Raw genomic sequence first — 144,179 nt, forward strand, 5'->3', positions numbered from 1 at the left:
TAGCAGTGTAAGACTAGATAGAAGTCAGTTGATCATCACCTTCCACCGTCAACTCTTGGGCTACTCTTTTACCAACAAATTGTGAGATGGACCATAACATTATAATACTCCCATGGCTGAAATGGCGAGCATATTTGGTGTGACGGGGATTCGAACCCGCAGACTACGAGTCGAGTGCTTTAATCATCTGGCTGTGCCGGTCCAAGTGTATAAGGTACCACGAAATTTGTCAACTCTACGAATTTAACTTAACTGATTTTCAGGTTAATATTATACAAGTCAAATATCAGTTTAAATTAGTTTACCGAATTTTGAACTTTAAAAGTGACGACATTCCAAGAAATAATGTCATTGTTTGTTTTTTTTAAATTCAATAAATTATATCGATTAACTTTATGAAAAATTAACTGTAGAGGACATTAAGATTTACGATTCCTTACAGAGGTATCTTTTCATAATATTTAAATAAATTTGTAATTCTTCTATTTCTTATTGCCTACAAAATTCCCCCCGCAAGTACAGCGGTAAGTCTCCGGATTTATAACGCTAAAATCAGGGGTTCGATTCCCCCTTGGTGGGCTCAGCGGATAGCCCGATGTGGCTTTACTATAAGAAAAACACACACACACGCCTACAAAATGTAAATAATAACATGTAATTGGTAGATCTATTCATCTCGAAAGAAGAAGTGTGTGCTGAAACTTTAGGAAATAAATACTCTGTTTTGTTTGAAAGATGCGTTGTTTTTTATTAATTAGTTAAAATCACAACTTCTTCAAATATTCATCACAACACATGAATATTTTTACTATTGTATCAATGGAAGTTTTTAGTGGACCAAACAAACTTAATTTTACTTCTATAACATCTTCTCTTTGGCTTGAAGGAATATTATAACAATTCTAGCTTAAACATTTTTGTTTATTCTATTAATAATTTTATGGTTAGAAGTACATCAAGATGTTAATTGTAAAATAACAAGAAATCTGTTAACCAAGCGTGTATTATGTGGAACAGAATGCTAACTTGTTTGAGAACGAAATTATTTTGACTACAATAATTTTAGTACGAGCATTAAATTGTTTGGAGATGTCAAAACTGAATAATGAAGGTATATTGTTTCTTTGTCTGTTCAGTTTATAGCAAAACCACACCTGGGCTATCACGGGGAGTCGAATCCAGTATTTTGGCATTGTGAGTTCGTGTATTGAACGATGTTCAACCAGCAGACAACAAAATGTCTTCTATCTGAGAAAAAATAACTTTTTGTCTTTTTTTTTCGAATTAGTAAAATTAGAATATGTTTGGTCGTTTGACATTCTTACGTCACATTCTTTATGTATTCAATTTTCAATAAAAGATTTTTTTTTTCATTTAAAGACTTTCCATATATTTTTATTAAGTGACGAACAATTCGAAGACACTTGCAACTCACGTTTTCTCCATATTAGTCCTTCAAACAGAACGTTTTAGTAAGGAATAATAAATGTACCCCTATTTGTGTCACATGAGTGTTCGTTCACTTTTTACCACGTTATTTTTAAATGATAACAAAAGAAGTTGTACTTCCTTCCTGTGTCACAAAAGTATTTCACCAAATTAATATGTTTTACCTTATTATTTTTAAATGATAACAAGTGTGTCACGTAAGTAGTTCACAAAGTTAATACGTTTTATCTTACTTTTGTTATCATTTAAGAATAAAAAAGTTTTACTTCCTTCTTATGACAGAGACGTATTTCACAAATTAATACCTTTCGTTTTCAAAATTGTATCGCTAACTCTCATAAATACAACAATAACCGAATCAAACTGTTTTGCTTGTTCAACCTCGGATCGAGTCTATTAAATCAAAGGACTTTCCTCACTACGTAGTTCTTGTTCACTATTAGTACTACCAAAGATTTAAACTACCCTCTACCTATAGGTTCATTACATTCATTCGGTGCATTTTTTCTTAACACTTTAGACTAATGTAGATCTTAAATTAGTACGTTCTTGTAGGAGGAAGATTAATCACCTAGTAGTAGAACCAATGTAATCTAATTACATTTAAAAGATTTATATACCACATCAGAAGGGTTGTAGATAGGTATATTATCTATGTAGCTAAACAAATACCGTAATCTTCCTACGACCTACATGCTTAAAAAAAGCAGATTTCACTTCTCTTGAGGGTATTCTCGATGGAATAACTTATGTTATGTTTTTATAAACAACAGTCTGTTTTCCAAAGTATAGGAGGTTACGAATATTTTTTTTTTCCATTAGGAGGGGTAGAATTGTTTATGTTTCTTTTTAAGTTCGCGCAAAGCTACGCGAGGGCTATTGCGCGAGCCATTTCTAATTTAGCAGTATAAGACTAGAGGGCCAACTCTTGGGCTACTCTTTTACCAATGAATAATGAGATTAACTATCACATTATAACGCCCCCACGGCTGGGAGGGCGAGCATGTTTGGTGCGACCGGGATTCCAACCCGCGACCCTCGGATTACCAGTCGAACTCCTTAATACGCTTGGCCATGCCGGGACCTGGAGGTGTAGAAAGAAATGTATTGTTTAAACAGTTTTAAATTATTTGATATATACTGTGTGTACTAGAAGGGCAAGTTTTACTAATAATTCCTTAATATTTTCTAGTTCTTTGTGCAAAAGTCTTTATTTAACGTTTAATAAGTATGCTTGATGAACCAATATTTTAACACAGTATTGTAAAAGACAATGATAAATAACTGTTATAATTAAAATATAACCTTATTAACGTCTTCGTATGGAAAAATTGTCGTTCAGATTTATAGTTTATGTTATAAATAAAGAATTATAAGAATCGATTTATTGGTTATATTGATCTCATTAGGACGTCAACTTTTATAAGACAGCTATGGTGTTCTTAATATTTTCCTCTTCTGTAAATATATTAAAAGTGTCATCTACTTTTCTTCTGTAATACACGAGGTTTTTTTGTGAAGGGCATTCTTTAAGCCAATATATTTCGTGAGACAAAGGAACAAATTAGTGAATAACGTAGCTAATCCAGATCCCTTATCAACACCATCGGACTGATTATTATGTTAACAAAGAAATTAAATTATCACAGTAACAGAACATCCTTTTCTGTAGATTTTAAGAAATCCGTACATGTTAACTAACGAGAACCAGTTGTTTGTAATTGTTAATATTCCTTATCTATCAAAAATTACTTTGTCTTCAATTTTAATAAATTTCTTTGTAATTTAATTTCTGTAGTTTTAGTTATATCTTTATTTAAGTTAAAAATAGTACTGTCTTTTAAGTTTTTTAACTTTATTAACATAATCGGTTTTATCTAAAATAACCACACTATTTCTTTGTTCCATTTCACTTGAGGCAGAATAACACGCGTGTCAACTAGCCACACAACAAGAAATTTACACATATTATCTAAAAAATAAAATAGATATAATATAAAAGTATTTAACTACGTTTTGATTAAATCTAATTGAAGCTTAGAAATTTAAATTTTTTAGCAAAAATTAATAAAAAATATTCATTGCGTTGGTCCATCTACATTAAATTTCTTGCGAGTTTTTCTAAACATTGGGCTTCAAACTGTATTTGTAAGCATCATGGTAAAAAACACTTAAAATGTTGTCTATTTTATTTATTAAAATGCGCAATAATAAATATTAATATATATATTTTTTTTTACTTAATTTAATCCGTGTTAACTTTCCCCAACAGAGTGATGTTGACACACAGTGTTCACTTTTCATGAGGTTCATTTTTGGAAAAATATTAACAAAGAGGTAAATGATTTGTTTTTATCGTGTAATAATAATAAGAAAAAAAGTTTAGTTTCTCTTTGTATCGAAATTTTTATTTAGAATTTTACAGGTGACTATTATTTAAAATTTAAAAAGTGAGTTAACCAGCCACAGACTTCTCTACTATGTATGATTTAAGATTCCTTTAAGTTTATTAACATAACCAGTTGTATCTAAAATAACTAAAACTTCCATTATCCAGTTTTATGTGTGTGTATTTTCTTATAGTAAAGGTACCTTTATTTAGCCTTTCAGTGGTCAAAAATTCCGTAGGTTTCCTTTCTGTGTTGAATTCATTATATGATGTTAGATAAATATTCGAATCATAATATTTATTAATAGATTCGTTACTTTGACGCTACATAATTGATTAAAACAGTTACTGCTTCAACACTCCATAAATCGACCGATAAACGTCCCATATTTGATACCTTGATATGGAATAACAAATTTCAGTCTTCCAGACAAGACCTGTTTTCCTATATCACTTACACCACAAATAAGTTAAAAAATAAATTATCTGGATGTTTTATAAAGACATCTTTGTGCTATTTTTCTAACTCATTTGTTTTTTCTAAGCGATTATTTTCTAGTTTGCCAAAATTTTATCCTTATGTGTATTTATTCAATCAACAAAATCACTATAATCTAAGATTCTAACATTTCATCGTTTTTTTAAAAACGTTTGTTTTACTTCAAGATTCAACATTCCTTTTCTTCAATTCTGAATAATTACTTCAACATTAAGATAACATAATAGATTATTTGAAATTAAGAAAGTCAGGTGTTAAATCTAACTTACTATATTAATACATAAAGTATAACTTTTCTATTTTTCACATATAGACAGAGTGGCCCCCCCATTGGCTCAGCGGTATGTTTGCGGACTTACAACTCTAAAAATCGGGTTTCGATACCCGTGGTGGGCAGAGCACGGATAGCCCATTGTGTAGCTTTGTGCTTAATTCAAAACAACAACAATCGACAGAGTGAATAATTAAGATACACTGTCTTTAAAACACGAAACTAAACTGTCATTCAAAAAGCAACACATCATATCAATTGTCATGATACTTTCAGTTTAATACTTGCGTATTCGAGAATATCACACAGTTTTGTAATTGGTTTAGTACTGCTTATAAACTTTTTATCCTTTCGACATATTATTGTATCTTAGCAGCTACTATTTGCCATCTAGGTGTTTTTTAGCCAATCATAAAATATATTGTAGTTATTGTTATTTCTGTATATCGTAAAATAATTATATATGCAATATGCTAGTGTAGCTGTATAGTTACTATTATAACCATATTATAATATCAGAGCAATAATGACACCAGAATAATATTTTATGCATTGTTAGGCGCACGTTACGGCAGACGCGAGAAATGGAATTTTACAAGCAGTTTTATAATTTGTTTGTTTTGTTGGGAATTTCGGTCAAAGCTACACGAGGACAATCTGGGCTATCCGTCCCTAATTTAGCAGTGTAAGACTAGAAAGAAGGCAGCTGGTCATCACTACCCACTGTCAACTCTTTTACCAACGAATAGCGGGATTAACCGTTACATTATAACGCCCCACGCCTAAAATAGGCGAACGTGTTTGGTGCAACGGGGAATCGAACCTGCGACCCTCAGATTACGAGTCGAACGCCTTAACCCACCTAGCTATGCCAGGTCTGTTTTATGATTTAACGAATGTCCTGATATCAAACAGATATATATATATTAACCCTGATGAAGCCTCAAAGGCAAAACGTTGAATGAATTTTTAAAAAATTATATATATATCTGAAGTATAAATGTCGTTTATCCTACAGTTTTTTACCAAAATACATAGCTACACATTACATATCCATATCATAACCATGTAATTAATAACACTATTTAACAATTTTTTTCCTTCAATCTTTGCATTTGTGACCTGGATAATGAAATCTAAAAATTAAACTTTTTTATGAAAAAACGGGTAAATTTGTTCATTTTTATTTACATAAAGTCTGAATAAAACAGCCCATGAATCAAGATTTATACGTATTTATACTAAATTTATATAAAAATAAAAAAAATGTTTGGAAGTGAGTAGTTTATCGAGATTTGCGACTATAATGTAAAACACTTTCACGTATCAGCCCCCATGTATAGTCTCCCTTCATGTTTTCGTTATACGCTTCTTGGTAACGGTGTTCAATGTCCAGTATATCTTGGTGGAAGCGCTCGCCTTGCTCCTTTAAGTATGCTCCCATGTTCTCCTTGAATTTATTGAGAGTAGCGTCAAGAATATGGACTTTCAGGGACATCCTGCAGCCCAATTTGCCGTAGTTTTTCACCAGTGCCTCTACCAGTTCCAAACCACTGCGACAAAGCTGCCCCAAGCTTCCTACTGAGTCTCTTGGGGAATTCTGTGCACTCCAGGATCTTCTTTATTTGTGGTCCAACGAAGACACCAAAGACACCAGCTTTGACCTTTGCCTCAGATAGCTTAAGGAAGAAGTTTCGAAGGTACTTGAAGGCTGCAGACTCCTTATCAAGAGATGTGACAAATTGTTTCATAAGACCCAATCTTATGTGCTATGGTGGGAAAAATACCTTCTGGTTGGAGTAGTATGGGTTTCTTTTACCAGCTGCATCTCTGAAATTGTAATCTGGATCTTCAACGTATACCTCCTCTTCTGATTTGCCGCTCTCTTCTGAGGATGGCTACTTTCCTTCTGGCGGAGTGGGTACAAGGAACTCAGAGCAGTGTGGCACTGGAGCGATAGATGACAGTTGATACATGGTAATAAATGCATTCTTGCCAGCCCGACGTTTGGAAGTGTGCACCATGCAGAAGTAGCAATTGCTTTAATAGTCAGTGGGTTCGTGCCAAATTATTGGAATAACGAACTTCATGGCTGTCTTTTCTTCTTTGTACCATCTTGCAATAGAGCAAAATAAAACTGTTATTATGAAGAATAAATTTATTTCATCCACAACTAATGTCTAAGAAGTTCATGCAAAATATTTTATATGTGATATTTTTTTCTATACTATTGGAAATTAAAAAGAAAGGTATTTAAATTTTGGAAGGTCTAAAATTTGTATAATATAAAAGCTTACAATTCAAGAAAGCAAAAATTGTCCGTCTTACCTTCTAGAGTTTTTTGCAGAACTTGCGGGTAAAATAAGGTGCCCAGAGTTTGTGTTGATCACAAACAGGCATGCCAACTATGCCTTATAGGTTTCTTACATTTTAGCAGCTGCCTAATTGTACATTTTGCTCTTGTCTTGATAAACTGGCAACATACATAGCAGCATGCGTCTGTAGAATGCTTGCAGTTTATGATGCCATCTCTAATAAAATCAGATAGATCTATGTGTTCCCTTAGGCAGCTAGAACTAAAATGAAGTAGTGAGTGGTGAGCCCCTGTATATATATTACTATGGAAGGTTCTAGAAAATTCTAAAAGGTTTTTGAAAATTATCGTACGTTCTACAAAATTCTAGAAAATTCTTGTAAGTTCTACAACATTCTAGAAAATTATTGAAGATTCTCGTAAGTTCGTGAGAATTCTGTCTTAGCTACACAGCAGTGAATCTACTTGGAATGCTCTGAAAAATGGGTAAATTTCAAAATTTTATTACCCAGGTCACAAAAGCATAGTTTGAAGAGAAAAATAGGTCTTTTCCATTTACTTTAGGCATAAGAAATTGGGAAATAACACTTTCTGCCAAGGAACAAGAAAAAAGTAAAAATTTTATTACATAGCGTATTCTAATTGTTCCTCCAGTGATACAGAGGTTTATTTGCACACTTACAACCTTAGAAACCAGGTTTCGATATCCGTAGTGGGAAGAGCACAGTTAGACCGTTGTATGGATTATGTTCATTTATAAATAAGTAAACAATAACCTAACTTACCAAAACTCAAGATAATTTATTTTATAATAACGTACTTTAAAGGATTCCTCATGAATACAAAATGAAGAAGTTATAATTTAATATAAGAGTAAGGGAAGTCACAGGGTTAGTTCCTGTTCTACCATAAAATAAAATAAAATAAAATAAAATGACGATCAGGAAGCGGAAAAAAATGGAAAATTAAATCTACAAACAATATTTTTATTATCCTGTATTTGGGCCAAGACAACCTCAAATGCTAGAAATTAGCCCTTTTTGGCCCTGTTTTAAGGGGAAAAAACAGAGGTGGTTAGGGCGCTGAACTCGCAATCTGAGGGTCATGGGTTCGAATATCCGTCCCACCAAACATACTTGCCCTTTCAGCCGTGGATATATTATAATGTGACGGTAACTTCCACTATTATCTAGTGGAAGAATAGCCCAACCATTGACGATGGGCGATGATGTCTAGCGCAGATAGTCTTCCTGTAGCTTTGCGCGAAATTCAAACAAACCAACTTTGATCCACTTAATTATTGCTTATGTAACCAACAGTACATAAAAGTAGCTAAGAAGTAACCAATTCCTAATTATCCTCGAATTTCCATGAAAATTGCAAACAACGTATTTACTAATAAGTCCTAAATTATATAATTATATTATGTTATAATTTACAATTACTTTTCATATACCTTTTCTGCTTTTACTTGATCATCTATTTGCTGTTTAACTTCATTGTACATGTTTTTTGGAAGCCGAGCGTGGCCTAATAAATAAAACTAGCTATGTAAGTGGAGGTACTGTGTTATTACTCTTCCTTCTTCTGGTAAATAATTATAAATTATGGATGGCTTTGCTGTTTAACAAAGCTCTCAGATAATGTACCGTTCAAACGTGGCTTGTTATAGTAGTTGGTGTTTTCGATTAAAACAAGAAGCAGTTAAAGCATATCAGTATATTTTTGTATTGATTTATCAACACTTCATTTATTTTTTCTGATGTGAACTATTTAAGCAATTTATGAACTCCTTAGAAAATAAGTTGATATATTTTACCCTTTCTCATTGCCACTAAGTCAAACATATAAAGTGAAATGTTTTAAGAAAGGTATATAACGCGAAATTAGAACTTTATTTTTGTGACAAATACAAAACATTAAATTTTAGTGTTTTTTAAGTTAAATGAAATATTGTCTGTTTCTTTGAATAATAAATATTTTCAAATGTATTCTGGTTTGCTTGCTAAAAGAAAACTTGTAAAACGAAAACAGTTTCTTCCCAGTTGCTCAGTTTCATCAGAGATAATCTTAACAAATACGAAAGGTATTCTAAGTATTACATTGGGATATGTAGGAAATCATAAATATCAATAGACTTGTAAAGAAACACCAAATAAGATGTGTCATTTCTTTTAATATAAACTGGATTTATATAAATATATAATAGTACTATGTGTTCTTTGTTGTATGTCCATGTAACTACTTTGTAGGATTTGGGTGGATTTTCACCAAAATTCATGGATGGGTACTTAGAAATTTTCAGGTTTGTATTTTGTATTTTTATGGGAGATTTTTACTACTATTTTGCACCCTTTATATGTATTTTTACTGAATTTCTTGTGTATGTTCATTAGGTCCATTGGGAGATGCAGAGACATTTTTATTTTATATTTTACCTTTTCTGGTTTTTATGGGCGGACTTGCATTTTCTATCACAACGTCTTTCGCTTTTGATGAATCTTCAACAAATATACCGTGAGAAATTTTGGGTCCATGTGGATAAACAATCAAATATACGATTTCATATTTTATGTTTTGCAGCTTTTATGGGCTTATTTTTGCGTTTCTTACAACTATATATAAAGGAATCGACTTTTCATGTCCTAAGATCACCTTTTATTAATTATGAATTTTCATAACTTCTGTCCAGGTGACGGATACTCCAGATAGTTAAAAATATGTTACATTTCCGTCGACACATATTTTGTAGAAATACCTTAGAAATTTAAAGGCGACATAACAAACGCAATTCTTTTCACTGGGTTTCGATACCCATGGTGGACAGAGCACAGATTGCCCATTTTAAAGTTTTATGCTTGACCAGAAACAAACAAACAATAAAATTATATTATTTTTGTTGCATGTGTTATACGTGATTCCTATTACCTTTAAGTTTAACTTCGCGTTTACTACGTTTATTTAACACAATAATATTCGCTCAAGGTTATAGGACTCGATTCACGTATATGGTTATAAGTTTAACAAATGTGATTGATTTTTACACTTTAATTATTACGAATTAGTCTTTCGTCTTTATAAACACAAATGACCTTTTTTTGTGTGAAATGAAATCCTAAGTTTTGCTCCATCATTTTAGTAGGAGGTATAAAATAATTCAGCACAGTTGTGTAAGATGTTAATTTTTACGATAATTTATCAGGTAGGAACTTAAAATTATTTAAAACACCAAATCTAATAGCTGATTTTTGCCGCAAAAAGAAACGATTTATCAATTCCTTGATTCAGTGCGTTTAAGTAAGGAAGGTCGTATTTGATAAGTTATTCTGAATAAACAAAGTAAAAAAGTTAAAGTAAGGAAGGTCGTGTTTGATAAGTTATTCTGAATAAACAAAGTTAAAAAAATTCAAGAATTTAAACACTGAATACCATTTGCATACCAGAACAATTTCTTATGAATTAGAAAGTTTGAAATTTTAATATAGAGAAAAGCATAGGAAGCATTTTAAAACTGTTCTGTGTTTATATTTTTTTAATTAAACACACAAACACATATAAATATATGCTATTTGATAAATTTGTTCATTTAAAAAGAAAATTTACAAATGAACACGATAAAGAATACACATCTATTTTAAAATGTTCAAGGAGTGATAGTATTTTTTTATATAAAGGAGACAATAATTAATTTAATCCTGTAATTAATTTGGTTTTTCTCTCATAAAATTCCGCTGCGATTAGCTTTTTCAGTCTGTAATTAGAAAGGAGAACCCCTAATTTAATAAAAGAGACGTCTGACTCTAAATCAATAACCAGCGATTGTAAAATGGAAAAAAAAATTCTCGCCTAAAGTGTTCACGTGCAGAGGCATGCGTATCGATAACGTTATTGTATGGGAACTATTCATTCAGGCGCAACAAAATCAAATTGCTTCATTTGGGATTTAACAAACTCATTATATTTCCTACGAACACGGGTATCATTCGGTGGAAGAAATTCTTGAGCCATTGTATTTAATGATAGCAGGCTGGAATCTGTGGAAAACTTATCATGACAGGTGTACTATTACTCTTGATGCTTTGCTTTATTAGCATAAGCTTGAAGACGGAACCAGAATCTCTAAATGAAACGTGTATTGATTGATGTGCGAAGTAGTTTCGTTAAAGCAGCTGTAGAATCTGTTTCAAACGAGATTTCAATACCTCAATAATCCAACTACGAAAACCTTAACAAAGCAAATAAATGAACGGTAATCGTATCCATTGGTTGTGTTTAAGTTTTGTTCGCAGTGTTTGTCTATTCATTATTATATTTCGAAATATTTTAACGACGCTTAAAATCAAAATGAAAAAATAATATATGTACAGGTTTACGCACACGTGTATATTAGAAAATTTATTATGTAATATATTATAAATAACTTAATTTCGATAAACAAAATGAAAGCTGTGAAACTGTATATGTCCAGTCAAACATCGTCATGGAAACTGTTAACAGAGTATTAGTATAAGTTTATTTCAAGCATGAAATTTAATCATTTCAAAATAAAGAAAACAATTATCATGTATATATATATATATATATATATATCCTTAGGGGAATAAATTATTTCATTTGGGTTATAAGTAGAAAGTATTATATCATGAATGAATATTTTAAGCAAACGATACTTGCTTTAAAAATAATTAATCATAGAAGTAAAATGTCTTTTGGTTATGGTATCTAGTTGAACGATGAATTGAAAAAAAGTGAAATTTCTATTCTGATAGAAAATATAATTTTAAAGTAATTTTCAATAACTGTTGTACGTTTAATTCATTTTATGAAAATCGCATCATGGCTTTAATAAACACAATATTGTCAGTATCATAAAGAGATTTATTAAGTCATGTGTGTATAGCATTATAAATGATGAAACTAGCAATATATTTATGAGTTTGTATATAATAACACAAATATCTGGATGTCTTTTTCCAGTTGTGTTTAAGAATATGATATACAGGATTGTGTCTACTTTTATTTTTCTTACATTGGTTTTAAAGATGAAACAACACAACGGCTGGTCGTCGTACATGAGGCAAATCGCTTCAGGGTACCAATCGACAAAAAAGTGATACACACTTTTACTGCTTATACGCGCAAGTAAAAACATACGTTAACTCCGTGTAGACAATTACATTATATATATATCAACACGTCTTTTTATTCAACGATACTATAAGCATGCCATTTCATCTTCTATATTTAAATATATTTGGTGCAATCACAGGCTGCACATTTCTGTGAAATTAACAAATGTCTTATTTTAATTTGCAAGAGAAAATTCGTGACATGAGTAACTTTAGAAAATACATACATTTATGTATGTTGTGAAAAGGGTAATGTAATAAAATATATACTTTGTTCATGAAAGGAATAATATTAGAAAACATATATATTTACGTATTTTTGTGAAAGAAGTAATGTTAAAAAGTACGTATGTAAAGATTCATGAAAGAAATAACGTTAAAATACATCTATTATCTTGAAGGTAGTAACGTTAGCAGATACTTAAGATGTACGATCGTGAAAAGAGAACGTAAGAAAATGAGTACTAAAAATCTCTACAAGGATATAAAACTTTTGTAAACATGAAACATGATAACGTAAGAAAATGAGTACATGTAAGTTTGTGAAAGGAAAATATGTGTATGATTTTAAAAGGAGTAATGCTAGAAAATATACAATTGTGTTCAAAAGGAGCAATTTTTCGTAAGCCCTAGTATGATACGGTTATTGTAACTTATCAACAAGAGTTCCGCAATTTTAAGTTGGGAAATTCTCGTATATACTGATTTTGTCTGGGTTTCATGTTTACAAAAGTTTTATATCTTTGTAGAGATAAAAACTGTTTTAATTTTCCATTTTTCAGTAACAAAGTTTATACAGATAGAAGACGGAAGATGTGATTTTTCAAAAAACAAAAGAGAACTTCCCATGCAAAGAAATAACAAGCATATTTTATTTTGGACATTCACAACAATAATAACTTACAATATCTTTTCACGCTTTTAACATTTTTTATTAGAACCACAGCAACATCATGTAAAAACAACAAATACCAAAATGTTCATCTTAAAATCGTGACACTTTGCTTGACATCACGTGGATATCGGTATTACAGTTCTGAAATCATGATTTTAGAGTTCGAAACAGACAGAAATTCTCCCAGCTCAGCTTGATCTAAAAATGATCTTTCTTTTTTTTACACTACTCAAGGCACCAATTTAATCATCATAAATGCAACTCCTACAACGACCTGGACACAACACTAGGCCTATTTCACACTGCAGTGGAAAGTATGTGGACCTCCTTCACAGACTGTTGCGAGATCTTAACAAAAAGTAGATAGGAAGAAAATTTTTTTATAGATAAGAACTAACAAACTGGTTTCAAGAAATTACAACAATAATAATTTAATTTTAATAGTTTTATAAATCATAAGTGACGAAGTAGTTTCAAAAAATTATAATAATGATAATTTAGGTTTGTATTTTTTTATAAATCAGAACTGACAAAGTAGTTTAAAAATTATAGTATTGATCATTAGTTTTGAATTTTTTTTTATAAATCAGAACTGACAAGGTAGTTTCAAAAGACTTTAATAACAATATTTTAGTTTTAATTTACTAAAATTCAGACCGCCTGTCATTTTAAGTTGAACTAATAAGGTTTCAGTGCTATATAAAAGAAGTTATTCTGCATTGTACGAAGTATTCTAAAAATATCACACTAACTGTTTGTGCAATAAACCTCGATTGTTATAAATAAAAATCTCTCTATAGAGGATAACCATATGCAATTAAATATACGTACTTAAACGTACGCAACTTAAAATACAAACTGTACTTAATTGTAAAGCACATTCATGTCATATTGAAATTCAAAGGATAGGATTGAAATCAAATTCTATATGCATGTCTAACATCTACTCATATTCATGATTACCTTAACTTAAAAAAAACAACAACATCGTTCATAATGTCCTAGAAATGCTTTAAAAGGATTAATTCCTGAAAGCTTATTATATTAATGTTACTGACACTAAATCTTTATGGTGATTCCATGTATTATGTACATATTTTAAGGGCTAGTTAGTATGTGTTAATACATAGGAGCATAGCACACAGTTCTGTAAGCTTAAGGTTCTCCTGTTGGCGTTTGATCGCATTAATCTAAATTAACGGCAGAAAGTGTTCCTTGAGAAGTGAAGATGCAGTCGTCACGTTGTCGGAAATGCGTCCAATCTGTCAATAGCGACAGTCGTTTCACATATCCTTTCAACTGCGCACTAAGTTTAAGAGCTTTTCTCTTGTGACAATCCCAGATTTCACGAGCTCAGATCGTTTGCGACTAAAATCGTGGAAACGGAAACATTTAGAAAAATCGAAATATCTTTCTCGAATCCTGACCTCTGTGGCTTTTATGTATAGCATGACAGAGACTAGCAATAACAAAACAATAATATTTTGAAACGGGGTTTTGATAGAAGTGACTTGCTGTCTAGTCCTATTACTAGTTATATAAAAAAGACTGTCTAAGAGTTTGTAGTGACTCTCTCTCTGGTAAATCTTATAATTCGAGTTCTTCAGATTATTTACGAATTTTCTTATAAAATATAGAAGTTATTGACCATGCCGAAAATGTTTGTCCCTGAACGAGGTTTAAGCTTTTTAATTTTGTATGAATTCCAAAACCGTCTGACGGGGTGCTATTATTTTCCCAATAAAAAAGTGATCTATGAAGTATGCAATCTATAGACTTTTCCAGATATCTGTTACAACAACCAAATATTATAGAAAACAAAGAAACATAAAGAAAACTGCTATCTACTTAACGCTGCATGATATCAATGCATGCATATCTCAAACAGAAAACAGCTCTTTATATATGTAAAAACAGCTGGTATGGATATAGAAAGCACTATCTAGAGAAGTGAACAACGTTTTGACCTTCTTCAATGGCCGAAGAAGGTCGAAACGTTGTTTTCTCTTCTACATAGTGCTTTTTCTACCCATATCAGCCGCTTATACAAATATAATTTTCTCTACAAATGGGATTTCTCGTCATCATGGAGAAAACAGCTTTCTCACAACCAAGAAATATGCTCACAAAGCTTTGGAGTTCGTAGGAACCTCGTTTGGGAACTAAGGCGAGCCATCATATTAAATATCTACACAATTCATTAGAATATACATTTAACTATTCCAGCAGATCTCAGATAGAATCGATAGTACAAGAAGAAATTTGTTATTACGAAAGCCCATGGTAAAAGCATAATGCAGAATTTCATTAGCATAACTAATTTGAACTCCTTGGCGTAACACCAGAATGGTAGAGCCACATAATGTTTAACAACTAGTGAATATGACCACGTAAAAGTACTTGCACTAGAATTCGCTATTATTCCAATAAAAAAGCTAAAAGGGAGAAACTATATACTCATAATTATTATTGAAAGTAACAACAAATGTAACTTGTCAATGTACCACAAGCATTTAAAAAAAATAAAGGATTATTTGTTTGTTTGAAATTAAGCACAAAGCTTTACAATGACCTATCTGTACTTTGTTCACCATGAGTATCGAAATCCGTTTCAATGTCTACGAGTCAGCTGAGGCTCTGTTTGTGCCACTGGGTGGGTGGAGCAAAACTAAATGAAAAGTAACATTAAGATTAAGGCAATACAAAACTGTTAATATAACTTCACTCATTGTTATTAGTTTATTAGAGTAAAACTCAAGCATCAGATGAATAGACAGATGATTTGAAACAAACATTATTGTTCACTTAAATTTAGCACTCTCGGTTTAAAATACTCAAAGTTAGCATAAAATAAATCTTATGGATATTTCAGTCATTGAATATCCCTCGGACAAAGGGAAGAAAGCTAACTGTATACAGTTGTTGTGGTTTGGCTATAAGTGTATCAAAGCGTAATTAGTAAAACATATTTTCACTACACAATTAATGGTACACTTGTTCGGACACCTATGCATATAGACAACGATTCACAATACAAATAGACATCCGCTATATGTCGATTCTGATTTGCTGCATACTTAAGGTATCTGCTCTGAGAATGAATCAGATGTCTATAATCGCAACTGATTCTCAGGTCAATGAAGTTGAGCAGGAGCTCAAGGAAGTGCATTTCACTTACAGCAACGAAAAACAGAAACACATCAGAAGTGGGACAGTGTCAGAACCAATTATCTTGCAATATTCGTAATTTAGTTGTGTCTCACCTTAAAAAACTGATCAGGTAACTACTTATTGAAGAAAACCTAAAACTAGAGTCTGTATTATTTCATATAAGAGCGAGACAAATATAATCATGGTGAATTTATGAGGATGTCAGGAATAAGCTTTGGTATCAATTTATACGTATTATTGGATTGTGCTTTGTTTGCTGTTCAGCTCAAGGCTACACAAGGGTTGTATGTACTCCAGATTTTAGTGGCATATTCCTGCTGCTTAACCACAGCGGACAGCCACATTTTATATAAAGGATGTCATACAAATCTTAAAATTATTATATGCAGGCGCAGCAGGTCCTGTTTTCTGCTAACTAGAAGATAAAAATTTCCTTAACTCGAAAAAAAATATTCTGTAAAATTATGACGTATAAATTTAACCAGTTCGAATAAAATTATTTTGCTATTTTATTTTTAAGTTGAAGTTGAATTTGTGAGAATATTAGAGTATCTTCCAGTGTATGTACGTGAAGAAAATACCTTAACGTATAAGAGCATAAATATATTACCTTTGTAACTGTAAAATGCTTATTAAGTAAATAAAATAGCAATAATAATAAAAGCATTTTAATAACATATTTAACTGTATCATAAAGGGAAAAATGTATAACGTTTATCGATTGTAAAAAATATTTTCATTGCATAGATGCCCAATCACCAACCGTCTTCGCTCTTTCATTTGGGCCTGGCTTAGCCAGATGATTAGGGCACTCGACTTGTAATCTGAGGGTCGCGGGTTCGAATCCCCATAACTTCAAACATGCTCGCTCTTTCAGTCGTGGGGGCGTTATAACATGACGGTCAATCCCACTATTCGTTAGTAAAAGAGTATCCCAAGAGTTGGTGGTGGGTGGTGATGACTAGCTGTCTTCCCCTTAGTCCTACACTGCAAAATTAGGGACTTATAGCTTTGAGCGAGATTCAAACCAAACCAAACAAACAATCTTTCATTTGTGGTGAAGTTATAATGTGACAGACGATCCATTACTTGTTAGCAAAAGAGTAGTTCAAGAGTTAGTGGTGGATTGTGTTCTCCTTCTAGTATACCACTGCTAAATTAGGGACAACTGGTACAGATAGTTGTAGATTAGTTTTGCGCGAAATTCAAATCAAACCGCTGCGTGGATGCATCAAAACCGCACAACAACTTGATGAATATACATGATGTATGAGTTTCAGAATATTTTGTATTTAACTCAACTGGTAAAAGTTGTTATGAAATTTGAAATCTATAAAAAATTTAGTTTTGTTAATACGTCAAGAATGAGCTGTTTGTAACTAAAGTAAGTAAAATCAAAAGTTTATTTATTAGAGTTTTATGTTTCATTTCTTAAATGTAAAGCGTTCCTTAAAACATTTAAAACTTATATTACATTTGAAACATTATGTTATATATGCTGCTAAAACTAAATTCGCCCATCTGGGTACTTTTGAAACTTTTCTTGAAAAAAATTCATAATACCATGTTCACACATCTGTTACCAGAAGACGCTATTAATGGGAAATATATGATGTTAATACATTCGTGTATACTTTTTCTAAATTTACTGATGTGTTTTTTTAATATTTATTCAGGACATCACAATATATTGTATATTGTAAAACGAAAAACTATAATAAAAGTTATATTTATTGACTAATTAAACGCCTTAGGTCGTCCGTTAATATTTTGTTTTGGGTATTATATGATTGTTTCACATTCTTTGCACTGGTATTAAACAATTGTATATCAAAAATTGTTAATAAATTATCTTTGTTAAATACTCAAGTGTTTCTTCACTGCTTTTCTCATAAAGTTTACAAATGAAAAAATATATACTTGATAATTGAGAATAACAACTCAAGTTTCTATATTAAAATTCTCCATTGAAGTAGCCAAGAGATTGAAATAAAATAAATGAGCAAACCCTAGAACCAGAAATATTTTTTTCGAAAGTAAGTTGCTTATTTGTTTGGAAACTTTGAAGAATTTACAGATGATAATACGTGTCAGTGTTTTATGCTGATATTTGTAATGTATCAATCGAATAATGAATGCTGTCAAAACTTATGTTCTTCTTGTTTTTGGATATTGAAATGATACAAGAGAATAATATTTCATTTTAACGTACTTTGATCGATAAATTCATTGTGATCCTACACGTTTCAACAACAGAATACAAGAAAATTAATGTAACTAACTTCTTCTGCTTCCAGAAGCCCACTCATCAAAGGGGTTTCCGCTGTTATTCCACTGTCATCTTCTTCAATCCTTTGCAGCGATGTCACCTCTATTGGATTTGGCGCCCACTTTTCTCTTTCAGGGATGCACTCAAGGTTTTCAATAACAACGAACGTTGATGGTCTTCCCTCGCCAGCTTCTCTATCTCCATTTCCGCTTTCACCTTCACTCCACTGAAACGAGAAACAAATAATACGATTGTTAGAAAAACAATTAAAGTTTATGGATCTGTTTGCTATTACCATCTATTTTTGCTCAGAAAACAAGAGCAAACTCTTCTTCAGATATTACAACTAATTGTGTTCTCAGTCGATAATATACAGTAAAATGTAACAGCTGTCATTTAAACCCTTATCTGATTCAAGTAAAGATCTACTCCTTGACAACTTTAATTAGTGTATTAATGCCATATGTCATAATTAAAAATATGATCAATTGTTAATTTGACCAGAGATGAGGTACCTTGTTTCCAGGTTTTACACTATAGGAAAACTGATATATATGTTTATTTTTGAGTATTTATTTCACATACTCGAACAGTCTGTGATGGAATGAACATTGGTTTTCTGTCCATTCGAAGTATGACTTCCTCAGAAAAATCCCTTGGGTGGAATTCCACTGTTAAAGCATGACCCCAGTTTGCACTTATATGAGTAACATCTGGAGGTCCTGTACACGAGACAGAAAAAAGAGAACTCAATTTAACGACACTAGTAACAACTGTAATGCATTTCAAGAGTTTTTGAGCTGCAGCATAGCAGTTTTGAATCTCTTGTCAGTACATTAGATAAAGTTCACAAGCAACAAATATTTCTTAAGATAGAATGGAATGCCCTTCAACTATCTTTACATGAACGCTAGATTATCTTGTACTCATTGATAAGAACAGGCTAACAGCTGGTAGAATAAAACATTAAACAGTTTGGTATTTAGTTTCTAAGTTATAACTTATAAATACCAAAATGTCATTAAGCACATAAACAGATAATGATTATCAACCCCTTTCGTGATTTCCCGAGATAACTCGGGTGCCCTCTATGTTTCAAAGTATTTGCCTGAGTTAATTCGTGAAAACTATTTCTTACCGATTTTTAATTATTTGCTCAAAATTATCATGTATTATAATAGGTTATCAAAAAATGAAACGAAAAATGTTACCTTTTTATTTTATTCATATATCCACACCCCCAAAAAAGCCTAACACAGAAGGAGTTAAGCACAAGAGAATGGAAATTTCGAGTACATTTGTTGTTAAACAGTAAGATATATAATTAAAACTTGATTTAACCATTAGTATTAAGCATAATTTTGGTACTTCTGCAGTAACAATGGTAATATACCTGTTTGTAAACAAATATTATTACAAGAAAATAAATGCATAAATTAATTTCTTTATTTGTTGTTAATCACAAAGCTAGGGAGTGCCCATAAAAGGCATCTAAACCCGATTTTTAGTGTCATATTAACTCTGACTTACCGCTCAGCTACTTAGGTGGAACATACAGATTAACAACTTGTATATTCTTAAATCATGTATTCAAGTGCACATTGTCCTACCTGAAAAATCATGTTTTGTTGAAATGAGATCAAGAAGTTGGGCATCGTGTTTGGGAGATTCTTCTTCTTCAAGAGAATGAACAGGTCTGAAATACGGTGTAAAAATACCATTCACGATTATCAACTTTTACTTATAATTAATGTGAGAATATTTAAAATATGTTATCCAATAGGAAAATTATAAATGAAATTAAATTTGGGAATTTTACCACTTGCATTTTCAAACATGAACATCCTTTGTTTTAGTTCTTTATTATAAAAACATGGTTATACCTTGTATTGTGATCATCTAGCTACAACTTGTCAAACATAAAATGAGACATATGTTTCCACGTGTTTCTTTAATTTACAGAAATTTATTTACAATATTATATTTAACGAACTTAATATGTAATTGAACTATAAATATAATTTGCTAGGTTTATATATATAATATCAAATTTCTTAAATATCAAAAACTACATTGACAAAATATGATAGATAGGGTACATGAAACTACATGCAACTGTTATTCTTTGAGTCTTGATAATATCGCTAATTAGGCCCAACATCGATTGATGTTTTTGGGTTAAGGGCCTAAAACACCGTTAGCAGCGATGTTACGCTACTGATGACTTAGGTTGGAGTTGTCAGACCTGATATGTATAATTGTGTTTATATTTTCTAATAGCAAAGCCATACCGGACTATCTAATAAGCCCACCTAGGGGAATCGAATCCTTGATTTTAGCGTTGTAAATCCGTAGACTTACCGCTGTATCGGCGGTGGGGCGATATGTAAAATTAAAACTATTTATCATTGATTATAATTACTACTGTAGATTATCATTGATTATAATTACTACTGTAGATTTTTAGTAGCTCTGAATAATTTTATTAGTTGTCTTTTTCCCGTTATAATTGTTTTTTTTTAACTCCACTCTGGGAATATGGAATTTAACTTGTATTAACAGTGAATAGTTATATCACATATTACAACTGAGTAATGTACCATGGTATAATTATTAAATTTACCTATAGTTTTTCAAAATATTTTATACATCTGGTATCCACAGTTTTCGGATTGGTGAGGTCGGAATCTGACACTGGTAACCTTACGTGTTCAAATATATATATATAGTTGTTCCACAAATATTTTTTTTATACCGGATAAATATTTTTTTATTTTTTAGCCTTAAACAAGGCTTACGCAGTTCAATAGGGGAACGTGATAACAGAGAAGAATTTGCTAACCGTTCTTAGTAGTCAAAATGGTAACCCCAATACGGGGTCTTATACAACCGCCGCTACCGATTCTGGCAGATGTACAAGTTTTCACCAAGAACAATATCATACCCACGATAACCAAATTCGATAATGCAGTTACAAAAGCTGCCTCAAATGCTATAACGTAGATTGGTCAGTAAACTCTAATCCAACAGTGTAATCATAGAAGCTGCCTCAGATGTTGTAACATTGCTTTGTTACTACACACTAATCTAACAATGCTGTAAACTTGTTTGCAGCCCCGATACTCTAATCAAATAACATAACCATAGAAAATGTCTCGCATGTTTCAACCGTTGTATCATTGTTTTCAAACTAAATTTACTTTGTTATTTCATAAATAACAAGTTATGTTTTCAAACTAAACTGTACAAAACTGAAGAATAAAATATTTAGCTTGCTAAATAAAAATATTGTAAGACTAATAGAAACTTTTAATTGCACGCATGAAAGAATTAACAGATAAAAGAAACTTCTACCAAAATGACCTATAATAAATTATTCTGGACATACTTTTAAGACTTTCTAATTCTACCATATAATATGTTAAATGTATGGATCTGCTAGTTAACAGAAGGTGAACCAGAAGAAATACAAATCTACTGAACGAACAAGTAATGATCTACAAGTTACAGAGCTGATTTTGTTTGTTTGTTTAGAATTTAACACAAAACTTCACAATAAGCTATCTGTGCTAAGCCCGCCACGGGTATTGAAATTCGGTTTTTAACGGTGTGAGTCCGGAGACGTACCGATGTGCTACTGGGTGTCAACAGAGCTGCCCCAGAAAAAAGATAAAACTACTGGATGTATAAACTTGTGACTCTTTGTTAATCTGAACTGAATGAGAAAATTAAGCTGAAAGTAACATTTTACAGAGTAGCAAATTTTCAACTAATCGTTATTTTACTCAATCTCTTCAATCTATTTCCTGTAGTCAAGATGAAAAGAAACAAGAAGTAATAGCGCCATTAAGCTAAGAGATCTCTTCATTTTATGTTGCATTACGAGGCCTCGCAGTGAAAGAAAAACTTAAATTTATTCAAAGCAATTTAGTTCCAATTCTACAGATGTTGATCGTCCATTTAAGTTAGCTAATGTGTTACTTGTCAGCAGTCTTCAAAAGTAGACCTGGAATATCTAACAAATGTATTCCTCATCGTTCCCTTTATTGAATTGAGTGTAGAACGTACTAATCTAGAATCTATAAGTTGGAAAAAATTCCTACAGTAGTTATTACCTACCACATGTAATATTTAATTTCCGATAGTTACACCTTACAAAAAAGTCAAAGGAAACGTGATCTTTAATTATAACATGGTTGTAGATAATGATGACAAACTGAACAACAACGTTTTTTCGGATTGTCGTTGTGTTACTTTTCGTTACATTCACACAACTACTCAACACGTCTTTACTGGAAATCTTATCATTGTACAAAATGAAGATTTAAGGCTAAATGACATAAATTTTGCCAGTTTTCGAAATCAACTGTAGACATACAAATAAATATTTGATGCAATTACTTAACTGACTAATATGAAACAGGAGTAAACGAACACATTCTAGTCAGTTTTTACATTGCTTTGTATGAGTATAAGAATAAAACAATATAAAGAGCTTATTCAAAAATGTTACACTTATATTTCATTAAAAAGATGCTACATGAACCTTTAAATACGTTTAATGACATAATAGTAGCAGATAAAGGTGCTAATAATATTTTAATCTCAAAATAATATCATTTTATATTTCTTATCTTAAAAGAACTTGATTACAATCCTTAAACATTTCAACCTATAGGTGATTCTATTCATACTTACGTTAAGACCGATATAAATGACATTGCGAAAATAACCTAAGATACTTTTTAGCTCATGCAAACAATGTAATTTTGAAGTTATTTTCAATTATTACACTTCATAAGTTACCTTATAAATATAGATTCATTGCTGGAGAAGAAATATCATCACAGACAATTTATCACTTTCAATAAATAGGGAAAATATTTTACATAAATCAATGAATTCTTGAAGAAATCTTTTAGCGTTATGAAAGAAAGTTCAAGTATTAATCAACAGGTAATTAACGAAAATTCAATGGAATACAAACAAATTCAGTCGAAAATTTTTAATTTAACAATCTTTTCGAAAAATCAGTGAAAAACACGCGTCTTCAATTAATAGATATACTAACAACACATGTAAATAAATGATTTATCGGTCCGGCATGGCCAAGTGGGTTAAGGCGTGCGACTCGTAATCTGAGGGTCGCGGGTTCGAATCCCCGTCGCACCAAACATGCTCGCCCTTTCAGCCGTAGGGGCGTTATAATGTGGCGGTCAATCTCACTATTCGTTGGTAAGCAAGTAGCCAAAAGTTGGCGGTGGGTGGTGATGACTAGCTCCCTTCCCTCTAGTCTTACACTACTAAATTATGAACGGCTAGCGCAGATAGCCCTCGAGTAGCTTTGCGCGAAATTAAAACAAACAACAACAATAAACTTATCAGATGATACTAAATGTTTCTTTCAAAAACTTCCACTGTTTTACACTGAATGAATTTACGTTAACTATAAGATCGTTCCTTAACAACAAACTGGTTAGATTCGGCTTATAGATTTTTAAGTAAATGTATGGCACATTGATAAATGGTAACATCATCTCATCCCCAAGTAACAGATTTATTTCTGGTTGAACTCGAATTTCAATAAGTCACACAACTTCTTATGATAGAATACTACTTTAAATCTTTACAAATTAATAGATCATGCAAATATATCGATGAAATAAGATCTATCAACTTTCTTGACATAGCCAAGTATTCCTACCCAATAGTTCTAGTACTTAAGAAAAGTACAACAGAAACAAATGAAGTTCACTAAGTGAATTTAAAGCTAACAGAAAAGATTTTTAAAGTTATAGATTTGCCCTTTCAATAGACAAAAAACATGCTATAACGTTTAGCTATCCTACCTTATTGGATTCTCTCGAGTTTATTGTAATTTCGAAGATTTTAGAGAGAAAACATGAATAATAACATAAATGTTTAAGTACACAGGTAATTTTTTATTTCAACAAGTCACAAATGATATTAAAAATGTTAGTAATTACGAACTGTGTTTCGCTAAAATGTATAAAACTGATAGTTTTACCACTTGTTCATACAATCTTTATTAAAAATGTTATGAAAATCGATTTCATAAACCAACTTGAAACTATGGATTACAAGTAATTTATTTAACCTTGCCTTACAAAATATATTACAAACCTAAAAATTCTAAGCTGTCAAAGCTATTATTTTAATCCACCTCTAGTAATTGTTTCCATACTGTGGTTCTTGAATTAGCTTAAACTATATGGCTAACATGATCAATACAGAATATAAATAACTTTCTTTATCCTTGGCCTAAGAATTTAACCTTTCACACTTATCATTTTATTGAACTACACCGAAACAAATGGGTCAGTTTTTACCACGGTGTGATCATTAACTCCATGTTTACTTAATACCTTGTTAAAATAGTCGCTGTATGATATAAAAAACTTTCTTTTGCCTCACTTTGCACATGTCGGTGTTATTCCAAGCATTTGTCACATTGCAGTTGTTTCATACTACATCTGTTATTTTTATTTTTCTAATCCCAATATAGCTTAAGTTATCACTCTATTTTTAAGAACTGGTCACATTTGTTTTGATGTATTTTGTTTTTTTATTTACCAATTATATTTCAAGTCTAACTGTCGGACAGGCTTCATTTAGTATGATTTTCCTTGAATTTTCTGATGAAATGACAGTAGGTACAGATGCACTAGCAATCGTGTATTCACAGAGCCTGTGCTGTTGTTGTGTAGGCATGCAAACCAAATACACTGACATTCTCATATTGAAACAGCTTGTGTTACTGTTCTGTAGACATTTAGTCTATATACGCAAACAACCATATATTGTCATAAGCTGTGTTATTGTTCTGTACACACTTATGTCAGAAATACATGTAGTTATATATCACACACATTTTATTGTAAGCACAAAGCTGTAAGGTGAGCTATTCTTGTCGTGCTCAACACGGGTATTGAACCTTGAATTTTAGCGTCGTATGCCTGCATATATACCTCTGAGGTAACGGGAGGTTATTTGATTATTATTAAATACAAAGCTACATCATAGGCTATCTGTTTTCTGCCCATCACGGGTACCTTAACCCGAATTCTAATGTCGTAAACCTGCAGACGTCTCGTCTTGATGGGGGTTGGAGTCTCTATATTTTCACAATGAAACTTCAGTGTTTCCAACGGCAGTCATGATGAAACGTGTAGCGAGATAACTTTTTACCTTTGATTTGTTGAATAAACTTTCAGTGAGATGCTAATTTGTAATAAAGTTGTCTTTATTTATGTATCTTGCAAATTATATAAGATGTTCTCCAACAGAATATCGTCTTTTGGGAAAATTATATTCAAACTCGGTGCTTCTAAGAAACTTACTAATGCGTATTTAACGTAAATTTAAAAGCAGGCATGCGTATCTATGAGTTTCACGCTCTGTGCTCGATTTAGTACAACGTATTTACATATGTGTTTCCTGTTTTCCGGTTCATAATTAGATATAGTCAACCCTCATGCATGTGATGATAGATGATTTGCCTCAATGTTGAATATTGCATTTATCGCACAGAAATAAACCCTAGAATTCTGGTACAAATGTAGTGCAGGACATAAGATATTTTATACATTATACAAATGTTGCAATTTTGCAGTTCGTTTTTAAGGCGTACACAGTTACAGAATAAAAAAAAATGTCAGAAAATCAGAGAACAGCATTTTCCTTGTTCTGCAATAACATCTATGTTTACAGTTCCTTGTTGGGACAGTGGTATGTCTACGGATTTACAACACTAAAATTAGGGGTTCGATTCTCCTCTGTGAACACAGCAGATAGCCTAATGTGGCTTTGCTCTAAGAAACCACACAAAACATTTACTTTACCTTGCACTCGTTATAGAAGCTCCCCCAGCGTAAGAGCAGTAAATCTAAGAACTTAAAACACTAACATTCAACTTCATTTCCCTACAGTGGACACAACAAATAGCCAAAGGTGGCTTTGCTCTTCGCAAATAAGTCAAAATGTTTTTAAAAAAGCGAAATGAAAAAGAAAAACAGATACCAACGTGAATGAATTTAAACTAGACAACGATTTGTATTTAAAAAAAACAACATCTTGTACTATATTCATCTAACAGTTATACTAAAAATATACTTACTTTTCTGTTTTTTCTTCTCCTTTGATACCTGAAGAATTGAATAAAAAATATTTTTACAGCAAAAAGAAATATTTATTATATCTATATATTTTTGACGTTATTTAGGAAACCGACAAATAAACCTTGGTGAAACTGAAGCGTAGAATAAGCAATCGCCAAGTTATTTTTGTATTTTTATTTAAAGAGGATGACTTTTCGAGGAAGAAAGCTGCGTCAGATCTCTCAGCTTGCAACAAAATGCACATGCGCAGAATTAAAATTTGCGCGAGTAGCATTCTGAACGTGTAGTGTGAAAATCCTCTATAAAATTACATCTTATACATAAATATGGAACAGACTGAAATTAATGTTGAAATAAAATATGGAAAAAATGAGAATCTCTAGGAAGGAAAAGCGTTCATTTAAACCAGATGGTTGAGGGTTCCAGATTGTGGATTGATCCCTTTAGATCTCTTTAGTAAATGTCTGTTGGACCACTAATAAATCACAGAATTGAAAAGTCCCCAACCGTATGATCGTTGATAGTGAAATGTTTGCCTTTACGTGTATACATCTTGATTTGGAGTTTCATATGGTTTAGATGTCCTCGTTTTCGGTGGCTAGCGCATAAATTACTGCTTTTTCTATTTTATTTTATGCAAATAATACAGTAAATGATGCATTCAGTGAAACATGTGAGGGTTTGTCCTGCGTTGAAAGTTGTGTTATTTCCTTGTATATGTGTTATTAATTTACATGTGACCAGGTGATACATTTGTTCGTTTACATGTGTGAATGCTTGAAGTATAATTACTATTTTATATTTGCGCTTATTTTTGTTGATCTGATATTATAATTAACAATTACACAGAAGTTACTGTAAATGCTACTATTAAATCTCTTTTCAGGGTTCCTCATTCACTCATCATTTATTACATGACATGACAAAAATCTAAACGAAGTCCTTGTGCACAGTAACCTGAAACAAAAAGTAAAATAAAAATATCAAAATAACTTGGCGACTGTTTAACCAATTTTTTAATATTGATATTTTTGTCGATTATGCGGTTAACTATATATTGATTTACGTCAAACATGTTTCACTGAATCAGTACTGAACATTCATTATATTCTTTTGACGCCCGAGAAATTCTAGTGTAAAACTAATTCATAATTGTTTCCTAACAAACTAGAACTCTTTCAGAATAAAACTAAAAACTCAGTTGAAGTGTTGTATTTGATAATTAATTACTCATTTGTAACTGCTTAATTATTGTATATTTTAATAAAAAATACATCTTTTATAGTAAGTAAGATTTGATTATTTGTTTGTTTCTGAATTTCGCTAGAAGCTACATGAAGTCTATCTGCGCTAGCCGTTCATAATTTAGCAGTGTAAGTCTAGGGGGAAGGCAGCTAGTCATCAACACCCACTGCCAACTCTTGGGCTACACAGATAATTGGATTAACCGTAACATGATAACGTCTCCACGGCCGAAAGGGCGAGCAGGTTTAGTGTGACAGAGATTCGAACCTGCGATCCTCAGATTGCGAGTCGAGTGCTCTAACCACCAAACGAGAATGTTTTATTATTTAAAGCGACATTGTTTGCTGTTAACATTTTTGTATTTGAGAATGATAGCACCAGTAATAAAAAAATGGCCCGGCATGGCCAAGCGTGCGACTCGTAATCTTAGGGTCGCGGGTTCGCATCCCCGTCGTGCCAAACATGCTCGCCCTTTCAGCCGTGGGGGCGTTATAATGTAACGGTCAATTTCACTATTCGTTGGTCAAAGAGTAGCCCAAGAATTGGCGGTGGGTGGTGATGACTAGCTGCTTTTCATCTAAAATTACACTGCTAAATTAGGGACGGCTAGCACAGAAAGCCCTCTAGTAGCTTTGTGCGAAATTCCAATACAAACGAACAAAGTAATCAAAACGTCGTTTTAAAAACAAATCTTACTGTAAAAGCTGTAACTTGTAATAAGATATACTTAATCAGTAGGTAAATTCAAAACGAAACTATTGATTCTTGTCTGTTCATTGTTAATAAAATTTTGTTGAGTAGGCCTTGTGACGGTCAATTCCACTATTCGTTGGTCAAAGAGTAGCCCAAGAATTGGCGGTGGGTGGTGATGACTAGCTGCCTTTCACCTAAAATTACACTGCTAAATTAGGGACGGCTAGCACAGAAAGCCCTCTAGTAGCTTTGTGCGAAATTCCAATACAAACAAACAAAGTAATCAAAACGTCGTTTTAAAAACAAATCTTACTGTAAAAGCTGTAACTTGTAATAAGATATACTTAATCAGTAGGTAAATTCAAAACGAAACTATTAATTCTTGTCTGTTCATTGTTAATAAAATTTTGTTGAGTAGGCCTTGTAGATATGTGAAGCTCAGCAAATGTAGATGTATAAATAAGAAATACAGGCCTACGTTCTACTTTTATTTCCTATAGTTGTTTCCAAATAAATATAAATACCCATACCAGCAAGAAAATAGAAAAAAATAATATAATTTTTCATAATTTCTCACTGATCATTTTCAAATCATATAAAAGCTAAAACTTTTGAGGTAAAATTTTCCAGGAGAAAGGACAGTATTATTATAAAAAGAATATTATTATTATAAAAAAGGACAGTATTATAATAAAAAGAATATTATTATTATAAAAAGACAGTATTATAATAAAAAAAATATTATTATTATAAAAAGGACAGTATTGTTATAAAAAGGACAGTATTATTATAAAAAGAACAGTATTATTATAAACAAGGACATTATTATTATAAAAAAAGAATATTATTATTATAAAAAGGACAGTATTATTATAAAAAGAACAGTACTATTATAAAAAGAACAGTACTATTATAAAAAGAATATTATTATTATAAAAGGACAATATTATAATAAAGAGGAAAGTATTATTATAAAAAGAATATTATAATAATAAAAAGGACAATATTATAATAAAAAAAACAGTATTATTATTCAAAGAACAGTATTATTATAAAAAGAATATTATTATTATAAAAAAGGACAGTATTATTATACAAAGAAGAGTATTATTGTAAAAAATGACACAATTAATATTTAAGACAAACCAAATCTTGCATTTATTCTTCAACACTGTGCAGTCATATTTTTCAATAAAAATATGCTGTAGTGTTCCCAAGATTTTCTTTCTGTTTCAATATTTTTAAATTTAGTAATTGTGGGACTTCCTCAGAGTAATAAAAATTTCATTTCAGGAGTGAGGAACAAGTGACAAGAACCGCATTCAAAAGGTCTATTTCACTCCCACCTCATATCTCATGAAAGGTTCGGAAATAATTTACCGAGAGCATAAAATAAATGCATTTAAACATACATATGTAATGTGACATTTGAAATATTTTAAAGCTATTTTTTATAAACAAGTGCATTTATATTGTACTCTGTTCTTTGTAAGCGAGTTAATAAAAAACACGTTGAAAATACGTGGATTACAAAAAAACACGCACACTAGTTCTTAAATGTGTATTTTATTGAATTTGTGGGAAAAATCATAATTTTTTTAACGATTCCCTGAAAATTCAGCATTAAGCCTAAATGCTTATAATTTTAACATTTTGTGTTTTATCCCTGATATAAACATAACACAGATAATCCGTTGTACATCTTTTTTATTAACAATAAAAAACACGTTTGGCTGACATATACCTATAAAACTCATTCCTTTGTACAATGCACTCTGCTCTCGTTAAGAAATAAAACATTATTTACTGCATTATTTCTTTTCCACTATGTAATTTTGTACCCATACATTTATTTTAAGCTTCTGAGAAACAAACACTTTGTAAAATTAAAAACTAAGAGAAAATTATCAGTATTTTATTTATTCTAAAGTTTCATACCAGTTACAAAATTTGGGGAATAGTATTATGAATAGATAAAAGTAAGGCGAATATAAAACAGCCTACCTCGACGTTCGTGACGCCTTGAACGAAGATATTTCAAAAGTACCTTTGCTATAATGATGATGATAAGAACAAGAGAAACTCCAAAGACAATGCCTAGTATATGGGGTAGCTGGATCATTCTCATCATAGAGGCTGAAATAACACTACTCACTAATTAAAATGAAACTGTACAAGGCCTAAGGTACCTCTACATTATGAAATATCCCTTTCTTAATGATAATATGCTGCGACATGTAATTAGAGCAATAACATTCAGTCTTCCTCGATGTTCGAAATATCGAAGGAACAACGCGTTAGAATCACATCCAGATGTGTTTTATTAACTTGATGATTTTCAATGCAACATGATAATTACTGAGAATCCCTGATAATTATTTTGTGATTACCTTCATATAGCTGTTAGCATATCGTTTGCTTCTTTCAATTTTTATCTTTCTACACGCATTAATCATTCTTGTAGTTATGTACGTATCAGTAAGCGCGTTCTAAAAACGACCCCTTTATTAAAGTAAAGAAACACTATCTATATTTGTTCAAATATATTTATATATATACATAAGATTAGCTACTAGAAATTAGTTCATAATATGACGGTCTTTCTTTATGCAGTTTGGTTACAATTACTTGAGTTATTTTTGTAGGAATAAATTTACATGATTTCTAACTTGACAAGACAAAGATCCTATGTAACAAAACTTAAGTTAGAGATATCATGATTTGAATAATTTCGAGAACATAAACTAAAAATGCATTAATAATTATTTTAATTACCACACTGGTTAACTGAAAGTGTTATTTACAAAAAAATAACAACAACAATCATCATAACACAACAACTTCTACATAATTACAGATAAATACAACAACCGTAAACTCCAACATTCAACTTCTACGAGTGATAACGTTTATTAAAGAAAGGTGTGTGTTTCTGATGAAGATGTAAAGCCGAATCATAGAGCAAATAAAACAAACATGTGAGATTTTCTGGAATTCACGGTAGTTGTATGTAACTGATCAAATCTACATTATCCAAATAAAAAAAAATCTTAAGAAAAATAATTTCCACAATGACGACTGCTTGTTAGACTCAAAATAAAATTCACTATTAATTGAAATTGGTTTCGTGGATTGGCTGACACCATTAACTTTGTACAAAATAGACTTAATAGACCTTTCAACCCATAAGACTTTCAGTTATTTAGGGTTACCATGGCAGACAAAAATACGTTGCACTCAGGGTCCATTGACGTGTCAAGTTACATTTTTTCTCTCTTTTTACAGTGGAGTTTGATTACGGGAAACAGAAACAAATCTTGCCTTTGGTTTTTGACTCTGACTGACCAACGAGTGTGCTAGCCTGAAGGCTAACGGATGGGCTTGTCCCCAAAGCATTGACAGCATACATGACAAGTATAAATTGCGTCCCGGATGGCAGTGAAGAAATGAAGAAAAAAGGAACATCTGGAGCAGAAATATTGGCTACAAGACGTTCTTTTCTTTCGGTGAACACTTCGACCTGGAACTGCTGTGATAACCCTCCATCAAAGCCCGGTAAGCAACGAACACTGAAAGATTCTTTTGTTTTGTTAATAACGACGCAGTCGTTAGGGGCTTTGGGCAGACCTTCAACGAATAGAAAAAAACAAAACAAAAAAAAAACGAAATGGTTGTTAAAATTATAGATTTCATTTTATTTGTAGCTTATAGTTATCACGGTATCACCACAGTGTATATATATATACATATAATAAATATTTTGCATGTGTATGTATTAATGTGTTAATATATATATATATATATAAGATTTCATTATTACCAGTCCTTCAAGTATGCATTAAAACACAGTTACGAAAACTAAAGTTTCTGTGTACTTGTTTTAATGTTCAAATATGTTTTCGTTGATAATGATAATTCGTTGATAGAAATAATAACTTTTTTGTTTATCATGAACAATGGTAGTCTTAAATCACTTATTTTCTAAGAACTGTTTTCGAATTTCATTATTTACTATCAGAAACACTTTAAAATTCTGAGTTTGTAACACAATTTATGATCCTACAGAAATTTCATCTCTAGTTTATTTTACATAAATACAGTATTTATTTGTAAGCTTTGGGAGAATTTTTTATTATACCTGGAAATTACAGTTTTATAAAACAACAAAAATATATAATTATCGAATCTCTCTCTGTGTTTATTTTTAAATTTCGCGCAAAGCTACTCGAGGGCTATCTGTCCCTAATTTAGCAGTGTAAGACTAGAGGGAATGCAGCTAGTCATTACCACCCACCGCCAACTCTTGCGCTACTCTTTTATTAGAGAATAGTGGGATTGACCGTCACATTATAACGCCCTCACGGATGAAAAAGCGAGAATGTTTGGTGCAACAAGGATGCGAACCCGCGACATTTAGGTTACGAGTCTCAAGCCTTAACCTATCTGGCCATGCTGGGCTGAATCTCTCTGAATAATATTTAAATAAACTACGACTTCTTTGAAACATGTCAAACATGAGTCGTCTGAAATCTAGATAATAAAATGATATAAAAACATTGAAATCAGATCACGATAATTGAATAAAGTCTTCTTATATATCAAACTTCTGCGGGCTAATAACACTAAGAATCAGATATCAATACTCGCGGTGAATAGACCATAGATAACCCAATGTGTAGATTTCCATTTAACAAGAAACAAAACAAAGTCATAAATTATATGACGGTAATAATTTAAAATATAAACACAGTTTGTTTATGTACCATCTACTTGTATCCTAATATGTTGATTTCTTATCAACTTATATCATGCTGGTTATCTAACATATCTTGTATACTAGGATGTCGAGTTCTTACCAGCTATATCAGTATAATTCTTTAAAATATGAGCATAGTTTTTTATCCACCATCGACCTGTATCCTAATATGTCATTTTTTTAAAATTCAGTTGACGCTGTGGAGCTTAGGACATGCCATCTGATTCTGGACTTACAAATTGAACTCTGTTATTCTTCACTACACATGCGCAGAATAAATATATTACTTTCAACCACACGATGGAATTTGTTAGATTTTTGCACTTAGAGGGTCAATGAGAAGTAGAATATTTATAATGCCCTAAAACACTGACAATTTTGAACTGAAGTGCCCAATATATATTCATAAATGCACGCGTGACACTTCATTCAAAAAATATGTAATCCGAATTATTAGGGTAGGAAAAACATAAAACGGCAGTAATTATTCTAACAGGATTATATTTTGATATACGATTACCTCTGACGAACAAATATGTTAGTTTTAGAACTTAAAGCAATTCATCACTTTGTAATGAATTAATGTAAATAACATTATTAATTATTTACAATAATTGTTTTCAAGTTCAAATAGTGTAAAAGGAAAGAAGTTTCATTTGTACCTCCGGGGACGATTTTGTATCGACATGGTATTTTTTGTCGTCCGACAAGATTTTCAGCCCAACAAAAAAGTGTTCCAAAATTAGTATGGTCCATAAGAGAGACAGTAGTAACGCTTGTCGTCCAATTACTTGTAGCAGCCTTGACGGACGTAACTCCTAAAGTATTATTGAAAACCCAATGGAACTCGATTTTCTTTGGCTCTGCTTCCACCTCGCATAAGACTTTAACTTCTGAACCAGGTGAAACTGCGATAATTTTAATCTTAGACTCTTTACATACTGGTGGATCTGAAAAAAAAAGTTCACCAAATTTTATTTCTCTTTGTGTCTAGCTTGAAAATTCCTTATGAAATTTACAGAAATAATAATAATAAACCGGTTTCGAAATTCTCTCTTTAATGTATGCTACTCCCAATTGTTCCTAACCTCCAGTGGCACAGTACTATGCCTGCGAACCTACAACGTTAGAAACCAGCTTTCGAGACTGTGGTGGGTGGAGAACAGATAGCTCATTGTGTAGCTTTGTGCTTAACGACAACCAAGCCATTTGTCTCCTAGTAGTTCAGCGGTAAATTAGAAAAATTATAATACTAAAAACTGGGTTTCGATATTCAAAACCGAAAAATACACATTTTTTAAAATAAAAGTCGAGAACTAATAGCGTAATTTTTAGTTCGTTCATCTAAACAAATTAAATTCAGTACATTAAACGTACGATACTGAAACAAAAAGTACCTAAAAATGTTCCGTTTTAATTTTATTAGTTAGTGAAAATGTATAACTTCAATTTTCACATATATGCTAGTGTTAAAATATATATATATCTTTTACTTTTACAAAATGCTTTACTAAACAAAAATAATTGCTCAAACAGAAGTGTGGCTGGATTCGTACTTTTCCATACAGTTCTTTTGTTGGTTGATTAAACTCCAGTACCTGATTGATTTTAGTAGAACAAAATTCATGGAGTTAATTACTAAGTTTGAATTTTACTTTAGTCCTTATACAATTCGCCATTAAAAATCATTAAAAATAAAAAAACAAAACATGAAAATATATTATTATGGTAATTAATAAATGTTTCTTTCATCGATCTTTAATTTATTTTTTTCTACTATCAAATAAAAAATATTATTTATGTAACGTTAAACGAATGCCTCTGAAAATTTGCACCCCAAAATGCTCGAGATAAATATTCCACCAGAGCAATTTTGATGCCTCGAATCTGAACCCGAACACTGGAAACCCATTTTATTTGCCATAGTATGTACGTTTCATACAACGTTTTCTGAAATAAATCAGTAAATAAAGAACTAATTCAATGGAAATCTGATTCGAACCTTCGACTTGCGCTACAAAACACTCACTTTATACCAGCGAAAATTAAGATTCAATATGTTTTGTCAAAACAGCACACGATGACAGTTTATTTTTGTGATTAGATTTCAAAATATATGTAACGACGACATATTATTCCAGCGAATTTTGAGTGTAGCAGTTGCCGAGGTATCGAATTATTGAATAATTTGGTAACCATTTTGCACACTTCTTCAAATTATGTTATTTACGAGAGACCAACAATAATTTTTCGCTGTAATCCAAACGGACATCGAACTGCAGTTGTTGCTCTTCAATTACGGCTTGATGTAAACTCAGGAAATCACTTAAAAATACTACTACGAAGCAAATAAATTGGTAGATGAAGATAATTTAATTTCTAAAATAAAATTTTCATTCCAAAATGTATTTAAAACGTTATTGGTCTTTAATTAGTCTATCAGTAGAGGTGGTTAAAGATTGCTACGATCAAAAGGTTTGAAATGATTAATTAACTGTTACGCACATTGAACTACCAGAAGTTTCTCTTCACTTCTTCCTTCTCCTTCTTGGTTTGTTGCCATACACTGGTATTTCCCCACATGATCACGCTGGACATTTTTTATCAAAAGTGATTGGTTATCTAAAGTTACGCCGGATTTCAGGTCAGGAGTTAAAGTAGATTCATTGAAACGCCACCACACGTCAACTTCAAGGGGACTGGCATCCACCAGACATTCTAATCGAACTTCACTACCTTCCACAACACCATTTCCATTATGTTGAGAGAGAATAGATATTCCCACCTGAGGAGTATCTATGAGAACATAAGTATATTTTCGAATCATAGGTAGTGTTAATATTGCTTACGTCAAGAAGTGTGACCACAAATACTTATATAAAATCGTTGATAAGAACTTTTTGTTTGTTATAAACTGAGCCAAAACGTATGGAAAACAGAAAAAAAATTATGTTTCTATTTTAAGATTTATAATAACAACTTACGAAGTATTACATATCTTAATAATTTATTTAAATACAACCCACAAAAAAACTGAACCTTACAATAGACCAGAAGGTTCCAGACATCAGTAATGGCACTTTCTTGTAAGAGCAAATTGTCTGCTCTGCACGTTATATTTTTAACGTTATCTTTAACCTTAGGAATAAAGGACACCGTGCTAACTGTATGATTTCCATCAGCAGATATGGTGTCCGTTACAGCAATAAGTCGTTTAGTTCCTATCCACCAAGTTACATGAGCTGATGGTCTAGCTCCCCACGTTTCGCACACGAGTTCAGCTGGTCGGTTTGCTATTAGCGGTCTGTTGATTGTGGTGATTCTCACGTCCAGAGGCTTCACTAGGCAAATACGAAGAAACTCGCGTAAGTTAGGTTGAACAAAAATCATTGATTTCAAACGAAACGATCAAAACGTTACATTTTTAACCTCAACCATTACAAGTGCCATTGAAATATGAAATTAATTTACAATGTAATAAACTCTTCTGGAGATACTATACGATATTACCATTTAAGAGATAGAATATTGAGATAAGAGTCCATTTATTTTCTACTTGCATTTCGACAAAGATAATGAATAACATACAAGTAAACAGCTTTTAACTGGTGTTACCTTATCAACTTAACGCATGATAAACACAGACTTTGCGAATGTACTAACGAGATTAAAAATGACTTTCTTAATCCTTTGCATCGTAAGAGATATTCCAAAATTCAATTCAAGTGTTTTCAAATACTTAATTATTTTTATTGATAGTATTAAAATGTTAATCATTTTCTGTATCGCTGATTACCACAACGCTCGTAATTGTTTTGGCAATAATAATATTAAATTCTTTCATATAAATATCAAAATAAGATGAAAGTGAACTGCAAGTTTCACGATTTAATACATTTGATTAAATATTCAAAGTAGCTAGAATGATAGTATTATGGTTTAGCGGCAAGGCTGCGGATTTATAACCCTAAAATTTGGGCTTCGATACTCCCGATGAATCGAGCACAGATATCCAGTTATGTAGCTTTGTACTTAAACACAAGTTATTGGATACATATTTTTCCAATAAATTCTTTTCAATATATTTCATGGTTGTTTTAGCGGTGATACTAAAATCCTTGTTCGTAGAAAAATAATAAACAACTAATAAATGAGATCAAAGTTAAGTGAGAGTTATCTTGATCCAGTACACAAGATTTGTCATTTTAACCAAATATACTGACCATAGTTTCACTGATTGTATTTTTTATTATTATTATTATTATTATTTTACATCAAAAGAAAACTCACAGTACAGGTCTACTATCACTGAACTTGATGTTGGGACTGTGAGGTTGGTATTGGAAGCCTTGCATGTCAGAGAACTAAGCAGGTCTTCACGGCAGAGTTGCTGCAACATGAGTTCATTTCTGGGGAATCCTTGTGGCGTGATAGTGTAGTTAGCCTGGAGCAGGTTATCTCCTTTCCACCACGTTAGACCCGGAGGAGGCTTCCCTGAACAGAGGGAAAATGAGGTTAAGGCTTTATTAGTGCCAATTGAAAATTAATTACATTATTTCCGAGGCGTGATTGCACACACAATTGTGGCTAATGACGAACATCTTATCATTTACTTAAACATCAATAACTTTTTAAAAGAGCCAAACGCTTTACGGTGACCACTACACATCTTTTTTTTTTTTTTTGCAAATTTGGCAAAGTTGTGATATCTCAATCCTGCAAATCCGAAAGTAGGAAGAAAATAGTTTTAATAATCTCACATTTCCCAAGAATGTGTGTATTATAATGAAAATTATTATTCGTATGCATCATGTCGTTTATTTTCTGCTTGATATGTTCTCTCATTTTGCTTATCATTTTTGTGGTAGTTCATTATTGTGTTAGCATAACCTGCTTCTGTACACAAATTATGTTTCTATATTGTGTTTTATATTAATTTTCACCTATGTTCCTCTGAAATCACTAAATAATAATGTAAATATACTCTATTTTACGGACATTCTTTCAAAAAGTAATTAGTGTTTAAAATTAATGTTTTATGATAAATCAGTGCTTTAAGGAGATTGTTTTTTTTTCTAAAAACATACAGAACGAAAACTAAGCATGGTTCATATTTTCAGAATTTCGGAGGAAAATAAACATGGTCATCAGTGAAGAGGAAGTTCCATATATATCGGTGTTTCATTCTGTCGGGGTTTCTTAAGAATAGCATATATTCAACAAAATAAGTCACACTACTGAGAATAGGGGATGACAGTCAACTGTCTCTTTTATGGTAAAGAGTGTAATGAGTGTTTATGTCTAAATAGGTAATTTAAGGCACCTTAATTAGCTGAGTTATAAATCTTGGTGTCAGCATCGAATTCAGAGAAAGCATTATTCTTCACGAACAAGCACCATTTGTTCTCAAATGGTTTAAACATTTATTTCGATTAAATATATTATTATTATCAAAACCAAGTGTCGAAAACACTACAACTTAATAAAAGTAAGGAACAAAAAATGCGCATGTCATGACATTTTACAGAGTGCCAGTTAACGTAGTATTGTGTTTTTCATGTCAGAGTTACTAACTATTTATTTTATCTTTTATTGTTATCTAACGACAGTTCATGGAGGAGGAAAGTTAATAACAGATATTTTAAGAAAATGTAGATATGTATTCTCGAGGTTATAGAAGGTATGCAAATGTAATATATAAACGTTAGAATGAACGACAGCATTTTTATTCTTCCCATGAACATGACATTGCACACTGACGTGTCAAAGTCTGGGTGAAATTGTCACTGTCAATTCACAGACGTATCTTTATACAGATACCTTTGTAAGTTATTTGATTTCTTATGTATAACATACTTGTACACTAAGACAGTCTTTCTCTCGTAACGAGTGTGCGTTAGGTTAACCGTTATCACCTTTAACAACTAGCAATATATGAAGGCCTTAGGATTACTCTTTTAAATGCTAATATAGGAACACCAAGAGGGTTACGTTTCTAAATGATAGTATATGAACACTTGAGGTATTACGTTTCTAAATATTAATGTATGAACACCTAAAGCATTACGTTTCTAAATCTTAATGTATGAACATCTAAAGCATTACGTTTCTAAATGTTAACATATGAACACCGGAGGGATTACTTTTTTAAATGTTAATATAGGAACACCTGAGGTAGTGCATTTCGCTCACTTAGGCTGCAAATCTGCTGATGCGAATTGGATATTCGGAATAATGTTGGGAAAGGATATAATGGGGTTCAAATAATGGTTCATATTTACTTTTTGCTATCCTGGCAAAGTTATGTTTAGGGAGCACGTGCAGTTGAATACTCTGTTTAAATCAGTTACATCTGATACAAAAAAAAAAGCACAAGAAATCTAAGTAGATTTACTTTAAGCTGTTTTTTATCTGCTTCCAACTCGTTAACCTCTAAAAAATTTACTTACAATGGTTGGTTGATATCTAAGTTTCATCACAAGTGGTGAGCTTCCCACTCGAGGCGAGTTTTTGATTTTCATTTCTAGCTTTGGCGATCCTTGATTTGTCTGATATTTTGTGGGACTTTGACGGACGTCATGAGATGTAAGGAATGTATGGATTTTGTATAGAATTTTAGGTTCCCTTAGAAACTAAAGGGGACATTTATTAGGTGTTCAGGAATAAGATTATTGGCAACAATTATTTAACATCTTCAATTTATCATATAAAGCCGACAAAATGAAAACACTTGACGTTTTAAACACTTACCTCCGTCTGCCTCGCAGATAAGCAACAGTGATGTGCCTTCATTGTAGGGACCAATTAAGTCTTTTAGTCTTTGGCCGTATTTGTCCATTATGATTGTTTCTCTAGGAGGAACTGGAAACAAACCACACCAATATGAGTAACTACAGAAACATATTTCCACATACGATACTGTGGTATATGTAGGTCACATATCATATTTTAATTACAATATATTACATCATCTATATGAAGAAAAAGAATAACGAAGTGTCATCTCTTGGACTGGGCGTGACCTATGTGTTAGCTTGTCCGAAATGTCAATCGAAGGAATCGTGGTTTACGTTCCCTTGTCTCAAAACGATGTTTCACACTTTAGGACTTTTGATGCGCTATAAAATGACAGTTAAAGTCGATATTGATCAGATGAGAGTATCTAACAAGTTGGCAGGGAGTGCATTTAACCACTGTATTCCTTACGCTCGTGGCCCGACATGGCCAGGTGGTTAAGGCACTCGACTCCCTAATTAGAGGTTCGAATCCCTGTCACGCCAAACATACTCACCCTTTCAGCTCTAGGGGCGTTATAACGTGACGGTCAATCCCAGTATTCGTTGGTAAAAGAGTAGCCCAAGAGTTGGTGGTGGGTGGTAATGACTAGCTGCCTTCCCTTTAGTCTTACACTGCCAAATTAGGGACCGCTAGCGCAGATAGCCCTAGTGTAGTTTTGCACGAAATTCAAACCAAACCTCATGCTCACTTAGTTTAAAGTTAGGGACGGTTATGCGTTGTTAAACTTTTAATAGCATTGCGCGAAAAATCTTACAAAACAAATTTTTCTCATACAAATCTTATTGCACAAACAAGTACAACCGATAATTATAAAATCGCGACAATCTTGACTGAGTGCATATGCTTCATCTGACAACTATGGTATTTAGAATATTGTGGTATTTAAAAATAGTTTCTTAATACACTATGGACGAATTCTACATTATGTATGGTGACCATTTTTCTTAACACAGGGAGAGACTGTTTTTGGTACCTAGTATCATTCAATCCTTTTGGCTAAACAAAATTTATTAGAGCGGTGTAGTTTTTATCATAAATTAAAATCTATAAAACACACCCACTAATTCTAAGAAATTCCTGCCTGAACCTGAAAATACGAGGTAATACTATATACTGATTTCGTATGCGTGTGTGTATACAGTTTCTCTCATGTTGATAACTATCAATCTGTAAGTAATAACTTGCAGATATGTCACACATATATATATAAACATGTGTAAATAGCTTGTCTTTAGCTTTGTCATTGAAATAACAATTATTTTAAAACAACCATGATATTACAAGGTGTAATTTTACCATTATTCAAAAGAACAATTAATAAGGAGTGATATTCATGTCATAACACTATTTAAATTTCGACACTGGTTTTGAACGAATTGTACAATTATAGTTTCTTTTCTCACACCAACCTAACCAGCTACTCTTCGTCACATGAGCATAAAGCACAATTTACATTAATGAAGTGAAATTACAATTAATTTGTATAAAACTTACAGTGAATTAATTACACGTGGTTCATAAAGTAACTTGATCAAGTGTTTGCCTTATAAAAAGAGCATGGAATATCAGTAATTGATTCTTTGAAAATTTTGAAAGAAATTTTGAGTTTGAGACATTTACCTCTATATGGGTAGTGGTTCAAAAGTTCCTAATCCAGTATCAAGTTTTCTTTGGCACCTGAGATTGTTTCCTAACACTACGACTTAATCAGTTATTAAACGTAAAAGCGTATTACAATTATTATTATTATTATAATTTTAATTTATGTTTGTTTCTTTGTGAACTTAGTCTATAACTATGTTTGAAACACAGACCATGGAGTGAAAGTTCAAACCTTAAATACTGAGATTATTGCCCAGTTCGTGTTTTCCTAACAAGACAAAAAAGATTAAATAAATACACATTTAACTCGTACCGTGTTTCAAATATTGAGCTTAAATGTAATATTATGTGCAGATTTTTTCAGAAATCCGTGATGCTATCTTCAAGTAACATCTTATTATCTAATAGGTATTATATTACTCAAATTCGTTTAGTGCCATTCTTTTCCTGATCATGTATGAAAAATGCTGAAATCAGTTCTGCTCCTTTAATTGATTTTCTCATTAGCTAAAATTTCTGCTTGTACTTACACAACAACACAATATAACAAGATAATGAGTATTGTTGTACTTACTCTAGATTTTGTATAACGTTTACGAGGGAATTATTTAATATTTACTGGTAACGTTTTTTAATCCACTTTACAAATATTGATTTCCCTATGTACGATAAAAGTTTCATGAATGCTTAAATATAACTATAGATATTAAACAATTTGTTTACAATTCGACGATGAGCTGATGACTCACTTTATTTTCGTGAAAAAATAATACTTTAAATATAATTTTGTTTTAGATTCTCTTTTTAGAATATTCAATTCTCATTAATCACTTACTTTACACTAATTAATATTAAAACAATTTGTTTAATTGGAATTTTTTACACAGTAGAAGCAAATGTCACTGCAAAGAGCCAATTTTAATGTTAGAAAAATAAATCTAAATACCCTGAAGATATTGAGAAATATTTTATTATAATCAGTAAAAAGTAAAACGGCAATTACACCCAAGGTACAGATTCTACAATAGCTCATTTATTATGGAAGCTAGTTTTATAAGATATTATGAGGTTACAATGATTTGTTTGGTTTCTTTTGAATTTCGCGCAAAGCTTCACGAGGGATATCTGCTCTAGCCGTCCATAATTTAGCATTGTAAGACTAGAGGGAAGGCAGATAGTCGTCATCACCCACCGCTAACTCTTGGGTTACTTTTTTATCAACGAATAATAGGATTGACCGTCTCATTTATAACACCCCCACGGCCCCCATGGCTGAAAGGGCGAGCATGTTTGGTGTGACGGAGATTAGAACTCGCCACCTTCGAATTAGGAGTGGAGTGTTTTAACCACCTGGTCATGCCTGGTCTGTTGTAATGGTATTACAGTGAAGATAATACCTTAAAATAAGACTCGTAACCTCAAAGTTTAAGTCTGTGTAGAAGGACAGGGATTTCATAAGCGTCTGTTTGTTTTTCTCAACACAGGTTTTGTTAAACAACCATCTAAAAAGAAGAATATTGGTTTGTTTAGTAAAATTTTCGTGGAAAACTCTTCGAGAGCTATTTGTACCAGTTTTTTCTTAATTTTGTATTGATAGATTACAGGGAAGGCAGCTAGTCTACACTAGCCGTCTCCAGCTCTTGGAATACTTTTTAACAACGAATAATGAGTTTAAGTTCATATTTTAACGCTTCCAAGACTGACGGAATAAGCACGTCCAGAGGTGAGTTTCGATCTCACGACCCAAAGAGTGCGAGTCGTGCCATGATAGAACCAAATTACAATACGTCAAGATATGATCGTCGTTACAAAGCTTCATTCTTAGTCCAGTTTTTGAAACGTATTTAACTGATGGTTAACGTATATATCATCTGGGATGTTAATATACGAAGTGAGGTTTTCCACATTGGTATTAATAGGGTTAAACTTATTATTTCTCGATATCATGCTATGTTTCTTTTTTTTGTCAACTTACGTAGTGTCAACTGCAGTAGTGGAAACAGTTATGGAAACACTGACTAAAATGAATATGAAATCCAAATATTTTAAAATTGTTCACCTTTAATATAGAAATTAGATTCACTAGATTGCAATTATGTGTTTGATAATTTATGCCGTGATTGGTCGTCATCCAATAAATGAGACAGTACACACTAGAATAACCATAATGCCTATAACTGTGCTTGTAGACGTACTATTCCCAGTAGTATTATGATGAAGACACTCATGGTTTCTAAGACAGAACTTTCATAAAGAACGTATAGAAATAAAACTCTATAGTTAACAGTAACAGGTGTATATAAACTAAGAAAAAGGTAAGTAAAACTAGTAGAAGCGGTCGAATTAGAAAGCTCTAACAGTAATGTTAAGTGACTTCGGTTCCTTACTTGATACTCAATAATGACCTAAGTGAGGTATATTTAAACCAATAGATTTACAGCTGCTTAAAATCTAATTGGCGTAAGAGATAGTGATATCTGAAATGTGAATCTGACTTTAAAACACTAGACAAGCAAATCTGGAAGAGGATCGTCTTTACAGATGAATCGAAATTCATACTTGTAAGCTTCGGTCGATACCAGCGAAGAGAAAGGTATCACATTCAACTTCTACGAGTGACCACGTTCTTCACTTTAGATGTTGAATGTGATACCTTTCTCTACATAAAAGCGATGTCATTTATGCACCTGAAAAGATTGAAAAGATTCTTATCCATGAAATTATTTCTTCAAGAACAAGGTCTGTTGGGCAAGAATGCATCTTTTAGGAAGACATTGGTTCCGAGCATGCAGCAAATTAGCTAAAATGATATCTGGAGGAAAAAGAGACCGTTAGAATACTCATAATCCTAAATTGAGTGGTTCAAATGTCCCATGTTAAAACGAGAAGCTCAATTCTCGGAGTATTACAGGACATTTTCACAATCAGATAATGATAAACTAACAATTGTGTTTAAAGAAGGCGTAATGCTCTGGTTAAAGCAATTAGAGGATATTAATACACTTTACAATTTAATCATTTTTCTTTCTCATTTGTGGTAAAACTGTTTTGTGATCAGTGATGATGAGAAAACCCACTTGTAGAGAAATATATATATGTAAAAACGGTTGATTTGGTTCAGAAATTTTTTATGTAGAGGAGTGAACAATGTTTCGACCTTCTGTTTTGTACTAATGATGTGAGCTGAATATTTAGGTGCAAATACTTGTTTTGTGACTCATGTATGTGCGTTTACATAAGTAGTTCTCTTACTGTTTATTTAAGGTTTCCTGGTGTACTTTAAAATAAATGAAAACGCTCAGTATAATCAGTAGGCGAATATAGCTACGCGTGTAACTAAGAAAAAAGTTGCTTAATTTAAAACTAAAAAAGGCAAATTTTAATTTTACTCAATTTATGAGAAAACAGAAATAGCAAAGTTCAATAAAATCTCTGAAATATGTTAGATATGAGAGAAGTAATTTTCTCGATTTCCTCAGCTGTTTTTTTTAGTGAGCATAAAAGCACGTGACCAGTTCGTAGAAAATGCACTGGATCGAGTGAAACAACACGTCACAACAGAGAAAGCTGGCTATCTAATCGTCTGCAGATGGTTTCCCTTAGTCGTGATTAAAGTATGAAAGTTTGTAGCGTGTTCTATAACGAGAACATTTTCATACTTTGTGACGACCATGTTTAAAGTGTTGTGGGAGCTCACGAAACTGTGTGCACAAGAAGAGCCAAACGTTAGGCTTAGTTACAAACCTTTTTCGGATAACTTTCTCTCTATTATAGCAGAAGTGTTTTTACTTCCTTTCTCTGTATCTGTTTATTTTTCCCATACTTTATTCATATATTTTCTTTTCTGTGAGAAACGCCCCGATGAGTCTGATAGTCTATAGCGCTAAAAAAGCCGTATTTCGATAACCGCAGTAGGCAGAGCAGAGATAACCCATTTTAGAGTTTTGTTGTTGAGAACAACAAAACTGCCAGACACCGAAACGTGGTGTTTCTTGTCATTCATTAAATAAGAACTTCAGATAAATTTCGTAAACATTATTCCCATTTCAAAGGCAGGTAATTAAGTACTACTTACCTTTGAGCTAACTATTCAGGAGTAAACTAAAATTCTACTTATATATTAGTGAAACACGAATGGACAACATTCGTGTGATATGTTGACCAAGAAAAGTAAAATAATACAATAATATTTATGAAGTTGATTGATTGTATGGAATTAAACATAAAGCTACCCAATGTGCTACCTGTACTTTGCTCAATATAGGTATTGAAACCCAGTTTCTAACGGTGTGAGTTCTCAGGCATACCGCTGTACCACTGGGAGAACATTTATGAAGCTATTACGACAAAGGAGTGAAACTGATATCAGAGAAATAGGTTCATTTACAAATGCCTCCCGCTAGTACAGCGGTAAGTTAACAGATTTACAACGCTAAAATCAGGGGTTCGATTCCCTCGCTTGTCTTAGTAGATAGCCCGATGTGGCTTTGTTATAAAAAAAACACATACACTCATTTACAAAATATTTCGATTCAAACTTTGGTATTTTTGCTACTCTACTTTATTTGAATTTATCTAGTACTAATCCTCCTGCATTACTTTGTGCTGTTGTTGTTGTTTCTAAGTTCTTAAGTAGTTTATTACTGTAGCTTTTCACTCATTCATCTCATCTATATAGGATTAACATTTTCCAGTATTATCGTTCCATCTGCATAAGAAACTCTTGCGTAATCACACGTGTTCACAAACATACCCCAGCAACGATACAGCAGTTTAATAACACGCGCTTTACTTCGTCTAACGTTACAGTAATACATAAAAACCCTATTATGTCACATACATATTTTATTTTAAACTTGAGGGTTGGGGGAATCTTCCAGCCAATTTTTGACTGAAAATAAGGAGAAAAGAACTATTGTATTCTGTTGTGTCCGTTAAAGGTAGCAATTGTTTTGTTTCAGAATTTCGTGTAAAATCGCAAAAAGGGAATACTTTTTTGTTTTTAAATTTCGCGCAAATCTACACGAGGGATATCTGTGTTAGCTGTCGCTAAATTAGCAGCATAAGACTATAAAAAAACAGCTAGTCATCAACACCCATCGCCAACGAATAGTGAAAGGACGAGCATATCCGGTGTGCCAGGTATTCGAACCCGCGATCCTCAGATTGCAAGTCAAACGATGTAATCACCTGGCCATGCCGGCCGGAAATGGATATCAGTGCATACTTGTTCCCAATCTTTATTTTACATTCTAGTGGGGGGAAATTAGTTAACAGAAAATGCAAATTGAAAAGTTAGGTTATATATTAAAAATAAATATCAAGATTTAACAGCAGTAGATAGGAAGAATAACCCAGGGCAAGTTAATATTTGTTATAAAACAGAATGACTGAAATATATTAAAGAAACACTTATGGAAATTATCTTCTCTTGTTACTAAAAATTATATTCCAAAATTTGAAGGATCAATATAACAGTAAATGTTCACAGTTATAATAAAGAAAGTATAACTTATACACTAAGAAAGGTACAAAAGAAGAAAAATATACACATGTGAGAGATGTCTTTTTCTATTCAGAAATCGGATTGAAGAAACATGAAAAATACTGCAAGACCAACAAAGCTGTAAAATACAAATGCCACTAAAGAATTCGGTTATAAAATTTCATAATATAAATAATTCATTAAGAATTCCTTTTGTTATTTGCTGATTTTGAATGCTTAGCAGAAAAGATCGATACCTTTAATCCAGAACCTTCTAAGCGTAATTTATACACATGCTTGTCAAAAACACGAACCCTATGAGATTTTGTGATCGCATCAAGTATCTTCATGGACACTTTAAAGATTCTATAGATCGTAGAAAAACAAACGCAAAACTGAATTCTTGAAAATGTTTAGAGGAGAAGTTGAAGAAATAGAAAAGTTATATAAGAAAATGGGTGGTTTAACACATGAAGACAAAGAAGAATTCGAAAATACTGACATTTCTCACATGTATACTAAAATAATCTTAATTAAATGCTATTCTAAGAAATTTGGAGGTAAACCAATAGAAATAAAGTTTAGGACAATCGTAATTTAACCGAACAATACAGCAAAAAGTTGTCATCTATTGTTAAGAAAACCTTTGTTTATAGCACTGTTTATTTATAACGCGAAAGAATATGATAGTGATCTATTTATCGAGGAATTGTACTGCGACGGTAAAGAAGTCGACCTGTTTCCAACTAAAGAAAAAGTATATTTTATTCTATAGAAAATCGAAAATTAAAAATAAAAGTTCATTTAGTTTCGTGCCTGATGACCTATATGAATTTTCGAATAATTTATAAAACAACAAACAAATCAGATGAAATATACAATGCAATACTCTGCAGATGATAAACTCGATACTGTAATAAAATGTCTATCATTATTATTATATGTAGTCATTTGATAAATGCAGTGTAACACGACTGCATTCGGGAAAGAAAATTACAGTACCTTAAATATGATAGAACGGATGATGACTACAAACATGTTGAAAATGTTTGGAAAATGTTTAAGATATAAAAGGTGGGAGAATATTTGTATCTTTATGTGATGCTTGATATTTAAATATTAGCTCATATTTTGGAGAACTTTGCAGATATTTGTGTAAAAGCGTATCAGTTAGATCATGCGTGTTATTACACAGCACGTGGTATATGATGGAATGTAATAGTAAAATGATTGATATTGAGTTAGATTTATTAACTGAATAATAGATGATAATAGTAATGCTTGAGAAACTTATTCGTGGAAATATATCTCAGTGTTGTAATAGATATAGCAAAAACAAATACGTGAGATACTATAATTGTAATAAAGAATATGTTTATTTAGCTTATTTAGATGTCAATAACCAAAAGTTCTACTTGACTATAATTCAGATATATTAATGTAAATTGTATATTACTACCAATAAATGTTCAAATTGTGTAGGGCAATTTAACGAAGATAATATTTCTCCACAATACATCAAATTCACGAAGATGCAGTTAGTATTATCAAAGATAAAATGTAGTTAATTATGGTTGCTCCAAGCATCCCTTTTCATCGATTTTATTTAAGTACATATTTAAACATGCAATACAATGAACAAGTAATAACTATAATAGTAATAAAGTAGATGTTGTCATATTTTGTGTTGCTCCATTTACTCTAACATCTTTTGAATGTCTATATTTACGAGATGATGGAGAAAAGATAAAATACAATGAAAATAATAATGATAATACAGTTATTTCAAAAACATTTAAAAGAATATAAAGATACAGAGTATGTAATCGGTGAAATTAATTCTAATTTAGATTATTATATGTTTAAAATTTAAATTATTGCATACTTACTGAGTAAAATTGAAAACATTGTTGCAGTATTTTTAAGAATATTTTTGATATTTTAAGTCATATTAAATATAAAAAAAATATCTTCATGTTATTTAAATGAAATATACCCATTTTTTTATATTCGTGTAAAATATTTCATATTCTTGTAAAATCCCATTACAGTTTTAGGTTATTTAAAATATGTTAAATGTTTATATCAAATTGTTGACTTTAAGATTTTTTTTAAAATATGAATATTTTACAGTTTCTTTTCTGTTAATGGCAAGACTTATACATCACATCTTTTATAAACTTATTACATAAAGTATCACGATTTAAATTTAAATACGAATTTGGTTGTAAAGTATTTTGTATGCTTGTGTAATTTAAAACAACTTATTTTTGAGAATTAGAAATAATATACATATAATAATATTAAATACATTAATTACTTTTTATTATTTCTTCTATTTGCTAGTTTACAGTTAAGTATAGAGCTACTCAAAGCGGTATCTGTGTTCTGCACATCACGGGTATCGAAACTCTGTTTATAGGTTGTATACAATTACTTTGCTATTATTTTAACAATAAAGGCAAAGAGAAACATTTGTTTTTTAACCATTTTGAGCTATTCTGCATTTTTTAACATTTTTCGTTTTTTTGGTATGTTTACCTCCAATTAAGGTGAAAACTTTATTTTATCTATGCTGAAAGAGAGATTCATAGAAAGTAGACCAACTAACCAACTTTTATAGTGTTTATTATTTTTAGAATTTTTTTATTATTGTTTGCTACTTTTGATAAGTTTGCACAAAGTTTGCAATATTTGCATTCTGGACTTCGTCAGAACAGTCATATGTATAATACTTATTTTTTAGATGTCTAGAACCTTCAGTTTTTGACATTTGTTTATGTAATTACAACAAAGGCCAATAAGCAATATAAATAACATTAACCCATTCTATGCTATTAAAGATTAAAAATTGGTGTAGTTAACCAAGAGAAGAATTGTATTCTAACAAATTAAACAGTATGCGATGTATATTTGAAGCTGTCCAATTTTCTGCATTAATACGTTAAAAGTTACACGAGGGCTATCTGTACTAGCCGACCCTAATTTAGCAGTGTAAGAATAGAAGAAAGACAGCTAGTCACAATCACCCACCGCCAACTCTAGAACTACTCTTTTACCAACGAATAGTAGGATTGACCATTAAGTTAAAACGCCTTCACGGCTGAATGAGCAAACATGTTTGGTGTGACGGGGATTCGAATCCGCGACTCTCAGATTACGAGTCGAGCGCCATAACCAGATTGTCATGCCGGGCCACGATTCTATAAATTGGTGTTTTTTATTTATTTCTTTTACCTTTTTTGGTATGTTTGTATATTTATTTTTCTTTCGACGATTTAATTTCATTATACCGAGAAACTCAAGTTTCATGTAAAGTGTTTTTTTATAGATAAGTTTATTAGTTTTTTTTACTTTATTCCTTTGAGATTTGAGAATTGTTTGTCTTGCAAAGGGAAGCATGGGATCTTTCTATCAGATCCGGTTCTCAAAAAAAAAAAAGAAACGCAAAACTGAAAACTATGAAATCTTATTAAACAAAAATAAGATGACCTCCCCCTCTCTCACACGCACACGCACTTGTTAGGAACAAGAGTAAATAATGACATTTATTTATAATATTATCTGGTCAAATGTAAACTGTAGTTGTAGAGTATAATAACTTAAAGGTCGGCCGTTATCGTTTTTTGTAATAACATTAATGAAATTCAATCTTGAATATATAGGAACACAAAGTTTTAGATTTATGATATTTTTAACCATAATATTTTACGAACAGAATGCAATGGTTCGCTGCAGGTTTTCGGTCGTTTGTCACATATAAAAAGTAATTCAGTTGTCTGTAACTTTCAACCAAACATATTTAATCATATAGACACCACTGAATAATATTAATGCAAATGATTGCCATTGTGGGTTTACTCTTGGTATACTTTAATTCTTCTCAATTTAGTCTTTGCTCTCTAATTTTATATTTCTATCTCTTATCTGTAACGACCTTAATTCTAATTAGTTTGTCTGATTGGTCAGACCATTCGGAAAACATATAAAACGATGGAGATTCAAACTCGTTGTCCTCAGATTGCGAGATGAGTGTTTTTACTTTCTCAGTTAACATTTACACTTAAATAAAAACGCTTTTATTGAAATGATATTTATTGATATAAATACATAGGCTATAACATATTTAAAACACATCTACGTTAAATTCTTTGGTTATCAAAACCGAGAATATAAATATTCATTGTAATAATTCCTTACGTTTTCATCAGGTTTTCACTAAATATGACATCATGTAAAATAATTTGTGACTACAGGGGTAGAGTAAGCGCATTGGTATTTCAATTGAGGGAGAAACCTGAAAAGATGGAATTAAGTTTTTTTTAACTTAAGAAACAAGAATTAGATCACCCATGTGGAGATGTATTCAAAATCATTTTGGGTAAAACATCTTAATTATAAAAACAGTTTTTAGACAAATCTTATTAATTAAAATCTGTGTTGGTCTACTGCTGGTAAACAAGACAACAATTCCGATATCACAAGTTCTTAAGGACAAACTATTTGATGTATTGCTGGTAGACAAGACAACAATCACAACACCACACTTTATTAAGAACAAGCTCAGTTGATATATTTCTGGTAAACAAGACAAAGATCCCAACACAACACTTTGTTGAGAACAGATTGCATTGATCTGTTGATTGTATACAAAACAACAATCCCAAAACCATACATTACTAAGTAGAAACCGTGTTGATCAATGGCTGGTAAAGAAAACAACAATCCCAACAGAACACTTTAAGAAGGACGAACCGTGTTAATGTATTGCTTATAAAGAAGGCAACAATGCCGATACCATACCTTCTTAAGAACAATCCATGCTCATCTATTGGTGGTAAAGGGGAAAATAATACCAACATCACACCTTGTTATGGACAAACTGTGTTGATATATTACTGGTAAGAAAGAAAACAATCCCAACACAATACATTATTTAGGACAAACCGTTTTGATGTACTGCTTGTAAGAAACTGTTTGATCCACACTCTTCGCCAGAAATGAGACACTTGACAACCAGTAACGCTTGCTTGTTGAATTTCGTATAAACCAACTCGAGTACTATTTGCTTTAACCATCTCCAATAGTGAAGTGATGAACTAGAGTAAAGGCAACAAACTGGCCCACTAACAACTCTTAGTCTACTCTAGGTAGATCAAATAAAGCGGTTTAACTGTTTCATTTATAACGTATTTAACGCTTTGAAGCAAAATTATTTCCTTCTGCTTGTGTGTTTATATACACACAAATATATATTTATCATTATATAGCCTTAAGGCATATAAAGTAAATATTTTAAAACTTGCTTTATGAGGTATTTCTCTTACCATTAAAAATACTTATACATTTGAGAGAGAAAAACTAACAGCTACGTTCATTTCTATTGCGCTTTGCTTATATTAAGAAATAATGACCCAACTATGGTTTTGCCGTTACTCTTACAACGCACTCTTGGCTCTAAAGTTCAAAGTGCGATCTTTTGTGTGTAGGTGTGGTGTGGTGAGGAGTCGATAACTAGGCTCGAACTTCAGACACACAGTCCAGCACGCTAATCCTGGACCGCGTTTTGCTCAAGAGAATTTGTGAAGGTTACTTCATATTCTTTAAGAGATTTGTTATAGGGTACATGCAATAAGAAATTACTTGTAAACCACCATATGTTGATTTGGTCTTGTGAATCAGAAAAGTCATCCGTCAGTACAGGGAATTCATGAAACAAGTATATTTATGAAAAAAAAATGATGCTACCACTTTTTTAGTAGCAGACTTGAAAAGCTACAACGTTAAAATTCAAATTTCTATCATTTCATAAACAGTTATTTAGGAATCTTTGCGTGTTTTCCAATACCGAATAGACTGACGTATAAATGAGAAAGGTGAGGGTGAATATACTGCAAAAAATAAGAAGAAAAAATATAATTGAAACCAAATGAAATCTAATCATTTAAAATATGCATTAAATGAAATAAGAAGAAAATAGGCACTTCATATTGTTACAAGTGAATAAACTGATTTCAGAAGGAAGATTTTGCAGAGACAACAAAGTAGCAGTAGTCTTATAAAACAATACAGTTTTACCGAAGCTCATTGTAAATCAAAGCAATACCCTTTTATTGTTTGAAAGAGTAGGTATATCATCCATCTGGATGTTTAGCAGAGTCTGAAAAGCAGCTATTGACCTACACAAGGAAACGGGTCACGAACCCTCAACGAGACAACGGAAGTGATCGAAGGCAAAATTGCACAGAAAAGAGGTTTTTATTCAAGTCGATGGTTAAAAAAACAAAACTGGTTGATTTCATGGAGTACTTGACGTAAGTGGAAAAGATTTAGAAAAAAAATATATAGGCTGACAATTGTACACAACATAGTTGATTTATTGAATGGTATGTGAAAAGGACGTAACAACATCACCAAAAGAAAAGTTAGTTTAATAAACATTTTAAAAGGGTTTTTATTTTGTTTGTTTTTGAATTTCGAGAAAAACTACACGAGGGCTATCTGTGCTAGCCATCCCTAATTTTGCAGTGTAAGACTAAAGGGAAGGCAACTAATCATCACCACCCACCGCCAACTCTTTGGCTACTCTTTTACCAACGAATAGGGGGATTGACAGTCACATTATAACGCCCCCATGGCTGAAAGGGAAAGTATGTTTAGTACAACGGAGATCTGATCCCGCAACCCTACATATTACGAGTCTAACGCCTTAATCCACCTGGCCATGCAGGCCTTAAATTAAAATACCATTAATAATGCATAGTATTAAGTGGCTAACAGAAAGTGTTCAATGTATGTGTGCGTGTTTTTTCTTATTGCAAAGCCACATCGAGCTACCTGCTGAGTCCATGGAAGGGAATCGAACCCCTGATTTTAGCGTTGTAAATCCGAAGACTTACCGCTGTACCAGCGGGAGACAAGCGCTTAATAAATGTATGTTTCTTGATCTTTTTTTAATTTCGCACGAATTTACACAAGAGATATTTGGGATAGCTCCAAATACTTTTTTAAAATGATAGGCTTGAGGGAAAACAATTCGTCTGTATCTCTCAGCGCCGACTCTTGGATCACTGTTTACCAACAAATCGAGGAATTAACCTTTGGGGCATTATCCCAAGGCAGAAAGGGCGACCTTTTCCGGTGATAGGTTTCAGTGCTGCGACCCGTATGGTGTAAGTCGAGCGTCTTAACCACCAGGTTAAGTCAGTATCTGAAGACAAATAAGAAGGACCATTTAGTCTACATAACGTATAGGTGTCATGTCGTGAACAGAATAAACTAAAGTGTGATGTGGTAAATACGTAATCCGACAGTTCAATGAATTCATTAAGTGAAAGGACTATTTATAATATTGAATATTCTTAACAGAACTAGAGATATAATTTTACACACACAATGGGAATGATACTGATAGCTATTTTTAAGGTTGAGAATAGCCTTACTGAAACTGTACAATGCTTTTTCAGAGACGTGCCATCGCGGGTATTAAACTCCAGATTCCGAATACTAGTGTTATAAGTAATTTAGGTTACGACTGAACTACAGGGGAATGATAAAATTTATAAATGAGTGGCGTGTGTATGTGTGTATGTATATATACTGTTTGTTTTTCAAATTCAATAGCCAGACTTACATATTTTCTATTTAAACATGTTTATTTTTTTATAATATGGCGTATGTGGATTACATGTGTGCATGGTGTTTCCTAAAGCTTTATAAACGTTACATATAATAATATTAAAACAGATAGTCAGAAATCGTGAAGACTGTCTTGTTCTAACATATGATGAAAAAGTTATGGTTACTGCTAAAACCTGGTATGTGTTAGGACTGTTGATAAAAGATGATGACGAACAAAATGTTTCGGGTTTAGGCGCAAGAAAAAACTGAAGAAAGAAAATGATTACAAACTCTTAATTTAAACATGGAGATTTGTATTGTCAGAAAATACAGAAACAATACTAGCAGGTTAAAGTGAAAATGCAGAAACAATACTAGCAGTTTAAAGTGAAAATACAGAAACAATACTAGCAGGTTAAAGTGAAAATGCAATCGTTAAAAAGGTAAAGAAACAAGTTTAAAGAGACATAGAGTTGACACTGTTTCCTCAAGTTACAAGTCCAGTGGAGTCCAAATAGGGATTTGAAGTTTGAGGTAACAATGTCAACACGTTATCTTAAGCCCTAAGCTTGTTTGTTACTTATTTTCCGATTGCAACCTTACTTTAAGCTACCTGTTTTGTTTCTGTTTTTCTTAATACACTCCTTATACCCCTTTGTTTCAACAATTTTGTATAATTTGGGAAAATGGATGTTTGTCTGTGCATTACGTAAAAATATAAAAAAAAAGAAATATAAAACAGAAATAAGCAAATAACAAATACGTTTAGAAGTGTAAAGTCTATTAAAACTAACTGTGATGTTAAATTCTTTATTTATAGGTAGTTGAAAGTAAACAAAATGCTGCAAAATTTCATCTGATGTTGTCACATCAAAATCCAATTTTAATAAACTTTTTTGTGCTTTATGCAAAAAAATGTCACGTTTTCATATTAAAAAATACACGTGCAATAATCATGTTTGAACACGTTTTTTTAAGTTTTCAATATATATATTGGTGCATAAGTTTTTAAAGTTTTGTTTAGTAATTCAATTTTTGTTGCATTTTGATAATTCTTTTTACAACTACAAAAACATGGATGGCTAATTACGTTTTTCAAAGATTGGGTATCTTTGTGTTATTAGCAACCGCACAAAAATGGATGATTACCTGAAACCTTTGAAGAAAGAGTGAGCACTCAATATTGATTACATTGCTGAAGGTGGTTTTAATTTAAAAAAAAACTGTTTAAAAGAGCAGATATTAGCGACCACATATTCGATCTTGATAAGTTAAACATTAATATGAATTAAGGGGAATACCACAACTCCATATGTTTCCTCGAATTTCCACACCCTACTTGAATTTCTATAACACAAACCTCCACAGAATTATAAAATATTGTTATAACAATTTGTTCAATGTATGTCAATTAAACTTTTTCTCTCATTGTGATGAATTTATTTTTAGTTTCAGGAAAAAAAATTCAAGAAACTCAACAAAAATGACTAAATGTTCTTTTCGGTGTCTTTTTCAAAGTTTTTCCCCATTCATTTTCTTCTATTTGTAATAAAAAAAGATCGAGGAGTAAATTAAACAGCAACAACAACAAATAACTATAGATTTTTTTAACATAACTTACACTCAACATAAATTATCTGGTATTTCAAACCGGCTCTTGAACGCCCACTAGTATGAAAATTTAAATTTACCTTTTATTATCTACTATAAAGTGTTATCTTCAAATACTGCCGACTGGAAGTTTTTCCATAAGTCTATTCCTTTTTTTTATGTTTGAAATTTTGCGCAAAACTATGGAGATCGATTGACATTAGGTGTCTTTATTTTATAAATGATAGGTTAAAACAGCTGGTCAACACCATCCGCTGCCATCTTTTTTTTGCTTATGAAAAGCGAGTTGAACAGCTGCACAATATAGTAACAGTAACGTTTCTAATATGATCATTGACTTCTATCAACTATTATAATGTGATGTTCTTAGCAATGATATCAACTATTTTATATAACTTTTTACAAATAAAATAGTTGATATCACAAGTAAGAAGGATATACTGTCTAGTTATTTAAAGTTATAATACTTAATCATTGTTAAGAAAAGCAACTGATCCGTTAGAAAAAACTACTCAGAAATGTAGTTGATGTAGAACTTTTAAACAAAGAGGCCATTATTGTGCAGTAAGTTGAGTGAATCAGAAAACAAGAAACTTGTTAACAAAGAGCTTTCTGACGGCATTTGTCTATCTTCTTCATGGATTATCGAATTTCTTAGATAATGATACCAAGAGCTTGGAAATTAAAGGTTTATTTCGCAAACATGAGCACTAATGCTGTTGATGCCTTTAAATAACTTAAGACTGAAGATAATGAAGAAAGATAATATTAAAGTTTTGTGTCAAGACAACATGATGAAACGTAGTGAAATGCAATCCATGATCTTAAGGTTAAAGTATACTACTTTGGAATGACGTTTTAATATTGGTTAATAGCATTATGGTTCTAATGGTGAAAAATATTTTTGGGTATGTCTGTGGACTTAGAATGCTAGAAATTAGGTATTGATACCCGTGGTGAGTAAAACACAGAAAGCTCATTATGTAGCTTTGTGCTTAATTACAAACAAAAGAAATTATCTCTTGCACGATATCACAGCGTTGTGTTAAAAGTACAATAGGATTTTATGTGGACATTTTTGGGTGTATTTATAAGTTTTTGAGTTACTTTGTCTAATAAACCGCGTTCAACAATTTTATTTTAAAGGATAATTATATTTGTGAGAGCTGTGACGTTTAATTTGGTTTTATGTCTGCGTTAACTCTTGAAATATGTAACATTATATAGTCAGTAGTATCTGTAGTATTTTTTATTTTGATGTTAAAAAGAAATATTATTCTTATAATTCCAGCAATATTTCAGTGTTTAGTTTTTTGGGATATTTAGTGAAATAAATATTGATTTTCTATTGATATTACGGAAGGAACGTTTTAAGTTCTTTATAACGTTTAAGCTCTTTATTATATTCAGAACATAGAATAACTTACGTGGAATTTGACTGAGGTATTACAGGTACTTAGAATGTTTGGAGTCAGTGTCTCTTAGTTCATCTACTAAACGTGGCTAGGGTGTTTGGAATTATTATATTTTCGTGAAAAGCATTGAAAATAATTCGGAAGTTTATAGTTATTATATTTTAGTCTAGGTATTGAAAACGATTAGGATCTTTGAGTCATTGTCCTTTGGTCCAATTATTCAAGTTGCCTTGGTATGTACCTTAAAGAAATCTGTTGAATAACTGGATAAATGAAATTAGAGGTAACTATTACATATTTATATGATAGCTTAACCATTTTCCACCCAGAAATGTTCATTGACCTTTAGAATGATGAATAAGTGGGATAGTGTTTCAAAATAGCTAGTGAGTGCTATTAGTTTGTGTGTATTCTGGACAATTTAATTATTTGATAATAACTTAATATGAGATTAATCTAGTTACTTAAATGAAATCTGAAGATAAAAATCAAAGGTAATGATTGTTGCTAATTCAGTATATAGTTTTTTAACTTTTATCTATTACTGTTTCATTAATTAGTTACTTTCAATGTTAACGACGTATTATGCCCTTAAGCCAGTAATCTCTCCCAAGGTTTGGCCATTTCGGAGATTAAAGTTACTTGTAAGTACACATAATGGTCTAACAATGTAAAATAGTCTTTAAAATAAAAACATAGTAATTAAAAACAGAGTAGACCTACTAAGTATTCCAATCAGAAGAGTAAATGGAAATCAAATCAAAAATAGAGTATACTGTACTTAAAGTGAGTTTCTAGTGATTTCCTATATCTTACACATAAGAAAATATCAGATAGAAGTTGTTTTTCTTTTCTTTTGCTATTGTTTGTGGTAAATCTTAAGGTTAAAAGAACATTTTGGTAATCACTTTTTGTTGTTGTTTCATTATATTTTGATAACACTCAATAAATACAGTGTTAGCCTCCCAGTGGCACAGTGATATGTCTGCGGACTTCCACACTAAAAACCGGGTTTCGATACCCGTGGTGGGCAGAGTACAGATAGCCTATTGTATAGCTTAATTCTAAACAAACAAAAAGCTATTGTATTGTCTCTTAGCTAGTAAATAGTCCAGGAACATTACTTATAGTCTAACTCTAATTAAATGAACATATGTTTGATAAAAACATCTGTCATGAAGGAAGTTAATTTTATAATTGTTCTTTTCTTGTTGAATTTAAAACCATGTTTTTTTCTCTGCTGTGGTAAGGGAAGGCCTCGAATCATTAATATACTAGTAACTGTTTGTATGGTGTCCTTGTAGGTGACCTTCATTTTCGTTAAGTTTAAATGTTTTTTAACCCTCAGAATCCTTTTAATTTAATGTATATTTTGTTTGTGGTTTCTATCACATGAAAAACTGCGTGCATATACAAACACACATCATTGTTTATCGTGACTAAAATACTTAAAACATTATGTACATAATTGTGTGTATTGTTTGTTTGTTTGTTTTTGAATTTCGCACAAAGGCTACTTGAGGGCTATCTGTGCTAGCCGTCCCTAATTTAGCAGTGTAAGACTAGAGGGAAGGCAGCTAGTCATCACCACCCACCGCCAATTTTGGGCTACCCTTTTATCAACGAATAGTGGGATTGACCGTAACATTATAACGTCCCCACGGCTGAAAGGGCGAGCATGTTTGGCGCGACGGGGAAATTGTGTGTATTACTTTCTTCATAATTTCACTACATATTGCACACTGTTGCATTCTATACATGTTTGTTATAGTCTGTATGATACATCACTTTCTACGAAACAGTAAAATGTGCATTGTGTTCAATTACCTTTAGCATGCACATATTCGGCATCAAAAATTGTGGCTTAGTTTGTTTTGAATTTAGTGCAAAACTACAAGAGGGCTCTTTACGTTAGCTCTCCCTAATTTAGCAGTAAAAGAGTCGAGAAAAAAAAAACAATGATCATAACCAACCGCTGTTAGACAACTCTCTTACCAACGAATAATGGGATTGATCTACACATTATAAGCCCCTCATCGCTAAAAAGACAATCATGTTTTGGGAGGTGCTCTAACCACTTGGTGGTACAGGGCGAACAGTATGAAAATCAGTGAAGGATATTCTTAAATTAAAATTAGTTAAAATTAACACATGATTACTACGCCCCCTGAAGAAGAAAGTTCCAATTTTTTAAAGTGTTCGGCATCAAAAATTGTTTTGAAACTACGTATTTTTCTGACATCGTGTATGTTTATCTTTAGATTGGAGCCATTATGATAATAAGATCATTTAAAGTTTTGTGACGAAGTGGTATAAATCTAAATGAAACTTTTAAAATAACATTTCCTGAAGCGTGGATAACTTGTATTAGAAATATTTCATAGCAAGACGATATCTTTTTTTTTGTAATTCATTGAATCTTAGTTAAGATAAATAAAAATACTTTAATGACAGCTAATTAAACGCCTAGAATGATAACCATGATATAGAGACTTATGACTTTGAACCGTATAACTGCAAAGCACTTTTCGCTATTTAATTTGTAATGATACATACATAACTCACCATGCTCTCCGTATAATTTTCAGCGACTAAAAGCATTTTAATACTCACGTAAGAGAAAAGAAACTATCTCGTTTAGTTATGGAAGCTTAATTAGATGTCATTCATAAAGAGTAAACAACTATGTTAACCCTCTCGAGTCAAACATATAATGAACTGACGTAATCACAGACCCTTTGACATTCATTTTTGTATAATAAAAACAACTGTAAGCTTATCGCAATCCTCACATGTTTATTACGTAAATAAATAATCAAAATAAAAAATAAAACCAGGTAATTATGTGCTAAATTGTATTAATTTACTTATTTATGAACATACACACATACACTAGTATTTCAAAAACACAAATCTCTGTATCTGTTTTTTTTTTCCTATTGAAGCTGCTATCACACTGCAACATTCAATATTGATATTTGCTGTCCACTAAAACTTAAAAATCATAACTTTATCTTCATGTTTCATTTACATTACTTATTATTTGTTTGTTTAAAGTCAAGCAACAAGCTAGACAATAGGCTATCTGTGCTCTACCCACCACAGGTATTGAAACCTGGTTTCCAGTGTTGTATGTAATCAGAGATATCGCCGTGCCAGCTAGGTAATTCATTCTTTAATCTACAGGATGGCCCGTAAGTCCCTACTCATCCATATATCTTATCTATCCAGTGTATCTGTGTGCTGTCCCTCATTCTCGCTGCATAATATTATGCGACGCTATGTTTTGTGAGACATTTTCCTCAACATAGCAGGGTTCCAAATGCCGTGGTAACAGCTGCCTTCAACTCAACATTAGTATTATCGAATATGACATATGGATGGGTGGGGACTTACGGGTCACCCTGTATACATTAACCCTTTTTATTTCATTTTTTTTCAATTTGTTATGTATATGCAAAGTTACAATTTATGTTGAACAAACCATGAACATTACTATTTAAACAAACTAAGTATAAGGAAAGAATTAATTGTACTCATGAAAATTAACAGTAATAGCTATTCAGACAATAATTATTTGTTCTCAAGTTGTTGTCGTTTTTAATATCGTTATTTAGGTCTCACTTGGCGTACTGGTCTCTTTATATATGTTGGCATATTGCAAAAGATTCAAAGTTTGGCTGCTAGGATGACTCAGGATATAGATGAGTTATCTTAAATTATAGACGAAGACTGATCTCTTAGCTGCTTTTTTTTAAAAAAATTGATAAGAGACATATAATCCAGGAGATCTGATTTCTAAGTGTTGTATTCAGAGCGATTGGATATAATTTTCAAATTTGTAAGACACAAACTTGTATCCAATTATTTTTTTTATTTATTTTCATAACTTGATGCTTACTTATCTGGGCTTAAGAAATGACTTGCTGTTGGCAGATACTGGGATCCAGCACTTTAGAGGGATTTAAAAGGATGAATTAATAACTTAACTTTTTTCTCTCTTTGTCAAGGTATAAGGGACAGGGAACGTCCTGGAAGAATCAAGTGTTATTTAAGTAGAACAAATACATATAGCAATATAACATACCATCAGATTAGCTGTAACATATAATAGCTGTGAAAGAACCTCTCAGAAGACACTTAAAAAAAAAACATCGACAGTATTAAATTCGCGTATCTATGCTTCTGACATGTGCTTTTTGCAAAATTGCATGGTTCATCTGGGGATTCGGGGACTGCACCAATTCCACCTACCATCAGCCAAGAAACAGAGCTGAACATATTCTTTGATGGATTGTTTAGGATGAGTACCTATCCCAGCGTATTCATCAAGCTGATATTAATTTATTTTCAGTGTTTTTGACATTGAGGCTTAGTTACTGTATATTTATTATCTAGTTATATAATATTTTGAGGTTTAAAACCTAACAAACTTGAACAAGCCATTATATGTTTGTTTTCTTTTATACACTGAAACTACATTAAAAGTACATACAATTTTGACCTTCCAATAAAATAATATTACTGACAAAGAAAGACTTTAGTCCCTCAAGGTTAATGCTAGACAAAATAAATCATCAATTCCTATAATAGAATTATAAGTGTCGCTCACTGCTGCTTTTGACGGTAATTCATTCCATAAAACAATAAATTATTTTGTTAAAATAATAACAATAAATAGTACAGAACAATGTTTGAGGAGCCCTATGTTATATTTTAGTCTTACGCACACTAAAATAAACAGTTTGTCATTATCTTTACGTCGAAAACTGCTCTTATACTCATCAAATTAAAACACCATGAAACGAATGAACAACACTGTGAAATCTTGTAATATTAAAGAAAACTTTGAATATCCCTACCGATAACATCAAGAAAAACAAAAAAGTATTCTGTTGGCTCATGTTTGTAATCAACCCTACACTTGTACGTCCCGTGGTCGTCTTCTTTTATATCCCATACTTGCAGGATGGACGGGAAAATGGAGACATTGTAGAAAGACCTGCTGGTTAAAGTACCACTGGGAAGATGTGTGGGTTTGTTTCGTATACCGTTTCTGGCATCCAAAATATAAATGGGCTTTGTAGCGTTGTCTTTATACCACAATATTAAAGATACTTTGTCCTCGTGGAGTGGAGAAAAATTACAAGCTATCTCTGATGTTCCTCCTACTACACTTTCGTATACCAGGTGACCTGCAAAAATGGAAAAGAAATTACTTTAACTCCTGAGTTGGAGTAGTCCAAATGTATCTTAAACGACACTGAAAAATTGAAAATTTCCATTAGAGGTCTTGATAAGTAATCGAATTCTATCAGTCAAGAAAAATCTTAATATCATAAAATAACCATATAGCTCAAGCGCTTTCGAAAGGTGTACCTTTCTTCTTCAGATCACCAGTGAAGAAAAAAGTTCTAACTTTCAAAAGCAATCGAGTTTTAGAGGTTTATCTTTTTATAAAATACTTTTACAAATTCCAATACTTTCAGATAAAATTACAATAAACTCAATTAACATTTCCCATTAAAAGAAATCCAAACAATGTTTGATCACTTAAACTCAATGGCATGATTTGGACGAATTAGAATGATATCTCAGATCTGTGGTAAAGACTTTACTACTGAGTATTGTAGCCCGAATGAATTAAGATTCCAGACAAAAAGTCTATGATTTCGGATCATAAGGATAGTTTTAATAGTCAGATTAATGAATTAAATTTAGGAAAACAAGTCTTTGTCTTTACTAAGTAAGTGGCATGAAATGAACACATTAAAATAGAACTGTATTGCAGACCGAATGCAATACACTGATCCGAACAAAAGCATTTCTTTACTAACTCAGTGAACCAACTTGGACTCATCATAATGATCTGTGTACTGAAATATCTTTTTTTTTTTCAAAACAAACTGGTTTAACTTGAATGAAGTTCATTATACTAAACAATAAGTCATCAACTTTGCACTATGAGTGATCTGATGTAAATTTAAATGATATATTAACATAAAAACACTAACATCAAAGGCCCATTTGGTCCTTCAAAGCTAACCCTGCAAATCCAACCTTGAGAAAATTAAAATTTTAAAGCATTCTTTATTTTTCATGAAATAATGTATTTCTCTCTTGAACTCCTGTAAAATGGTGTTCTCCCGTACTTCCTATGGCAATGATCTGAGCTTTTCATATGTTAAACTTGTTTTCTTATGTTATAATGTCTTCAGAATACAGCACTAAACAATTAGGAATTATTTGATCGATACCCCTGTAATCTTGTAAACTTCAGTAATATTACCTCTTATCCTTCTCTTCCCTTTAATGACACAGCAGCATGTCTATGGCCTCACAACACTAGAATACGGGTTTCGATGCCTGTGGTAGGCAAAACACAGATAGTCCATTCTATAGCTTTGTATTTAACTTCAACCAACTCTTCTCAACATAAGTTAATAGTCGCTAAGTTTCTCCTGGGTATGACCCTTCCATCACTGGGACAACTCCTCTGAATTCCTTCTAAGACAATATGCTTTCTTAGATAAGAAGATCAAAATTATACGTAGTATACTAAATGAGGCTTAAAGTAATTTGTACAAAAATATAATTATTTCTATGGAGTTGTAATCAGCGAGTAAATGAAGTAGTCTCAAATCGTATTAGATGTGTTGCTGGTATAATAGCAATGCTTTGTTGACTTGAGTGACTTATTCACTATTTCTTCCTTCAGTCATTGTTCAGGGTGTAGATTATCGAAAAATTCAACCAACTGAATTAGAAAACGAATAAGATGATAACGATAACATATTATGAAAAATTACATTAATATACATATAGTATAGACATCAGAAGACCATATAGCCACTTATAGCTGTCCCCTGCTCACCCATCAAAAGTAAATAATCTAAACCCATCTCTTAATTTTCCAGAAAATCTTTGACTTCTCTCTTGAACGCGTGTAAATTGGTAATCTCTACTACTGCCGATCATCCTTCTTAGAAAAATAAGTTTGTCTTAACTGTAACATCGAGTGTATTTGTCAAGTCAAATATGTTGATGATGTTTTCTTAAATAACGAGACCAAACTATACACAATATTCAAGTTCAAGCCGAGCTAGTTTGTTTAGAATTAAGCGCAAAGCCACACAATAAGCTCTCTGTACTCTGCCAATCATGGGTATCCAAACCCGATTTCTAGCGAAGTGACTCCGAAACCATACCACTATGCCACTGGAAGACATCCAAACTAGTAATAGTACTAATATTAAATATTTATTATGACGTGAAATCTAGAAATTTGATAAATTTCTATACGAGATGAATGTTATGTACTGCATAGCTGATGAAAATATGGCTAGTAAATAATTATTTTGGATTTATTAACCAGTGTTCCGTTAAAAAATGGGAAAAGTAGAAATCGACATCATAAGTAAGTAGTAACTAATCTCATATTTTGACATTAACAAATTCTGTTTGTTCATTGCGTATTTGTACAATACGACATTCGCTAAATTGATGTTTATCTGTATTCTCAAGACGGCTAGTATGGATATTAAAATTTTAATTAAAATAAAGTGCAGAACAGTGTTTCGACCTCCTTAGATCATCTACAGGTAAACTGAACCAATACAAAGGAACACCTTTACACCTATATTAATTAATCTCGTACCCGTTTACACTCTCGTTCCTAAGACAAATGTGTCCGGCAATGGTCAACTTCAAACTCTCTTTGTTAACCTGAAGATGATCTAAGAAGGTCTAAACGTTGTTCTGTACTTTAATACCCATACCATCGTGGGAGCGTTATAACGTGACGGTCAATCCCACTATTCGTTGGTAAAAGAGTAGCTTAAGAGTTGGCGGTGGGTGGTGATGACTAGCTGCCTTCCCTCTAGTCTTGCACTGCTAAATTAGGAACGGCTAGCACAGATAGCCCTCGAGTAGCTTTGTGCGAAATTCCAAAACAAACAAACAAACAATGTATGTTTTAGTACAAATTTGAAATATTCGTGGAACTCCCAAGAGTGTATCATCAAATAATATTCAAATGCTTATGTGGAATGTCAAAGTTTCTTTATTTCAAAACATTTATTTACAATGTTTGAGTTCCAATTCTCAGGATTTCCCATTTGTCAACAGTTGTTTGCAATATAGCTGCATGACTAACATTTATTGCGCGAGTTTAAAACTCTAAGAACTATATTAATACATTAAAAGTTTTAAGTAACTTTAGCGCAACAAGGAAAATAAATACTGTGCCTTAAGCAGTAAACTGTTTCTAAACACTGCTCATTAGGGGTAGAATTAAGTTCTTTGCTCTCGTTCGCCGCTGAGAGTTTACAACGCTAAAATTAGAGGCTCTATTCTCCTCGGTGAGCACACCAAATACCCCGATGTAATTTTACTATAACAAAACGCACACATTCTTTGCTCCCAAAGTAAGTTTTAAGATTCGGTTTATTTGAAATATTTGGCTTGTTGTTTCTCTTTGTTGTATTTGAAGTATTGTTAGATATTTCAAATAATTTGCTATATCTGTTATATTGGTGTTTAATATGAAATTCAACATACTGATGAAAGCTTGAACACACTGATCACGCCCTTTTAGTTGTTATTAGATGTGTACAGAGCTAAAAGCTCTGCAATCGATTGTTTGCATGACAGCAAAAATAAACCATTCATAATGATATATATACATACACACACTCTAATTTGTACTGAGTAAATCCATTATATAGTTAATATTTCAGTTAAGTAACCTTTCGCGTCCTATAATTTCTCCATTCTGAAGCATTTAGATTTGCAGTTTATCGACTGGGTTTGTTTACTTCCCTTGAATGATTTTTCTATATTTCTTATATACGTCCCTATTAATAAAGTGTTTCTACTCGTGGTGAAAACTTGTTAATGCGTTGCATATTGTTAAAAAGGTGTAATGTATTAAAGCAGAAGGAATCACGAAATGTTTTTGCATGACTTTTATTAACTAAGCTTAAAAAAGCACAAGCTTGCCTTGAACCCATATCACAGAATATAACTCGCTACATCAGAGTAGTTTCCTAGGATAATAAGTAAAGTACTTAGATCTTTAGAGGAGCAGTATCAAACAGTTATTTTTCATAATCGACAAAGTTGAGAAGAATGTTCTAACATTTTGAGTACATGACAAAAATACAACAATTAATTGTGTTTTCACAGGTATAGAAGGGGTAGAAAAACACACAATAATGTTTTCAGTTATTTATTGATAGAATTAATTATATAAAAAACACATTGTAGAGGTAAAGCACTGAGATGCTACAGGTAAATAGCTATTTCGCCACATTTGTCCCCCTTTTAACCCTGGAGCCGTAATATGTTCGGTCAATCCCACTATTCGTTGATAAAAAGAATATCCCAAGAGATGGCGATGGGAGGCGATAAATCATTGCCTTCCCTCTTGTGTTACTTTACTAAATAAGGGACAGCCAGCGTAGATAGTTCTCGTGTAGCTTTGCGCGAAATTCAAAAAAAAGAAACAAAACAATCGGCAGTGTGACAAGTGGTGACCGTGGCCTTAGAGAATACTCTTACACTGCTCAATAAATACTACTACGTCTTGAGCTTTCTGTGAATAAACTATTGTATATTTTATTGAACGTTTGTACATTGAACTTCTGATGCAGCCCTCAAATGATAGAATGTTTTCTAAATTTGTCCCATTAGTATTCTGAAATATCAATAAGACAGAATAACTGAGTCTGTTATTTCCATTGTAAGTGCAAACATTTGAGCTATTCACTTGGCTATGACTTAGCTTACTTTACTCATGGATTAACATTATTTCTGGAGAATAGAAATATTAATGTACTTCACGGTAATTAACTGTACTTACAGACCTAGTATCAGTAAGCTTACTTTTGACATGAAGGATTTTGATATTTTGTAGTGCTGTTTAAACGTTATTAGATGCACGCTTTTTCTCAGTTTTTCTGTAGTGTATAACAAATTTACAAGGAAGACACCAAAATACCACAGAAACTATTGTACAAATAAAAGTTATGTTGCAGATCGTGTTACATCATCTTTGTAAACAGATGTGGATCTTCCAGGTTGGTGATTCTTATTTCTATACATTATATACGTATTTTAACTACAAGACAAAAGTGCACGTGATGTTACGTTGTACAAACCGAACACGGTAATGTGCACTGTAATTAGTTTTCTTAATGGTATGAGTTTAGCGTGTTGTTTTGAAATGAGTTTGTTTACTGCGGCAAGAGACAGCATAACATTAGAACGTACGTTACGATAAATACAAGAGAATTAAATATTTAGTTTTAAGTTATTCCGTTACTTAATACAGAACACAAAAAGTGGACGTAACCTTCTAAATATATTTTAATCCTACAATTTACTTAGTCCACATTTTACAGTAACTGATATTTAAAACCAGTTCCCAGACTTTAGTACTATTTGTTTTTTTTTTTCTTTTGAGTGTCTAGGTTTTATGCAGATTGAAGGACTACATATGGCCTAGTAATTAGCATGCCTGTTTACGGTTCAACGCTAGGAAAGTGATACCACTAAAGACTGAAACTTATAATCATGGACACATCATAAAATTGCTGTTAATTCCTTTGTTAGGTCTCAAGAGCCAGCCAAAACCCCTGTGGTACAAGGATTACTGTATTTTAAAGATGGTCAGTTGTTCAAAGCTAAAAATAGTTATACTTTAACCTTAGCAATGAGTTTCTTAACTGGATGATTGACTCACATTTCAGAAGAAAATTCCACTTTCAGGTCTACGTAGAGTGGAACAGCCGATTCGGAGTGTTGGAATAGTTGTAACTTTTACTACATGAGTACTGAAACACTCGATGAATGAAAAGGATCGTAGGTTATAATCACACCTGACTTTGCTTTATCTTCTTCAGTAAAATTAATATTACTAACTAACATTAAATCGAAAAATGGTTTCGCATTTAATCTAAAATGCTTCGAGTCACAAAGTTGCGTTTTAAATACCATGCCACGAAATATCTTTGCCCCTGGTTGATTTTAAAGAGAATCAGTAGCTTACCTCTTCATTACATGAATGAAATAACGACCTACATCTTCAGAAATTATTGTTATTGGCTCAATATTTGGCTATTAAAGCTTTGTCAGGCGATATCGATAATCTACAAGTTTCTAATCCAATTGAAACTTGAGTAAATCAAATTTTTGACAAAATTGCAATAACAAAATCTTGAGTCAATAAAGATACATTCTAAAGATATAGCTGCCGCCATTTTATTTAAATTAATATCAATTTCTCGTAATAAACTCCTATTTGCATTTAGAACACATTAAGAGTTAAAAATGACAGCTTAACTACTCACTTTTAAATACACTTAACTTGTGCGTGTGTGTGTAATATACTTATATTATTATGGCAGATAAACAGTTGAAAATAGCTTAGTGTTTCATAATGACGAAAAACACACTTGAGTTAAAAAAGTATTCTAAAGACGGCTGGTATTGGTATCAAAATTTTAATTAAAATAAAGTACAGAACAACGTTTCGACCTTCTTTGGTCATTTTCATTTACTGTTTGGAGCAAAATTTTTTATCAACGTGTCATATGTCAGTTATGAAAATTATAAGGAGGAAATTTGTTATAATTATTGATTTGTATGGGTTTTAACACCAAACATTTTGATCTTGGTTTGTTTTCTATTTAACATCAAACATACTGATATAAGTTTGTTTTGGATATGATATCAAACATCTTGATCTCACTTTACTTTGTATTTAACACGAAACATATTAATCTTTGTTTTGTATTTAACAATAAAAATATTGATTTTGTTTTGTTTGGATTTAACATTAAACGTCATGATTAGCTTGATTTTTTTTCACTGTTATCCAAACAGAAACCAAGTTCTGATAAATATATCAAGTTCTAAAATAAAAGTCACTTCACCGTTGACGAAATAATAATCTGGGTATTATTATTTCAGTTTCCTTAGAAAGTAAAATATAAATCCTGCCGGAAGTCGTCGTAATTGCAAGCATGACCAATAAGTTGGACTGCAGTCATTATATCACAGTTATTATTTTACTACAAGAATTATGTTGTTGGCATTTATTCCAACAATCGTGGATTTGTGAAGACACTTCATTAATATTATTTAATAAAAAGCCTGAACAGACAATCGGAAACCTTTTATTATGACAGCTTTTCAAACCGTAAACTTATCTTCTTATGGACATTTCGAGCTATTGTTTGTTTGTTAGTAGTTGAGTACAAAACTACACAATGAGCTGTCTGTACTCTCTTTGCCAAGTGCGAATATTGAAATTGTTCGAACGTTGTAAGTCCGTATTGTGACACTTGGGGGCACTTCGAGCTAATCTTAAAAAAAAAAAAAGAGAGAGATTTTATAATGTTCAAAAAGTCAATCGCACGTGGCAGTATATAGAACAAAAACTACTAAGTGTAAATAAAACGAATCGAGAACAAAGAGGCAGTTTCGGACTACTATTATAAGAGAGAAAAATCGGGGACACATCTTCAGTCAGTAAAGGAAATTGACAAGAAACAAAAGTCTTGTAAAATATGATGATTTCTGCATAAAAATATGTAAAGAAGTAACAGTTAATGCAAAAGAATTCAAAATATTTTGCAACATAAATCCGTGCAGTCGAAAGGATGTATAACAACGTAACTGTGAGGACAGGAATATATATTAACATAAAGGTGAACTAGAAAGGTTTATTCTTTATACAAGTACAGAGAGGTGTAAGGGTAACTACCAATTTATATTCTGAATACAAAGAGTAAAAGACTGTAAAAAGGAGATTGTAAACGTACCAAATAAAAGTCGTTACGCCCTAGTTTTTCCTTTTGTTTTGTTGTATATTATTATATAGAACTTTTTATAGTTTTGTGTATTTTGTTTTCTCATAAAATTGATTTATTCATGCAATAATGGATAAAAATTAAATTTATTTGTTTGTTTTGTATTTTGCAAAGAGCTGCGTAAGGGCTATCTGCGCTGGCTGTCCTTAATTTAGAACTGTAGGACTAGAGGAAAGGCACCTAGTCATAACTACCCATCACCAATTTTTGGATTACTCTTTTATCAACAAATAGTTGGATTGATCGTCATGTTATAACGCCTCCACGGCTGAAAGAGCGAGCATGTTTGTTGTGACGGTGATTCGAACGCGTGACTCTCAGATTACGAGTCCAACGCCTTAATAACCTGACCGCGCCTTGTCCATAGACATCAAAATTAGATGTAACAGCAACTAATCAGTATAATACCAAAATAGTGATATACAAATTCTCTTAATTGCATTTTACAAGCGCGAAATATTTCTGAAAAAGTAAACAAAAACTACATGTTGAATATTAAACGGATAAAAAAGGAAATTTTATCTTATTTCATTTGAGATCACATAAGTAATTTTGGCAAATTGCATTGAGCTCGAGGTAAAAAGAACAAATATCGGTCTCAAGAGTGGGTAGTTAATCACTTGAATGACTTCCTTCACTCATGAATAAAACATATCCTATATGGTTTCCGTTGTGGTTTATGTTATTTACGGTAGAAAAAAATATGATGCATACAAATATGGAAACCTAAGGCAGTGTTGAATGTGATTACATTGGTACCAAAAGTAGTGTGATTATTTAAAGTTTCGAAACTTGCTAAAAAAACTTAGAACCATTGGAAGAAAATTGCTTGTTTCAAATTATCTTAGAATAAAACAGCTAATATATTCTTTGATAGATTGTTTGGGTAGAGTATATATGATAAAACTTTGTAGAATGGACTGCAACTGTTTGTTGTGGATACACAAGTGTAGAGGACGACGTTTCGAAAGTTTACAGCCTGACCTGAAGACGAAAAACAATCGCTGGCCTTTCTACAAAGTTTCATTAGCTAAAATATGTTAAACACTACTTAAATATACTGTGCTTAAAGTGAAATTACATCCGTAACAGAAAACTCTAATAGTGTTGTGCTCATATAAGTTTATTATACTATTATTCTCGCAGAAAATTTAACGGTATTATGTTACGATAAATTTATTATGTAATTATGTGGCAAATCAGTTAACCTGAATGTTGAGATCCTTGTTCTGATTAAATATTCTTTCCAAAATAACATTGTAATAGGAATGTTCTTATTTTGTATCTCAATCTCTTAAAAATTATTTTACATTCTGTTTAATTTGAATTTTATTTTTCCTAAAGGGTTATATATATATATATGTGTGTGTGTGTGTGTGTGTGCGTGTTTAATAAAATCACAGATTTATAACGTTCCCTCATTGCGTGAAGCATGTTTAACACCATATCATGGCTAGATCCTTGGACCTGCTGTAAAGCAGCCCGGCAAGTTAACAACTAGTTTATGCTCGAACCAATATTGTTAACACGCATACATTAGCGTATAAATCGAGGATATTTCTATTCCTTAACTACATATGTATACACACACACACATATATATTTTACATATATTACGTATTATGTTTCTTAATTGTTAACTATATTTTACTTCGTTTCGGCATGTCTTTAGTTAACCATTTATGTTTTAAAAACTCTAAAATATGGCTCGTTCTTCGCGAAGAGTCTTTCAGTAGGTAAGCCTTAGATTTACGGAAGTAAAACATCAGAATCCAAGGTTCAAACACATGTAGTGGACAGGTGGATAGAGTGCAGAAATTACGTAGCTATGCGCTAAGACATAGAAACAAAATGTTTGAAAATATACTATTTATCTATTGTAGAAAATGTAATGAAAGGTTACATTCAAACTATTAATTGCAACTACTAATTATTACATTAACTTTATAAATTCAAGATACCACTAATAACAGTTATCTTTACTGCTAGCGACGAAATGTCCCAATTCAAGCGTCGCCAGTCAAATTATGATCAAATCACTCTTCCGAGTAGATAATAAACAATTAAGTCAGATGTTTGTAAATTTCCTGTCACGCATATGCTTGAACACTTTAATTCTATGTTAGTATTTTCCTCTAACTCTATTTCATTTGGATTTAAAGGTGAATAAAAAATTGGGTTTTGCTATGACAGTGTAACAGCCGAGTCTTGTTAAAACTGCAGAATTATTTATATGACTTTAATTATATTAACGGGCGGCTTAAATTAGCAAGTTTACAGTTTGTGTTATGCTGATGACCCAGATTGAATATACTGTTCCATTATTCGTCGAAGTATGTTAAACATGACTTTTGATGTTTTTTTTATTATAATTAACAGCTTTAGTGGAGTTTGTATTAAATAAAAACTGAGCTTATTACAAACATAAAGTTTTGACGTTTGAGTTTTTCATGAGCTTTGATCTTTTTATTTTATATCAATGAATCACATCATGTTTTTTCATACATGTAAATTTAACCGTGTGTCATATTCTTATCTGTTTTGTTTGTTTGTCTTTTGCAAAGCTACGAAATAGTCGCTCTGTTGCAATGGTGAATCCAACGCCGGGTTTTAAGATTATAAGCCTGTAAAATTACTGTTGGTCAACTGTCGAACGGATCCTTTATTATTTTCTAGTTTACACTCGATTGCAGGTTATTTGATTTATTTAATACATTAAACCAGCAGTATTTTAGGATACTTTGTTTCCTAAAGCCCCATAGTGCAAAAGGGCCTATGATACCAAAATTAGGAGTACAATTCCTGGGATAAGCAAATCGCACATAGTATGTAATTGAGTTTTTATGTGAAATCAAAGGAAAAAGAAAAACAATTTCTGCAAAAGCTCTTGTGTAGTTGACATTTCTACAATTTTTGCTGTATCTGTTTTATTCGATTATTTAACAACATTTAGCAAACTTGCTGGTAACGTAACATTCTGCTCAAACTTAGCCATTCCATTACCTCGTTGTTTGAAGTTTTAATTGTTTGTTTCCACTGTTAAATTAGAAGTATCTTTCAGAGTTACAAAACGAAATGAATCAACCTTAAAACATATTTTAAATAAGTTCTATTCTACATACAAATTCTACATAATATTCTACATAAGAATATTAACGCATTAAACATATTCAGTTACCCTGCTACTGAAATTGAAAACATATGATTGTTGACTATCATTTTATCATTTGAGTTTTAAAACCCGCGGTGGGCAGAACACAGTTGGAAACTGTAAATGTCGCCTCTATTGTCCTAATGTCATGAATCCCACATATTATTTCAACGTCCAAGTAAAAATAGTGAGAAACAAAAAAACGTGTTAGATATGATAATTGGAATAATTTGGAAAATCCGAAATCCATGCACTTGCAACATCACTGGGTAAATATGAGTAAATATGATTATTCTAACTTTTATGATAAGTGTATTTTTCTGAGGTATTATTTACCTCCCAAACAATCTTCATTGTGTGAAAAAATAAATCTACTTTAGAGATTTACAAACCTGAATTTACTTTCACAGCTATCTAACTGGATTAGAAACAGGAACAAAGATGGAAGAATCATATATTAAAGACGCTTGGTTTTGAAGTAGATATAAAGTTTTTACTACAAATACAATTTTGATTTTTTCTTCGAAGTTTGTACCGATGATCTTTTCGTCTCTAAAAGCTTTCTTGTTTTGAATTATGCCCAAAGCTATATAATGGACTATCTATGCTCTGCCCACCACAGGTATCGAAGCCCGGTTTTTAGCGTTCTAAGTTCGCAGACATACCACTGTGTCAGTGAGAAACAAAAGCTTTCTTACCTGTACAATTTTGATATTTCGAAGAGTCTTCTTGCCCCCCGGCTAGTAAAGCGGTAAGTCGACAGACTTACAACGCTAAACTCAGAGATTCGATTCCCCTCGGTGGGCTTAGCAAATAGCCCGATGTGGCTTTGCTATAAGAAAAACACTCGAAGACTCTTGTGTAACCTATAGTTTTAGTTTGAAACCGAAATTTTAGACTGACAGAACATGAAACGTCGTTTCTATGTTCATACTACATACAAGGTCATCCCACTTATAGCATTGGTTTTTGTTCAGAACATCGTGTCTGTATTCATCATTTATCGAACATTATAGCTTGCACAACATTTTTAACAAGAAGGAAATAAATGTCATACTTATGATCAACTACTTGATTATTTAAATATAACACATAACATATTGTCTGTTTTACGTCCCATTATTTTCATCATTTAGTGATAAAATATAAGTGAATTCGCACTGTCGTGTTGCATAATACATCCATCACTGGATTTTAGGAAAATAGGTTTATATGCATCTTGAAAGTTACTTCCTCGTTGGAATGACGTTTTCACACACAATTACCTCCTCGTTAAAATGGTATTTTCACACACAATTACCTTCTCGTTAAAATGATATTTTCACACACAAAGTTAAATCCACGTTGAGATAATGTTTTCAGTGTAAAAAAATCCAACATCTAACAGAAATTTAATGGTTTCATGTGTCTTTATTAAAGGGTAACCAATTATAAACCATTATCTTAGATTTATTTCCTACTGTTGATAAAGCCTTTCAAACACTAGAAACATAGCGCTTATTGGGATCACTCACCCCCTTAAGTTTCCTTGTGTATAAGAATACACATCACTTAGAACAAAGTAGGATTTTGAGTTATTTGCATATAATTTTTAGCTTAACAAAACCGAATTAGACAAACTGCTTCAATAAACGCTATCTGTAAAAGAAAATATAAACACTAGTTTCGAGCTCTAAAAGCTATCTTTGACCGCGGAAACGAATAAACAAATAAAAAACAACAACAACAACGAAGTATTCGCGTTAATCGAATGATAATAAATTAAATAAAATGATAAAACTAATATTTTCTGAACTAATATGGGGTAACTAAGATTAGGGTTTTCGTAGTTTTTTGTCTAAAATCTCACAGAGTTCATGTAAATGCGTCACTGATGTTTCTGTGAAGTTAATCGTCTTTTAATGTTTGTCTAGCCATTTCCTGTAAAATGTCTTCGTGCATGGAATCTCTTTCTCACCTAGAAGAGGTAAATCACGAGGAAATATTTTCCGTTCAAGTCATGTCAGCCAAACTGCTCATCTTTTGTATGTTATGGAAATTATATCAAGAAGGATTATACTTCTTTTGTACCCGTTTAAGAACATGTTGATATATGGCGTAGGTTTCAGTCAATAACCTAAGAAGGTATTCGGGTATTTGGGGCCGTTAAGCTTGTGCAAAGGGAAGACAGGCTTCTCTTTTATAATGATATGCTGAATATTCATGAGGCCATGAAGATGACACATTGATTTAAATGTGCTGCTAACATCTTAGTGTACTGCTATTTAATTTTAGGAAAAGTCTCATCAGTCTAGACTGTACTATTTTAACTTATTATTTAGCACTGCTTTCAATATTTATATTATATTAATATTGTTTGGAATTTCGCACAAAGCTACTCGAGGGCTATCTGTGCTAGCCATCCCTAATTTAGCAGTGTAAGACTAGAGGGAAGGCAGCTAGTCATCACCACCCACCGTCAACTCTTGGGCTACTCTTTTACCAACGAAAAGTGGGATTGACAGTCACATTATAACGCCCCCACGGCTGGGAGGGCGAGTATGTTTGGCACGACTCGGGCGCGAACCCGCGACCCTCAGATTACGAAGCGCACGCCTTAACGCGCTAGGCCATGCCAGACCCTATATTAATAATTAAAATTACTTTGAACTTTAATTGTGATTTTGTAGAACGTGGAAAATAAAGATTTAAGTTGTTGGAGTATACGTTTATAAACTGCCTTTAAAATCGTGATTATCGTCCTACTGACATTCTGGATTAAACCTATAGAGATCAAACTTTGTTAAAACATTTGTATATACAAGAATTTCAAAATACTAATTGGGATTTGCCCCCACCCGTTTGCCCAATGGTAGGTCTTAGGTCGTATGACACCACAATTCGGGTTTTGATAACTGAACTGGGCAGAGCCTAAGTAGACTATTGTATAGTTTCATGCTTAACGACAAAACACAACCAGTCTTTAAAGTTCTATCTGATGTTAATTTATTTTCTTATTGGGTATTGGTAACTTTAACATGTACGTGAAAATGCTGGACAAATTTTATTGAGGACACTTAATCTAATTTTGAACGAAAGAAATTTTTTTTCTACATTTCTTACGACCAGCTGTGTCAATGAAAAATGTGAGTGCACATACACTGCATTAATATGAAGTATTGGCTACTTAAGATGTAAATCAATTCTAATATCGATTCTACTGTAAAACTTGTAAATATCATTTCAGAAGCGACAATTCTGGAACCCGCGGCGAAACAGCAGTAAGTCTACATACTTATAATGTTAAAATCTGGAGTTCGATTCTCCATAGCTTACAAAGTAGGTAGTCCAATGTGGCTTTGCCCTAAAACAAGTAAAGTCATTTCTGATATTTGAGAAACTTAGTTTTATATAATAGTTGTCCACAACATACAGGTAATTTAGTTTTACACCTTTAATGAAGTGATATAGAAAAGCCGATATGCATTTACCAAAAGGACAAACATAGCCATTTCTGGATTTCATGGAACTTACATGAATATCCCCATAAAAATGAAACAGCATTAAAACAATTTATGAGATTATTTGTTTTTTTTAAAGAAACAAACTAAAATGGAATCAATTCGAAGAACAAGTGGTTTTGTATTGTAGAATACGTCTTTTTAAACTTGTCTTTACTCTTGTTAAAGCTGAGTCTGCAAAGATGGAAATAGGGGGGCAGTTCATGAACAAATTTCTCGATCATTTCATACGAGCTTTTCCGAAAAATCTTTGTGAAATGTTGAACTTATAATATAATTGTTAAATGTCTTTTGTGATTTTAATAACCTTATCATCAAAATATCGATTAGATGTGTTATACTTTGAAGTCTAATGGTGCAATAAAAAACCTTACAAACATGTTTTTGTAGAAAAAGTACGAAAGGTTTTAAAGCTGTTTCATTAATTGTTTCTTAATTTACAATATCAAGTTGCAAAAAGAGTCAATAATGGTTTAGTGGTTAACATTTCGAGCTGCTGAACTAAAGGTCAAGTTTGCTTTTGTTATACCGCTTAATACATTCCAAATATGTAGCTAAAAGGTGTGGAAATCTCTTGTGGCAAAAGTTGCATCTGACTGTTTGTCTTTCCTCAATAGTTAAAACTTAGAGGCGTTGATACTTGAACCCTAAAAATCTCTGATCTAGCACAAGTGCCATTCAGGTTGAAAAGAATACATCAACAACTCGAGCAATATGTGACTCTAGGCCTAATACTTGTGATAAAAAGCAGGTAAGTAGTATACATATGTAGTTTTTCTTCTAAATTATTATTAATTTGAGTACTCTAAATTACAAATCAGTGTTCATACAAATAGCATTTAAAAATCTGTCTTTTGTCTCCAACAGGCCGCTAGCAGAGAGGCCTTTCGCTTATTACCCGAACTCGTCGCTTTGACTGGGTGTAGAGAGATGAAGTGGAATTTGGAAAGATAAACATTTGCAGTTTATGTAATTTTTTATCGCAAGTATTACATACATTAGGTATTGATACTTCGCTAGCTTTCGGCTTTTAAGCTCTAACTGTTAAAGACATACCTGATATTGAAGCTTTTAATTTACCTCTTGTAGCAGTAAATGTGAAAAATACAATGACAAATTCAACAAATGTACTCGGATAAGCTTGGCTGTTATCAATAATACATAGTTTCATCTGCACATTCAACTTACTGCACTACAGTCAGTCAACTGAAACTTTCTAGGAAATTTCAGCGAAATTTCCCTAAATATATGAAATGTAATTTCACACTTCTGGCGTATGGAAATACAGTATTTTTTGTTTCGTTCATCAGCGAAAGAAACGTCAAAAAACGTGTAAAGAAAACATGTTGTAAAACGTTTCGATTTCCGATAGGACATGAATTCTTCCTTTTTCAGGCCTATTTCATTGATTTTCTTGAAGGTCAACTTTCTGCATTCAAGATTTACTGTAAAGTATTGAGTAGATATAATACAGTTGAATTTTTGTATGTTTTGTATGGGTGAAAATGAATTCGACTTGTTTTATCGCAACGATGCAAGAATACTGTATCTTTTCTCATTGATTTGAAGTGGGCCCGACGAGGTTAGGTAGGGCGCTCGACTCGTATTCTGAAGGTCGCGAGTTCGAATCTCCTCACACCAAACATGGTCGCAGTTTTAGCCATGAGATTTTTATAATTTAACGATCAGTCCCACTATTCTTTGATTAAAAAGTATCCCAAGAGTTGGCGGTGTGTGGTGATGACTTGTTGCTTTCCTTCTAGTATTACACTGATATATTAGAGACGGCTAATGCAGATATTCTTCACGTAGCTTTCCGCGAAATTCAAAGAAACAAAAAATCATTGCCTTTGTGTTATTTCAATTTCTTTCTATCATCAGATGTTCTATGTTTGGGAAGAGGCGTACAGGTGTACCCCTTTACATTTCTGTATTTGCTATGTATTACTGAATTACATTAGTTTCTGGGAATTTCATTCTGAATTGTAACTCTGTGAAAATTACAGAGAACAATACAAGACCAGCGTAATGTAATTTGCGTTTTTATTTGTTTTCCTTTTAATGCCCTCTTAGTCTTTATTCTTCGTTATATACGTTATTTTTGGTGAATAAAAGACTTGATAAACACTACACAGATATAGGTTTGACATATATTCTCTTTTGTTGGATTTGTATGCAACAAAACCAGTTGATATTTTCCAGATTGACATAGTTATTACATAACTATGTAATAATGTACTTAATATAAATGTCTAATTTGTGTATTAGAAAAATATGGGCGTAATTCATCATGCGCTGCTATAAAAGGTAAGCTCACTTTACCAGTACATGCAATAATATAGTGGCGTGACGCCTCGGATCGAATGTGTCACAGGCAACTGTGTTTAGTATTTGTATATTAAGTACGTAAAGTATTCCTGACGTTTCGGTAATGCGATGCTACCACTGTTAAGAATATGACTGAAGAAAGAAGAAACTCATTTTAAATGATAAATATTTATAAAGCGAGATAATCTCCTGATGTACAGCCAAAGGACATTCATTCATCTTGAAGAATGAAAGAAGCTACCTTTAGGTTTTCCGTGGACGCTGATGAATTCACACAAGCAGCACTTAGAACATTATAAATAAACAAGCAGAAATTAGGAAATTCTGAGTAAATCAGCGGCACCTAGGATATTCTAAGTAAATCAGCAGCACTTAAAACATTCTTAGTAAACCAGCAGCACTTAAAACATTCTGAGCAAATCAGCAACAACATCTTCATCTTCTAAACTATGTTTACGAAAAAGATTCACCGAGTCAAAGAAGCCACCATAATGAAGTTGCGCCTTCTTCCCACGCACACGCAAACAGAACGATGAAACTAGGCATATCTCCTGTAACATTAAAAAAACAAACAAACAACGATATAAAACTGATGAAGGCTTACAAGCCAAAGTTCTAAATTTTCCAGTTACACTTCGAAACAATTTGCGATGTTTGCGAGTAAACAGTCGAAGAAACTGTAATCATAACAATTTACACCATTCAATCACATAACTACCGATTTTCCAGATGCAGCTTGAGCTACTCTTGTTTAAGTGGTCTTGAAAGCTGATGTGCAATAGAGGATCTGTGTAACTTTACGGTAAACCTAAGACTGAGTTAAAGTACTTGTTAAAGTAGAAGTCGTGACGTATTCTGCAGCATAAAAAGAAAATAGACAAAGTCATTCCAAAGAAACCTGGTACATACTTTTTCTAATGTACATTTAGCCCTCTGCATTAACCATCGAAATTAATTTAAATTGCTGATATAAATTTAGTGTAACCTAACTTTATTTTACAACACACCATTTCTAACAATAAATTTGATTTGTGGAACTTGTAAATATTTACAAATAAATGCTCGTATTTTTAAAATTTTATATGTAAGTATCTAACTTTCATTAAAAGTGAAAAGCTTCAATTGGGAATGCCCTCTCTCGCTAGTACAGCGGTATATCTTCGGATTTATAACGCTAAAATCAGGGGTTCGTTTCTCCCCGGTGGGCTTAGCAAATAGTCCGATGTGGCTTTGCTATAAGAAAACACACACACTCAATACAGAAATTATAAACAAATTCGAAAAATGCAAGATGTAGATATATATAGTAGAATACTATATATTTAATTATTAGAATGATTTATATTAAAAAAAGAATTAATATAAATCATTCTACACATTTTCATATACCCATGGAAATGTTACTAAAATATTTTCATATAGAAGGCTTAAACTCAGGTATAAAATTAATGTAATTATTGCTTGGTCGTCTTAAACAGCCTGGCATAACCAAATGGATAGGACACTTAATTATTCAGTTGTGTACCGCAGGATCGACACTCGTCACTGAAATGTTTGCTATTTCAGCTAGGGCAGTCAAAAATGTTCGTTTATAAAGAAAAACCCAACAGATTGTGGAAGTAGGTTTTCCGTTTGTTATATCATTTCCAAATTTCGTAGATAGCTTTCTAGTAGCTGTACGCGAAATACAATAAAAACTACAAATATTTCGCGTTTCTCTATGGTGTGGTCAATGAAAAAAACAACATTTCAATTATTGTCCTCTCTCTCTAAGCCTTTAACTCGTCTTTAACATAAAAAAACTAATGCAGTTCGAGAGCGTTAATGAAAACAAATATAATTTCTCTTTTCGTTTGTATTTAAGTAAAAGTTTCGAACAGTCGTAACGATGAAAATATAATGGCACGTAACACTCCTCAAATCTATAAACACACCTGCTTGTAACCGGGAATTTGGAAAGAACTGGAAATACTATTAATCATGATTCCCTTTGATTATGTAACAATGAGATGTTATCTGTGTTCTGGGGTTTTAAAGTAAACAAAGTTATGGTAAGTGTTGAAATAATACACATGGGACTTTATAAAAGCTAAATATTTCCCAAGTTTATAAGTTATTATGGTAAGGAAATCATTGCATGAGACTGTGACCTCCTCTTGAACTAAAGAGAGCAGGACACGTATCTCCGATATATAGTGCACGTAGACCTTTTACAAGTTGTCAAGTGTCGGTGATGCCAAAGTTAACTAAAAAATAAGATAATAGAAGGTGATACCAAGTACTGAAACTACTTTTTGATCTGTTGAAATTTGCTTCTGTAACAAACATTATGAAATCTACTTTATTATAAATAAGATAGAGTAAAAACTTAAATATTTCCATGTGTTTGCAAATGTCAAACTTATTAATGAAGATGATATATAACAGTAACATTGAAAATTTAGTGTTATTTTAATTGATACATAGCATTTTTATTATTTGAACTTGTGAAAGCTGATGCATATGGAAGAAATACGTATTTTACTTCTGGAAAGTGTTAAAATTACGATACGTCAAGAGGTTTCGATAGAAATTAAATATAGAAGTATTTAGAAATTTTGTGAACTAAGTACAAAGCTAAACAAAGAGTTATCTATGCTCTGCTCTGCCTGCTAAGGGTATCGTAACCCGGTTTTTAGCTTTGTAAGTCTGCAAACATATCACTGTGCGACTGGGGACGTACTTCAAAGTTAAATGTTCTTAAGATATAAACATTTCTACATTATTCGACCAGTGACTTTAGTATTTTCTTCTTGCACATAAAGCACAAAAGTGTTTACTTAAATTTTATCTGAAACAGTAAGAATCTTGAAAGACTTTAACACTTTCTTAACTAATTTCTGGTTTGCCAAAAGTGAGATTCGTATTTACTGAAGGTTTGATGACAGAAAAACTTCAATTTTATGCCATGCTGTTATGAACAAATGTTTCACCTGGGTTTCATACCTTGTGCTCTTTTATTTTTCATACATTTTACTTCCCCATATAACATAGTTTATATTCTTCTATATAACATAGTTTATATTTTCTATATAACATAGTTTATATTTTTGAATATTTCATAGTTTATAGTTTTTTATTCTGTATACCTAAGTTTCCTTCATATTTAATACTTTTAAACACAGAAATAAAATGAATATATTTTGTTGGGGAATTAGAAAGTAATCGTATTCTCAAACATATACATCTTTGAACTTTGTAAGTGTTATATATCCTTTTTTATATAAAAATCTTTGTTTTACAAGTCTAGTTAACGTTACTTTGACGAATATGAGCAAAAATAATAAAGATAACAATGTTCTTCGTGAAATTTTACCTGACCGACGTAACAGTGAAACATTATGTAAACCTTATAACCTTTTGTTAATTAAATAAATTGAATTAATTAAAACAAAGGAAGAATATAATTTAGAAACGTGAGCAATTTAATGTAAATTTGTTGAAGTTCGTAGCACAAATATCACAGTTGTAAGTAGCTTAAACCTTACAAACTAGGTTATTTAATTCTTTTGAGTTCCAAGTTTTCCAAAACGTTACGCTGTTGCATTGGTGAGTTTAACTCTCATGGTCATATTCTTGCTCATATACGTCAAAGCAACATAGCTTGGCTTGTCAAAGAAACATGTTTACCAACTCTTTATATTAGCAGCAAAATATTTTTGAACTATAAAATTTAACGTGTTAATTATTTTAAAATAACTTAAAACCCCATAATTTTAGTAGTAGACAAAAAAAAACATTGTTGTGATTTATATGGCATATTTTGAATGCACTATGAATCATTTTCAAGTCTAACCTTTCCATGTGATTAACAGAAGATATGATTCCTTAATGTCTCGGAAGCTTTATCGTGTTACACCTATAAATACAGATATATAATAATGGAATAAATTATAGTGTGCTACTCCCGCTTCTTAACTTCTTTCAATGATTGATAACAAAAACAAAGACAGACAGAAACAAATAATTCAGAATAATTATTTAATAGTTTTGATATTTTGAACCAATGTATGAAGATAAATTACTCACTTTTCTAAGAGTGCTTCTTTATCGCTTTATTGTTGAAAAACTAAAATAAGTAATATTCAATCATATTAGATTAAGTTCATTAATTTTCAGAGGTTTTAAATTATAGTTTATTAAAATGGGCGATTTTAAATGAAAAAAATAGTTTTATACTGTTTTTGTGAAAGTTAAAATGCAATAAATGATCTTTAAGTAATGACAATCATTAAAGTTCAGCTCACTTAACATGGCTTTGTTTCACATATACCTTGTGTTTGTTGAATGGATTTTTTTATTTTGAGAATCAAATGACCCTCCTAAAGAATACTTCAGCCAGCTAGCTGGTTCTGTATAGCCAGGTGGTTAGGGCACTCAACTCGTAATCTGAGAGGGTCGCGGGTTCTGATCTCAGTCACACCAAATATGCTCCGCGTTTCAGCCATGAGAGTGTTACAATGTTACGGTCAATCCCGCTATTCTTTGTTAAAAGAGTATCCCAAGAGTTGGCGATGGGTGATGATGACTAATTGTTTTCCCTCTGGTCTTATACTGCAAAGTTATGGACGGCTAGCGCAGATAACCCTCATGTAGCTTTGCGCGAAATTCAAAAGAAACCAAACCAAACCCGACAAGCTAGCTTAAAACAATATTCAAAAGCTGGTTGTTTTAAATACATTTACCATCGAACTAGGGTTGGGAGATGACCAGACAACAAAATTATGTAATAACGCATCTAATTACTCTATATAGTGCTAAAGAACTTCAGCTGTTATACTTTAAAATTTAATACTAGATGCCTATTTAGCTTTGGCCTGATACGTTCCATGTTACACAATTCTTACATAGTAATTAAATGTGCTATAATAAAATTTAGAGCAAAACTGAAGTTAGGGCCGTCCTATATATATTGGTTTTGAAGAACGCGTCTTTTTATAAAAGGTTTAAAGGAAGACACGTTATACTCTGTAAGACCAAGTACTTGTGTGATTAATAGGATCTGGTAGGTAAAGATCTTTTATCATGGCGTCCTCTTTGATCATTTGTAACACTGAATGTATTTCGTACCTGTTCTTTACTTTATAATCATCTGTTCAGCCCTTTCACTTAGCTGAGAATAACTTTTGTAACTCAATTTACGAAGGCAGCTTCTCACTCCTGGTCGCGAGGAATTGGTTTTGGCCCCATCTTCAGTCTTGAAACTGTTTTTTATGAGGTTTTAATTACTCAAACAAAGTTTCTACTATTAGGTTTTATTTTTGAAAAATCACACGAAAAAGCCTTTTAGATGTGTCACTATTTCTACCATTACATTTATCTTGTGATCTGAGAGAAAATTTTAGTATAACAGATGTGTGAGAGGTTAGGTTTTGATTTCTTCCGTGGCTCCGCTCAGAATGGAGCGAAAGAAAAAAAAAAGATAAATATTTTTTTTTACTTATGTAAAATAAAACTGATAATACTGCTTCCAATAAATTGCTTGAATTTCGATGTTTTCATTTGATCTCTCTAAAATACAGACTTATCATTAATATATTCTTATGATCTTTTTCAAAGGTACAGATTACCGAAGTGTAACCTTAGAAATTAATATCATCGTTATGTCGTATTTTATTCAGCTGTTTTACTTGAGATGGCTAAAAGAACAAGTGTTCAGAAAAGCTATATTTATATAAATTTCTCTATTTCACATGCTTTAATAAATCTGATTGCTTGATTGTTTGCTTATTTTGAATTTCACGAAAGGTTACACAAGGGCTATCTGCGCTACCCACACCTAATTTAGCATAGCAAGACTAGAGAAAAAGCAGCTAGTCATCACCACCCATCGTCAATTTTTTGAACTACTCTTTTACCATCGAAAAGTTGGATTGACAGCAACGTATAACACACTCACGGCTGATAGGGCGAGCATATTGGGTGAAACGTGGATTTGAACTCGAGACCCTGAGATTATGGATCGAGTGCCCTAGACTATTTAGGTATAGTGGGTCTGTTTGTTTGAAGCTCAGCACAAAGCTAGACAATGGACTATCTGTGTTCTGCCAACCGGTATCGAAACCCGGATTTTGGCGCTGTAAGTCTGCAGAAATACTGCTGTGCCACTGGGTAGCTAATAAAAAGAAACTACAAAAGTAGAAGTACTTTGAATTCTAGATTAGACTATCACTTAGTATTCATATGTAGTGCTGTGATTAAAATTTATTATGCAAAGTCGAGTGACGAAACAAAGAGCTTTTTTTTCGATATCGCATTAAAATAAATAATTTCCTTTGGATTTTATCAAGCAATCAGGATAAGCAGTTTTAAATTTATTTGAAATCTTTGAAATGACAATCACGAATGACTAGACATCGATTGAAATAAAAGACTGACTCCGAAGTTGGAATGTGTTACAACGTGTTATGAAACAACTTTAAACAAATTCACTGGTAAATATTATTTTTGTAATATATGAGTATCGTTGTAATTATTTTTTTAAACTTACTTACAAAGAAACTGGAAAAATACTTCATTTTCAGTTGGATAGTGGGAATCATACGAAGCACATTATTAATTCTGGTGAGATTGTGAAACGATATACAATGCGAAGTTTGTCCTCTATAATTTTGGTTTCATCATTTCGTTAAGTTCTATCGAACTTGTCTTATTTATCTTACAAGCTAAAAAGTGTATTTACTTTTTTGTGTTACCCAAGACATTTTTCTTCATTTATAATTCTTTTTACACATTCGTATCTTTATAGAAAAGAAAGAAGCGAGACATCTTTGACTTAAGCTTCGTTAAGCACTTGGCATGCTAAAATATATATATTATCACATGTTAGACATGATCCTTCTCGATATTTTGATACATTCTTTTGATTTGTTCTACTGTTGTTCATTAGGCATTCAGAACCTCACCCGACATTTTGAACATGGTAAGGGAAGTTGAAACGAAAGAAAAACAACAGACAAAAAGAAAACACAGCTATTTTGTAAGCTAGTGGTGTAATCTAATTTTTTTCCACAAAGGAAAAAAGATGGTATTTGGTAGCTTTTCTCTGACTAATGAAAATAACATTTCAAGGAACCATAATATATATAATCAGGTCCAAATAAGATTTTGATAACAAAGATAACATTTTTTATTGAAAGAAAAAAATTCTTATAACGACAGGCTGACAACAAAAGTACAAGCTAAAAGAAACCGCTACTGGCTTGGACTTACTATTATTTTCGTTAAATACAAAATACTTCTAAAATCGCGATAACAAATCTTGATCGGCATTCTCAAAGGCATTGTCAGATGCGTTTCATAAAAATTGTAATGATATTCTGAAATAGAAACAGGCAGTTCTTTCCACATGCATCAAAATTCGCATTGTCTGTAATCTCGAAATGAAAGTTTGATTTATGGAAAGTTTAATAATTACTCCATATTCTAGCTAAATAAAGCTTATTTCAATTAAAGATCTGATTATTAAATTTGGAAGTACTTGTACTCACTATACTTATTTATTTTATCTTTTTCTTCTAAATACCATCTTATTGGAATTCCTGGAAGAGAATACAGTGTTTGTTCTCCAAGAACAAACCGTAAAAATCCATGACATTTCCAGTTTCCACGATTAGAATACTTAAATCTGGAGGTTCGATTAGGACGGTGAAGAGTGCACAGATAGTCTATTATGTAGCTTTGCGCGGAAACAACAACAATAACCATGGTAGATTCAGTACTATAATTTCAATGTTTTTATAAACGTGAAAATTATTAGAAGTGTAATATATTACATTCATAAAAGCAAAAAACTGTTACTAAATCGATATGGCTGAGTGTATAGACATACAAATTAATGAAACACGTGCGCAGCAACATTGGTTCCAGGCAATTAAATATCGAAGCGAAATGAGAAAATTATGCATTGCCATATAAATATCATATTGTAATATACAACAGCACTTCCGAAAGTGCAAGTTCTAGTAAACGTTAATTTAATGATGTAAGCAAAAATATACATAACAATAAATCAAAATATACTGAGTATTGTAAAGTTGACCATTCTTCTCTGTATTTGTCGTAATATAATTCACGCCATAAAGAATTTCGACAAATACGTTAAAATGTTTGCAAGCTGGTAGAAACCTACTAAAACATTTGCGGCAAAATTAACATATTTATTGGAATAGTACATCTTTAAATACAGAACTTCTAGAGTAACACAAAATAAGTCTAATCGCAGACACCGAAGTCCACTTGTCTGAGACTTAATATTTGTTCAGCTTTTATTAAGTTAGAATTACATTCGATAAATTGATAATTTAATACTTTAACTTGTCTACGTTCATTGATTTAATTTAATAAATAAACTGATAATATTATTTTACTCTTCTAATGTTAGACCTCTTTAACAGCTTTGATAAGCTTTTAACGTGTTATACAAAAGTTCTATTAAAGTATATTTACTTTCGTTGAAATGAAGTACGCACATGCTCATTTAGATTGCTTGGTACGCCCGCATTTCAAAGACAGACAAAACAAAGTATTATTATAATAGATTTGGAGTTATTTGTGTATTCATTTCATTGCTAATTTTCTAGAATCAGACGCTTTTCTAATCAATTATCTCATGAACGTGAGGATATATCATTGACCAAAAATATAGTTGTTTAAAAGGTATACAGTGAATGATTCACTACATCCTGATCACATATATTTTCATTTAGTTATTATTAAACTTCTCTTAAAAAGCTTAGAACATAACTTCATGTCATTTTACAGGTTTTATTTTATAAGATTAACGTGATAAAACTTCTTAATCGAAGTAAGTTAACTACAGATATCAAAAAGAAAAATGTAATTTATAAATTAATGAAACAGCTCTTATAGGGGAGAAAGAGTGCTGGCAGCAAGTATTTAAAATGTGACTTATTTTTACTTTTAATGTTTATTACACCTAAAAGAGATTGGAACAAAGAGAATCCATGATTTCTTAAATAACCTGTAAAAATGTGCATCATTTCTAGGTGCAGTCTTAACTTTTAAAATGTTTTATAAACGCTGTTCCAATATGGTGAATTTTAAATCAAGATACATATAATTTTATAAATAAAACTTCTGGGAAAGGAAAATTAAAGGTTTACAATGCTAAATTTAAATTCTACATGTTTTAAATATTTTTTGTATTGCATACAGGATTTGTAACTATTTGTATTTAGTCCTCGTATTAGTGCCTTCAACTAAAGAAGGTTTGATTTGGTAACATTTTTACACTTTCTCAACTGACAACTCTTGTATAAGAATGTTTTGTTTGTCAAAGACCATCTGTGTTAGTCGTCTTTAGTTATGAACAAATGAGCTACAGTGGAATTTAGTCGTCAGTTCTGTAATGCAACAACGTTCTTAAAGTGCGAAGCGCAATTCTGGACAATGAGTCGAGTACCATAAACTCTTGGATTCAAAATCTTCCATGGAACCCAATTAACCATATCCGAAATCCGGTGTATTAAAGGCTTGGTTGTTTTAGTTGTTTTTTTTTTCAAGACAACAAGGAAAGCATACCATATTTCGTTATTTCATGAAAAGATGCATATCCCTGGAAGACGCGACTCCAATATTTGGTATTTTTTTATATGGTTCAGAATATGGAATATCTTAAATATCTCATTTGTCAATACCTAAAGTCTCCTGTCGGGGCAGCGGAAAGCTAACGGACTTACAATAATAAAATCCAGTGTTTGGTTTCCTGCGGGGTACAGATACAAATAGTCTTACAAGATAACATCAATACCTGAAACTTGTACTACCAGAAGCTAGTGAATGAATGTATTCTACTTAATCATTTATTTACTGAGCTGTGTTGTGTATCATCGTTCGTGAAACCTTATTTAACGAATCCACTTTAGGTTTTAGGCCAAGGTATCAAAAAAGGTTTAAGCAGATGGCTTTCATTAATTTTGAAAATCTGTAATTATTTTTTACTTGCACCTAGAATTTGAGGTTGGTGTTAATAAATTAATTTCTCTTAATACATTTTGTTTGCTTTCTTTGAATTTCATGAGGGTTCTCTGCGCTAGCCGTCCATAATTTAGCAGTGTGAAACAACCCACCACTAATTTTTGGGCCACTCTTATACCAACAGATATTGGGATTGACCATCATTTAATAACGCACATACAACTAAAAAGACGAACATGTTTGGTGTGATAGGGTTTCGAACACGACCTTCAGATTACGAGTCGAGTTCCCTAACCACCTTGCCCTGTCGGGCCTTTAATACATACTTATGTATTAAATTTCTGTTTGACACAATCGGAGAAGTATAGTCTCATATCGATCGAGAATTTTTAAGCTTTCTATTTTTGATAGTATGAAACCTCGTAGTAAAGTACAATAGTTAACTAACTCATTTTAAAATAACTTAATTTGTTGCCTTTTAAACTATAGAGGTCACTGGTTTTTAATTTACAATGAAATAATAAGAAATATTATTCAAAATAAACATTTGTTTTTACTACTAGAAGATATAGATTAATATGCACAAAAAAGAAATTATGTTAAAATATAACACTAAAGGAATTTGGTATCTAAAGGAGAACATGATTTATGATGACATAGAGCACTATAGAACTACTTTTTTCGGATTATCTTTGATGTTGGCCAAATGAAGTTAGATTTATATCCGTAACAAGCCTGCCATAGCTTTGTGGTTGGGACATTCGACTTCCAATTTTTTAGGTCGCGAGTTCCAATCCAGTAATGCAATACGCTCACCATTTCCACCGTAAAAGATTTATAACGTGATGGCAAATCCTTAGAGTTGGATGTAAGTCATGTTGACGAGCTGTCTTATGATAAAATTATGGACAGCGAGCGCAGATAGTCTTATAATGCTTTTGGTGAAAATTTAACAAACGGATCTTCGTAATAAGTGGATTTTATTAACGTACTGTCAATATTTTAAATGTGATGCAAAATAATAATTACGTACTGCACTACCCCTCGATGACTGGACGAAACGTCTGTGTTCTTATATTGCTAAAATAGGATTTCGATACCTGCAGTGGGCAAAGCACAGATAGTCTTTTGTGTACTTTTTGCGCTTACCAACAAACAAAACATAATGTACCATAAACAATCACTTATTAAACTTTTACCGCTGATTTTGTTTAATCTTACAACGCTAATGTTCAATTAATTCTTTCGAATACGTTGTTAAGTTAATAAAGATTACTGTAATGAATATAATTTTACGTTGTTGGAAACAATTTATGTTTCATACGCTAAAATATTTTTCAATGATAATTTTATGCTTTTATGAACTTTAATTACTATAAATTATAGTTTTTCCATTGTACAGATTAAACATTTATCCCGCATGTTTGTTATGTCGGATTTTATTCATTAATTGTTAATTTACGTTTTAGTTCTATTGTTTACAATAGGCTGAACGTAAGTTCTTACTAATACACATTTCAGTCAATTGAATTCTAAAGCAAAATAGGAGCATTGTGAAAGGATTACGGAATAACTTCATTACGTCTCTTCAGTAGCCTGTTAAAAAAGTAAAAATACTGACGTCTTACTGACTTTTTCATTTTTAGCTGCTTTAACTCAAGTCATATTGTTAAACATCTTAAAGTGTTGTTCTTCAATGAACCAATACAATTTTGATGTCCAGCTACAGACGTATTAAAAAAAAACACTCTAAAATTTGGTCGTGTATTGTGTATTTGAAGAAAATTTTGACTCGGTGATGTTTACGCTGCTTTTGGTATTAATAAACAATTAAGTGTATTAGCAATTTAAATTATTATTATATACTTTTTTACATTGTCAATTAATGGATTATGTATACATAAGTACTTCCAAGATGATCTAGATATTGTTTCTGAAAGCTAACATCTGAAATTAACTTATTTTTGATAACCAAGAGTTAATAGACATGCTGTTTTCATGTGATAGATTGGGCTGAGAACAATATCGGAAACAAGAAGGAAAATCGGGATCGATTTTGATAAAGGAATTGATTTATTAATTAAAATGCAAAGATTTTAAAATAAAAACTGGATTTTTGAAATTAAAATTGTGGATCGGTCTCTAAAATAAAACACGGTCAAGGGAAGTTTTAGCAAGATAAAAATAATGAGCTCAGCTTGCACAAATAAAGCATAGTACGTTACACATTAGAACTGAACACATTTATTCTGAGAACTAATAATTTTAGACCTAAATTGAAGATGCTAACGACTAACCCCCCTTCTAGTGGCACAAAACTTAAAGAAGAATAGAACGTAGAGTATTGTTTGTTTTTGAATTTCGCATAAAGCTACTCCAGGGCTATCTCTGCTAGCAGTCCCTAATTTAACAATGTAAGGCTAGAGGAAAGGCAGGTGGTCATCACCATCCATCGCCAACTTTGGGCTATTTTTTACCAACGAATAGTGGGATTAACAGTCACATTATGACGCCCCCACGGCTGAAAGGGCAAGCATGTTTGATGCGACGGGGATTCGAACCCGCGAATTACGAGTCGAACGCCTTAACCCACCTGGCCATGCCGAACGTAAAGTAATAAAAAAAATAGACTGAAACTATTAATACTGGGATCAATGACCACTGTAACCCCCTAGTGACACATCTGTACGTTTGTGGTTTCGATACCCGTAGTGGGCGGAGTATAAATAGTCCATTGTGTTTAATTTAAAAAAAAAAAACAGTTCCAGCTCACTTCATAAAACACTGTTGTATAAGTTTGAGTTTAAGCGAATAAACAAAAAATAGACTTCAAGCCAAAATTATTGATTTTATTTTGCGTTTGTGCCCACTTAACAATTTTTTTAACTGCAGTGTGCCCTTTCATGTAATTTTATTACATGTATGCCCGATTCACATATTTTCTCTACCCACGATGCGCTTTTCCAGATAACACTATTCAGAGTGAATACATTATAATTTAAAAGTCCATACACATATTTAAAGACAACACAAATGTTCACCCAATCTTTAAATTGTTTTTAATTATCTATATCACCTTTCTATCTTTGTCAAAATTATATAGAGTAAATTATGTCTAAAATATATTTGAAATGTTTAATTCCACCTTCCAATAAGTTTAAAATTTCACTAATAAAATTATTCATGTAAAAATCACCATTTCTTATCTTCAATTTTATCTTTAACCCTCTTATATCTTTGTTATTTCTCATCATGCATTTCTTAGCAATATGATACTTACATTAGGGAGTGTTCACGGGAATGGTACGATGATGATTCTAAGAAGGAAAGTGTTATCTCATAGAAAGAGGTAAATATCTTTGAACATATTTTCTCTTGAGACAATAGAAGTTATGATGTTATTGAAGTTTATAAGATTATCAGGGTGATTGCTTGGATAAAGCTTCTGATTTCTGTGTGCAATATTCTTGTGATAACAAGAGCAGAGAACACGTATTAAATATATGGAAAAAGAAGGTCATGACCCTAAGTAGAACAATTTTACTTTTCTAATAGGGTGATTAACTAACTGAATGAATTTCTTTCGGTAGCAATGGATATCAATATTTTATAATTTAAGAGGAATATTGATAATTTACAGAATAATAAAAGGTAAGTTTAACTTCTTTTTTCAGGCATGGGTGTGAAAGGATATCCTTGAATAACCAAATGGTTCTTTGTCATCAATATGTTATATCGCACAGGTGGCACAGATATGAATATGAAATTATTAACGTATACTGCTTATAATAAAATAATTTGTTAAGTAATTTATAACATACGGTTGAGCTCAAATTACACTTTCATACCTTTCCTAGATACGAAGGAAGCAATACATTTGTTACTGCTGTGTATAGAATACTTTGTGATGAAAGTGTTATTCTGCATTACAATTACAAACATCTATCAGTTGTATATCATGACATCATAACTGGAAGCGAAATAACAAACAATGGCATAACTATGTATCATAAAATAAGCCACAACTATTATATAAAAAATAAAACTTACTTTGCATTGTTCATAAGCTCATTTATATGACCATATTCAGTTTGTGTCTCTTGGATTGGATAAAATAACACCATCGAGAAATATATTATAAACACTTACTTGTCTGAAATATTCAGTGCCTATTTTGGAAAAGTGATCGAATATGGTATATGAATTCTTGATGACGAGAATCCCACTTGAAATAATAATGTATCTCAGAACAGCTGGTTCTACTCTTAATACCCATACCAGCCGTTCTAAGATACATGATATAAGAATATCAACACCATACAAAACCCTCATAAAATTTAAATTTAACTAAAAATACGTGTCATATAAAGATCTTACCAATAATATGTTGTTTTTTAGTCATTGCTCATTTTTCTATGAATGTACATATGAAAGTGTACATGATACTTTCCCTTTCTTTCACATCTGTTTTTCTACAATAATTTGAAGAACTTTCTACCTTACCGTTAATATTCTCTGTATCATATATATATATTGGTTTGTTTTGAATTTCATGCAAAACTACACGAAGACTATCACCTCTAGCCGTCCCTAATTTAGCAGTGTTAGACTAGAGGGAAGGCAGCTAACTAGTCATCGCCACCCATCGCCAACTCTTGGGCCACTCTTTTACCAACGGATAGTTGGATTGACCATCACAATACAAGTCGAGTGCTTTAACCACTTGGCTTGTATACATATGCTGAATTATAGGTATCATTTTCTCTCTTTCCTCTTATACCCCTCTTAATAGATCTGCACATAGCACATTACGATTTCTAAGTATAAATTCTCCGTTTCAAAGTTCTTAAGGGGCTGGCATGGCCAAGCGTGTTAAGGCGTGCGATTCGTAATCTGAGGGTCGCGCGTTCGCATCCCTGTCGCGCTAAACATGCTAGCCTTCCAGCCGTGGGGGCGTTATAATGTGACGGTCAATCCCACTATTCGTTGATAAAAAGAGTAGTCCAAGAGTTGGCGGTGGGCGGTGATGACTAGCTGCCTTCCCTCTAGTCTTACACTGCTAAATTAGGGACGGCTAGCACAGATAGCCCTCGAGTAGCTTTGTGCAAAATTCAAAAACAAACAAACAAACAATCGAAGTTCTTAAAGTTCTCTGCCCATCACAAAACATTGTATTTTAGCGTTGTAAGTCTGCAGACACACTGCTGTGCCAGTTTGGGATTTGCATGTTGGTGCAGATAGCTAAAAAATAAGACAAAAACATATTGAAAACATATTTTATAACCAGATAAACTAACTTCGTTTCCTAACACAGAACAAACCAATAACTATGATGTTGCGTAAAAGAATTAGGGTTAAACAGATATTTGTATGTTTTAGTATTTACGTTGAAAGGTAGATCACGTTGTTAGGTTTTAATTTTTTTTTTTATGGCTGTTGAGCCACAGTTTATTGTATGGAAAGATTTCTTAGCTTCAAAATTTTCGTTAGGACGGTTTAATATTGGTCCGCGATGGTCAAGTGGCTAGCTCGCTCGACTCCTAATCTGATGGTGGCGGTTTCGAATCCCCTTTACACTAAACACGTTCACCCTTTCAACCACGGGGCGTTATAATGTCACGATCAACCTCAATATTTGGTGATAAAAGAGTAGCTCAAGAGTAGCGGTGGATGGTGATGATTGGCTCTTTCCTCTGGTTTTTCACTACTAAATTAGGGACGGCTAGTGCAAATAGTCCTCGTGTAGTTTTGTGCGAAAAACAAACATTCGAATATATGGATAAGACATGCTTGTTTGGACCTGAATAATGTAAAGTGTTGTTATATAATGCCTTAGAAGCCATTTATTGTCTTGGCTTTGTAAATAACTGTATCCTTTTTCCATAAACCATTTTATTGCCAATTGATTTCAGAGACCACGTGTGAATATCGCCAATTTGAACTCTTTACTCATTATTAGACATCGCATTACTCTAGCAAATGAACTAACATGACTGTAGCAATTCCCGTTGATGGAAACGTTGAGTGACATTTAAGTACTTTTTAAATACTGTTACTTTTCACACTAAACTATTCACATTATAAGCACAAGCTGTTAAATAGTTTTTTTTTTCGTTGAAGTTTGTAAAAATAACACCGTAAGTAGTTTTAAACCTATTTATCTATAACGATTTAATTAAGAGTGAATTTTTAATTTCGTTAGGTAGAGGTTTAAAATATAGAGCAAAATACACTTTGTTCTTATTATGTGTTATCTAGTGAGAATTATGTCATACGCTAGCAACGACACAGGAAGTTTTTCTTGTTCCATAGGAGCGTAACTATATTTGCTGTATGGACGTTAGTATGAAAAAAGATGACAGCAAATATCACCCAGTTCTATATGAAATATGTCAAAAAGGTAAGCTTAGACCTTTACATAGATGTCAAGTATATTTTTGTTTACGTTTTTGTCATGTCCATAATTTACGATTTTTTTCATCTTTAAATATATTTTCTACACAGAAATAAATAGGTAGAGGAGTAAAAACATTGTGAAATATGTAATTCCGTTACCTAAATGAACGGTTACATTATATATGTGTGTGTTTTTCTTAGCCACATCAAAGCCACGTTCAGCTATCTGCTATTTTCTCCGACGGAATTCGAACCCTTGATTTTAGCGTTGTAAGGTTGTAGACTTATTGCTGTCTCACCAGTTGACGACATTATCTATCAGAACATTCACAGTGTGTACTAGATGCCAGACTTTAATCGAATCACATTTAGACAATTACACAAATTATACTCCAAATAATTCTAAAATTACACGTTAGGGGGATAATACACGAATCATGACGACTGATTTATGAATGCTAGAAAAGAGCGATAATTAAATTGCAGTGAAAGACACTTCGCGTGAATTTCCACGTCCTCTGATTTATTGGACAAAATGATTATTTTTCTGACATTTGTTGAAGGCTTTATGACATTTTCTTTTGTTCATTATGATGGTGTCTGGGTATATGTCTCACTGAATATATCTCAGTTTAAAACTACAACTGTATTAACTGTCATTTGCTATTACAATTATAATAAAATGCAAGCAAAATATTTCCAAGTTGTCTTCATCGAGGTTTCCTTTAACGCCATGATAATGCTGTGTTAAGAAAGCTCGTCTATATTCAGTCTGAGTATATAGGTTTTGAGTTATCCAGTTTAAGACAAATGATAGAACTATGTGGTAATTCCTTGTAACATGAATTGAAAAAAACTAACAGATAATCCAATCTATCCTTCAGTAATAAACAGAATATCTAGGTTTTGTCCAATGAAAAAATTAATTAATTTAAAATATTTACACGAAGAATGAAATATGATATTGTCATTGATTCAAAATTTAAATTTTGATTGAAATTATAAACTCTCAAATCAACATAATAAAAGCATTCAACAAATGTCTAAAGATATGTAAAGATTTTACTACAAAATAAAAAAGTTTGTGATTTCTTATAGCAAAGCCACATCGGGCTATTTGCTGATCTCCCCGAGGAGAATCGAACGGCTGATTTTATCGTTGTAAATCTTTAGACTTACAGATGTACTAGTGGGTGGAAAAATCATAAAGTAATTGTAATTATATCATTTTTAGTAAGTGCATCATAAATTCGAAAATATTAAACTGCTTTAAACAAAAACTTCTAATTGATAAAAGAAAAATATATATCGTGCATTGGTCATTTAATAAAACCGTACAATTTAACATACAACACTCAGTTTATGAAAGAGATATTAATGAATATGTATCCCAATATTCTTATTATATTAAATGAGAGAAGGTGGCTTTTAATGCACTTTTCCTACCAAATAATGCATACCATTAACATTTTGTCCTCACCTATGTACGCAAAAATATTAGTTTTGTAATACTGCTAATTCACGCTAATGTTATAGGTGGCGGAAGAAGGGCTTTTAATAATAATAATAACAATTGGAAGTCATAAATTCAAAAATTATATTCAGACACATTCTTCGCTTCTCATAATTACTTTCATTATTTTTCTTAGTATGATGACATGGATTGCCTACTTAATAGTGCACCCAACCGTGAATTTAAAGGCCTGCAGCTCCCATTCCGTTGCTGTACAAAGTCTTACTCTACATTTTGAAACTTTAGTTGCGTTATAACAGTGAAGATCAAATTTCACTGTGGTATTGTTCTCCAACAACTTGTGTGACTTTTGGGAAGGTAGGTTCTCTTAATCCTTTTAGTTTTAAATAAAGGTATGTTAACTATGTGTAACTTTCAGCGAATCTCCAAACGAAATAAGCAAAAATTTTATATGATCTCAAGAGTTCTGTTAATTTAAAACTATAAATCCGTGAAAGCACCACTCAGTTTCAAAATAACAATAAACATGTAATAATTGTTCGTATATTAGATTAATTTTAATTAATTTTACGACACATTTATAGTTTATTTAAATGTATATTTATTCCAGTAAGCAACATAATGTATTATTGCGTTGTATAAGCAGACAATTTTTCACTAAGGGATTGAATTGTGTTAGATATTTATATGATTAATAACAACCAAAACTAAGCCAAATTTGAGTTCGTTATCCGTGGTGGGCAGAGCACTGGTTACCTGTTGTGTAACTTTGTGTTTTAGAACAAAAAAAATGACAAACTCCTCTTTACCTGTTCATGTGCAGTACGATATAAATGTTTGCCAAGACAATAATTTATTTTGACCAGAAAAGCTGAATATTACACGATTTACAAAAATCGCTGTTCTTTTGGAAACTATGATAATAGTTAACATATATATTGTTTCTATAGAGTTTGAGTTCGTTTTGCTTCACCATATAGTAACCTAAATTAACTTAGGTTTGTGAATAATGTCACAACATTAATTGAATTCATCGTTTAATATTATACTGCGGAACAATTTGTTTAATATGCACGCATAAGTATAAAACTATAAATAGGTTAAGTTTGCGCTGTGCAAATAATTATCACGAAAATCTGGTTTTTAGCTTTAAAAGCTCTCAGACCTACCACTGAATCACCGGGGTATTAACATATAGTGAATCTCAGAAATAAAGTTTTTTAATTGATTAAAGAAAGTATGTTATAAATAATAAATATTGTGAAGTATTAGCTATTGCAGCACTGAAGGTAAGTATTCGATAGTGTTCTGGTTTATGGTTGCTTTAAATCTCTGTGATGTATTAACGTTTATAAGCATTTTGATGACGAACTAATAGCTATTTAGCCCCATAATGACTCAGCGATAAGTCCTAAGGCTTACACCGATAAAACCCAGGTTTCGATACTCGTGGCAAGCACAGCACAGATAGACCCCTTACAGTAAACAAACTAATAAAATTTTATTATTTTTATATTCAATTCCCCCCTTAATATAATAATATTTTACGCGTTTGAATCTTAACATGTTAATACATAAAACAAAGTAAAGCGTTGAGAGTCTCATTGGTAATGAGTGAAATATTTCTTAAGTGATCGACCACGTTCATAGAATCCATGTCTAATATGCGGGATGAATAGCTTTCGTCCAGCTAAAGCTTGAAGTTTACGTGATGAAGACTCTAGAACATCTAGTGTCTCGTTCGATCATAGCTTATTCGTTGAGGTATATAGTCTGTAGTGAATTATGGTAGTACATTCAATACAGTGTAGAAGTTTAGCAGACATATGATAAAATTAAGATGTGGTGATTGTGATGGCCAGGAAGAATGATCAAACTCACTCCGATGCTCCTTAAACTCATTGAAGGCAATAAAAATGTAGTTAACTGTTGTTCTGTTCTCATAGAAGAGTTCTTGCCTTTATGATAGATATCTTATCTATGGGGTTAGGGGCTATGTTGAGTAATATTTATAAGATCAAGACTCAAGCACTCTTCGTTAGTTGTCCACCGTTCTAAAGATCAAAAAAGACCAACCCAAGTCAGGTAGATGTTTCCAAAATCATTATCCAATGTCAAACAGCAAACACGGATGGAAATAAGAGGAATAGAATCAAATAAACTTACTCAACATCACTATCCAGCATCCTACAACAAACACTGATGGAAAAACAGGAGAAGAGTCAATGTGTTATCTGGTTTCGAGGACGGGCATGGCTTTGTGGCTAATGTGTTTGTGGTGCTGATCGAAACTTCCGTGGTGCAAGATGGAATGGTGAAAAACACTTTTTTTCTTTTTGCTACGAGTACATTATAAAAGTGGGTCTCCATTTATCCTATTGACTGACACAAACAGACAAAGCTCTTATCGTGACGGATACTGTTCAATTACTCCTTTTTCTCTTGTCAGCTGGTCAAAATAACTTCAGAGACGTTTCTTATCTCATTGTTTAACCATCGTGAAGAAATGTGGCTCTGCTCAACACCTTCAGTTTCTTATCCAAGTTTTTATTCGATCTTCGCTTTACCAGTTTTACTCTTCAGACCACATAACCTACTTTTAATTATTCACCAATCACATTCTGTGTTCTAACTTGTGTCGCAAGCTGACATGATTTTGTTATTTGTAAAGTCACAATTTGTTATTTCTTTCTGACTTCGTATATTTGTAGCACCTTGTATGCTGGATATTTATCACGTTTAGAAGTGACATTGTATATAAAAAGAAGTCTGTAACATTCTTTGGTGTTATTTTTTTATTTCGCGCAAAACTACGCATGACTATCAGACCTAGCCGTCCGTCATTTAGTAGTCTAAGACTAGAGGGAAGGTAGCTAATCATTATCACCCACCACAAATTCTTCGATTACTGTTTCACCAATGAACAGAGGAATTGACTGTAACATTATAACTTCTTCACACCTGAAAGAGCGAACATGTTTGGTGTGACGGGGATCCGAACCCGTAACCCTCATATTACGAGTCGGGTACCCAAACACCTGGCCATGCCGGACCAATTTTTGTATGAGATAGACATTTTTTTTAACTTATTGTAATCGACTACATGAATTTTTCAAATGTGTTTTACATGGCACAGTTGAAGGTAGGCAAGTACTGTTCTAGTAATTAGTCAACTGACAAAATATGAAGTATACTGCACTTTATAAGGCTATCTGATATGATTACATTTCTGCGTTTTTAGTGGTAAAATTACAGAAACTTATGTTTTGCGTGTGAAGAAAAGATTGTTTATGAATAATGGCTACAATAACATTTCTCACCAGTGTGTATTTATGTGTGGTCTTTGATGTCTACAGCTGGATCAGAAACAAATATTAAGTTTAAGAAACATTGGGCAGGGTTTTCACTTTCCAATCAAAACTACTACTACCTTAGTTATTCCTGTAATGGAAGATTCTCATTTTCAATACACATTTTCAACAATTTCTTGGTTAATTTCTTTAATAAAATAAGTAATTCGCATTCATGGTTGATATAAAAATTAAAAGGTTAGAAAGGTTAGTATAACTCTTCTACACTGGCATTAGAAAATAAATCATCGTAGAAGTTACACAAAAAAATTCAATTACATTTTATTTTTTTAAATTTTTAAATTTTACATGCCCCCAGTAGTATGGGGGTACATCTGCAAACTTACAATGCTGAAAACCGGGTATTCGATACCCATGGTGAGCAGAGCACAGATAACCCATTGTGTAGCTTTGTGCTTATTTCAAAACAACAATACTTTACTTTTCTTAAAAACACCTTAAAAAGAACCTCAACCTAAATGATCGTAGTTTATTACAGGGATAATTTGTTTTCAATGGATGGCAACATTTTAAATAAATCGAAAGTACTGCTGTAGAGTTATAATATGTTCTAAGCATAACGTGATTTTTTTTAATATGTAATTAACTGATCACCCTCAGATGAATTTCCACGTTTTAAATTCATCTAACCGTTAGATATTCTCGTGTTTAGTTTGTTGATCATTTCGAGGTTTTCTTTCAAGACCAGTGCCCTGTTGTTTCAAGAAAAAGAACACTTTCAAGTTAGTTAGCCATCAGATTTTTCTATTTTCAATTATTTAATTCGCGGTTATACCTCAATATATCATGTTGCAACCTAGGAGTTACGTATAACATTTATTACATAATCATCACTACGGTTATAAATATGTGATTTAGTCCGTACACAAATTTATCAATCGACCAAAATATAAGATGTTACAGTTAGCAACAGCTATGTACAAAATTAATTAACTATTACACCTTCCTATTTCTTCTTCCATGTTTTTTTTTCTATAATTGTAATAATTTACTATTTATAACCTTAATATCAAAATAGGCAAATTCGCCTCCCGTGGCATAGTAGTAAGCTTAATGACTTACAATGCTGAAACGGATTTCGATGTCTATAGTAGGCACATCACAGATAGCCCATTCTATAGCTTTGTGCTTAACTAACAACAAACAAATAAACCAGTTCTATACCTGATGGGATATTTGTTTATCTCCATGTGTCGTAACTGGAAATTTACTAGAAAGACCATTATTTCCACAACATTCCATTCATCATCATTTACTTATGCTTTCTCAGCATCAGGTTACTTATAATATTCCACATCAGAACTAAGGCCCCCCACTCCAATCTGAGAACCATATGAATATTATATGCTTGCTAAAGACATCTTTCTTCCCCCGATACTTTTCTGTCGTCCCGGACGGTCTGCAAACCCCAGCCTAAAAATTAAGCACATTTTTTTTTTATTTCGAATTATTTTACTTTTACTCCACCTATGTGTATCAAAGTAAATTATAATGCTAAAACGTAACACTAGTCCTACCAGATGCATAGAAAGCTAAAAAGATGCGGTGTCATATTGTAATAAAGACCTGTAGTCATTTCACCATTATGGAGGGAAATAACATAAGTTACAATTTGTTTTTTTATATTGGCATTTTTCGTATAATGGCTTGTTTGAATCATTGTAACGTGCCCATTACAATTCTGTACACATCGTGCCATATGCATTTGCGTGTTTGTGTATCTCAGGACGCCCGGTATGGGTATTAACAAAGGTTAACCTGAAGATGGCCTAAGAAGGTCGAAACGTTGTTCTCTGATTTATTAGTAAAAGTATTAATATCCATATCAGCCGTTCTGAGATACACTTTTAATTCAAGTTTGTTTCTCGTCATCACGAATTATTAGCGTATTTTCTTATAGCAAAGTCACATCGGGCTATCTACTGAGAGGAATCGATTATTTAATTTAGCAAGGACCTGTGCCGTATAATACATTGAAATTGAAAAATGAAATGTGTTACTCAATGTTTTTTTTTCTTATAAGTGTTTGACTTAATTCTAAAAATTTCTAATATCTAGTTAATTCTTAAGACTGTTGCGGGGATTTAATGTGGTCAACAATTATTTCGGTCTTAAAAAGAAGCTGTTGTAGCTTAGAACTGTATAACGAATGATACAAGGAAGTCATTACACATGTCTGTATGTACGAGTTTGTTGGGTTTTTTTCTGCATCGGTCTCACTATTTGATTTGCAGTGTTCTTCAGGCATTCCTACGGTTCTTTTTTTCCATAGCCAGCCAACTATTGTGAAATTTTAATTACGTATAGCCGGCTGTTCCTGATCCAATTGTCAACACCACTCGGGGAAAACACGTTGGTTTGAAACATTTCATGTAACAGCTAGTTAAGCACGTGATCCTGTTTTGATCAAAATGTCCAGGCAAAATTGAAAAATAGTTTTTTTAAAGACCGTAGAAATAGTCAGAGTGTCTTTTAGTGCAGCAGATTAACTATTGGTTCATAGGTGGATTTATCTACGGACTACATCATATATGGATATGTTAAAATGATATAGCAGTGTTGGACGTATTTGTTATTTGCTAGAATCCTGTAAGAGCGTTGCACACATTGAAGTTAAATTTCTACTTAATTCGCGAAAAAAATCTTTGTTTGCTCACAAGCATAATATTGTATCTGCTGTGAGGGAATTGATCAGTTAATAACGAACTTCAAAATTAAATCTCGTTATATAGGGATTAAACATTTATCTGATATTACGTTAGGATATGTCATCTAGCAGTAAAGACAGTCGAACCCCATTATCGTAAATACAGGTTTATATTAGTCATATCCCTTCTGAAAAAAAAAAGGTGTGGTGTGTGTGTGTGTTGGCTTTGATTACTTTATTTACTGAAACAAGTTATTATTAATAATGAATAAATATGGACATAAAACATTTAACATCCAGTGTCCATTTTCATTAATAATCTATATAAAATGTCTTGTTTTAAGTAATAATTATTCTACACTTCACCACTATATCATAGTTATTTTACATCTTAGTTCGATAAGGGATGAAATATATTGTAGTAATATGTACCGATATATATAACTAGAAATTGCTTTTCTATTTATGTGTGAACTTTGAAATGAAGACTGAATTTTACAAACGACTAGTCCTACTTTGTTCATACACTATTTGCACTGTCTAACTTGTGATCCAGTGTCATCTACACACAATAACAGAAGTGAAAAATTGGTTATTTGTTACAAAATAATACAAACGTCGCCTGACTAACAAACGGTTCTGCGTTAATAATATGTCATGAGTACAATTCAATACGAGTTTTATCTGAATTGGATGTGTACATGTGAATCATGGAAAGTGAGAAACTGGAATTTAAATTTTCATAATTTTATTCGGTGAGGGTTCCATTTCGACAAATTAAAATCAATGGTTCGTTGACTTAGAAAACTTTCAGGCCTACCATTTAACTTACATTTGTAATTAAGCAAACCGACAAAGCATAGTATAACTGACATCAGGGACCGTCTTAAAAGTTTTGTGTTTTTTTAACATAGATAATATAGCCTTAAACTTGTCTAACAAGCACCCAGAAATTTTATCTTTATGTATTACAAACCTGAAATTTAGAAATGTCAGAAATGAGTGATACTGTTACTTTAGGAATGTAATATGATTTATGTTACAAAAGCTTTTACATAATGCACTATTTTTTTTCATAGAATAAGGTATCGTTGAAACTTCCAACTGAATCTATTCAGTAACTCCACCAGAGGCAATTTAAAAAGAAATTTGAGATGAAGAATGTGTGTTTGAAATTAACGTTTCGATACTTACTTGTCTTTTTACTTGCTTCATATGTCTAAATAGACTATAGACTACAAATAGTGTTGTGTAACTCAATTGCAACTAGTCCTGAAGGACTGGTAAGTACAGAAATAGTGTATATAATGCCTGCCCAACATGTGGCGAACCATGTTGGCTACGTTTATGAAAGTTTTCATATTTATCAGATTGTAGAAAACCGAATAAATTACTTTTAACTCGTAGGTGTTTTAAACTCCAGCCAAGCACAGGATTCCCTCCATTTGAAGGAGTCCTACTGCAGCACGTTTGTCAGTGCGCAGTTCAGGTAGCGTTGCGACGTCCTGAAATTTCAATCACCAACCAATAGAAAGGCAACCCTTTGATATGATTTTATTTCTATATATTATATATTAAATAATGTTTTATTATATTCAATTATTCATTATTATTATGCATACACTTTTATGTGAAGTTGCTAATAACATAAGAGGAAATTGCGCTTTTAATGTGAAGAAGTGAGAACAATAATTAACAAGTAGGCTTCATAATTTACTATTGTACATATGTTCTCTACACTATAAAATAGGCATACTAATTTCTTGTCGATACTTTAGCAAGAGAGCAAATAAACACAAACATAATTTAGTATTATATGTAGTAATTGTATTATCTGGATAAATTGGGTAGTTAATCAGTATTATATTCTTGAAATAATTTAAAATTAATAAAAATGTTTTTAATAAATTGATAAGATATTAATGTGTGTATGTGTTTTGTTATAGCAAAACCACATTGGGTTATCTGCCATCATCTCTGAGAGGAATCGAACCCTTGATTTTACCGTTGTAATTCCAGAGACTTACCGCTTTCCCATCGGAAGGAAAGATATAAGCGCATTCAATTTATAAAACACCACGCTCTTGAAACAATACAATATTTACAAGAGATTTTGATAATAATAACATATGCAGAGGAGTAAAACAAAATCTTGCAATATTTTATTCAATTAAAACGAGGTTTACAAAGTTTATTTTCGTCTTGAGTCAAGCGCGACCCAATGATTAACTTGCTTGACTATGAATCCAATATTTCCTGGTTCGCACCCCGTTACTGTCGAAGTAAAATTCTCGCTGCATTTATTTAGTGTCATGGGTGAGTTATAAGAGTGATAGTCAAATTCCTCTACTCATTTCGAGTAGCTCAAGAGTTGGCGTTGAATGCTACGGACTAACTGCCTATCCTTTAATCCCTCACTTCTAAGTTAGTGATGCTTAGTACAAGTAGCCCTTCAGGTGCTTTATGCGACAGCCCACGAACATAATAATTCATATTAAGGTAACAAATAAAATTATTTACCAAAAGAATTCTTTGAAAAATAAAAACAAGTATATTTAGATATAAGTGCCTCAGTTCTGTATTAAAATACCAATAACAAGATTTAAAATAAGAAACCTTAAAAGGTGCACAAATTTTTCTTAGCTAATTTTCTTAACTGCTAATTACATGATTCCTTATGTGTGATTATCACCAACACACACAGATACAAATACACATATTAGTCAAACAAACACATTTTTGTCCTTAATGGCTTACTACGTCTGGTAATGAGATGTTTTTGTTCCATTTACTTCCACTTGAACCAAGTACAAAGCATCTGTATAACCCAAAAGCATCGAAAACATAGAACGAGGAAGAAAAACTAATCAAATTAACAAGTGAAATATGGATGGACGACGTTCGCGTCAGGAAGTTTCAACTGTTTCCAAGTGATAGAAGTGTGATTCAGATCCAATGTAATTTTTGAAAATACCATCTAAATATAATTTGCATTATTTCGATTAATTGGATTGTTTGTTTGTTTTGAATTTCGCGCAAAGCTACTCGAGGGCTATCTGCGCTAGCCGTCCCTAATTTAGCAGTGTAAGACCAGAGGAAAGGCAACTAGTCATCACCAACCACGGCAACTCTTGGGCTACTTTTTTTTTGCCAGCGAATAGTGGGATTGACCGTCACATTATAAAGCACCCACGGCTGAAAGATCGAACATGTTTGGTGTGACAGGGATTCGGACCCGCGACCCTCAGATTACGAGTCGAACGCCTTAACCCACCTGGCCATGCGCGGGCCCGATTAATTGGAAACACCGATTTAAATTAATTGATTTTCGTGATACAACTGTCTTGGTTGTGCATAATAAAAAAAGGTTTGTTTATATTCTTATCTCGATAATGGAAACATTAATAAAAAGTTTCTATCTCTTACTCAGCATGTGATACATAATTTTATAATGTAGAATAAAGGAGTTCAAAAGTCAGCTCTTAAATAAAATGCAAATAACATGACTTTTATTTGATAACCACTGCATTTATAGGGTTCAATTTAATATCTCTTGGTTTGTTTGTTTTTTAGTTTACGCCCAAGGATACACAATGAGTTTTATGTTCTCTGCGCACCACGGATATCGAATCCGTCTAAAATTCGTAGACACACTTTTATTCCATGGGGACACGTTTCGGATATTCGTGGAAGGTTATAAGACTCAGAAGTCTCTCATTTTGAAAAAATACACCAGAAGTAGAATATCTTTAGTTAACAGCACCACTGCCAGATTTTTAGGGTACTCTTATTTAAATGTTGAAATAGACCGTCACTATAATAACACATCCACGGCCCCCAAAGTGCGGAATGCAATTTTACGACAGAGAGATATTAAAGATGAAATAGTAACGCACCCTAACCTTTAGTCCATATCTGGCTCACAGTTTTTGATTAGTGACGAATACATCTTTTTGTGAGTACATTTAAAGGAATATCAGGTTTTGAAAAAAAGCTGGTTAGTGACATTAGAACTTTTTTAAGTTTATGTTAGTAGATTAATAATTTTGACAAATTTTGTTGATTTATTATACTTTTACTTTGTGTAAAAAGGTATTCTGAAATTATCTCTTCCCTCGAAAAACTCAATACAAATCAAACATTTAAGAATTGTGAAAGTAATACATCCAAATTTCTGTATGAAACTTTTAAAAAGAAATATCGTATTTCAAGTCACGTTAGTTTTCCAAATTAGTATTTTATTAATGCATTAATCAAGATCAAACTTATCATTTCTAGAGGCAACTCATCATGATATAATTTTAGCTCAATAATATTTTATTAAAACATATGCTACCAATCTTATTGCAAACATCAGTGCAACTTTTCTCTTTTAACTAAGGGTGGTAAACGTTCTAAAGTCCTCTAATTGTTTCACTGAACAATTAAAAGACCACGACATACTATAGTTGAACTCCTGCAAAGGTGTTGGTTGCCTCTTGAAAAGTTGAATAAACACAGCTGGTGGTATGCAAAGAAACGAGTGGTGTTGCTTAATACATCACACTTCTCTAGAAGGACCTTCCATCTGTCTATAGCAGACAAGAACAAAGAAGTGATCTATGCTCACTAATTCCAAGTCACGAAACGATTGTCTGAATGTCCAGACATTGCTATTCCGTCGTGATCAGGTTAACTGAGGGTTGTCACCCCATGACCACCACCGTCATTGAATATAGGTGGTTTTTCGTAAAAGTTCCCTGGAAGATCATCCAAGCAACTAAGTTCTAGGGACATCTTTATGGTTCTTCAACAGAATTGGAGCACAATCCCACTAAACCAGATTTTAGGTCTTGTAAATACACTGTATTATTGTGTTTCTTATATTTTAAATACTACCAAGGGCATATCTACTAAATACGCATGATGGCTTTTTCTCTTTGTTTCACGTTTGTTCATTTGTTATTAATAAAATGGTAAGCCTTTTATACTTTGTTAAGCTGTGCATTTTACCATAAGACATTATAAAAGGTTTCGCTGAAGCCAGCAACAATTATTATTTTCTATTTTCGCCTTTGAACCAAAAAAATCTTGATATATGTATCAATTTTATGAATTCTTTTCTACTCATATTTCGACAAAACCCACTTTTGATGAACCTAAAAAGGATTGTATTTTTATCTTTTATTTTATTGTACTACATCCACGTCAAAGATGCGTGAGTGTGTGTTTTTTCTTATAGCAAAGCCAAATCTAGTTATCTGCTTAGTCCACAGATAGGAATCGAACGCTTGATTTTAGCGTTGTAAACCTGTAGACTTACCGCTGTACTATCGACAGGGGACACATGCGTGAGAAGTAGAAGCAATCAGTTAGCAAAATTACGAATTATTTACGTCTTAGGTAAGGATATTTTCGTTTCTAATTTCGTCTTGTTTTATCGTCAAGGTTTTCTTGGGTAACAAGACCTAACATTTAGATTCTTGCTTCATACTTGTATTCACTTCGAACAACCGTGAAAAACTCCTTCAAGAAATCAAGAATTTGTCGTCAGTTTAATTACATGGACCCACTTATTTGTTGAAGCTTTGCAACAGTTCGTTTCTAGAAACAGTTGAGCACAGAAACGGAAATCATGGCATTCGATCGTTTGTTTGTGGCATAATAATATTATCGATAAAAAATTGTTAATATTATTATTAACAAAACACTTGAATATAGCATATAAAAACTTAATATATAACTGATATAGCTGAGATATAAGAATTGCATTACACGTAAAGAAAAGAGGTTTTGCATAGTGTATCATGTTGTACTGTAGAACAGAGGGCCCATGGTTCGAGTACCATTGGTGTACAAAAGTTCTTGCTTTACACTATCGGGCCTTTGATATGAAATAAGAGCTACAGTCAAATCTCTATTTGATTACAGTAACCTAAGAGTTGGCGGTGAGTGACAGCGACTACTAATTTTCTTCTCGTGTATTAATTCAAAATGTGAAACAAGTAAGTAGTATGGATAGCCCCAGTGTAGGTTTGCGAGAATATTCCAACCAAGTGTAAAAGTAAACATATAAACACCGAGATACGCGGAGTTGTGTGTTTTCTTATACCAAAGCCACATTTGGCTATCTGCTGAACCCACTTAGGGGAATAAAACCCCTGATTTTAGCGTTGTAAATCCGTAGACTTACCGCTGTACTAGCGGGGTGGGGGGTACGCGGAGTTGGGTTGAAGAGAGTTACTAAGTATTAAGTATCAACTGAACTTCAAGGAGTTTAATGTGGTATTATTTACGCTCACAGAAACTATTATTTATAAGGTGTATAAGCCAGAAGATGTAAAATTAAATGGGTGGGTTTAAATGATGATTTACAGCCAACTTTTGTAAATATTTTTTTCGATAGTAAAGCTTTAAACAGACATTAACCATTTTGATACTAAATACTAGTCGCTTGTTGTTAGTTTTTAATGTACAAATTAAGAATAGAACAGAGAAGAATTAATTACAAATTAGCTGGATATTGAAATTTTGATTATCTTTTAAATTCCTTTGCACAAATATTTGTTTTTGTTCAAGGTAGTTGAAACTTAAGAAGCATTGCGCCGATATGTTTGCAATTTGAAAAATCATAAACATTTCCTGTTGTAGTTTTATATTATTGTCGTTTTTTTAAGTAAGTTGCGATAAAGAACAACCACCTTGATTAATCATTATATTATTTTTTAATAATATAACATTAATTTTTAATATTCATTATAAACACTGTTTTTATTGCAAGTGCTTGGTATTAACTGTCTGAAGAAAATCTCACATCTAAAGAAAACCTGATATATTTAGAACCCTTCAGGGGTTTTCAAAGTCTCATAAATGGTCCGGTTATTTTTATTAAGTTATTTAAAGTTTTTATATGCAGAATGTTTCTATTTAGGTGGGTAAATAAAAATAAGTTTGATAACAATATATTTCCTAAAATATGTTACATTTCGACTTTAATGAAACGATGTTGATACTTTATACAAATAATTCGGGTATATAATCCCAAAGCACAACCTACCAAAACTAAAAAGGAGTTAGTTATTCACGAGAAGTGTTGGTCTAACTTCTTATATGTAAACAAAAACGTTTACGGGTTCCCCTATTGACAAAATACATTATTACAAACTTAATTACTTGTGCAAAGGACCAGTTGTATTTTTCTCGGGCATTTTCTGAGCAAATGAAATTTTGTGCAAATAAACGATAGAGGGTGAATTAGTTTTCTCTCTACATTTATAGAAAGTGTTTTTATGATTCGTGTGTTTCTATGGTTAGTGTGAGTACATCAGATTTAATAAGTATTTAGCTTCTTTAGAATTACAACTTGTTGTTATCGATTACAAAATTTAGATTACGTGAAAGATTATCAATTAGAATATCAGTCTGAAATTCGTCCTAACGTCTAATTCATCGGCGTTTCTATGGTTAGTGTGAGTACATCAGATTTATTAAGTATTTAGCTTCTTTAGAATTACAACTTGTTGTTATCGATTACAAAATTTAGATTACATGAAAGGTTATTAATTAGAATATCAGTCTGAAATTCGTCCTAACGTCTAATTCATCGGTGTTACAATATTTAAGTTTAGTACTTCTTTTGGTTCAAGATAGCTTTAGGTAAGGAGTTAATATCTTGAATGAATAAAACAACTGTATTTAATGTTTGGGGGAATGAATGTTACTAGATAATTTTAGGAAGAACACCAGATATGGGTGTGTGGATAAGAGAAATCAACACTGGACATATCCCAAACCACTGTAGATAAAAGGCTCAGTTGCTTGTTTGTTTTTTTCCATCGTCGATCTAGCTGTGCTGAAGGAGCTAAAATAAGTCGAAAGTGCAGATCTTAGCTGATAGGAATATTACTATGTTTCAAACTTTAGTAGTGTATAAACTATGTAAAGATATGTCCTGATTAGTTTAGGAATTAGTATACCGTGAAATTTTACGGATCTTACGAACTATAATCCATAATTAGCAAGATGTCATAATAACTACTAAGTGAAATGAAATCTAAGTATTCTATATGGAATGTTACGCACTGCTATAGTGTTATTAGATTATAAATGTACAACTTTAAGATCCGGGGTTCAATACTTTGCAGAGGAGCACCATTTAGCTGGATAATAAATACGAGGGTTTATAATACTAAAAATCGGGAATTGGTGCTCGCTGTGGGCATAGCACAAATAGCCACTTGTATAGCCTTGCAATCAAAATAACAGCACAAAACATCAATTACAAATTAATAAAAAAGTATTAGTTGATTGTTTGTTTTTTTAATTTCGCACAAAGCTACTCGAGGGCTATTTAAGCTAGCCGTTCCTAATTTAGCAGTGTAAGACTAGAGGGAAGGCAGCTAGTCATCACCACCCACCGCCAACTCTTGGGCTACTCTTTTACCGACGAATAGTGGATTTGACCGTAACATTATAACGCCCCCACGGCTGAAAGAGCGAGCATATTTGGCGCGGCCGGGATGCGAACCCCTTACCCTCAGATTACGAGTCGCACGCCTTAACACGCTTGGCCATGCCGGGCCAATATTAGTTGAACACCCTGATTCATACATGGTTTGGTTTGGTTTGGTTTTGGAATTTCGCACAAAGCTACTCGAGGGCTATCTGTGCTAGCCGTCCCTAATTTTGCAGTGTAAGACTAGAGGGAAGGCAGCTAGTCATCACCACCCACAGCCAACTCTTGGGCTACTCTTTTACCAACGAATAGTGGGATTGACCGTCACATTATAATGCCCCCACGGCTGGGAGGGCGAGCATGTTTGGCGCGACGCGGGCGCGAACCCGCAAATTACGAGTCGCACGCCTTACGCGTTGACCATGCTGATTCATACATAGATTGTTAATATAAACACACGAAACAGAGTGGTTTGTGCTAATGTTCTTTCAAATAATAACTAACATAAGGTACAAAGACAATTTCAGACTAATAAATCATGCGTATAATCAGGTTTATTTCATAGGGTGCAAGACTTAATAGAAATGAAAAATAAATTCTACGGAGATGAAAGAAAATTGTTTAAAATACTTATAAAAATGTTTTAAATTAACGAATAATGACGATCGATATAGAGTAGGTGCAACGTTAGTGTTATGAACGAAAAAAATACATCAATATCTTAAGAGTACTTGTAGATATTGTGAATCACAATAATCTCATGTATCCAACAACAATAACTGCTACAAAATCTTTGAGCAAATGTTTTTACCATAACAGCCTATTGTAATATAGTAATATATATATATAAATATATATAATATCGATGAATGTAATCAAACAAACAAATACAATGGAGGAAAGAAACAACAGTTAAAATATTTCGGCTAAAATCACTGTATAATGTGAATAATGTACTTAAGTTAACACTTTAAAATATTTCTTCACTGAGTGCAGTAACAACAAGAGAAATAAAACAAATCTCTTTTTTTAAGTATTAAATATAAATGAAGAAACACTTTGAAACAGAGATTAATACGAAAACACTGGTTGATAAAATGCTCATGAAAATAAAAGATCTCTTGATAGCATCAAAATCCTTGCTAATGATAGGTTTATTTTACTATTTTTATTCTTACAGAAAAGTTATATAATACCAAAGTTAATACTGTGAACAAAGTCCACGAAAGCTAGATCAAACTATGTGTTTAGTTTTCACTTATTATTAAAACTTAAATGTATGTTACTCTTTTACGTGACAGGAGGAGAAAAACGATGTTAATTTTGTTCAGATCGTACTTTAGACATGTGATAAAACTTTGGATGTGATGGTTGACAGTGGTGGGGCTCCACTTTCCGACAGCTCGTCATTAGATCAAAATTAGGAACCGAAATACATAATATTTGTATAGTTATAATGGATTCAATACAGAGAGCTTAAGTAGCTATGCCATAAATAAAAAATACAGGTACATTAGGTCAGTTGGGTTGTGCAACACAACAGTTTTACATTATAAAACTTTGATAAAACTATCGTAAAATTTGCGTGTTTTACCTTTTTTTCTAGTTGTCTGGTGGTGTCGAGATGCTTCTTGTTACATTAAATTTTTCATTGTGGTATTGCACTTGATGAACAGAAGCTCAGCAACAACCATTGTTATTGTTTTCTACTGTTTATTATAAAACTTCGATTCCTTTCCAATGAAATACGGCACTGTTTTTATGTTCAATTGAACATAAATATTTTTTGTTTTGCAATTTTTCTTTGAATTTATGGACTGATGATTAAAAAAATAAGATTATTTTCTACGAAACATGTCCCGTAGTTACTTTTGTACTACAATAGCTTTTTATGACATTTATTATTGTCAAATTCGTAAATTTGTAAAATTCATGACAGCAGAAGAAAAGTAATATATTCAGCCCGCGATGTTGGATCCGTAAACTGTACCGAAAACTGGTCTCACTTTTGAGTCTTATCGAAAATTCTCGCTCGCCCTATTAGTTGTGGTGATGTTATAATTTAACTGCGATACTACTATTTAATCAGATTTACCGAAATGTTGGTTGCTGGTGCGTTGATTGGCTGCTTTCTCTGTGTTATATCACTTTTAAATCAACGACGACTAGTACAAATAGTCTTCGAGCAATTTTGCACGAAGTTTTACAAATTCAAGCGCTTTGGAGTACATACAACTTCCCCAAAATGTATTTTGGGATTCTACACTTCAATTAAAAAAAGTTTGTAATGATTTTCATTTTCTCTGGAACTTAACTGTATTTAAACGAAATATTCATAGGTATCAGCAAGCTAAAAATAAAATGTCCACTGAGCGCAAAACAAAAAATAATAAAACTCGAAATATGTTTTTGCGACGACAGATCACGAAATACGAACTCTTGGATTCACTGTAGTGCACTACACCTGCCACGCCCTGTTAACGTTTCTCGAATTTTAGTTGTTATAACGACCTTAAAGTTGTAAAAAATTAGAAAGTAAATTGAGTAAAAGGTCTTTCCTCTGGGCGTATACAAGTGTTACTGAACACTTTCATGGTGATCAATGGTTGTAAAATTGTAAACATTTTGTTTCAGACATAAGATGATTTATGTAACGATCTTTTCACCACAGAATGACACTCTAAACTCCAATCAACAATTACAGATTTTTCAACGCTTCATGCAATACATTGTTATTCACGAGCGTGGGGAATTTTCTTAGAGATTCTGTGTGTATAGAGTATACCATGCGACTGTACATCAAACATTTAGTTTGCTCTTTACAGAGCGCAGTGAACCCGAAAAATGATGTACTCGAAAAGGAGGTATTTTAAACATAAATTGTAAGACTCTAGTACGTAACCAATACCATGTTTTCGCTCTTAAACTTCGGAAGCACGTTCAGTTGCTATAAATTGAAGTTCTGAACGTTTGACAAGGGGATTTGTGAAGTACATTTGTCGCTATCAACCTGGCTCGATTCATCATTTTCTGACGAACCAATTTGTTTACGTCAGCGTATTGATAAAGCCATTGAACACAAAAGCTTTACGTAGGACATATGTGAAAGCTAAGAATTATGTCAAGTACCTTTCGTGAACGTGAGAAAAGTTGAATAGCAGGTGAAACCAGAACTGTGCTCTCTGCCTCTAGCGTAACCATACTTAACTAACGGAAATAGTGATTTATTGGTTTTTACTTTTTCTGCACACAAGTGAAGAATGATTTCCCTCTTAAAAATAAAACATAATTTTAAGATATAAAATAAGCTTTACCGTTAATATTTAACCCTTGTTACTAATAGTTCTCCAATTATTTTCATTTAATTTGATAATCTTCTTTAATAGTTTTTGCATCATCTTGTACGTGCTTTGAAGGATCAAAAATAAGGAAAGTTGTTAATAACTTGTCGAAAAATAAATCAAAAATAAGAACAGGATGTATAAAACTAGAGCATGCAGAGGTCGTCCAGACTCAACAAGTCTTATTTTTATTTCTATTGTTGAATAGTGGATTTTAAGGAAAACCAGAAAGAAAACTACACGACATGTGGGCTATAAAGATGTGATAAGGTCATAGAGCACAATAAATCCTGTTTTTATTTTGCATTGGTGAATATTAAACGCTCAGCTTGAAGGGAACATTATGCAACATTCGGACTGAAAGGTCATGTCAGAGACCCATAGGGTACAAATATAGTCATTTCTTAATTTTAATTACTGACATAAGCTGGTGATTAGGGCGCTCGATTTTCAATCGGTATCTCAGGGTTTTATAAAGGAAAGGTTAATCCTACTAATCGTTCGTATATAGTAGTTCCAAGAGCTGACGATAGGTGGTGTTGACTAACTGACTATTGCTTCTAAGTCAGAAACGCGTAGCGCAGATATCGCTCGAGTATCTTAGCGCGAAATTCCAGTACGCTCAACAGATCTATATGATTAAATGAGCCTAAGTTTCATTTCCAAATAAATAGGTACCGTAAGTATAACAATCAGACATTTACTGCTTGACTTACCTAACCATATCATCTGTGTGGTGTATTTACCATATATTATCAGGGTATTAATGTTAAATACATACCAAATATATTACAAAAGGAATAAGCATTGGAATATATGGGACTGTTTGTTTAATGTAAGACTGTCTACGTTTCAAATGAAGGAAAATGTGTGCGCCAGTGTACGATCCCGATTAAGGTAATGTAATTGTGATAAAGATTTTACACAAATACAGAACGTTCATTTACATGACGTTTAACATTTCTCAGTGCTCATAACATAAGAATGCCGGAAAGAGGAAGAGGTCTACATCTTGACACCCTCCCACCTGATGAAGATCACAATTACTACCGCCATTGTTAATTTTCTTAACTTACACTAATTTTGAAGTAGGCAGAAATTTTATAAGAGTAATAAAGTGCGGACATAGTAATTAAACATGACTATTAGTATATGCTTATAGTTAAAAATAAGTCATCACAATAATTCACATATTTTTCGTAAAGTAAGTTTTTTTTTCCTTTTCTGATTGATCATTGAAACAATTTTCTATAATTTATATCAACTTCAAATAGTTGATGTCACTTTGAAGTTATTAACTTCAAAAAGGTAATAATTTCAACTAAATTATTCCCAACACTTTCTCTTTTCATGTAATTCTTTTAACTCAGTTTTTCTATTTCGCGATCTTGTCAAATAACTTAGCATACTGTTTGAGCTTCAGTTTGTTTGTTTTGAATTTCGCGCAAAGCTACACGAGGGATATCTGCGCTAGCCGTCCTTAATTTAGAAGTGTAAGACTAGAGGGAAGGCAGCTAGTCATCACCACCCAACGCCAACTCTTGGGCTAGTCTTTTACCAACGAATAGTGGGATTGATTGTAACATTATAACGCCCCACGGCTGAGAGGGCGAGCATGTTTGGCGCGACGGGGATGCGAACCCGCGACCCTCAGAGTTTGAGCTTCAAATTAGTCATAAATGTAAACCGTAATTCGTTCATAATATTTTGAGACAGCCATACAGTACATGGAGACGTTATTCTTTATAACTACTGTTTTAAATAAAACAAAACACCTTTTCGTTTGATGATAGCAACCTGAAAAAAATATAATTAAAAGTTAATGCAATCGATTAAAATTTAAATGATTAATGGAAACTTGCCCTAATTAACTTAACAATTTGGGAAATTAGAAAATGGTATGATATAGAAAATTTAAAAAAAATGTGGTGTTTTAGCATTGACAGCTTTGTGTAAAACCTGTTGAAAAATAATTTGGCAAATCGTTTACTTTTCTAAAATGTTTATCTGGTAATTTTGTTTAGTTGTTTATATAGTGCATAATTTAAATTTGTAAATTTTCCCTGAAGATTAACGGCACGTTTTCGGACAAAAAGCAATAAATTGCATGAATCGATTTCCTATGGCACAGAAAACACTGAACGTAACTTTTAGTTACAAGACAAGCACTTAAGTACACTGCACAGACATATATTTCGAACTAAACCTTTATCATTTGAGTGCAAACACTTTACTGGAGACATTTTATTAATTTAAAGTTCACTAGTTAATGATAATGAATCACTTAATGTTATTTATAAAATACACAGTTGAGATATTATTCACAAAATACAGCTAAAAATTTTTGGTAAAATAAATAACATACTTATTTAACACTTACGCTCCAAATATTTTCCTTATCTCCTATATTCTTGTCGATTTACATAACCCCGCTCGAGCGGTTAAGATGGCAGAATCTAGTAAAATAGGATTTCAAAGCTACTTTTATCGTTCATGAGAACTCTTATTGTCTTTAAAAAATGTTTAAATTGTTGAAAACGAGAGTTCTAAATTACTATAAAGAATTAAATTATCTTGTAATTGCATTCGATCGTATTTCATAAACGTCTCTGTCGTATAAATTACGTTTACTTACAAACAGTTTTAAACGAGTTTTGTGTAATAGGAGTCGCACCCTTTTAATTTACAAGACGTTAGTCCAAAGCATTATCACATTCCTGCTTATGAGAAGTATATTACTAGACAGTCAATAAATACCTTTCCAAGGTTTCGCAGTAGTGATAAATGACTTAATTAGAAGGCAGTTTTACAGAGGGAAAAACATCCACAGCTGCTATGTACAGAATAGTTTACATACTTTACGTCGCTTTCTTCTCTCGCATAACGATTCCGTTCATGAGATACAAGTCAAAATATATTGGTAATAAAAGTCATATTAACAGTATTAACAATGATCATATGACTCATTTACATTACATCACATGTTTCTGTGATAGTAGCTCGTCATAAGAACTCGTCATCTCATTCCACGGCAACGTTTTGAATTGAAACACACTTGAACTGTTTAAAATTTTCATTTTAACCTCATGTAAAAACCACGTAAAGCAAGGAAGTGCCTTATGTGTAAAAAATCATGATCATAACACAAACGAACCGTCAAGAGTTGGATGTTCCATTAATTGAATGCGGACATTCCTCGAGTTTCTCGAAAAGGCAATAATTCGTTGTTCTGAAAACAAAATGCATATACATACTATTGGAAGTTACCATATGAGTACACTTACTGCTCCAGGTGAGTGGGCACAATCAATAGTTTTGGTAAATACCTGCATCTTATTTTGCTGTACTCTTAGAATAAAAAAAATATTATTGAAATAAAATCTTTTGTAATGTAAAGATTAGTCCCAGACTTGATTTCGAAACTATTTGTTTTGCTTTTAGTAAGTAGATTTTCTGTTACGTTAGCCCTTTATTATGCTAAAATTATACGGTAGTAACTGTCTTTTTCAGAGTTCAATTTCCTACGAGTTGATTTTATTAAATATTGTTAGAAGATTAGTTAACTAGGAAAATGTACTATCTCCAAATATAACAAAATATAGCAAATACAATATTTTTTATAGGTTGCACAGAAAATGTAATTTAACAAACATATGTGATATGAAGGTTCCCCTTCCAAAATTTAATTTTCTCTGAAAGTATTTATCCAGTTCTATATAAGGTAAAAAAAATTGATAATTGAAAACAAAACACTTCTTACGTATGCGACACCGTTTTAGCAACTTCCATTTTCAACATTGTTCTTTTCTTACATTTTACCCATGAGAACTATTTTATTTCATTGTTTGTAACTGACGATTTAAGGTTCGTATTCACCATATCAAATGCATTTTTTTGGATTCCGTTTTTAAAAACTATGAATTATTTTGTGTTTATCACGTAATACATATTATAAATTGAGTATTATCATATATTTTTCTTTCTTTTCTATAACTATACAAGCATGCATCATACTAAATTTATTATTATTTATATTTTAATATATATGTGTATAAATAAACTATCATTCGTCACTAGTGTTGCAGTTTGTGGTATACTGACCTACGATACGTGTTTCTGGAATTATACTCATTGTATTAACGTAAGTTTAAGAATAAAATATATTTTCTTACTCAGGACTGGTGGAAGGAGAATATAGCAAACCAGTATCTTGAACCACTTATTAATTGGTACAAATGTCCCACCGTAGAACTTTACAGTCATAAAAGACATGCTGTAATAATATTAACACTTTCACATCAAAAGCTACCAGGAACTGATTGATTCTGACAAATTTACTATGGCATAATTTCTTAGAGTACTGACACTAATAATGGGAAAACCCCGCATTGATAATAACATACAGGACAGCGACCAGCTGCTTCGGTAGCGTAGAGAGAACTGATTGGCGCTCTGAGCGCTATATCTCGCCCAGCACTACAGTAGGTAGGATCCACTCAGCTTTAGGGTGGAAATGACGCTAGTTTTCCAATATTCTGTAAGATTTTCTTGATTACTGGTTCCTCTGCAGATCTGATCCATCAAGTATTTGTCGTATTTTGGACATTCAATCGAAAATTTAATCGCTTTCAAATGGCCAGGAACTTTTTGTATGTATGTGTATTATACTTACAAGCATTTTCGTTTTAAGTAGCCAATACATGTAATTGACTCAATGTATGAGATTATAGCGACAACAATAGCAGTTCAAACAACAAGGACACAAAAAACAAAAAACGAATTCGTCACACGTAACAAAAAGTAAATACAAAACAGGAGTAAAAATACACTTTAAGTTAAAATAAGCCTTAATAAGAAAGGTACCATAAGAAGGAAGAATAATACGTGTATAGGAGGAAATAAGAGCAAAACCAAAGCTTATATGGGTGCTGAAGTTCTCTGTCTAAACAACCATTTAAGTATTCATCCAGTTCTGAGAAAGCTATTTATTCTAAATGAAAGATTTTATGATAATCAAATCATTGGAAGTGGTAACAGTATTAGCCTCAACCCCTACATTTACTTTCGTAGATGCCCTAATCTTTACGGTACATTTTACACTTTGTATTTTGTACCCTTCATTCCCCTGAAAAATAATAGTCAATTTTTCGAATGCGAGTTTTGAGTCTCGTTTGAAAACGCGATCCTGTGTGCTAACTTCTTAACCTCACTGACATACAAACTTAGATATATATGTGGATGCTTTGACGTCATGGAGCTATATCTAATTGGCATCCAGCTTGAACAAATATGGTATTTACTCGTAAGATAATGGTATCAACACATTATTTTCACGGTATTTAGACTTCACCGTAGCATTTATCTGACTCTTAGGATGTTTACTTCACCATTATAGTTACCACCTGGAACCACCATACATTTCTTGGTAAAAACTTGAAACATGCTCTTACCATTTTGAAATGTTACGTCTCAGACAAAGTAATAAACTTATCGTACTTCTTCGAACAATTAAGGCGATTAAGTTTCGTCTAATATTTGATCACGGTTTCTAAAGTTTGTGAAAACACGCCACGAGGAAAGACAGGGAAAATATGATTAGATATTCAAAATACTATCATTGTTGGTGAACAACTTTGAGGATTACTATAATAACTGTTCAAATTTGTGAAGAAATTAGGCAAACATTAAATCATACAAAATAACATGTACACATTAGTGCATATCTTGATTTATGAGTGATTTAGCTCAGTTTCTATCTTGAATTTTAAGCTTAATTGATTAATTAAGTGATTATCTTGTTTATGCAGTTAAATAATTACTTACATTGTTTACTCAGCATTTCTTGAATTCAATATTTGCGAAAATTATATTTGCAGTTTAAAGAACTCAGCTTTAATATGCACTGTATTAATATCTGAGACAAAAGAAAACCACAGAAGCAGTTTTTGCTGTACACACACAACGCTGTAATTGATTGTGCTTTAGGTAGTCAACCTATATAGCTAGCTTCAGCTATCAGGTTTTATTCGACTTGTGCTAGTACACTTGGAAGTATGAAACATATTTGCTCGTATTTTAGAATACCTTCAGATTACCAGCTCGGCAAAAATCAATAGCCAGGAATGCAGTTGGACGCCACATCGTAATTCTACACTCTCAAATCATTGAAATACTAATATCCGTTCAACTCCCCAGATATCTCATACGAAAGGTAAAAATATGTTCCTAAAATTGTGTTTTCTATCTCATACATTGCTTCATCTCCCTCATTGTCCCTTTTTATGAAAACTGAGTAGTTACTTAGAATTACATAACTTTAATATTGTATCCATCTTGTAGACTACCTCTGTTCTGAATTTTTTCAAAATTTAAATGTGTTTTCTTTTTAATTTATCTCCACATCAAAGACACATGTTTCTTCTCTAGTACCCTGTCTTGTTTATAAACTATAGTCAAATAATTATTTATTTGAACTTCATATAGTAATACTTTGTTATCTATTCTTCTATTAGATAATTTCAGCTTGACTTTTGGCACTTAATGTTCATTCTAATCCATAATGTATGACAAATATTTTTTAACGTTAATAAAGATGCTAACGTTTAATTTTACCTCTCCATCTTTTTCATTTACATCTTCCAGTTCATTAACGCCAACAAAAGTAATCGAATTCTCAATTATTTAAGGATTTCAAACAGCTACTTGACTGAATATTCTAATCCAAGGATACTACAGTGTTAACCAAATGAACCTTATAGTAATAGTTAATATTTCCTGCTGGAAGTCGAACAGGATAAAAAATGCGAGGTGTAACTGCATAGCTATGCAATCTCTCTTTCATCATCAAAGTGAAAAAAAACAAACTTTTTGTGAATGAAGCTGCTTCCAACGCCTGAGGACGTATAAAGTTAATTTGGGTAACAGCCTCTGACATCGATCTAGCTTGGCTGATGAGAGCTGATACGAATTTTTGTCATAATAGGGGATTCGGTGTCATTATTTATAATAAAAGAAATTAAATTTGAAACATGTATCTTAAATATTTCGAAAACAAAATGCAATATACAGATACACTCAGAAGGCAGTTTTTTAACGTATTACTCGTCTGGAAATGAGGCAGATAAAAAACCTTTGTTATATTAATTTTTTTTTTAAAGTCTGTATTTCTTTTTCTTTATCTAGAAGAAATTACATCAACTTGTATTCATAACAATTTTTCATTCTATATAAAACTAAACCAGACGTGATATTGAATTCCAAGTATTTGATCTGTCAAATCTGATATGTAATAGGGTCTGTGAAGTTTGACCGGTCAAGATAAACTGTCCTTAGCAAAGTTCAATGTCCTTTCGAACTAATAATACTTATTCTTATTGTCTGTTAATTTAATTTCAACTTCTCACAAAAATGAATATTTCTTAAGCCTTATTAGCATCATTCATAAGCCGTTTGAATAAGATTTGTGTTTGAAAACATTTAGGGTGATGCGACGTTATGAGTATGAAACATCATTGTAATTTTAAATAAAAAATTACTTTCGTCTGTTACATCCAATTGTTGCGCACAAATCTAATGAAAACAATTCTGCTCCACTGACCCTGTGTGAGCCTATGTTAAAAACAGTTGAAGGAATAATATTTATCCCTTCGTTTCCGTTTCTTAATTTCGTTTACATGCCCGCATAATCGAAAAACATTTTCTATACGTCCCCCAGCGGCATGTCTGTGAGCATACGGTGCTAGAAACCAGGTTTCGATATTCGTAGCTGGCAAAGTACAAATAGTAGAATATACAAGTCTGTGCTTTACCTCCAAAGATATATATATGCCACGTCCTTCGTTTTCTGTTTTACTGTTTGAAAAATGCTTTAAAATATTACCCAAGATGCAAGATAATTTTTTAGATGTTATAAATAATATGATAATTGTTTTGTTAAGCCTTATATAAGATGTAATTTATAACCAAATGTAGAAAAAAGAACAATATGCCTAATCTACAGAGGCAGCTCAGCTGTGTAGCTATAATGTAATATTGAGTGTATAAATCGGTGTAAAATTGACATGGAATAATTTTCCTTCTTGAAAATAAATATATACTACGAGTGTGGATATTTATTTCTAAGAATTGTGTTGGTAGAAACAGGAATAACAATATAATATACTATTCGTTGTGTGACAGCGTTTTCCAAAGTGTGAAGTGCAATTTATTTTTTTAGGGGATGCATTAGATTAGGGTATAGTTAATAGTATAGTAATGGAGAATTAAGTATTTAAATCTATTTTTCTATTAATAAGAATAATAAATAATTACTAGAACATAGTTTAATTTGTAGCCATGTGTCGTGGGTGAGCAAAAAACGTATTCACAAAAGGGTTGGTGGACTAAAAAATTTCGAGAAACGCTGTAGTATCAATTGTGATTCATATGTTATATTTTAAGATAGACATAGAACGCCTCTACAAGTAGGATTAGATACTAAAGACTGCATAAATTTCTTATTATAGATGTTGTTATGCTCTATCATCATATTTCAATTGATTAGTATGAGATATTTTGTCAGTATTACTACTGTCTACATTAAGAAACCGGTTCTTACCTTGAAATGGCTGAACATTTAAGGTACAATATGTGGGACATGCATTACTAGTGATATCTCAAATGCAAGAACTGCTTTGCTTTATATAGTTAAGTTTGTGGAACTTTGAATAAACAGGCTTTTCTCAATGCCCTTATTTAATCACCAAATTTCTTCCATTGTAAAATATCACCTAACCAAAACTTATTGGTTTATACAAGCAATATTTCACTTCATGTATTGATATAATAAGTTGTTTTAAGATTTTCGTAATTGGTTTTCAGCTGTTCCTTTTTCTTTTCTGTTTTTGAACTATCCACATATTTTTTCACATCCATATTACTACTTTAGAATAAAGACAGTTTATATTTGGTTGTTTAGCTAGAAGTTGGACTTCATATGCTGAAACCTTGAAAAGTTATTAATATTTCAATATTTTTACTTGCATGGGATATCGGTGCAGCTATTGGATCAGAATGTGCATTTTTACCGTAACGTAGTAATAACGATTATAAAACATACACACACACACAGAGGAATAAATCAAGCTTTGGGAAGAAGCACGTATTACGAAATATGTCATTATTTGTGCAGAAGAAAAATCAAAACAAATTTAAAACAAGACTTCATTATCATAGTTACGAAATAAAATCTTAAATACATTCACAATTAATAGAGCAATGTAGTAACCAACTTCTATTTCCACCTTCGGATATCTAAAGGGTCTGAAAAATCTGTTTTGTATTCAAAGTTAAAAATAACGAGAAATTTCAATTTGTGTGACAAAGAAGTCGAGTGCCGCCAGACTCGTGTAAGGTTTATAAAACATTACATCGATTCATATCTTGACAATGCAACAATACATTATATTTTACAACTATAGTATGTGAATTATGGTAAATAGAATCCTTTGACGCCCCCCAAAAGAGTGTTTTTTTTTTCATGTTATAGTCAATGAGTCTGTTGTTAGCCAAAGAAAGATAAGTGCAAAATCATATTTCTAGGTTATCAAGCCAAAATAGATTCTTGGTTACACAAGCTAGCTTTGCAAATATTAAATTTTACCTTCAATTTTAAGAAAGTATTTATGATATAGTAGTAACCAGTTACCCTCAACTCATATTGGTAAGAGATGGGAATTTATTTGGTCTTCCGATTTAAGAAAGGGAAACGTACTCGACATTGTGGTTTAAGAAATATGGGCATATTCGACATCCTGGTTTAAGAAATAAGGATTGTCACGTATTATAATTTACCTTGGATGAATCTCTAAAGTATTATGTGACGTAATACGTTTTAAAGCAGCCTAAAACTGCGTAAAATTTTAATTTAGAAGTCAATTATATGTCGAGATTTATCAAATTTATAATACTTACCAAGATTATATACAGTTTCCTTTCTTACTGGTTTGTATGTTTGTTTTGAATTTTGCATAAAGCTTCACGAGAGTTATATGCGCTAGCCATCCCTAGTTTAACAGTATAAAACTAGATGAAAGGTAGTTAGTCATCATCACCCACCGCCAACTTTCAGGTTACTTTTTTATAACGGAAAGTGGGATTGATAGACCCTACGGCTGAAAGGGCCACCATGTTTTGTGCGATTGCGACTCGAGCCCGAGATCCTCAGATTACAAGTCGAGCACTGTAACCACCAGGCCATGCCAGCACTTTCTTAATGGAAATATATTTTAATATGCAAACAATAATACACTATATGATAACAGTTATTATAAGTAATGATTTATATTCAAAAGTTTTACAAACTTATAAAAAATATTATGTACCGGTATGGCTGGGTTGTTAAGGCATTATAGTCGTAATCTGAAGGTCGAAGGTTCGAATCCTCGTCACACTAAATATACTTGTCCTTTCAGCTGTGGGGGTGTTATAATGTAATGTTTAATCCCATTATTCGTTGGTAAAAAAGTAACCCAAGAGTTGTAGGTGGGTGGTGATGACTAACTGCTTTCCCTCTAGTCTTATACTGCTAAATTAGGGACGTATAACGCAGAAATCTCTCGTGTAACTTTGGGCAAAATTTAAATAAACAAAAACAATACTGAATCTTCTATTTGGTCTGGAAGTAGATATTTTTATTTTTATCAACGATTCAAGATAATCAAATGGATTTCGATTTCATATCGATACAGTTCACTTAACGGCTAGCTAGCTAGTTTTCGCTGATCACACGTGAGTGTTTGCCGCTGAATTACTGAATAGAGAAACATTAATTTCAGTCCTCCGCTGGTACAACGGTAAATATACGGAGTTACAGCCCTAAAATTAGTAGTTCGATTCCCCTCGGTGGACTCAGCAGATAGCATGATGTGGCTTTGCTATAAGAAAACAAACACAGGGTATAAGATGTATTTTACTCCACAAAATTTCTGGTTACGTATTGGCACCACCATCGATTCTGAGTCTGAAGGTTTATAATGGTAAAAACATGATTTCGATATCTGCGGCAGACACATTTCTTCAACAATGATGTCGAGTCTACTGAACTGTTGTGTTTAACTACAACCAACTAAGCAAACTGTAACATACCGACAGTTACAATATTTCTCCAACATGCAATTTGTAATAGATAATTTTCTGAGATGTTTAGAGCAAGAAAGATAGTATTAAATACATTGATACATTGTTATTTCAGTTACTTTTAACATGCAAAGAGCTGTTTTTGATAGCTTTGAAGCAAACTCAAGGATTTATAATGCTAAAACTTGGAATTCAGTACCTTGGATTGATGCATTACAGATACACCGTTGTGATATGTTTGCGCATGTACACAAACAAACAAAACCAAAAGACAGTTACACCACTTTAAAAGTCTTGGCAAAATTTTAGTTTGAATAAATGTACAAAATTCTTTCATTTGGAGAAAGAAAAAAATATGAAGCGATGTATATAAGACATCCACAGATACTACACAGATATAATGAATGCTAACACTATCAAATTTCCTGATGTGACGAAATGATTCACTAATTCTTTTATGTACTTACAAAATCAAATACTTTGAAAAAATAGTTCAAGTGTTCAGGTTAAAATCAATTAATCTTTCTACTGCAAATACTACATATTAAATGAATTTGTTAAGAAAGTTTGAAATATTCGAAGTAAGTCAGTAAGACCTCATTCGTTTGAAGCTTATTTTCGATTAGGCCAAGCATGGCCAAGTGGTTAGGGCCCTCGACTCGTAATATGAGGATATATGGTTCGAATCTCCGTCACACTAAACATACTTCTCCTTTCAGCTGTAGAGACGTTATAATGTAATGATCAATCTCATTATTCCTTGGTAAAAGAGTAGCCCAAGAGTTTTTGGTGGGTGGTGATGATGGTGACTAACTTCTTTCCCTCTCGTCTTACGCTGTTAAATTGCAGAAGGCTAAAGTGGAAAGCTCTCGTGTATCTTTGCGCGAAAATTGAAAACTAAGAAACTTTGCATTAGTTTAAATTTCACTTTCTTTGTATTGAAATTCCAGTGGTCCAACAAAATCAGAAATTAAACTTTTGTAACTAGTTAAATTATATACTTGAAAATAAAATTCAGTTAAAGCAAGCTTACACAAGGGGCTATATGAACTCTGTCTACTAGAGAAAATCGAATTCTGAATTTTATCGTTCTAGGTGATATAACTTACTGCTGATCTACCAAGAACTTAAGAAAAATGATGAAGAAAGCTAAAATATTATATACTTTTACATTCTAAAAATCTCGTGCAGTAAGATGTAAAAAAGATGCTTATGGTATAGTGGTAATTAGATTGTATCAAGTTCTTTTGCGGCTTAAACATTTCTCCTGATAATTCAAAGTCCTGTCGTAGCTTAGTGCTTGTCGTGCTGAATCCATGGTTTGCGTCACGTTGTGTCAAAATCGCGTTCCGACCTTTGTAATCGTGAGTGCGTTATAAGAGTGACAGACACACCCTATTATTCGCTCAGATAAATTTTGGTGTTAATTACTGTTAACTAGTTACATTTCCTCTAGTTTAATGGCTAAGAATTAAAAACGGCTGACGCAGATAGCTTCTCTCAAAGACTGGAATCAAACTTTAAACATAAAGAAATCATAATAAAAAATACCTGTAAAAGATTTGCCCGGTTTGTCTTAAGTATGGCACAAAACTACACGAGGGCTATCTACGCTAGCAAACCCTAATTTAGCAGCGATGGGCAATTAGTCATAATCACCCATTGCTTCCTCGCGGGTTATTGTTATACCAATGAATAAATGTCTCGTAATTACGTCCCCACGGTTGGAAGGGCGAGCGTATTTGGTTACGAAAATTTGAGGTCGTAACCTACAAATGCGAGTCGAGCGCCCTAACCACTAAGATATACCAAGTCTTTTTCAAAAAAAATCAAAACGTATAAGGCGTCGTTATCATAGCCATGAAGTAAATCGATTCTTCTGTACTATTATAAATATATGATAAGCTAACTTGTTGTCGCCCTTACATAGAAGCAAAACGTTTTTAATCTAAAAAACGGCTTTCTTTTTTGTCCACTTTTTGTTCATCTTAAGGTGCAACTCAGTCATAATAATTGGAACACCTATTGCAAACTAGTATAGACCAACTCAGAATTTTCATGGCTTGGATAAATATATCTCTTTTAGGAACATTAACTTTTCTCTAAAACCGATGAACAAATTTACCACCAATCAACAGGGTCGAACACAAAGAAGCTTAGTTAGTTTGGTTTCTGTTAAGACACTTAACTCGTAATCTGAGGGTCGCAGGTTTGAATCCCCGTCACACCAAACATGCTAGCCCTTTCAGCCGTAATGGCGTAATAATGTGACAATCAATCCCACTATTCGTTTGTAAAAGAGTAGTCCAAGAGTTGGCAGTGGGTGGTGATGACTAGCTAGCTGCCTTCCCTGTAGTCTTACACTGTTAAATTAGGGATGGCTAGCGCAGATAGCCCTCGTGTAGCTTTGCGCGAAATTCAAAAAACAACAAACAGAAACAAACAACTTGTTCTTGAGCTTAAAGTTACACAGTGAGTTATCAGTACTGAGTCACTGCGTGTAACGAAACCTGATCTTTAGTCTTATTAAGTCTCGGACTGAGCCACGGGAAACAAGAGGAATTTTAAGCTTACATTCATAAATAATTCATCGTTATTGCCGAGGAACTGTAAATTATGATTACATTTCTTTCTCTGATATCTGATATCTTCGGGATCTGCGTGCTATAAATATTCTGCTAATATAGTTAATGTGAACGTGTCGTTTGGCGCTCATGAAGTTTATTTTGAGTATTACATGCGGCATAGATAAACAAATGCATGCAAAGTAACTAAGTAGTATATTCTTACAAACTTCTTTTCGTTATTGCTAATCGCGTGAAGCCCTGGTATGTCATGGTGGTTATGGCACTTGACTCGCAATCGGCCACTCGCGGGTTTGAATCACGTCACTGAAAATTGTTTCCTCTTGAACCGAGAGAAGGGCATTATTTCTTTACGGTTAATTTCACTATTTGTTGAGGTAAAACGTAGGTGTTAGGTGGTACTAACTAGCTGCTCTTCCTCTAGGCTATAACCAAGGTTATCTTAGAAATGCCAACCGTTTATTTGGAATTTAGAAATGTAGAGACAAAGTTATAGATTTACGGAATGACATTTCTGTCGGACAAATCCTGAAAATTTATTCTAAAATGTACGTTAAGCAAAATTTAAGCTAGAAAATAACCTATTAAATTAATTCTCTCTCGAGGTTTCACTTGTTCACCATATCCATTGCCGACAACGCATTTGGATCAATATAAAACTCATCAGGCTGGCGAGGGCAGAACAAGTACACTAATGTTCAGAACTGTATGTAAACCATATGTTACAGCAACAATTGTTATGGATGTGGCGGACGTAGTGAGGATGAAATATTCTAATACAATGTTATTCCGCTTGAAAACTTCCTAATGGACAGAATGAGGAATATAGGGTTTAAAACATAAAATAGATCTAATTCTAAAGTCTTATGAAAAGTATAACAAATTAAGTTCACTTTGTTAACGTTTCAAAGAACATTCGACTCGGCATGGCCAGGTGGTAGGGGCGATCGGCTCGTAATCTGAGGGTCGCGGGTTTGAATTCCCGTTACAACGAACATGCTCACCCTTTCAGTCGTGTGGGCATAATATTGCGCTGGTCAGTCCCACTATTCCTTAATAAAACAATGGTCCATGAGTTGGCAGTGGGTGGTGATGACTAGCTGCCTTTCCTCTAATATTACACTGCTAAATTAGAGATGGCTAGCACAGATAGCCCTCGTGTAGCTTTGGAAGAAATTCGAAAAAAAACGAATTACATGCTGTGAAAACTCTTGAACACGAAAGTGAAACTCTACTTGAATGATATAGAACATAGGTAACTACAGTGAACGTAATTCAACAAGAGAACAGTGTGGAGCTGAAATGAACGAAATTCAATAACAATCTTTGTCAAAGCGTGTAAAAACAGCACAAAATAACATTTTATTTAAAATGTTTATATTAATACAGGAAAGTAGTAAACACTGTTTTTCTGCACAGCATTTATTAAATATTATATTTAAACAACACTTCTTTTATACTTAGTAATTGTTCTGTACGTTTAAAAACACATTTAAGTTACAAGCTTCAGGTGATGTGGACCGTGATGCACTTTTTCATTTGCACTTAAGAAAGCACAATTTTCACATTTTATAAACCAACAAATTATAACAACCATTAAAAAGAAGAAATTATTCAGAGTTGTGTTTCAGTTGTTCTACAAACTCCACTCGCAAATTTTTATATAGTTATTGATTCCTAGAAAGACGTACCACAGAATTCTAAATGGAGCATGTGACGTTCAATCTCATTATTCGTTTATACAAGAGTAACACATAAGTTAGCGGTTGGTAGTAATGATTAATTGCCTTCTCTGTAGTTTTACACTGCTAAATTAAGGATGACCAGTGCAGATAGCCCTCGAGTAGCTTTGCGTGCAATTCTAAAAGAAATAAAGAAATCGAAGAAAGCTAAAATAAAGGTTATTTTTCGAAACTTTAACAAGTATGAATATTTTGGTCATTTCGTCAAATTTGAATACTGTCGTTGTATTTTTTATTTCCTGAAACTCAAAACAAAACTTTCACTCATGGGCCCTTTTGTGTGTTTTTTATGAAACTTTTCGTCCTATTTGACTGAATGATAGGGTTCTTTCAAACACCACAACTTGTGCTATTAACACACATGAGTGTTGAAAAGTTTTCGATATTTAAGTCCCTCACTGACACAGCGGTATGACAACAGACTCACAATGCTGCAAACTGGGTTTCGATATATGTGGTAGTCAGACCACAGATAGCACAATGTGTACCTTTGTGCTTAATTCCAAATAATCAATCATTCAATAATTTTAAATAATAAAGAATATAAAACAATTTTGGAAGTTCGAATACCGTGAAACACAGAACCAAGCTCCAGTGCTGAATTTCACTAGGCTGTTTGAGTATAGTGGCAAAACTATATTATTATGAAAAAAAAGTTATAACAAGATGTGTTAAAAGAAGTTAATATAACACTAACGTATCTTAATTTACACGAAAATAATGTATAAGGTGAACTTCATTAAGTTCTGCATATCATCAAAGATTTTCGTAAAAATGTGTCATTCGCGGGGAAAAATTGACTCAATCATAAAGAGACGAACTTACACTGACGTAAATACCTTAGAGTGTTCTCTGTTCGTTTTATTTCAAAATTAATCTTTCTCTGACAGCATACCGAGTGCAAACGTAAAACCATTTTAAATAAGTAAATCATCATAACTCAGTTAATTACGTGTAAGTATGGCAAACGTTGGAGTTCATCACAGAAATAAAACATGTTTATTTTGACTACATTGCTGTATTAGTTTTAGCACTAAAAACAACATAATAGAATTAAACTAATTCAGCTTTTTAGTTTGTATTGGTGTTTTAGTTTTTATTTGCTTTGTGATAAATTTTTTCTTGAAATTAACATAATAATTCTGTAAGTTTGTAAGTGATGTTATGAAGTCTTTTTGCCAAGCTACTGTTTTCAAAATACAATATTTCTTATATATTAGGTCAATTATAAAGCGATGCCACACAATTTTTATGTTTATTACGTATATATTTTCATTTTACTAAGCTATAAAACTATTGTATATTTATGAACTGTTTTCTAAGCTTTCTGAGACGAGCTATGTTTACTGTTATGGGACTTCAAATTTCCTAAGCGTAAGCTAATTAATATATAGTTTCTGTATGGTAAGAGAGATGTTTATCGTACAATGTCCGTAGCTATTCCATTTCATAACAGCATTATTATGAATAGTTGGCACAATATAAGAATAGTCTTAACATACAGTATTTTCAATAGTTCTGCTTACGTTAGTAGCTTTTATGTATGAATGATTTTGTACGAGGGGCTTTTCTTATAGAAAATTCTGTTGCAGTAAAAGGAGCTCACAATACAATATTCAAACATCCACGTACTTTACTGTACACGTGACTTGTATTTCACTTGCGTTAGCTATTACCCTGAAAAAGCAACAACATTAAATTAATTTTGAACGATACAGCCACTTCTAAAGCCTGATATTGCGTGTTTGTGAAATTTTCACTTTTCTGAAGGAACTATGAGCTATAACGAGATCTTTGTGGAAGAAATTATATACAATGCTATTTGTAAAGATAGCATACCTGTAACATGTATTCTAACTACATAAACACAAGCGATGAAGACTTTAAACGTATTTAGAGTATTTGGATGACAGAACTTGTTCTCACAGAAAGATAGAAAGCATCCAAGAGACATCACAGTGATATCCAGTTTCTGTTTCTCCTTATATTTGTATCTATGGCAAGGCCACTAAGGTTAAGTGTCATCGTCACTGATTTTGACCGATTAACAGAAGAGAAATAAGCCCTTTCCCAACCAACATTCACGCTAAGTGATGGCTGTCACTCTTATAACGCACGAGACAAAATTTTAACATTATTTCAGTAAAAAAAATTGCTGATAATGTAATGCAGAATTGGTCTAAATCCAGTATGAAACAGCAGGGCTTAACAACAAAACTGCATCTTAGTTTTGTAATCCATGTAAAAATTAAAAAAATATATATATATTTATAGTAATTTACTAAAGAAAAACTGTTGATTAAACTTACGTAAAACAACCAAGATAGACAAACATACATCACGTAGATCCTACTTGAAAAATACTCATGTCATTAGTATTGCATCCGACAATGGCAAACAGTTTAATCAAGTTTATTCAAGTAAGCACAGTATAAGATCATTTCTGTTAGAAAGTAATTATAACGTCCTACAATTCGATAGATATCTGTTGCTATAATGCTGTTTACGCAACAGATGTGTATTTAAATGTATTTTAAATTATTATAAAGCTACAATTCGGTTTAGTAACCGAATATTTATTTATTCAAATAATATCTAGTTAGGCGAAAAATTAGGTAAGTATCTAATGTAGTAATTTACATTCTAATACGCTCATTTCAACCTATTTTAAACTATTAATTTCTTACCTACTTTTATCTCTAAATGATGTATTCTTTAGTGAATATGATTTTAACTAGGGAAGTATTTATGTTATATAATATGTTGTTTGTTATTAAGCGCAAGCCTACACAAAGGAATGTTTCTTCTCTACCTATCACGAGTATCGAAACCTAGTTTCAAGCAGTAGGGTTGTAAATACGCAGACATACAACTGTGCCAGTGGTGGAATATGTTATTTAGGAGTTTTCGAGATACTTTTCAGTCAATATATAAAAGAAAAAATTGTCTTTCACATTTCAAAATCAGATTGCCAGCTGTTATTAAATTCTAAGTGCAATAAATCATGTATATCTAGTGAATTGCTAAAACCAACATATTGAAGAAATTGACACATCATTGTAAAATTATAATTTGGATTGTGAATTTTAATATGAATATAGTTTGAAACCTTTAACATTATATTTGTCGCCTATTTATAAATATGTTAGCAGTTGGCTTTCATCATAATATGTCCATGGGTAGTAATATTGTAATGGGTAAATAAGGAAAACGTATATGTACTATGATGTTGTAGTTTTCAATCCGATATAACATTTTAATATGATGCAATTTACATTAATTGAAAAATTAGCGAATTATTACTGTAAAGTTAAACATCGTGATTTAAACCATATATGAGGTGATTATTCAAACAGAAAGATACGTCAGATAAAGGAAACGTGACAAAAATTCCAACTGACAGTAGCAGTTTTTTTGTTACGCTCTCTTCATTTAGTCTTTAAGGATTTTAAACCTTACATTCGTTTACTACGTTTGCTGGTCAGTAATTTATGTAAATATTACCCAAGGTAGTCAGTCTTCAAAAGATTTCCTGACATATTTTACATGCACCAAGTTTATATATTGGGTTATTTGCTTAGGCATATAAGATATTGTAGGCACGCAACTTTTCTGCTTGGCTTTTGTTGAGTTCTGCTATGAAATTAATGTATTTTAAACAGCGACTTGCAAGATGCAATAAAAAAAATACACAAAACGTGTTATTATACATCTGTTTCAAATGAAGGTAACTGTTTATTATATAATTAGATTCATATTACTAAATTAGTAGTTGGTAGCATATCAATATGTACAGGCTCTCACCAATTGGGGAATTTTCTCAATATCTGTTTATTGTAGTCAATATTGTAACTTATTAAGGGTATACATAGTTGTTACTTGATAGGAACTATCCATTTGTTTAGGGTAACATATGCATTAAAAGTGAATATCGTTATTAAGTTTATAGGAGATGATTATGCCTCATTACTATTAATTTATCACATAAGTTTTTAGTTACTTAGATAAACATATAAAAAAGTACATTTTAGAACAGCATTTTTACTCTTTAATTGTATTAGAGTTCACGTATTTCAGGTTTTAAAATAAAATGATCAGATGCAAAGATACGACTTTGTTTGTTTGTTTAGAATTTCACGCAAAGCTATACAAGGACTATCTGCGTTAGCCATCCCTAATTCAGCAGTGTAAGACTACAGGGAAAATAGCTAGTCATCACTATCAATTCTTGGGCTACTCTTTTACCGACGAGTAATGGAATTTACAGTGACACTACTGAAAGTACGAACATGTTTGATATGACTGGGATTCGAACCCACGACCCTCAGAGTACGAGTAGAGCGCCCATAGCACCCAGCCATGCCGTAAATTACATTAAAGACTTTAGGACTGTTTTGTTTTTCTTGTTAGAGTAGTTTTAATAAGTTGGGAACCCTTAACAACGTAGATTCATTTTTCTATTTACGAATGTAAATAAAAAGTGACGTAGAAACTGACTAATTCTCCAAAATAATAACTCTTACTCAAATATATTGAGTAATAATTAAGTGTATTTAAAAAGAGGTATGAAAGGGAAAAATTAAATATTAGATTATTTATGAAGGCAATGCTATGTAAGTGAAAGTATTACTTAAAATTGTTTAGGAATAAGTATCTGATACACGAATGTTGTAACCAAATTTAAGTTTTCCGTTTTAGATAAAGATGTTCTTACATGGGAAAAAAAGTAATTTAATATAAATCTAAATAAGTAAATAAAGTTAGCCCCTGTTAAGTTTATAAGAAAAGACAGTTATTAGTACCTGATTAAAAACAATTATCAAACTGGATCTCAATATAACATAGATAATTAAACGGTATTTGATTTTTCAAAAGACTAAACCCTCAAATCAGTGACTTCATAGGTTTATTTAAAAATATTTTTAATCTTCTTGCGCAAGAAACTGTTCGTGGGTTCATAACTGTTATAAATGACACAAGTTCTATGAAATAGATAAAATGCGTTAATATTATCCCACTAATTATTTCTGGAATGATTTTGTTTAGAAATTGAGTGAAATGATTTAACTTTATTCATGTTTAGTTTCAAGCAGGACATATCCTCATATTACTCAATGTAACGCAGCACGTGACCTAACCTCAATAGTAAGTGGTGCAGATCTAATCGTTAACATGAGGGTTAAATATAATGTGTTACGAAGTTTTGTAACCTGTGACGTTCATCGACATTTGAAAAAAAAAAAAGGCGTAAAGAGATATGTCGAGTGAAATAAATAAACGTCAATCTCAAGTTATTTGTCGTCTTCATTGAAAACGTTATGTTATTTCAGACTTATATAAATAATTTAATGCAGTTTAAATTTGATGAATTATACATTGTTACCCTTTTACAGGTTGGATAACTTTTTTACCGAAATAAAATATCATGGACCAGTTTCATGGATAACCTGAAAAATAATTTGTTTCCGTTTATGTTAATTGTGTACACAGCGAGCAATCAACACTTATCGCTTCGGAAAATCGTCATTTAAACACTGCCAAACGAGTTCAAGTTACATTCTGTATATAATTTTTCTATCTTAAAGCATCATATTATAATGCATATACATCTTATAAATATATGCATATAATCTAAAACTAAAGTTTATACTTGTTTTAAAGTGATTTCTATTATACAAACTTAGATTAATATTTTGTAGCTACTGTATTTTGTTCATATGTTTAATGAATATTAAATCATTATAACATCAATTATTTAACGACTCAAATAATTTTAAATGAGGTAGCGTTATAAGTTTCATATTTTCAGTCAATATTCATACATCGTTTTAATATAATTTGTGTATAAAGCTGCAGTATTGCACAGGTCATATTGCATACATATTAATATTTCATTTTACGTTATCAAGAGGTTTAGTACATTTTATTAAAACTACTTTGGAATCTCACCTCATCATAACAGTCTATGTCACCACGTTCTGTCGTGATCTATCTGACAGCCATGCTGCTTGATGATAGCCTTACAGTGTGGTTTTCTACGTATATATCTCCGTTGTAAGACTGTCAAGTCCAAACCATAATACTTCTCCCTGCAGGCATCTCATAAGCAATCTAATGTGGAAGGATGACGTCTCATGCTTCGAATGTTTGAAGTATGCTACAATTGAACGGATAAAATCGTAGAAGTAGCTAATGTATAAATCACTTACCTGATTTTTCAAGATGAAGATTATGATGCTTATTGTTGCCTGAGTTACATGGACGACATTTACCATATTCTTTTATGTTTGTGAGCTTTAACTTACTTCATTGTGCTTACCACAGCTAGGGTACGACATTTTGCAGACCTCTTTCTCTATGGTTCTAGTACCTCAAATTCATCCATATTCTTTTTTCTCCAATGTTATAAAGTATAAGAAATGTTCTTGTCTTGTAAATTTTAAATTCTCAATCTTATCATAATTTTATGGTATAAGTGCATGGATATTTCATATCAAAGAGAGGATGTTAAATTATCGTAAATTTGATACAAAGTGCTAAATTAGTTGAAATTGTCTTCTGAAAAGCGATCAACTTTTGGTTGCATCAAACTATCTAAGTATTGCAAAAAAATTCAAAATGTGGTTGCGATGCATGGCCTTATATTGTTTCTTTATATATCCAGTGGTTGTCACGTGAGTTGCTCAATTGCATATTCAAAATCATTTTAATATAACGTACTCTATTGTCTATATAAGGACGTTTTTGGTGACGTCATCTGTCTTGATTGTTTAGTGTAATATACATTGTAGAGTTTATAACAATATTACTCGTTTGTCTTACGGAACGCAGAGTGATAAATAAACAAAATGTTGGTATTTTATTACGTTATTAAAAGGAACTTTTTTGATTGGTAGTGCTTTAACACAACGACAAGTTCGGGAACGTGAATTATTTATAATTTTTGACAAGAATGCCAATTCGATATAATCACCAATAGATCCCAAAGCATAGATACGAAACTGTGTATTCAATATAATTCGTCACTTTGTGTAGAACTTAGAAACCTAATAACATGAATATCTTATGTAAACGATAGTTTATTACATGCTGAACTGCTGGAAAATTTCTTCGTATGTGCGTAGATATTTTAAACGCACATAACATGAGCATGATCACTGGTGGGGAATAAGTATCTTTATTTTTATCGTTTCCATTCCTTGGTGAACGTTAATTTAAATTTTTTGTTTCAACTACAACAGCAGTATGACTTCCACTGCAGGTGCGTTTCTTACAGTTAGCTCTCAGTAGTTACTGTAAATCGACATTTTTCAGCATAATCTAAGCGTAAAATAGTTAATCTTGATAGAGGAATTTAGTTTACATTTTGAAGCTTCGTCCAGTAAGTGGATCACGTGTTCTAAGGTCTCTTAGTCTCCACATAGTGAGAATCTCTGATGCTTAATGGAAGTATTCTCAGGCACTAAAACACCACTATTAGTATTTTATTTGATTTGAATTACTGATTAGAATGGAAACACAAGTCTTCTAATGAACTTGAAAGAATTACACATACTGCGATCCAACTAGGTTCATATGAACATTTAATAAATTTTCATATTTAGTATGTGATTTCTTATTTTTAACACTCGACTCGTAATTCGAGGGTCGCGGGTTCGAATCCTTGTCACACCAAACATGCTCGCCCATTCAGTTGTGGGGGCGTTATAATGTTACGATCAATCCCACTATTCGTTGGTAAAAGAGTAGCAATAGAGTTGGCGGTGGGTGGTGATGACTAGCTGCCTTCCCTCTAGTCTTACACTGCTAAATTAGGGACGGCTAGCATAGAGAGCCCTCGAGTAGCTTTGTGCGAAATTCAAAAACAAACATTTTTCTTTCGTGTAAATGAAAAAATACTACAGCTAATTTACTATTTGAGATTAATTTTTAATATTCGAAAATTTATTAGATGATTATTTTATGTTTGTCGTTACAGATAAGTGATCTTTTTACAATAATTGTGAGTTGCTTAGAAAGAAACTAAGATGAAACTTTTAATAAAAAACTAAATTTTGTATTTACTTTCAAGCTACTACGCTGAGATGGCTAAATAATAATGGACAAACTTATCCTACTTTTTAATCTTCCGAAGTGAATAAAGGCCTTGGTTTCGTGCTCGTATATCAACGAAAAATGTTTTGTAATTAGATTACCCTAACTCGTGTGTTTTGTACGTTCTATTTCATATTTCTGTTAACAACGTGAAACGTAGGAATATAAAGGATCAAATTAAAACGCTTCGTCTCCGTATTTTAATGTTATATTTCATATGCTTTTTAATATCGTGAAATTTAGGAATATAATATAATTAATTTTAGTACTTTTATACATTTTAATATGCCTTATTTCATATGTCTTTTAATATTGTGACACTTGGGAATATATAAGGATCAAAACGAAAATTTTTGTCTCTCTGTTTCAATAGGTTTATAGATATTTTTCGTACATAGCAAGTTTTCTCAGTAGGCTGACGGATCTGCAGTACTAAAATTCAAGGTTTGGTTCACCCCGATAGACAGACGCAGGTATAATACTGTGTAGCTTTGTCACTTTTTTTTCCACATTATAATTTTTCAAACAATAGTTTGATTTTTACACCGTCAAATGCTCTAGTTGAACGTAATAACTCAGTTATAGGAAATTTAATTTTCTCCATATTTTCTGTAATATATTTTCATTGTTCTTAAATTGTATATTGTGTAAACTTATCTCACCCTTTCGAAAGTATATTGGTGTTCAACCCATAGAGTATCTTTCTTAAGCAAGACACATCTCATAAAATAATTTATCTATAATTTTCTCAAATACATATACCATAGTGCTTGATCTATAACTGATTAGTTGGATTTTATCACCAGCTTTTGATATGCCAGCTACTATCGGATTAAGTAAATCTTTCAACCCTATATTAATCCAGTTGTCAAAGGGTGCAATCTGCCATTAGTCCATAGATGTTAAAAGTATATTACGGAGAGAAAAGCGCAGTTAAACTCGTTCCAAAAATGTTCATTATAACCGATGAATAGTGTAGCCACCATCCAATATTATACAAAATGCTCGAGGTGAACTATTATATTATTATATAAGAAGAATGCCCGTTCGTCCAAGTGGAATGAAACATTGTGGGATAGATGTGGTCAGCAGTAACGTTCTGGTCCTCTTTAGAGCTTTTCATCCATCTAAGGGAATAAAAGGATTCCGTTTGTACAGGAAATGGTAAAAGACGACTCGTCATTACGTCACACAATTTCATACAGCTACTCATTGTTTCTAGTTTGCTTCTAACGTTCCACTGCGACTTGCTTTAATATTTATATCCAAAATACGTTTTGGAAACAAAATTTTATGCACGCTAAGTAATAGTAGTCTAAATATATATATATACATACTCCAAGTACAAACAAGATTTAAAAACAAAACTTTGATATATATCAAGTAATAGTAACTTATAAAACTTTCATATATACTAAGTTATATAAATTTTAAAACCAAAATTTCTATACACACTAAGTAGTACACAACCAAGTAAGTCTGTTAACACACGAGTACAAGAACAAATAAAAAAACTAATACACAACCAAGTAAGTCTATCAATACAAGAGTGCAACAAAAGAGAAGTAACAACTGTTTTTTTTAATAATTTTAATAGATATTAAGTAATGGTATTTAAAAATAATGCATACATGCTAAGAAATAGTGTTTTTTAATAAAACAAAATTATAATGTAATTGTATTGTAAAGCAAAGGTCTCTGTACATCAGGTAAGTGTAATATTTACAGATCAAACCTTTTTATACACTCTAAATAAAAATGGTTGTTTAAAGACCAAAATTTGTATTGCCCAACAAAATGAAAATGTCCATCACATAAAGTATTCATGCATGTAAAAAATACCAACTTTCAAAACTCATAGATTTTCCAATTTTAAGTTAAAATGTCTTTTGATAATAACAGTTTCGTTGCGTAATTTTATGACATCTTTCTCTTTTATAGTTTCCGCATTTAACTTTGTGAAACAAGTATTGGAAATTGAAGGACGGTAATGTTTCACTTGTAAAACAAAAAGGAAAATGAATTGGAAGCAGTAAATGAGAAATTATAAGTTAATTCGTTTTTTTTTGTTTTTTTGTTTTTATTTTAATACTTTATTTATGGTGGCCCGGCATGGCCAGGAGGTTAGGTTGCTCGAATCTTAATCTAAGGGTCGCTAGTTCAAATCCCTCCTCACACCAAACATGCTTATCTTCTCAGCCGTGAAGACATTACGATGAGACGATCACTCCCACTATTCGTTGGTAAAAGAGTAGCCCAAAGGTTGGTGGCAGGTGATGAAGACTATCTGTCTTCTCTTACACTGCAAAATTAGGAGACGTGTAGCACTGATAGCTTTTGTGTAGCATTGCGCGAACTTTAAACAACAAACAAACAATCAAACTTTTTATGGTAAATTTATGAATAGTTTATCTTTGTTTTTTTAATATTAAGCAAAAATTCGTTACTTGTTAATTTCACATTTATAATTCTTACTATGTAAAATAAACACCTAGTGAGTAGTAAGCAGAACTAATGATTGTAAAGCACTGATGTGTATAAATATTTTTTTCCTCCTTGTGATCGACCAAGCACATGCAATTCCAGCCATGGGGGCATTATAATGTGACGGTCAATCTCACTATTCGTTGGTAAAAGAGCAGCCCAAGAGTTGGCGGTGGGTTATGATGACTAGCTGCCTTCCCTCTTGTCTTGCACTGATAAATTAGGGATGGTTGGCGCAAATAGCCATCGTGTAGCTTTGCGCGAAATTCAAAAACATACAAACAATCGATCAAGTCCACTCGTATAGTGCACAGTTTCCAATTTGATATCGTCAAGTGTAGAATTTAGGCCACTGTTAAATAGAACTGAGTATTCTGATTTTCATCGAACTATCGAGCTCGGAAAAATCTACATTTTTTTTTTGTGTTTCAAATCTGTTCCTATGAGTTTTAAGCATTTTATTAACATTTGGTATCTATGTTTGTTTTGTTGCTTTTTTTTAATTTTACGCAAACTTACATGAAGGCTAATTTAGTAGTTTAAGATTAGGGTGAAGATAGTTAGTCATCACCACCTACCACTATCTTTTTGGGTACTCTTGTACTAACGAATTGTAGGATTGACCGTCAAGTTATAAAATCTCCACGAGTAAGTATGTTTAGTATAACTGGAATTCAAACCCACGCTCCTCAGATTGCGAGTCGAACGCCTTAACCACTTGTCTATGTATGCCGAATGATTTGATAAAGACATTTATCACACTTTTTAAACTTTTAATCTAAATAAAAAATAACTGTTTTCCTAACTTATATTCACACGGTAACAGCATTTGTAATTCGCAAATTAGCTTTTCCAAAAATTCTAGAACGTAAGAACTAATCACGACCAAGGATGGTGTAGTTTTTCCTCCACACTTGTGATTTCCGACGGAAATATACAGCAAAATAAGTTTTGTTGTTATAAAAAAATAACTTCCGTCGTTTCAGTTTAGTTTTACTCACTGCAGCACTTAATGTTTATGATATGAAATATCCGTCGGCCAAAAACTAGTGCCAGAAAACCACTCTAGGCACAACAAAAGTTATTGTACCTGAAAAAGCTACCGAAGTAAGACTACAGATTTGGTACAGTGTATTGATATTTTTATTCGGAAGAGTAACATTAACTTTACGAATAATATGTAGAGCGCTTTTGCTATTGATCAATTATAATGTCACAGCGATCTGACAAATACGCCGACGAGGCTCTCGTCAAGAAAAATGTCCTGGGATTAAACTAGCATACATTGAACGATGCCTGCTGTCAGATGGTGCGTCTGGACGGGTGGATGGATTTTCAAGGGTCGCCCAATAGCTTATGGCTATGCTCTTCTGTTTTACTTTGTGAATTATCCACTCTGTTCTTTCCGTTTTGTTTGATGGGAGTTTTCTTGGACTTATTTATAGTTCTGTTTAGTTTTATAAACATTTCCCATTCTCATTGTATATCATCTTGAAATCTACCAAGTTTTGTGAAAGGTCTTATTATTATTTTACCAACATAAATATTCAATTATTTACGCCTGTACATTATACTAATTCCTTTCTACAGTTTGAACACTAAAATGATTTATATAAATTATGATCCAAAATATTATTATTCATTGTATTTAAATTCCAATGAATTACAGAGTAAATTATTAATTTTATTGTGTTTCATTCACAAATTTTACACCAATCGAAGAAAAAATAAATAACATCCAGGTAAACTATAGAAAATTCACAACTTGTGAAAGATTTCACATTATCGATACTCAAATTTATTGAATTCTTGTGAAATATTACACGTTTTCTGTTGCCAGATTTTTCTATTTTCTATTTACGATATAAAACACTATGCAGATTCACGATTCTTGTTCTGTTTTTTATGCAGTAATTTTCTTAGCAAGTATTAATAGATAGCTAAACTGAAATTGCTATGCGCGTTGCTGTTAATGGAATAATATTTGGAAATCGTTTTATAAATTCATTTAATAGAAATGAGCATTATGAACTTATAGGGAATCGGAAAATGAATATAATATTAAAAAAAACTTATCATAACAAACTTTTATAGGAAGCATAGTTAGAGTGCCTTGAAATTGGCTTGTAAAATATTCAAAATATTCGAAAGAAAAGTAGAATGGATTGTTATAAATATAAAAGAATAGTACATTTTTTAAAGATCAGACACGATTAGTTCTATGTGTATGTTGTCTGTAAGGTATTTATTGTAAGACGTTATATTTTTTTATATCATAAAACAAATATCATACTTAACTAGCGTTGAATAGTATTACGTTGTGTGTATAACAGTTGTGATTTAATTTATGTACGTTATACTTTACATGAATCTTTATTTTCCGAGTCCACTGTAAAAGTCAAATTCATCTTACAAAACCATGTGACGATTTAATAAAATTCCAGATTCGGCATGACCTGCGGATTAGGGATCTCGACTCACAACCTGCGGGATACACGTTGTTCCTTTTAAAGAATGATGTTTGTCCGGGACTAGACATTAAGATTTCTGTGATAACTAGTGTACTTCCGCATCTGCTCGTTCAATAAACTGAAGTTTATACGTAAATGGGTGTCACAAAGAAGGGAAGGTTTACAGTTTTCAGGATTACGGATTCAATCACCTTTTTGGTAATTCTAGGTATCTGTCACTGAAAAGCAAAAAACAGCGAGATAATGTGATTATTATTGGTTCGTTCAACTAGTTCGTTTCCATCTGGTTTGGTTTGGTTTACATTTCGCGCGAAGCTTTTCGAGGGCTATCTGTGCTAGCTGTCCCTAATTTAGCAGTGTAAGACTAGAGGGAAAGCAGCTAGTCATCACCACCCACCGCCAACTCTTCGGCTACCCCTTTACCAACGAATAGTGGGATTGACC

General features: G+C 32.2%; 1 protein-coding gene across 1 annotated transcript; it reads right to left on the bottom strand.

Annotated features, from left to right (window-relative positions):
• Nucleotides 1–12,905: 12,905 nt before the first annotated feature.
• On the bottom strand, nucleotides 12,906–119,914 carry LOC143225274 (protein turtle-like). Its single transcript, XM_076454371.1, has 14 exons — nucleotides 119,417–119,914; nucleotides 62,612–62,944; nucleotides 39,969–40,079; nucleotides 37,509–37,712; nucleotides 36,263–36,559; nucleotides 35,724–36,014; nucleotides 33,881–34,168; nucleotides 31,784–32,089; nucleotides 30,467–30,598; nucleotides 26,524–26,551; nucleotides 19,997–20,082; nucleotides 18,972–19,108; nucleotides 18,400–18,612; nucleotides 12,906–13,294 (listed from the first exon to the last, which is right to left on the bottom strand). Exons 1-14 carry the CDS (start codon nucleotides 119,514–119,516, stop codon nucleotides 13,244–13,246), a joined length of 2,577 nt encoding a protein of 858 aa, XP_076310486.1. The 5' UTR covers nucleotides 119,517–119,914; the 3' UTR covers nucleotides 12,906–13,243.
• Between the last annotated feature and the right edge of the window lie 24,265 nt (nucleotides 119,915–144,179).

The sequence above is a fragment of the Tachypleus tridentatus genome, chromosome 9, assembly GCF_004210375.1.
Source record: "Tachypleus tridentatus isolate NWPU-2018 chromosome 9, ASM421037v1, whole genome shotgun sequence".
In the NCBI taxonomy this organism is placed as follows: Eukaryota; Metazoa; Arthropoda; class Merostomata; order Xiphosura; family Limulidae; genus Tachypleus; species Tachypleus tridentatus.

What these genes read in the sequence shown, in the direction of transcription:
- LOC143225274 (XM_076454371.1), bottom strand. Translation starts at nt 119,516, where the DNA reads ATGTCTTTTATGACTGTAAAGTTCTACGGTGGGACATTTGTACCAATT. An exon ending in TCTCCTTCCACCAGTCCTGA is followed by an intron (nt 62,945 to 119,416) that starts GTAAGAAAATAT and finishes CCATTTTTGCAG; the next exon opens with GTCACCTGGTATACGAAAGT. An exon ending in GTCAGAGTCAAAAACCAAAG is followed by an intron (nt 30,599 to 31,783) that starts GCAAGATTTGTT and finishes GTGTTATTTCAG; the next exon opens with CCTCTATGATGAGAATGATC.